The sequence below is a fragment of the Physcomitrium patens genome, chromosome 18, assembly GCF_059467195.1.
Source record: "Physcomitrium patens ecotype Gransden chromosome 18, ASM5946719v1, whole genome shotgun sequence".
Taxonomy (NCBI): domain Eukaryota; kingdom Viridiplantae; phylum Streptophyta; class Bryopsida; order Funariales; family Funariaceae; genus Physcomitrium; species Physcomitrium patens.
In genome coordinates, this window is record NC_143427.1 from 6,224,693 (window position 1) to 6,357,216 (window position 132,524).

A 132,524-nucleotide genomic window follows, 5' to 3' on the forward strand; every position below is an offset into this window, starting at 1 on the left:
TCTTGGGTGGTTTTGTGGAAAAGGTCATCTTTCAAAACCTCCAATCTATGGATGGGTTATGCTTTTCCAACCAGGAAAGACCAAAAATAACAGGATTTGATGGGGTTCTAATAATATTGAAAATAATATGACTACCATAGCCCTTAAACGTCACTTCTATAGGTTCTGATTCATGGGTGACACTACCAGACAATAAAGATCGCCCATCTATGACCTCCATGTGAACAGGTTTGGATTTTTGTACTAAAAGGATCTTATGATGCTTCGCAAATTCTTCATCTAAGAAACAATCAGATGCTCTTGAATCTAATAATGCTAAGGTTTTTAGTTTCTGAGGGCCAATAAGTAAAAGGATTGTAAAGCAAAGGACAGGTTGAGCGGAAAGAAAGGAACCTGGTTGTTGTTGCAATATTTCACTGTCCAGCCGCACGGTTCCTATTATGGCTGGGCATCCTCGTTTTCCTGAACAAACGCACCCCTAGTCCTGACAATACATCGATTTTGCTTCTTGGGGCAGTTTTCAACTTTGTGGCCTTCCTCACCACAATACAAGCATAGACCTTCCTCCATACGCCGCTTTTTTTCTTCTAGAATAAGGGATTTAACACGTACCGCATCAATTTACATATCTTCTATCTCTAAATGTAAATTCACGCTGCTTACCGACATAGTTGGGATGTGGCGAACTGTATGTTGTCTTAAACGTTGGTCTTGGCGGCGTTGGAATAGGCGATTATCGCACTTCACAGCTTGACTAATAGCTTTGTTGAACGTTTGCGGATTAAGAAGAGTTAACAGTAAATCCTTCACATCGTCCCTTAAACTCCAATAGAATTGACTCATCAACGCTTCTTCATCCCAATTGATGTCACATGCTAATTGCCTAAAGTCCGATGCATAGACTGATGTAGAGTGCAATCCTTGTCGTAGTGACCGAATCTTTGTTGTAGCCTATCGAACCTTGTCGTATTCACCAAATGCTTCCGCAAACGCCTCCAAAAAGGTTTCAAAGTTGTATAGTATGGACGATCGTTTCTCAAACAAAGGAACAAACCATGATAGAGCTTGCCTTGTAAGTAAGGTTTCAACAAGCTCAAGACGTAACTCCTCCGTTGGATAGCGTTCGGGCTGTAAAACTATTATCAACCTGATTTGGTTGACGAATCCTTGAAACTTGGAATACGTACCATCGAACTTGTCCGGAAGGCTAACTCGGGACTCCTTATGTTGTAGAACCAGTGGTGCTTGTCGAACCTGAGACAAAGTTGCTTCTCCAAGTATAGAAGTTTGAGGCTGATGCAACCTAGATTGTGTCATTCCATATGCTCCATCATTATGAAGCCTTGCCACGACTCCTTCAATCTCTGCAGTTCTTTGTGATAACGTAGCGAGGGCATTCATGATAGCATCCAACTTGGACTCCGAACTTTTCGTCATACTAATGTCTTGGCCTCCGGCCATTCTATTAGAAGGACAGAAATGACTCTACAAGAAGACAATATTGGTTTAGAGGAGGATACTCCGCAACCTCTAAAATGCCTTAAGAGCTTCAAGAAAAGGAGTAATCCACTCTCTCCAAGAAGAATAAGACTCCAATATTGTAACAAAAGAAGTATCAGTTTAGAGGAGGGCAATCCACAACCTCTAAAATGCTAGTATACTTCCAAGCAGAGGGGTAATCCACACTCTAACAAAGAAGAAACTAGCTCTGATATCTGAGGTGAGTGCAGTCTCGACAAACTGTCACGGACACAGAAATACAGACTTGAGATCTAACAAGAAGTTCAAGAAGAACTGGCAAGAACTAGATTAATCTGATGAATATAAGAACAACACCAGAGAGGTGAGCTAGAGCTCCAAGAGATGTGTTGTCGAGATTGAAGAACTCTTCAGCCTCGATTCCAATGTATACTCCTATTAAAAAAGCTTCTCAAGCAACTTCTACTAACTAGGAAGCTTCTAGAAGGTTCCAGAGACTTGCTTCTAGAAGGTTCTAGAAACTTATCTCTAAAAAGTTCTAAGGACTATGTTCCTAACAATAAGCATTAGGTTCTTCAATGAATTTAAAAAATATGGTTTTAATATAACACGTAAACTTTTCTTTGTTGTATACAATTTTTTATACAATTTTACAAGTTATTTTGCAAAAAATAAGCATTTATGTAAATAAGACATCACATTGAATTCTACAAGCAATAACATAAGGCATATTTTTTCATTCATGCAAATCCTCAAGACATTAGTCTTTAAGCTCATATTAAAAAAATTATATATTTCTTAACCAACTTAAAAATTGGTAGAAAATATATATATATATTTATATATTTAAATTAAATAAAGATAAAAAATAGTATTCATAAAGCTTTTTATGTTGAATTTGAAAATATTCATCTTTAATCCAATATAAAAAAATTCCAAAATTTTCAAAGTAAGTTATAAAGTAATCCTTAAGATGCATAGCATTATCCAAAGACATATTATTTTTTTGCACAAAAGAGATGAAAAATAATGTTGGACAACTAAATACACCATATTTAGTTAATTCACAAGCGAATTTACTTTGATATTTTCTTAAATACACATGATGTTGGTAAAATTTCTATTAATCAAATGGCACAAAAATTAGAATATATATATGTTAATAAAATAAATGTGAAAAATTAAGCCATTATTACAAATAATACTTTATTTTTCTTATTATATTTTTTTATTCATATTTATTAGTTATATAAAAGCTATTAAAAAAATTAAATTGATGGTTAAAAAAAATTTTTGGAGAAACATAACTTCATTAATCCAATCTAAAGTAATATAAGCAGTTTGTTATAAAGCTCAAATAAAAGAAGGCTTTGATCTAAAAAAAACTACTAATGTTTTTTTGTCCAAATGAATGTAAGTGGTTCTTCAATCAAGACAAACAAATATTCAACAATTTTTATATATATATCAAAAGATAAATGCTAAACCTATGGCTTATGGAACTTAAATGATGGATTTCATAGAAATTAAAATAAAATAAAACAATGTAGGCATTGAATCTAAAACCTTCTATTTTGATAAAAAAAACTTTTTCTTGAACAAGACTTAAAAGACAATAAGAATTAAGTAGAAGGTTTCTTGAAATTTCTTACAATTTTTTCAAAACAAAATCAACAAGAAAAGAAGCTTTTGGCATTGATTTTTCTATAATTAAATTAATAAATTAATATTTGATCTTTTATCATATTCTTAGGTTATCACTAAAGAATTTATGATATATATTATTAAAATTAGTAAAAATTTACATCAAAGCAATAGCTTTGCTACTAATTTAGTATCACAAAAATAAAATATTTTTTTTGGTCAAGACTCTTAGTTCATTAGATAGACACTTAATTCAACTCTTATTTTTATAAAGAGGTTCTATTCATTTAGCTTATATGACACAAAGGTATAGAAATTAAATACTTAGAAGAGGAAAAAAAAAAAAAAAAAAAAACTAATATTGATATTCATTGATATATGTATCAACTCAAAAGGCTTGAATCTATTCTCCACTAGTTGTAGAATTGTCATTAAATTACATTTGTTACATTTAGAATTGGACCACTTTTCTTATATACAAAGTAACATCTAATTAGATTCCTTATAAATTTTTTATTTAGCAACAAGTAATTTTTATAGATATTCTTCTAATTAGATTCATATAATTTTATAAGATCTTGTCCGTATTTTAAAAAAAAACTTTATTTATATATTATTTAGATTTAAAAATATATAACTTTAAAAATAAATTATATTATATATTTTATATTAAAAACATAATTTAAAAAGGTCTTCTTGAATATAAAAAAATATATTGGAAATTTGTCAAAAATAAATTAGCAAAACATCTCTTATATGAGTCTTTTTTATTCAAGAGATAGAATAATTTTTAGATGAATAAACACATAAGTGGTTCTTGAAGTAAAATAGTAATTAAATAGTATTCTAGAATATCTTAGTGTAATGCGATCATACACAAAAGTATAAACAAGTTATCCTTCATTGTTGTTCTAAATTATTATTGCTTTTAGCTTTGCTCTTTAATATAAGAAATTAAGTAATCTATTTTATATTCTTTACTCCACTGATGTATTAGGTATATCTTATTTTTATATCAAATATATATATATATATATATATATATATATCCATATTCTATTTTTTGTATAAGTATCATTTTTAAAATATATAAGAAGTGCAATTTCAATTGCTTTATTATTATTATTATTATTATTATTATTATTATTCTATATATTATTTTTTAAGATTATATTAAAATTGATTAATAAACAAGTTAAGACTACTTTCTATTAAATACATCTAAAATTATGTAATAAAATTTAATATTGATTATATATTGAATTAAAAATGAATAAATATTAAAAAAATATATTTGAATCTAAATAATTCTTATATTTTTGTTATTACTTAAGCACATTAAAATTAATTTTAACCATTTTAATCGAGTCTAATTTTCATACAAAGATTTAAATAAACATATTTTTTAATATCTTAGACATATTATTTTTTTAATTTTACTTTTAATATATATTTTATTATAAATTAATTTTCAACCTCAATAAAGATTATTGAATCTTGTACAATTTTCAATGTAATAGAATTTAATAATCTAAACCTATTAATATTTAAAAATCCATCTATATTTTGATATTTTAGTCTACATATAAGTTTTTACATTTAAATTTATTTATTCTATTATCTCTTTATTTTTATTTTTTCTTTTAAAATTTCTTATTCTTTCACCAATTATATATAAATATATTTTATTTTTAAAAACTTATTTAAATTCATTTTTATGACAAAATAATAATTCAACACAATTATAAATCTACTGCAATATAAGAGACTTTTTACAACTTTGCAATCATACTTGGTATCACTTTGCATTGTTTAAGAATATCAAGTCTAAATATACCATAATCAAAATTTGATTCAAGTATAAAGATGTATTTGAAATTTCTTTGCATATTTTTAAAGCACAAGAATTAAGTAGATATTTTAAAATTGACCAATATAAATGTTTATATTTTTTAATCTTTCAAATATTCTTTTTTAAGTTATATATACCTACACAATATCAAGCAATAACTAATTATATATCGTGTTGTTAATACAACCATTCATATATTAATACTTTACTATACTATGCAAGAAAAATTATCTCATGAATTATAAGTACTAAATTTAATATTCAAATACTACTATTCAAATAATAAAATATATACTAAAAATATACCATTCCAATATATGTAATTAATTCTACTAGATTTTATTATTACTAGATTTAAAAATAATAAATTTTTAAAAACTTTAACTAAATGAAAAGATATCATTTAAAACATTATAATTTTGATTATACCTATATAGATAAAAAAAAAAAAAAAGTTATTGAGATAAAGATAGGACTTTCTATTATTGATCAAAGTATGTATATTACAAGCAAACTTGATAGGATTTTAATTAATATTATTTTTTAAGAATTAGAATACATACAGACTTTGTAAGGATTTTGCAAAGTTTGAGTTTTTTTGGATGATTCTCTTTTGTATTGAATAAAAAAGAGGTTGTATTTTTGTAAATTGTATAAGTTTTGCAACATATCTATAAGTGAAATATTTTTAAGTGAAATATTGTAGGCTTGTGTCAAGAAGAAGAACTTAAAAATATAAATAATCAAGTGAGACATTTTTTAAAGACATGTAATTATATATATATAATTATATATTATATATAAAATAAAATAAAATAACTATTGTCAAAGACTAAAAAACTAAACTAAAAGCAAGAAAAGAGTTGAAAAGAATAATAAAAGCTTGGCTCTTCCATCTATATATACTATCTAACTAAGAGCTACATGTCAATATTCTATAAGATCTACAATACATGTCCAACTTATAGGACTCATGTCTAATTTGCACAACAAGTTTCCAATATGTGTACTATATATTCAACTAGTACCACAAGTTACTAATATGTGCAATATAAGGCTAACTTATTAACCAAATTTTCAACCTACCAATCACCTATAAATACATATAAAAGCAAATCCATGTCTATAAATATGATATTAGTAAACATACATGGGAGTCATTTATGAATCTTACAAATGTGCTAGAAATGATTGATGTTTTTTATTGATAACATCCATTAAAACCAAGATGAAGAGGCAAAAAATTCTTTCTTGTAAAGCAAAACATGTTCAATAAAGATTATATTCTATCTTTTATTATTGTTTGTCGTTTTTGTATATGTAACATTAAAAAGATAGAAAATCAACAACCAACATATTCAACTTAAGAGTTATTTGTTATTAAATTACCAAATAAGACATTGAAATTGTTAGTCTTCAAGATGTCATAATAAACTTATTGACTATTAAGATTGATATATTCTTCTTCAAATAAATGGAAAAATATAATGCATTTGGTATCACGACGTTAGAAAAGACTTTTAATATTTGGTGATATTGTTAGAGGTACAATCTATTTTTAATGATATTTTAAATGTTTCATTTGAAAAAAGTTATAAAAGCCTCAATAATAATCAAATAACAAAGTATTTTTTTGCCCTAATATAAGATAATATTGATCATTGAAAGAACTTATCAATTACTTTTTTAGAAAACAAAAATTAGATTTTATGTCTAATACAATTTGTATCATCTTGGACTTTCTTAATATGTGATTGCTGCTCCATGTAAAACTTGTGTTTAGAAGGGATGATAATGCCATAGACATCAATATTAGTATTAATAATTAAGAAGATAAGAAGGATTAAGTAGAAATAAAAGTAACTGAATTTGATAATATCTTGTAGAAAAGCTTCTTAGAAGCTTTGTAGATATGGATTTGACTCTATAAGTCTTTGTAGTTCATTGATAGGTTAAAAATTTAGCCAATAAGTTGGCCATATGTTGCACATGTTGACCACTTGTTTTACAAGTTGACCATGTAGTGCACATGTTGGAAACTAACCTTGAAAGTTAGTCATCTATCAAATGACCTAATGAAACATTGCTACATAGCTCTTTAGTTCGATAGTACATATAGATACAAGAGTGAGGTAATTTTTATTCTTATCAATACCGTTCTTGTATGCTTCTATTAACTCAAGAATCTTCACTTTCTTGTATTTTGCAATAGCCATACTAGTTTCCAACTTATATCTATCTTTAATTTGTCTGCTATCTATTTTTGAGTGTCAAAAATGTATTGCATCTTTAGAGTTTTGTTATGATTTATATCCATGATAGAAATTCAGCTGACATTTATAAGAACTTTAAATATAAAAGTAAAAATAAATATCTACTTCTAAATATATAAAAAAGAATTAAAATATTTCTAAAAATAATGCTACAAAAAATTAATCTATAAATTAGATATTAAAGAAGATAAATATTTGACATTGGTATATATTTAAATAAAGATAGGAAGTAGGTCCAATAATTTTCAATGCACCTACTTCAAGTAGATAGGAAAGTGATAAATAGTCCAATTCCAAGTACAAAAAAAAATAAATGAATAGCCAAACTCAAGTAGATAGGTAACTAAAATAGCCAAATGGTATTAAAATCATACAATGTTGCTAAACAAGCCAATGTATGGAATAAATTGAAGCTATAGTTGCTACCTAGAATCAAACCAAGGTTCTTATTAAAACAACCTCCACAACACATGTTGTACTTATGAAACATTTGAATAAGTTTTTTGAGAATATCTATTCACTTGTAAAAATTATTTGAGGAACTCATTGAATAACCATTAAGAGAAATATGAGAAGAAATATGACATAGCTGAAAGAAACATGAGAAGGTAACATTCAGCCACATTTTAAAGAATTTTGAACTTAATAGAAAGTTTAAGTGTGTGTTTATAAATATGAGATTAAGGTCATGCCTCGGCAGACAGTCTGGGTGTGTTTGATCTCAAAAGAAAGATGAAGCGCTTGGCTTCACGAAAGTCCTCATAATCTTTGCAAGCCCTAAATCTGGTGAGAATGCCATGCTAGAGCTCAAGAAGAGGGAGGAGATTTGTGGGAGAGATCGTGAGGGTCGCAAGTCGAGTTGGCTATGGTGGGGGAACCCAATGACTTTCCAAATCCAGCAGCCGCTTTACTGCAGCTATTCGGTGTCAATGCAGATTCGATGAAGAACTAAGCTTGTCGAAGGAATTTAATCCTAAACCTATTTTTTACCAACTGCAATCTCGTTGCCATCAAAACTTAAGACGTGAAGTTTCACTCAGCCGCGGCATTGGAGGGATGTGAAAATTAGTACTGAAACTTTCCGCATGTTTCAAATTGAACGTGATGGACTCTACCGGAGATGCGCAGTGGTTGATGCGGTAATTCAAACAGCCCTAGAAGCAGAGTACTGTATTCAACATCGCAACAATATGCATGAATTGGAAAAGAACTATTCCGCTTTTGTGTCTCATCTGTTTACACTCTACCAATGTGGAGGTCAGCTGTTTGAACCAACCTTTATCTAATCCTCATCGGCGGCACTACTGAAGAAATCCTCTTCGTTGCCTCGCACGCATGGTGAGCCTGCATTTTTCTGCTGTCCTATCGCCGTGTGTTTCACGGTTTAATGGTTGATGACATCCAGAATTTTGAGCATGCAACTTGCAAAACTGTGTTGCATTCTCACGACGAGCTTGATTGTCACAGACGCAGAGTATTGGATGGGTTTTAGTCGAGTTAGCTGGAGTGAGAATTCAGAGCTTGTAATTGATGTTGATCAATGCGGACATTGGTTGGGTTAGGAGTGAGGCTTTAGATCGTTTGTGAGATTTGGAATATAATGGTGATGGAAAACATTATGGCACATTGAAGTGGGATGGGTTGGGTGAATGTGTTGCAGCAGTATCAATGAAGGGTGATGTTTACCTCCAGGGGCACTGGTATGTTTCAACTTTGTAACGGTTGCAGTATGCCGTGTTGATGTGTTGGTTTTGGTTTTCGATGATGTGAAGGAATGATTTTCCGCTTGTGGAATTACAGTGATGCTTTTCAGAGCAGGTGGAATGTTGTGTTGGAAGGTGAGGACTTGGATGTTTTTGAAATGTCTTTGATGTCCTTTCAGTGCTGGACGGCGTTAAATTGTTTGGTGGTTTGCTGTTTCCTTGATAGGCATGACCTCAATTAGAAATATGGGAATTGGAACAAGAAAGCTGGGGAGCAGTGGGCGTCTTTTAGGTCCACAGCTCCTGCCATCTCCCTCGCATGTCTCCGATCTCGTAACAGCTTGTGTTCGATTCGCTCACTATGGATATGCTAAAGAATGTTCCCCGGCCGCACCGCCGGAACTGCCACTACAAAGTGCATCTGCATTGCCACCATTTGCTTGGCTGCTCTCTTTTACCCCATTACTGGGAGCTAGTAAAGATATCGCTGATATTAACAGCCGTGAGCAACATAAATGTGTGAAGGGGAATTCTTTCGCATCGAGCTACACCGACCAGGAGGTTGAAGTGGTGAAACGGACAGATATCCTTGTTGGTGAAATTGAGGGGGCAGCAGAAACTCCATGTGAATGGGCTTCATTTGTTAGTCCTGGTAGTGAGGGCATGGGTGCTGAAGCTTCTCCGCCAGGTGCTGAATCGAGTCCTACATCTCCTCTGGAGGAGAATATCAATGGGACCTTCAGCAAAGAGTCTAGTGAGAAAATCCTTTCTCAAAGCCATGTACTCAGATTAAAGCTCAGCGGCATTCTTTCGCTCGTTCCTAGTCACTCAAAACAGTTCATGGCGGAGATGCCTGGCACTTCGTCGACCTCACTCACGCAACGACATTCAAAGGCGGACAGCAAGATATGCTCTGTTGCAAAGAAGGAATATTTTTCCCGCATGATGAATGGTTTGAATATGGGCTCGAATATCTCTTCAGTTCCTTGTTGTGGTGCCTCAGGGGGATACGTTGGCAGATATATTGATGCCTCCGACATGGGTGTCCGAGCCGATTCATTTTGGTGCGAAGACAAATTCAAAGACGGATGGAATGTAGACCCGTGGCGTTTCGAGCAGCGGAACATCCTGATTAGGACTTTGCATGTTATGCGGTGCGACTCTGAATCCCTCAAGGTAGTAGCATTTCGTGATATAAAAATATCAGTTCACTTAGATGTGTTGCTTGCAGTAATGGGACGGTCTCAATTTCATAGTCAGTCTCAATGTTTGTGGAGTATAATTAAAAGGACACAAGGCATCCTGCGAAGACGAGTTACCTTTTGTTTTCCTCTTAATCCGTATTTTGACTTGTAAGATTGCATCCATGCTTTTAGGGTTTTAGTTTCCAGGAGTGATTATGAAGTTTCATCAAGTTCAGATCTCATCTAACTCTTCTTAAGCAATATCGAACTAAAAATCATCTTGCAGAGCTACATACCGACCTACATACATCCAGTAATGATGAACAATTCATCGTCGACAGTGAAACAAGGTCCTTGCAAACTGGCCGATGATGATCTACACGATGTTCGGGAAAACCTTCTCAAGGGTGACAAGGGATTAATTCAGATTGTAGAGAAAGATCACGTTCCCGAACCTGACAAAGATGTTAGTGTTGTTGAGGCGTCTCAACCGGAGAATGAACTGAGGGACCAGTCAGCAAGTCTGTGGACTCATGGTTATTCAAAAGCGAAGAAACAGTGGTGGAAGGAACTTTTAGCCGCATTCGGATTAGCAGTTTGGCTAATTACTGGAGCAGTGCTTGCTGCAAAGGCTCTAGGTGTTCCAAACCTGTTAGTTAGTCAGAACGTGGCCTACAGCGGCTTTTGGGGGCGTCCTGAAGACGACCAAACAAAAAGCTCGAAGTAAGCTTTCAAAAATCCTCATGCATTCTCTTCACAGCTGTTTTTGATTTAACAAATGTCAAACAAACTCCAATCAGTCCGAAAAGATTGGAAAATGAGAACAAAACGATTGACTTCTCAGCTTCCTTTTGTTTTCTTTTGTTTTGTTTCGATTTCCAGTCAAGGAGCGCAGACGGAAATATTGGAGCTCAGTTCCAGTAATTTTGATGAGGTCATTATGAAAAGGTAATAATCTTTCAGTCAATCAAATATCTCCTCGTTCATACATGCCTGTAACTTAGTTTCAAAGGCAATTACAATCTCAGCGTGCGTTTTGCGCAATCTGGGGATTAATATCTTGTCCATAAACTACTAGTCACTTTCGCCCTTCCTTCAGTTGAATCAGGCGATATGATCCTCATGACCTTGCCCATGATCCTGTCTTCAGTGTTGTTTACCACTGTAACCTGAGGCTTTTGGGTTGAAAATGCCATTGCGTTCTCCGCAGATCGAGAGCAACAAAAAGTTCTGAACACCTTGTGCACCGTTTCCTGTACAGATCCACATTTGTTATGTTTTACGCACCATGGTGCCCTCACTGCCAACACTTGCATCCTGTTTGGAAAGAACTTGCCAGTGTGTTGAGCAGGGAAGGATGTGATGTTCGGGTACTTGTCACTTCTTGGCTATGCAGTTTTTTACATTTATATCGATGCAAAGATCAGCCTGCTTTCAGTCTCATTTCTAAGATGACTTCAGAGATTTTCATGCCTTGAAACTTTTCGCATTTAATTTGTCTCCAGCCTGAGAATTCACATGCCTTCTCCCTTTTGAAGTTATCCTCAGGCTGCTTTACAATATGCACCGACTCTGCTAACTTCTGTTGCCTTCATTCAACAGCTGGCAATAGTGGACGCTACAAAACATGCGAGGCTTGCAGACAAATACGAAGTGCAAGGATATCCTTCACTAATCATGTTTAAGAGAGGAGTACCAGCTGGTCGACACAGAGGACCACGCGACATAAGCACCCTTATGTCCTTTATCAATCACAAAAAGTAGGCGCTGAATGATTGACTGCATTTCTGCAGTTGAATTCCCAGATGATGCTGCGAACCACCCAATTCAACCTTCGACAACCAAATCTTGTCCCTCTTATTGAACATTAGCACCTCACTTTTTGCTCTGATCAAATCTTTGCCCTGAAGCAAATGTAATGTTCGTCTTCGTCACGAATTCATAAGCATAAAGGTTACTATTAGTGCTATGAAAGACTAGACTCTAGAACTTTATGTTTTGCCACAGTTGTGCGGCACAGGAGGAAATCGAATTCATCTTGACAAAGCTTTGTTACAAGTTGGGCATGTGCTCTGGACATTTTAGAAATCAATGGTCTAAATCACAGTGTGTTGGGATTGTTTGCATGGTTTTCCTTCTACAGGGCATGCCAATTATTTACAATCATGCCCTGTGCATTAACTTGTTCGTTGTTGCAGTTACTACAACGGTATGTTATTTTTATGCCTTCTGAAGTCATTAGTTCAACGCTCCCCTGTTTTTTTTCGAGTATGGACCAAAGACTGAGTAAAATGAAATTTAGAAAGATAACACATCACCTGGGTTTGTAGATGAACAGTCTCAACCATGACTGTGGAACCCTATCATGTTTAACAATGCTTGTGGTGCCCACTTCAACAACTTCATCTCTTTCTCTCTTTCTCTAATGGTCATGAATGGTGATTTGCTTGGAAAAATGCATCATCCACTACCCATATTGTTTAATCTCTTGAGTGACCCTGTTGGCTTGCAATGAGGATAAGCTGCAAAAACATCAGATACTATTTGGTTTCAGAGATCTCTTCTACCACTTATTACAGCAACATTGGTTTTTTTGGTCAACATTTTCATCATAAAAGAATCAAAATTGAAATCATTATTTCATTTTTTCTACACTTTGAGCATCTCAAAATGCAAAAATATTCTTATTCATGTAGAACAATATTTCTAAGTCATAGATAAAAGGGATGAACAAGAGCAATTGATATCACTCAAAGAAGAAATTTGACAACAAGATCAACTTTTGCAAAAACATAGTGTTCCAGTGCATTTTCATACCAAGTAATCCAAACCTTACCTTGGTCTTTGAACTCCTATAATTAAATAATCTCTTATTGCATATGCACAATGTATATTATTCATATTATTTCTCTATGAATAAAATAAAAAAAATGATGTTATTCGTTTTTAATGTTTTCTACTTCTAATTCTTTTTCAAAATCTAAAACGGTCATCATTTATTATTAACTAAAATTATTATTGAATTGAAGTAAAATCTTTATTATTTTAAAAAAACTATTGAATTTTCATAATTGATATCTCTAAAACATAATAGTAATTATAGTATTTAAAAGAAGTATAATTGAATAATCCAAAATATTTTAAAGATCATATCATAAAAATTAAAAAATAAATTATATATTTCTTTATATTTTTTAATCTTAATTATTATTTTTTTGTCATATAATTGCATTTTTTATAATATGTTACGATAATATTACTTTAAAATCAAAATAAAGAATAAAAGACTAAATATTTTCATAATATAGTTGACTAATTTTTTATTAAAGTAATAAAATATTTAATTTGTAATCATTATCTTGTTAGAAAAGATCTTATAAAAAATACAATAATTTTTTATTTGAAAGATAGGAATAAAAGTTTTAGTAAATCATATAGTTATATTACATAATTTTAAATCATAATAAGTGATATAAGACAAGTTAAAATTTTATATATATATATATATATATATATATATATATACATATAAATTTTTTAAAATTAAAGTAAGATTTTTTTTTTTTTTTTTTGTATTCATCTATCTATGAATCTTTCTAAATTTTATATATTTATCATACCTCTATAACTTGTTTTATTAACAAACTCTAAATTGTAATATGTGTACAGACATACACATATATATATATATATATATATATATATATATATGTACATGCATTTTTTTAGAATAAAAAATTATAAATTTTTCTTATCACAACCATCAAAATTTCTACAATTTTCTAGCAATAATACAAAAAAATAATAATAATAAAATAAAAAAACAAAAACAAAAACAAAAAAAGAAATCCAAATTTAATTGTAAAAAACTTAATTTTACAATTTATTACTTCGAAAGTTGTGACTTATTAGAAATTAATAAATCAGTAAATCAAAAAAATAACAATATTTAATCAATAAAGTAGCTTAAAATCTTCAAATTTAATTATTTTTCATAAACCACAACATAAATAGTCCATAATAAAAATTTTAAAACAAAATAAATTAAATATAAGTCTTTTTCCCATCAAATTTGAATACTATATTGTAATTTTTTAAAGTAGAATTTTTAGTATTATATGTGAATATATTACAAGTTTAACTGTACATAAAAAAATTTAATTAAAATTTTTTTAAAGCAAAACAGAGATTGATAGATAGGATTTAAGAGACAAGAATTTTATATATACATATATAGATACATACATACATATACATACATATAGAGACTTAGATGATACCTAAATAATTATAAAAAATAAAATAAAAAAGTAAATAAATAGACAATAGATGTAACATCTACTATTATCAAATGAGTTTTATTAAGAGATATGGATACTCTAAAGGAAAATCCAACGTTTTTTTAAAAGACAAAAATTGAATAAAATATAAAAAAGATAAAAGTAAAAAAAAAAAAAAATAATAGTAATAATAGCCATTTTGGTGGTACCTTCATAAGATATAGCTATTTAAACTAAGGAATTTAATTTAATTTTTTTAATTGGATAAATACTAAAAATAAACTTATCATAATAATATCATTGGTAATATTTTTACAAGTAAATTTTTAATAATTATCTGCTTTAATATTTTTTTTCTAAGAAAATAAAAATTTTCCAATGTTAATTTTATTTACAATGATAATACATTTTATTGCTAATTCTATTTTCTAATTATCAATAATTATGCTTTTATTTTAAGATAAATCCTAATTTATAATTATTTATTATTTAATAGAAAGTTTTAAAAGTATTGTAATACATGTTTAAAATTTGAAATATAAAGGACATAAAAATAGTCAATTCTTAAATTCAAAGATGTATTTTATCACAAAAACCAATCTAGTTTTAAAAAAAAAAAAAACATTAACTGCATTTCTTTAATTATATATTTTTAAACGTTTAATGTGTAACAATTTTGAAATATAGACTAACTTATAAAATAGCAGTAAGTATGTTAACATTTAGTAAAGTTAATCTTAAATCTTAAAAAATTGTATCATCTACAGTCCTAAATGTGTAATTAAAAGTATAGCTAAATGTCGTTGTATTATAGAGAATTGAAAAACATTTAAACTTTTTGGCGTTTCTTTGTTTGGCTTAGCCATGTACAATGGTTTTGTTTACAGTAACTTCGGTAAAATTAATGATTGCCAGGAAGTTTTATTATGCGCAATGTGAAAAAAGTTAATTTAAATATACCTGTATATATATTCAAATTTTAGACACTCATTCCATTTCTATTGATCTTTTGGTTGAGGAACCAGTAATTTGAGTTTCGATTTTTGATTTAGAATCAAACTTACAATACAATGCGAAAAATATCTGAATATATATATATATATATATACATACAACCACCCAGGAAGGCTGTTCATTTAACAGCATTGCAACAGCTTCTAATGCAGAAATTTGCTCAAAACTTGGCAGCTGAATATACAATCATCTAGTTTCGGAGGGTGTTTTGATTGATCCATACCACCAGGCTTGGCTCAGTTCTCCACACAAAAGTAGAAATTCGAGGATGACACTATAAAAACAGTCTACCTAACTCCGATTTCAGGCTGGTTTTATTAGTCAGGGCTGGCCCAGTGTGACTGCAAACCTCCCATTGCTACCTATGGCTAATTGACTGGCTTGTTCTCTTGACCTGTTTCTTCTGGCACATGATAACCCACTGGTTTCAAGATATTATAATACCAAGTTTTAGAACCTACTACACAAAGCCTTAAACATTTCACAGTCACCATCAGCACTTGGACTAAATTTGCGGAGCAAATAAAAGCCTGGCAGAGAAAACAAGTCGAAGAAAGAGACGACCCAGCAGAAACTGAATAAACGACCATTTAAAGAGTATATAAAAACTGATGAGCTAATAATTGTGATGCTTCGACCCTGTTGCAAGATGAAGAGAAGTCGATGCAAAACTGAGAATACTGAAGTGTATGCAAACAAGGGCAGAGGCATGCAGCATGTACCTCAAGGGTACTGAGTTTTGCTGCGTTTCTAATGCTTTTACTAGACGTTCCTCAAAAGATGCAGAATGCCACATTACTTTCTGATCCTGTATCGAATAACACACGATGTTGCAGTAAGTGATTGACGGATGCGCAAGCTTTGAAATTAGCAGGGAGTTCTGTCAACAATGAGTGAGGTTGATTCTTTACCTCCCGATACTTGTCAGTCGAATTCGGAATGCCTTGTCCATCCCAGGGGAACTGCGTGGGCTACCCCAGTAGTCCGCAAGGGAGCCAAAAATGGGTCTTTCCACCGGTTCCATGTCCATCAATCTTGTGAACTGTCGCTCCGAGTCTGTTGTTTTCGGAGATAAAAACGATTCTGGAGCTACTGATACTTCCCTAACTGGAGTCTTCAGCAATTTGTCATCATCCTGCCGTTCATCGTGTTCCCGGTGTAGGTTGCTAGTGGGTGCATGATCTCGAGACGCTGAATTCTCCAAAAAAAAAGTAGTTTTCCTCCTGAAATTCTCCTCCTGAAGTACACGCGGACATATCAAGCCCTTCGTAAAGAATACAGCCACGGTTGCAGTTGGTTGTGATGTCATCATCAAGCAAACCTCCATCACGTACGATTTTTTCTCTTAGTCCAATCCCAAATCTCATAAAAGAACCTGGACTGCAAAGAGGAGGAGCAGGACTAGCACCAGCACCCCCCAGATTCTCTTGTTCCGTTTGCGGTGGTATTTCATGCAATTTCTCAACACGTGCATGATCATCCCGCTCCTCTGTCAAGGGTGATTCTGAAGTAACCATTGATGCCTTCTCACTCAGTGCTAGAAAATACCTTTCTTCATCCCGTCGATGTATCCGGGTAGAAGGTATTAAATCTTTAGAGTCATTGTCACCACAGCCCCCAAGAGCTTGCTGCAAGTCGCCAGTGAAAAAAACAGGCAAATCTCCGCTACTTTGTCGCTTGCTCCGGAGCTCTTCCTCGAGGGATAAGGCTTCCGGAACAGGAGAAAGAGTTCTTCGGAACAGATGAGACCTTAGTAGCAAGGAGCGCTTTCTAGACGACCGAAACAAGCTACGATTTCTCACATTTGCCTGCCCATTTGACGCCCTCTCCGACATGTGCCTACGTCTATTCTCCTTGAAGTCGGCTACTGCTTGCGAAGCTTCAAGATGAGAAGATTGAGGACCAAGAGGAGTGTGCTCGTTTGCCTCCAAATGCTTGGGCCAAATTTTCTTTCTTCCTCCTTCGCCTTCTTCCTGCAATCTTCGAGGACTCGCAGCTCTCTCGGCAGCTGCAGCCATGGCAGCCCTGTCAAAAACTCAGGAGCAAATTAGATTGTCACTGTGTGGAATCAGAAGACCAGGAGAATATTAAAGCAATTTTCTCGTACTTACATTGCAAGGGGACCTTTTACTCTGGATGTCGAGAACTCGATGGTGTCAGTTTCTGTTAGGAGCTCAGAGAAGGACTTCCGCGAACTCGATGGTGCTCGCGAAACGCAGGACTCTCGAGTACCTTGGCCATTGACCCAGCGGGGCCCATACTGCCCTCCTTTGACACTTTTGTTTAGAAATGTCTCGTCCGTGTTTCCCTGTCGCTTCTTCACAACGTGGGGCCGCAGACGTGCTTCCTAAAGAAACCGACGCCACGCTCATGTAACATAACCCATGGGGGCAATCGGAAAAGCACTCGAAAAAGACTATGAAGATGGAAAGGATGCATTTAGGATGCTGTAGGAATGTTAAATTTAATTAGATGCTCAATAGCTTTATCCATTCCCCTTCCTACTTTGATTGAGAGCAAAAGGTCTACCTGATATGTCAAGCTGTTACCTTCCTTCTCACTGCCATTTCCATCTGCGCATCTTAAACTCGTCGACGATACGGCGTATGTGGTTGGTGTTCCTGACTCTGGTGGGGGATCATTGACGAAAAAATCATACTCCGCTCGCCGGAGTTGCAAGTGATTTGCACCGTAATAAGTCCGCAAATTTCAGTTAATTGTTTCATACAAAAAGTTCTTACAAGTTACTACCGATTGATAAACACCCACTATGACTCGGTAGATTCAATGGGCATTTATTCGAACTAATGGTCCATTTACAGCTCTCAATGGAAGAATTCTATGCAACCATGACTTCAAGAGAAGTTGGAACTCCTGACTTCCAGAAAAATGGAAAAATAAATCTGTCACTCGACAGGGAACTACAGCTGAGGTACTGAAAAGACTCGAAAGCCACGAGAAAGGCCAAGAAGAATTGTATATTTCTAACCAAGTACCTTGTGTAAAAGGTGTCTTGGAGCAGTCAAACTGCGCCGCAAGACTGATAAGCTTAGTGTCGTAGGAACCGCAGCTCCCTCTTCCCTGGTGTAGACTCAATTCAAGATCGATTCATACAAGGAAAAACCACCAAGCAACCTTGACAATCACCTTCAAATCTATCAGCATTGCAAAAGATGGGTGACCAAGAGCACGCCAATCATAAACCTGCGACAACCTTAGACACGCATCACTCATCAAGATACATACCTCGGCATCACGAACCTTCCGAGCTGAGATATCCCTAATTCTGAAACACAGCCAAGGCCACTCCATCACACCTCCCTGCTGCAAGTCATTCCATACATACCTTCGTCACTCCAACTTCATAAATCTAAAACAAATCAGCACATTTCGCACATGACATTCTCTTGCCCCTTCGCCCCCTACACTTCGACGTCTCCTGTCTTGCGGCCTTCATGAAGTTTACTCCTAAACCCAAAGCGTCCAAACCTGTCACCTCATCCACTCTCACCACAACAACGCAACCCCTTCCATCTCGCAAATCCTGTCAGCCACCTCGAATTCAACGAACGGTTTGGTGATACCCAGCGCGAAGCCCAACCACAATGCAAGCCAGAATTCAAGCCATTGTAACAAACCACAGCCCTTTCTTCCAAACTGCCTTAAGCTACGACACTAGATTGGGTGTAACACGCGGCCTGCACGATATTAAAAAAAAAAAAAAAAAAAAAAAAAAGCATCTCGATACCAGCCTGACTCCATGCAGGAAGAGAAACATGTGTGTTCGAGTGGGAGTGACTCCTCGCAGCTTGCATTGTCTCATCCTGATCACATTCACATTCATTGATGGGTTTCTTAATGAGGGAGGCAGGTAAGACAGGAGACGAGGAGATGCGTGATACCCAGAATAGAGAACGTTGTTAATTATCATTTCTCATATTATTATTATTATTATTATTATAACTCACTTTGCATATCATATACTACTCCCCTTTCCTTTGTCACCAAATGGAGGCGGCATTCATTGAATGCACCGCCCACCTCTCTTCCCAAGATCACGCTTTGGGGTCCTATGACCGCGCCACTCGTTCTCTCCTTCATGGCGATGGAGGAAAGCCTGGTTCCCTCGTCGAGTGTTGACACTAAATGTGGATATGTGGACATACTTGTTATTATTCTAGTCCAGTATTAAAACTATAATTTTAAATGATTATTAATGCTACAATAACTTGGGTTGTTGAAGGTGTTGGTTGATGTTTTCAAAGGTTCATAGATGGTACTAACTTTGATATTATGATGCTTGCATGTCATTCCTCAATTTTTGCATACCATGTTTTCTTAAAAGAATTACATGTAATCCAAGGTTTTTTTTTCCCTTTTTTTTTAAGAGTGACGTTTTCAATGGATAATATTATGATGATTAGTGTAAGAATAAATAATTGACTTTAGTTTGGTAGAGTTGTATTTATATATATATATATATATATATATATATGTATATATATATCTTTTTTTTCTTATTTAAAAATCTTGTTAACATCTAATTCAGTTGTGAAATACTTATTCATTAAGTAATTTTATAAAATTATAATTTCTACTATCTCTTTGGTTATTAATACTATACATTTAAGTTTTTTTTTAACATTTCACATTTGTAATGGTTTAATTTCTTCTGATCATCACCTACCTTGGTGGACTAGGACTTTTTAATAAAAAATCTAAGTAAAATTCTCTTTCTTGGTAACTTAGAAATAAAAATAAAATAAAAATAAAAATAAAACAATATTTTCTTACAAACTATTCAATGAGGACTTCAAAAGTCGTTAACATTATTCAAGTGTCTTAATTGTCAATTTGATGTAAGAATCACACATCAATGAAATGCACACAACCATTATTTATACAATATAGAATTTTTGTTCTTACAAAATATTTTATTTGTATTTCCTAAAATAAAATAAAATAAAATAAAATAAATAGGGTGGCCAAAATTTAAGTAATGATGTGAATGTTTATTTTAGTACTACAATATGAAGTCTTGAACCGTCTTCTTTTTTTTCAAATTCTAAGTATTGTCCAGTAAGATTTAGAAACAAAAAAATTATTTATTTGTAGCTTAGCTTCAAGTTATTCTTATTAATTGACTTTACTAATGAAGTATGAAACATTGATTGTTCATTGAGTTCTAGAATAATTTCAACTTGTAAACATTCTTGAAAAACGATTTCACCATTGAAAAGAATTTTGCAAACTTGAACATATATTAGAATATGATACTTAGAACATTATTAAGCCATATTCATCTAACAACACTTTAAATTGCAACCGAAAATATCAATCCATCAAAATTATCACCTAAAATTACATTTGATCTATAACACTTTGTACCGAAAGCAACAAACAATGCTCACCCAATGTATCATGCATGACATTGTTGATTGTGTATTACAACCTCCACAAATGTTAACACTGCTCAAAAGTAAGGGCACATATGGAAGTCATTAGGTTAGGCATACTTTCATTCTGAATGTAAAACAGTTAATAAGAAATATGCGAGCACATTGCGGGCAAGATGATACTTCTGTCTAGAATACAATGACTCGCAAATAATAAAATTCTGACATGGCGTTATGTGACATATACACACACATGTACACATGTTTACATACATATATGTATAGAGTTGTACTTGTATGACAACGTCTGTGACAGTGTCTATATCGCTATAAAAGTTGCCATAGAGATATGTTTTCAGCACAAATATTTATTGGGCAGTAAGTTCATGGTTGACAGAGAGTATATATATTAACATTTTTGCAGAAATAGTACAACTGAACTTGTTTACTGACACCGGGATATAAACGAAGTTTATTTAGCGCACACAATCTTCACTACTCGTCTTAGATTAATCCCACGTGGTTGTTTAGAGATTGGATTTGGGAAGGTATGAGTCAATGTCGCGAATCTGAGATCAACATTCTGTTGAGAAGGCTGCGAGAATTCTCTCCACTGTGACCAAACTCCATTTCGCCGGCAACTGAGGAGAGGAGACAAAAACCTTCCAAATTTAATTTTAATTCGATAAGTGTTAATAATCTAAGTTATCAGGACATCGACAGGGAGGCTGTTGACATCGTTTCCAGACATTCGTATATCTATATAGACATTACATAGGTTTTACTCCTTTCAGACATCCAATACGAGAATATCACGGCAGACAGATGATATAACAATGTGCAAGAAATTTCCAATATTATTTCAGCGCAGCAGAGGCTCAACCATGAAATAAGGTCATCCCTGGTTCTCTATGTTACAACCCAAGTGGCTTTACCTTCGGCAATGTCAGCTAATCATAGTCTAGTTTCCGGGGGTGAAGTTGGTGGCGTAGGCCCAGGCGTTGTTGGCGACGGGGTCAGCCAAGTGGTCGTTCAAGTTCTCCAAGGGACCCTTCCCGGTGACGATGGCCTGCACGAAGAAACCGAACATGGAGAACATGGCGAGGCGGCCATTCTTGATCTCCTTCACCTTCAACTCAGCGAAGGTGTCGGGGTCGTCAGCCAAACCCAGGGGGTCGAAGGAGCCTCCGGGGTAGATGGGGTCGGTCACATCACCCAAAGGTCCACCGGCGACACGGTAACCCTCAACGGCTCCCATAAGGATAACCTGGGAAGCCCAGATGGCCAAGATGCTCTGAGCGTGCACAAGGCTGGGGTTACCCAAGTAGTCGAGACCTCCCTCGCTGAAGATCTGGGCTCCGGCCTTGAACCACACGGCCTCACCGAACTTCACACCGTTCTTGGCCAAAAGCTCAGGGGTAACGCACCCCAAAGCTCCGAGCATGGCCCACCGGGCGTGGATCACCTCGAGCTCCCTGTTCCTGGCGAAGGTCTCGGGGTCGGAGGAGAGTCCAGCAGTGTCCCATCCGTAGTCACCAGCAAACTCACCGTTGAGGTATGAGGGGGTCTCACCAGAGAAGGGGCCCAAGTACTTGGGTCGGTCAGCACCGTACCTACACAATAAGAATACATGTCAATTGTAAAGCATGTGACGTGCATTGCTGGTGCTGATATGAAATATAAGAACCCCACTCGCCAACCCTGTTCCGAGAAGTTATCTACATTATTATCCATAGGCTATCCACTAAATAGACATTAATGTTGAGGGTTTCAGCTCACTCATTGAGTCTGAATCACTAGATTCACTCAGCCTGCATACTCAGATGGCATAACAAAGCAAAACCACCACTGGAGATGGAATGGTACAGACAAGAACACAAGCAATCGAAGTACATAGTGTGTGTGTATTGGTTTACCAGTAACATAGGTGGTCAAGGAGCGTACCAGATGCTGTCGGAGGACTTGCTGGCAGTCTTCCTCATGGAGATACGGGCCTCAACATTGCCCACCTTGCGGGAGAGCTCGTTGACGGGCTTGAGCAGGCTCTGCCCAGCCAAGGCGGTGGAGTGCATGGCGGTAGCGGCGGCCATGGTAACGAAGCCGAGCGATAAAACACAAGGCAAAACTGGTACGCTGTGGAAGAAAGACAGAAGGCTACTGTGAAGAAACCGTGGCAACGTAGAGATAGTTTATACTATTGGAAGCTGCGAGGAGAAGCTGGAGACAGATTGTGGTCACGAGGAGGCCCAAGTGGCAGGTGGAGTCCATTGGAGGAGATGCTCCGGTGCGGATATCGAGAGGATTGGGTCTCCGTCCCAAGCTCCACTGCTACTGGCTGGCGCGGATTCCTCCTCTGCTAGTTCTATCTGCACCCGAGCGGCACCACGGAATGCGAGCTGCGACTCGCGCCTCGCTCGCGTCACCTTCGTCACGCTCGCGGCCTCGTCACGGCCTCAAGCTCAACACCTACACATCGTCACCACACATTCAAAGCTTTAGTTTTTACTTAATTAACTAGCTTTTTTATGTTGTGTGATGATAAATTAGATGGTGGAATATGAAAGCACTGCTAACCCATAAGAGGATTCTACTCCTTGTTGAAGGTGGAATTGGTGTGATCTTGTTATGTGATTCTTTTGAGAATGGTAGTTTTGTGTTGAATGATAGTTTTCGAACTATTGAAGGACAATTATTCGTCACTGAAGCATTTTATTAACATGTTTTTTGCTGATTTTGATGTTGTGATACTCTTTTGGTTATTAAGTGTAGAAGTTGTTGCTGGGTCTTTCAGTGAAAAGTTATTTTATGTTACATTAGGATTTCTTGTGTTTTTTCTTGTGTGTTTTTTTGTTTGTTTGTATGTTTTAAGGAACATTAGTGTAGAGTAGTGTGTACCATTATATTTGTACTTTGTTGAAAGTAAATAAAAACAATTGAAGTGAATGTTGAGTGATGTTCATGTGTGTGTATATATATATATATATATATATGCAACAGATATTTTGTTTTCTTTCCCAAATTTCAACCATTTTGTTTTGATGTATGTTATTAAAATTTTAATTTAAAGAAAAAGAAAAAGTATTTTTTAGTTTTTACTTTAAAGGGATGTGAAAAAAGAAGTGCTAAAATAAAATGTATCGAACTGGAACTCTTTGTTTTAAGTAAAAAAGTTCAAAATTAAAACAAACTTTCCACAAAGTGAAAATATCTCTCATTTATTTTTCTTATAATTTTCAATTTATATCATGTTTAGTCTAATCAGATTGACTGTTTATATTTTATATGTAAGTAAATGTATTTCATGGCTTCAAAGATTCTAAATCATGACTTTCAAGAACTCTAACACCATCTGCTCTGCTCAATGCTTTCATGATATCAAATCATATGCAAAATGTGGATTGGGTTGTATTTTGAAGAGATGTAGCTTTTGCAAGTTTATTTCATATTTCTTAAGCTTAAATATTCATCTAAAAATGCTTTGATTTTATTGAATTGTACTTACTGAAAACCTCTTAGTTCAAATACACTCTACCTTGAACTGATACATACTTACACTCAATAATTGCACACAAGCATTCATATGTGTAAAAATCTAAACTCCTATCTAGATACTAATGGAAAATGATCCAAGTGGAATGATTCTTGGATGTTTACAAATAAGAGATGCAGTCTGGCACCGTTACAATTGATCTACTCTAGGGCTCACACCTTTTCTTTGATGGGAGTGGTAGCACAGGAGCTAGGTTAATCACCTCTTTAACCTCAGATCCCCACAAACTAAGTTGTCAATAACTCTCTTATTCTTACGTGTGTTCAACGCAGCATCTGCTGTATGCTCTCCATGTAAAGCTCTGGATCCAAACCCTTGAACCTAAAAGAAAGTTTAATGTACATGTGAAGAGCATGGAGGGACCCTTTTCATGCAAGTGGTCTATAATTCCTCCCTCAGTCCAAATTCTCATGTCAAAGTGGAATCGCCTCACATTAGTTACATATGTTCGTCAAGCCTGCTCTTGTCAAGCTTAAGATGTGTCACGTGTTTTGACGATCCGGCATGCGATCGATAGATTGACGAGATGGGGGGGACAACACAGTTGAATTAATAGGCCCGTCTCGCATTTGTCTAACACTTTCCTCACCTGGAGATAAATTCTGGTCTTTAATTGTCACCATTGGGAAGCTTGGAAGAGGTCGTATGAGGGACGCTGGGACTGGCATCCTGTTGTCTTGAATTTCATGGTCAGGTGAGCTTCCTGGGGTCTGTGGCTTAGCCAAAGACCTAGAAAAGAATTTATCATTGCGAACATCATAAGCCTCTGCTGTGCGAACCTCTTGACAGAGAGAGCAGAAGCAACAGAAGAGCCACAAAAAGCAGTCGCTCGCCTTAGGTTTGTTGCAACACCATGTGTAGGAAGGCAAATTGTATCTTTCTCGAATTCTTATCCGCCAGAAGCCCCCATAGAGCAAGCTGAACGCACAGAGCACAATGCCAGTTACTCCCAAGGAAGTTCTCACGTACCTACACGCACCAACAAGACACGTGTTAGTACATGACCTAAACAAGTAAGCATGAGAAATGTATTTGCAGAAAATTTTAAGAAAGCAAAGGTTCTACACTGACATCAGATTATTGGAAATCAACTGCTCAACAATATCCAATGTACTGGAGAGAGATTTTTAAATTGATTCAATCAATCGATCAAACTATATTAAAAAAGAAAAACAAAACAAACAAACAAACAAACAAACAGACAGACGATTCGTAATCTGTTCTTTTTCAAAACCCAAATTTGAAATTCTATTTGATGCCAAAAAATCCAAAACTGATGGCAAGTCAATCAAGGTGACTTTGACATAAATTGCTTGGACTCGAAACGCACTCCATGCAGCATGGATAAGAAAACGTACGAGTTGTCGATATTGATTGCCGCGAGATTGAAAACCATATACGGCGCACCTAGCAGGAGGAAGAAAGTTACAATATGCACATAGCGGTTACCAAACCCAAGCCTCTCGTAATTAAACCCCATTACACAAGGAGAGCAAAGAATTGCTAGGATGCTAATGGTGGGCTCATCGTAACAGTCGAACACGCCACCTTCCCATTCTGGATTTAATACAGGCTTTCCTTCTCGAGATGCAAAAGACTTGCTCTTCTCTAATAGTTTGTATCTAGGGTTGTGCAGCTTGAACAAAGTTGGATGGATTGAGGACGAGTGCCCTGTACACTCGGCCCTCTCCATTTTGTCTGAAATGAGATCAACCTCGTCGGGTGCAACCTCTTCATCAACTCCTACGAAATAATCCCTTCCCAACGGACTCAATGAGTTGTAGATTCCAGCTGCTGCAGCTGCCCCGAAGGATAAAAGAAGGGTGACGGCTACACCGATTGGAGGGCGGTTTGCTCGCCGATAACCCCAGTTAAGACCACAAAGACAATACTGAGCAATGCAATTCAAATGCAGAAGAAGCACTACCACCAAGATGTGAGCCCATTCATGTGGTTTCCGAAGTCCATTCTTGCAGTAATTTCGCCGAAGCCTGATGATGTCAGTAGGGTTGTATCGAATCAAATAGATCAAATGAAGAATCCTGATGGGATGATTGTAGAGCGCCATGAGGGTAAAGAGCGCATTCAGAATCTGATTCGAAATCTCAAACCAAAGGTCACGATCGCTCTTCTTCGGAAGTACTGCATTCAGCATCCCCACCATGACCATGAACAAGATGGCCCCCGACACAGCTACAGCAATTATCCAAACGAGCAACACTAGATTCTTTGGATTCCTCAGCCATACCATTGCATGCCGCTTGAGGTCTTCCCACCGCACCTCTCCTATCAGAGGAAGCTTGATGCCATCCTTCAATTCCAGCTCCTCCATTGAGGAAACCATTCTCGACTTCTCCTCCTTCTCTCCCTCAATTCGGGCGAAAGATATCGATGGAGTCAGTATTTTCTTCATGATTGGGGATCCTTGACGTAGCGGAGACCCTTGTGGCATAGGAGATCCTTGCCTTAGCGGAGACCCATGTGGCATGGGAGATCCTTGCCTTAGCGGTGACCTATGTGGCATGGGAGATCCTTGCCTTAGCGGTAACCCCTTAGACAACGGCGACTCGAGCCTTGACGGGGAGCTAGTATTACTCTCCACTTCGCCATTTCTAGGTTTCCTACTTGGAGACGGACTAGGATTAAACGCACTAGGGTTTGGAAAACTGGAATTCTGCATGGAATCGTCCTCTTTGTCAAGTCTGAAACCATCCAGCACATTTCCAAAGGACCATGACCGAAGCCGCGATCTACTATGAACAGTGGGCTCTACACCACCACTCTTGAACTCCAAGCTCTGCTTCGGGCTACCACTAGGCAAACCCCTGATCAGATGCGGTGGTGCATTCTCTATTTCAACCTCGTCTTGGTTCTCCACCTCTTCATTGCTTTCTAATTCAACTTTCTTATCCTGCCCTGATTTCAAGCGATTCTCCACATTATGCCTCGACTCTCTGTTAGTCTCATCCTCACCAACTCGTCCCCACTCGCCGTCAGACCTCGGGCTCGAGGGAGCAACAGAACCATTATTCGCCTCCGGACTTCCATTACTAACTGTCATTGCTACAGACACAAAAAACTGTGCACAAGAAGAATCACCCAACACGTGCAACCGCAGTGCGCTAGAGCACTACAAATAAACACAACGGCATATCAACTTATATCAATCGCATTCCCCTGCTGAAATCCCAAGGACGAAGTCAGTACGCAACACCCTTATTAGTAGGCCCATGATCTCAATCCACGAAAGCTTCCCCACGAGGGCAAGACGAAGACGACGACGACAACCTTGCAGCATCATGCGAAACAGGAGGAGGAGCCAGCCATTTGCACCAGCTGTTCAAAGTCAGCCAGAGGGAAGAGAAAGGGAAGGGAAGAGAATTGGTCCGGACTTACTCAAGATTATTATTACTATTATTCTCCTCCACCTCCTCCTCCTCCTCTACCAACATTAACAACAACAACGACTACTACTCGAGAGTCGAGCGCGAGAGAATCCTGCCACCCATGGACTTGGCTCTCTCGCTCGCTCGCTCGATCGATCCTTCCTCACTCCCCGTTTTTCTCTCTCTCGCTCGCTCAGTCCTTCCTCGCTCCTCTTTTTTCTCTCTCTCTCTCTCGCTCGCTCGATTCTTCCTCGCTCCCTTTTCTCTTTTCTTTTCTCTCTCTCTCTCTCGATCTCTATCTCTGCCAACTTCATCTTCTTCTTCCTCCTATCCGTCGTGGCTTGCCGACGGCGCTCTCGCTTGCGGTGAGTGAGTGCCGTCAGTGCCGTGACTCTGCGAGCGCAGGATCCTCCTCTAGGATATCATCCTCTAATGGATGAATGTGTTCATGGATGTCTTTTGGGTGATGGATGAGGAAGTGAATGAATGAGGTTGTTGGCACACGCGAGGTTCCGTTGCCTTTTTCAGCAACCTCACTTTCTCTCCTCTTTCCTTTCTTTGCCGTTTTCACACTCAGTTCGGTTTCGCTTTTCTTTTTCATTTCTTTTACCTTCTCCTCGTTTCTTTTCCTTGGCCCCGATTATCTTTATATCTCCTCATTTCTTTTACTGTGTTTCTCTCTCGGGTTTTTCTTCGAACTTCTTCCACTATTTCTCTTTTTCGATGCCTTCTTTTTCTTTTGTTTTGTTCTCCTCTTTTATTTCTTCGTGAATTTTTTAGTGGGTTAATTTATTTTCTTGGAGCACAATGTAATGTGATTGGATACGAAGGTTTTTCCCACGTGGCATCCATTCTCAACGTGATAAAATTCGTTGTTTTGTATCGATTCTGTCGGTGACAATGGATTTCACGGTTTTATTGATTTGTACTCATCCTGGATTTGGCTTTTCACTATTAGCTGGTAAAGATATCCTTTGTTTTCCACTGTCGAATAAAATTGTGTACAAGAGGGCCAGGAGGAGTCGCTGTTTTGAAAACAATTTTAAGATCAACATGAAACATATCGTATACTTTTTTTCTTTCAGTTTTTCAAACCAAATTTCTTTTTCACCGACGTTTACAACGAACAATTCAAAAGTTTTAAATTTTTCTTTTGCACAAACACATCATTTTAAATCTACTGTTTTTTAGTGCAACAATAAACTAAGAAATTTTACCAAATTCACCATTGCAAAGTCTAAGAAATACTCATAAAATATGTCTTACATACGAACTGAAGTAAATCTAATACAATACTCTCTCTCTCTCTCTCTCTCTCTCTCTCTCTGTATATATATATATATAATTTTTTCTGTGGTAATTTCAACTATGTTTTGTTTCACCTTTTCAATTTTTTTTTTTAATATCTTCTTAAAATACCAATCAACAAGTGTAAAACCATGCTTATCTATGCTTTATACTCTTCTTTAAAAATCAAATTTTATAATGACAATGAAGAAGTTTATTTTATTAATATTTTTAAATGTTATTTATTAATGAGTCAAATTTATCTTTTCTCTTCTCAATCACAAATCTTATGTATATAACTTTATGCTTCAAATTTTATAATAATCTCAACAAAATGCAACTACTTAGTTAACTTGCAACAATTTTTCTTATTTCTTATATTTTAAAATTTCTACAAAAAATTATAAGAATATCTTGAACAATTTACTTGTCAATCAACTTTCATTATTTTGATATTTATTTCTTGACAATAAATATATGTAATAATTGGCAAGTGTGGCATGTATGTGTAAAAGAAACGATTGATTTGTATAATAATCAAATGATTTATTAAATAAAAAATATTTTTAAGTAGTATCTATTATAACTTAATATTAGTGTTGCCACTAAAAACACCACTAAATTAAAATATTTATTGATTCCTTGGATTGCAATAGACAACAAACTCTCACTTTTGCATCTCTATATTATGCAATCTTGACTCAATATGACTAGTACAAATTCCAAGGAAACCATCAAATTGATTTGAGACCCAAATAAACCAACTAAATTTTAAGTATTTCTCTAGAAAATTAATTCAAGAGGTATGCTCACTAATAACTAGTGTATATTAATAGGATACCATAGGGATTGTCATTATTGCAATTGGGGTACTTGCAAAATAATTGTCTTGAATTGTACAAAGGTACTAGATGGATATTTTTCCATTTTGGTTCGATTTAAAATAATCTTAGATACTAGTTACAATTATCATAGAAAGAGATTCTCACTAGAATCCTTTGAGGTTCACAAATCCTTGATATCTACATATTAAACACTTGACTGTTGGAATTAATCGGAGATGTTTAACAAGCTACCATCCTCTAGTAGGTTCGGTGCACTTGATATAAGAAGATCTTTGTTGTTGACAAAGCCATAGATTTTTTTTTTTGTTATTGATTGGGTATGGCCTAAGACCATCTTTACAAGCATGGCATAAATGCAATCATATCATAAGCTACATTGAATCAATAAGATTGCTATGGCAGTAGAGTTTAGAAAAAATTGATGTCACAACCAAATATTGTATATCGGCAACTTATTCTCCTCCAAGTGGAACCTATTGCCAAAAGCAAACAATCTGGTAACCCCATGAGGAACCAAGTCCATCTTGCATTTCTTTATTTTAATTTATCACCATCACTTTAAATATAAATATATATATTTCATAATTAAAAAAAGTAATGACAATTAATGTGTAAATTGATCCACTTTACAAAAAGACTAAATATGCAATCAATTTTATGGTTATAATCAAAGGATCTACTTGTTGATATTCAATGTTAATTTTCTACACAAAACAATCTTGTAAACTCTTTCACACCCAAAAAAAAATTCTTGAAAAAAAAAACGCTTTTTCAATGAGCTTGTTTGAGTTGTGGATTATGATGGGAAATTATCAATGGTAAGTTTTAGAGAATGAAAGTATCTCACGAGCTAGTGGTTGTGTGGGTTCAAGCCTGTGGATGCGTGCACGTAGTCCATGTCAGAGACAGAAAAACTAGCACAGCTCCATTCCGTTATGGTGCAGGTGGTGCTGAGAAATGATAATAACAATAATAATAAGATAATCCAAAGAAGAACCGAATCTAGAGTTAAGTAGTCGAACCCACATGAGCCCCCTTTTAAACAATATCTAGCGTTAAGGGCACATTCAAGAAAACTAACTGACACGTGAAAGCCACCAGTCCCAACGCCCTTCCGAGGCGTCGGTGGATCACAACTGTCTAGATTTCAAATTCGAATGGTCCTACAACGGATGATACTGTCGGTGAGGAATCGGTTCGTTGCACAACCAAGGCAAAACCTCAAGACATGACATCTCTAAAGCTCTTGGAATGTGCGAGAGATTGTGTGAGGCGACTTCGAAGCAGAGCTTTGTAGTTACCACACACATGTTGTCTGTGAAGCTATTCAGCACATCCCCTCAAAATCTCTCCTGCGGCGAAAGCACAGAATTCAATGCCAAGATCCTCCAGCATTGGATGCTTATTCCTGAACACTGTTCTCACCGGAAAACTTCTCCGAGAGGTCTGGGTTCTCAAAAATCTCAGTCAAAAACGAGGGGAAAAAGAAATTGTTTGGCCTGAGTTGTGTCGTGGGGAGAAAGTCCAGGTCAAAGATGAGCATTCGTAGCTTTCATACTTGATAGATGATGGATCGGACACAACCCTATACTGCAGCACTTCTCTAATCTCTTTTTGTCTAGTTTGTCCATCGAAGGAATTATAACTAGTCACTACTTGAAGTTGAGTGTAGATGATGGTTAGATGTTACAAATTTGGAAAATGCTTCATTTCGAATGTGCAGACTCTCAGAGAACACCAGTCTTCTTCTTCTTCTTCTTCTTCTTCTTCATCATCACTGAGGTCTAATCCAAGCCGCAGCTTCAAATCCTTGGATTCTGCTATCGACTTGAACGGTCGTTGAGGCCGTGCACCTTCATGTGAGATGCTTTATGATCAGGTTGAAGCATTAGGAGTCAACAACGTTGATAACGCATGATTGTAGACATCCTTAGAGTTGCTCAAGTACTCACTTCATGTATATATAAAAAGTGTGTGTGTGTGTATATATCAATCACCAGCTTCGAACCACCACACCGTTGAAGCGGTTTGTTAGGGCGTTCATCTAGATATTTAACTTGACGTCTGAAAGCGAAAATCACCATTTAGCTACACAGATTTTAGTGGAAGCATCCTCAAGCACGTCCGGTGCGACTGTTGAAAACACCGAGATTTCAGGTTTCGTTTTGAATCCATTCATCGCAAGGCTCCTCATTGAATCGGTTTGTGATTAATTATCGCAAAATTAGAGGAAGTTTTCAATGTGACGTCCACGTTGCATGGATGGACCAATCATTCGGGCTTAAAAAGACATTAAGAAACTAGGATATTGAGGTGGGTACACACATCTATTATTATATGTCAGTGTCTTATTCTGTTGGACACACGTGCTGCCTCTGATAATATATATATTAGGGTTTCCACTATACCATCGTCAATGTACTAAAGGCATGTCAGTGTATTCAGTTGCTCTTCACAACAGGCTCCTGTTCTTTTCTGGTCTGCCAACCCATATTTTACATTCAACATCAAAATCCAACCAACAAAAAAATTCAAAAATGAAACGCATCTACTACTTTTTCAAAAATTAAAATTTTGTATGTCATTTAGCTGGGCCAGTATTTCATTCAGAATTGTAGCAACCTCATAGTTTATGAAGAAATACCATGAATGGTTGAATTTCTTCATAAAAAATTATGAAAAAGGAAACCACACTTGAAACACATGATGGAAAAATAATCTGAATTGTAACAATACACATTTTTCTTGAAGTTCATAAAATGAATATGTTCAATTTTGATCCAGCACATGATTGTTTTTTGAGAAGCTTAATTATTTGTTTGCAATTTTTTTAAATTTAAACTATTTTACTCTAATTTATATTATTCTATTTTAAATAAAATCACAAAATTTATGACACAATATAAGATAAAAAAGTTAATTATTTTTTTACAAACCTTGATGTTTCACAACAAAAAAATAATTTATAATGTGTGTGTAGATAAACACACACACACACACACACACACACAGACTTGTTCCAATTTTTTTTAATATTCATTTCCAACGTTTTAATAAAAAAGAATAAGTAAAGATTTTTTTTTGAATCTTCCACTTCTCAATTTATTACTGGGAAATATTCGAGTAATCATAGTTGCAAATGCAGCCTTCCTCTTCAATTCAAGCTTTGAAGTACAGGTGGCGTGTCCAACTCGGGGAGTGTTTCTTGTTTTTGACGCACAAGTTTCTTTGGCTGATATACAAAAATGCTCCACTTTCGATTATGTGGCAACTGCAACATCATTCAGAAAGCTTCCGGAGTATTCAAACGATGCTTGGGCCTGTGTACATCAGATTGCCTGGTATTATCTAAACCACCAACGCCTATCACTGGCAGACTCGTAAACCGGTGCAGGGGTCCTCTTAACCGGAATATCTATGGGTTCGGATTTAGCAGGCCTTCGACGGCGAGGCACGACAGTAGTGATATAGTCGACCTCTGATTCGTGTGTTGGAACTGATGAGCTCGCCCTTGCGGGCTGCCCCTCTCTGGTTTCAACATCACGTTGAAAGCCGGGTGGCTCTCGCATACAAGCGGAACTCCACCATCGCCAGAACGACGCCCCCAGAACGCTCCCTTCCAGAAACCAGTCCTCAGCTGGTCCTCCTCCCATCCACACTCAACACCGTCACCAAAGCCTCGCAACTACACAGCACACACGACTCTACTGTAGAATCTCCACAACGTCTCTCCAGAACACAAACCGAGGATTGAAGCAGATTTGTTCTAAACTGTTTGGAAAAGGACTGAAACAAAATGTCGACTCGTGCAGTTAAACCCTTCTCAGCCACAGTCACTGTAGCACAATGACTTCAGCGTACTGCACACGGATGTTTGTCATCGCGACGCTATCTCGCTTCATGATCCAGCTAAATGTCTGCACCCACATATAAAATTCCCAAAATCATCATACCGGCACCGATTTTTATACCTTTCCCCACTTTATCGTATATATAAACAATGCAAGATGCTTGTGCAAGCGAGACCCGTGAAGTTGTATCGTCGTGCGTGTAGTACGAATTCGACACACCCTGCCATGGGACGGTTCTCCTAGTCTTTCTCCGTTGACTCGAAAAGCCCCAGGATTTGTACAAACAAACAAGCGCACGATGTGCTGCGCTGTCGACTGCTTCCGGAACAAGGCATCGCCGTTTTCGAGTCAAGTAATGGAATGAACCTTCACTTCCACAGGACCACGAATTCCTCCTGAAAGGCTTGGGCGTCGAAATTCCTTCGGAGGCCGGAGTACTACGAGGACCCATGCCGAACTGGAAAGCTAGCTTCCCACCGCAATGAAGAATCGCCATCGCTATGGCCGCAGCGCAGTTGACCTTTGTCTCCCCCTTCGTCTCAGTGAGAGAGGCGGGAAGAAAAAGGAGATATCGTAAAAGAAAAAGAAAAAGTATAAAATAAAGTAACCACAACAGGCATAAGAGATAAAGATAACGGAAAGAGAAGACGGGGAATTCTTTCGGCAGGGTTCTCTCAAATCACGGCTGAATGCATTATTGAACTGTTATCATTATGGAAATGAGCCTATGGCACTTTTGCACATTGAAAATATATATTACTTTTGTAAGAAAAAAATTTTACATGCTTGTCATGCATACCTCATGTGGTATTCATTTATTTAAATGAACAAGTAATCATCGACTTTTACATGTAATCACAACCGCTGATGTGTATAAGAGTATTGTGATGAGTTGTTTTGATTGAAAAAAAAAAACAAAAAACAAAAAACAAAAAACAAAATTGTAAATGAAAATTCTTTGTTATGCATGTATACATATGTTCATACAAACACAACTAATTTATTTTATGTATAGATAAAAACTTCTTTGATTATATACTTTATGTTTATAGTTTCTAATGAACTGATCAAGAATCTGATTTTTATAGAAGTAATTTTAATAATGATAGTTGTATCTTGATGATAATATAAAATTAAATTAAATGAAGTAATGTGATATTTAAATAATCATTGAAAATTTCATTAGAATCTTGGTAACTATTATTGTTATCTTATTTTTTTACCTTCTCATTATACAAATAATTGTGATAATACAATGTATTACTACTTAAAATACCAGTCAAAGTTGATAGAAAACTTTTAAAGGCTCAAGCAGCATGTTTTTATTTTTAAGGTAGAAATAAAAACGAATAAAAACTAGAATAATTCTAATTCATAAAAAGATAAATTTTAGCACAAATAAATTTATACCTTGAAAAGCCATCGTACATTCTACAGTTGTCCTTACAGTACACTGGGTTGATATAAAATTGTTATTTTTTTCATTCTAATTTTTCATATTAAAATCTCTCAATTTATACATAGAAATGTCAACTTGTATCCTTAGAATTTCTACAGCGTACAAATTTATCATTATAATAATTATAAACAAAAACTAAATAATACATTTGAATTTATTTTTGATGTAGTTTTTTTTTTATTTAGTCTAATTTATGGTAAGAAAACAAAGTAAAAAAAAAGGACGACCCAAATTATTAAGAATATGGAGATAGAATTACTGTGTCAAAAACACGCACTCTTATTTATGTTTAATCATAAACTGTGTATAAAACATGAACGTTGGTAACGCTAAAATTTCTTTACACTTTACATATTATACTATAATTTTTCTCGAACAATAATAACAACAATAATAATAATACCCATCTTAATATGAAACCTTTTAAAAGTAAGATAATAATACACAAGCCACAAATTTTACCTTTGATTGATTGTCATGCTAGTAATGACTTTTTAAAAATTCCATCACAGCCCACATGTGCATACAAACAAAACCAGAGCAATTGAACACAAAACAACACACACCCAACCAGAAACAAACAAGCAGCATGAGCAAGAAGTAAGCAAAGAAGCACAACACAAGCACATCATGCAAGTAACAGGAACAGAAACAGAAGACGAAGAGGAAGAGGATGGGGTAGAGGAGGATTGGAGGGGGGGGGGGTGGGGTGCAGTGGAGTGTGCATGGGATGGATATGACATCTTCATCCTCGAAAGCCATGGCGACGCACACACAATGGCAACGCTGGAGCAAATGCCAACGCCAAAGCAAACGGGGGCGGAGAGAACGAAACAAAAAGGGAATCAAAGAGAGAAAGAGAGAGCGAGCGAGAGCGAGAGCGAGAGAAAGAAAGGTACGTGGCAGAATGGATATCAGTGGCATTAGGGTTAGGTCACCCCCCACCCCCACACTCCCTTCCCACTCCCACTCCCCTTTCCCGCTTGCCCTCCCCCTCGCTCCCCTCCCGCGTCTCGTCACGTTCCCTCCCGACCCGACCCGACCCTTAGCCAGGCAGCCAGCCATTCCGTTACCCGCTCTCCGCTCCTCGTGGCCCTCGTGTTTGCCCAATTGTGTGTGTGCGGGTCTGTGTGTGAGTTTGTGAGTGTGAGTGCGGGTGTGTGTGTGAGTTTGTGAGTGTGAGTGCGCGCGCGTGTGTGTGTCGATCGAGAGCTGATTTCCGGTTGCGTTGTGTGGTTGAATTCGGGGAGGGCGAGGAGAAGATTCGTCGGATGCTAGGCGGTGGAGCCGTTCGGGCGAGAGTGTGAATTAGAGGGAATTCGCGTGTGGAATCATTTAATAACGGGCGTCGCTTTACTATTATTCTTATTTTCTATTTCCCTCTTTCATTTATTTGTTTTGTTTTTTTCGGAGTTCCGCGTTGGGGTTTTGGTTTTTGGCGATGGGCTTGAGGAGGGCGTTCGGGTGAGGGTGATTGCGAGAGTGAGGTGTGTATGTGTACCCCCCCCCCCCTTCTTTTTTTTTTTTTTTTTTTTTTTTGGCGACTCCGTGAAGAGATGCGGAGGGCGGAGCTATGAGGTCGCGGGATGTGTTGGAGGATGCCGCTTGGGGTTCAGTGCTTTGTAGAATCAAGGAATGCAGGAGCGAACTGAGCAAACGGCGTTTTCATGGTACGCTTATCCTGCGATTCTGTTCATTCAGTGGATTGTAATTGAGGGGGCCTGCGTTGAGTTCGCTTTTCCCTGTCCATTTCGAGATTTTCTGTAGGGTTGCGCTTAGATGGGCAGAGGATCAATGTAGGGCAATTCGTGTTGGGCATTGGAATTCACGAGGAATTATGTTGGGAATGCGCGGGTGTTGGAGCTTTGAGGGTGGGGGTGGAGTTTCGCATTCTTTCCCTTACAGAATCGGATTCTGGGCATTGGCATGGACATGAGGCATGCTCTTGGGAATCATTTGCGAGGCTGGACTATGAAGGACTGAGTGGAATGATATCTGCTGGTTTAGGTTATGCTGGATTTAGTTGCATGATTCGTCGAATCCTTTTCCTCTGAATGGCTCAGACAAAGTAATTGGGTCACTGATGTCGCGGTTTGACATCTTTAGCTACTCTTGCCGTGGAAATTTGGTTGGGATCCGTGTAATTAAATCCCATAGCAGAAGCATTACCTCAGAAAGGTTAAGGTGTGGAGCAGATGGCGATCATGCAGACATTTCACAATGTACATGCGTTAGTGGAATTTAGGGTCCTTCTATCGGGTTCTAATATTTTTTAAGCCACAAGGGTTCGGATTTCGTGTGCATTCTTCATTTAATCGTATCAGCGTCTGTATGCATGTGCATGCATTTGATTCTAGTAGAACATACCAGGCGGTAGTGATTTTTGAATAGTTGCAGGGGTGAATTAACTGATAGAACGCTGTATGAAACCCTTTCTTTTGGTGGTTTTAGAATTGGAGGGGCTCCATGTTGAAGGATTTCCAACAATCCTTGTTGATAATCTTCTTTTCTTTGTTTCCGACTGGTGGACAGGATTGGATGAAGTGAGTAGGAGCGATGCCAGTTCTCTTTGAAATCATCCTTATATTTTTGTTTCCATGGCTTCAATGACTTCTGCTATGGGACGTAATAACACGGATCATGGCAGCTGTAATTTGCACCAGTAGCTCAGCAGTGTGATTGTTGTCTTCTTAAGTTTTCCGACATTATTCGTTTCTTAACCACCGAGTGAAATCTAACTTCTAACATGAACCTAGAACTTTGAGGGAATATTTTCAGGGTTGTGGAACATTATAGGAAGTTGGTTTAGGTTTGGTCTCTTTTACCGTTTCCTAGAATTGCTTATAACTTGCTTGCTGAGGCGACGGAGTGCGATGGTGAATTGCAGTGATACAGCACTCTAAATGATGGCCAGATCTACCAAGGACCGGCCTGATTACTTGGGTCGTTTCAGTGCACCTGTAGTGGCTGGGAGCTCAGGAACAGCCTATGGTGCGGATACTTGCCCCGAGAACAATGTCGAGGTGGACATTGCAGAAGTTTATTTTCTCATCATGCACTTTCTGTCCAGTGGCCCGTGTCAGCGTGCATTTGCACAGCTTTCAAATGATGTTCTGCAGCATAAGCTTCTTCCCAGGCGCTTTCACGCGTTGTCGTCTCGTGCGGAAAAGCACGTTGTCGATGAGGGAGATGATGGCATGTCTTCTCCATTAAGTTATGCGAACATTTTGGCAAGGTAAATTTTCTGACGTTACTGGAGTAATTGTATTGGTAGTCTTTCAGTTGACGCCCTTTATATTGATTGTAATTATTAGTAGTAATAATTGGTTATGCAGGAGTTTGCCCATTTATGCAAACCAGTCTTCAGATTCATCGGAAATCAAATTAGTGTTAGGTGGACGGCTACTCGATACCGTTGTTAAAAATTTCCATCAGTCTTGCAAATTCCCAGTTAATATTGGGTTCCACCACAATTGTTTCTGGAAGTGGTCGGGTGTGCTCGAAGGTCTTGTTTACCGCTTATCGTATCTCAGAATCAAACGATATATATTCCTATCGAAGCTTTGGAAATTCCAATCCCAGTAGACGTTTTTGAAGCTTTTGTTCCTGATGATGGTGCATAGCGTAACAATAGATTTTCTCAGGTCTTCTAGTGTCACTCTGTTCACCAATGGTTCTGCTCTTACAGGAATCCAACTGTACAACAAAACCATCTGGTGAAATTGTTGGAGCAGTTGCTTGTGCATAATCGAGCATCTGTTGAACATTTGGAACATCCGAACTCAAGGATCCCTACAGCAGCCGATGTCCCTACGCTTCTTGGAACTGGAAGTTTCTCACTGTTTGATTGTAAGCACGAAATCTTTCAGCTTTGGTTTGATAGCTATTGATATGAGTATGAGCAAGTTGCAACGTAGTGGTTACAGACGTTACCCCTCTTTCTTGGCGTCGGTAATGCGAATGCAACCACTGCAATTACATTCTGATTTGGATAATGCTACCAATCTCCTCGTGCGTGGCATGATTATAGTCGGTAATGATTTTTTTTTTGAGGCTCAATAGTAATTGCTAAAATTGAATTTCCTTAAATAGAAGACATCGCTTCATGAAATGCTTTATCACATCAGCATAGCCCTGTCTCAGAACTTTGTTTATCAAGCTATTGATTGTAAAGAAGAAGCGTCTCCTGTTTTTTACTCCTGGATGAGAAGAACATACGTGGATTGGTAATGAAAGAGTACCTTGTTCATCCTTCAAGAGGTTTTTATCTTGTTATACAGCTGAAAGGAGGAAGGCCATAAAAGATGTCCCTCAATGGATCCGCCAGTTGCGATGGCCTCACTGGCACGCCGATCAGGTGTGTCATCTGCTCGTCTCATTGTGCTTCATTCATACATTCATTCATTCATTGTTGAATATTACGTTTTTATTATCATAAGCTTTCAAACGGTATACTAGCAGAACGATGATATACGTACTGAAGTCTTTTATTTTTTAAAATAGTTTTATTTATTAATTTTTAATGCCTTAAGTCTCTAACATTTTTTACTAATATAAACCCTGCACACTTCGAAACAAGCTCATAATGTAGCGAGGTTCTTTCATTATGAAAAAAGTACTGGCTTGTACTCATAAAAGACTCGGCCTCTTTACAGGTTCATGGGTTGATGTTTCGTGAGCTTGGTGGAGGATATGCAAGACACAAGCAAGCTCCTTCAGTTCGCACTCCTAGTTATGCTATTGTGAAGCCTGCTGTCTTGGTCGATCGAATACAGATAATTAAAAAGTTGAGAGGACATCGCAATGCAGTGTACTGTGGTACGTGTCTTAGTTTCCGCTGGGTATGTTATAATTGAAAGTGCTTACAATTGAAGCCATTGCTTTTTATTTGAATCTCTTAGCATTTAAAAAACTGCATTCGAGTATTAGATGTGACTGTTTTGTTCCGGTAGATGTTGTATTGTTGTGTAGGATCAATAACTATACCACTAGCTGCATGTATTGGGGTCTTATGCCGACTTCAGTCAAATCCTCTTGCTTTTGGCAGTGCAATGCAGGTGAGGTAATTTATAGTTAGAAGTGAAAAGCTTTAGTTAAACATGTTTTGATTCGTTTCTCACAACTGTCGTGTTTCAGCTATTTTTGATGGCACAGGGCGATATGTAATAACTGGTTCTGATGATCGACTCGTGAAGTTATGGTCGTCGGAAACTGGGCTCTGTCTTCGTAGTTGTCGAGGTCATGAGGTCTCTCTCTCTCTCTCTCCATATATATATATATATATATATATATATAAGTATATGTATGTTTTTGTGGAGAGGAAAGTTTTCTAGTTCCTATTCTGGTCTGAAGATATCTGCTGTCTCATTGGTGTCGATTCTCTCCCTTTTATCTATTCTGAGATAAGCTCACCAATTAGTATTTTGATACAGGGTGATATAACAGATTTGGCTGTGAGTAATCGCAACAAATATGTTGCATCAGCTTCTAATGACTTCACCATCCGTGTTGTAAGTTCTTGCAGTGCTCTAAACGTTTTAGGGTTATTTTAATGTATTGTTGGGACAGAGGTGGCAAGTTTTCCTAGCAGATGCAATTCCAGTGTGTTTTAATACAATTGTCATGCACTATCTGACCTGATGTACGTAATTTACTTTGCCCTTTCGCTGCAGTGGTTTTTACCTTCAGGTAATCCAGTTTCTGTTTTGCGTGGTCACACTGCTTCGGTTACTGCAATAGCCTTCAGTCCTCGGCAAGGCTGTGAGCATCTTCTCCTTTCGTAAGGTTCCACCTTCCTTTTGCTTTAGAGCAATTTTGGTAATTTTTCAAGGACTTTCCAGTTCACCAAATTAGAATTTATTATCTATTAGCGTGTGCTCACTAATGTATGATGAACAGTAGTTGGAATGCGAACGTCATTGGTTTGTTAGCTTATCTCCAATTGTATCAGTATCTTAAACAATAGCAGATTGATTGGGGTGTGTATCTGCATTGGTAGGTCTTCTGATGACGGAACGTGTCGCATATGGGATGCGTCAGATTCATCTCTGCATTCCAGGGTTTACATGCCCAACCCTAAAGATGTCGCTTCAGGTGTTTGCTTGAGCATTATTGCTAATCAATGTGCTTGCCATTCATGTTTGGGAACTTTTCAATTACACGCAAATCTACGTTACAGTGCAACAACTTTTTTTAGTGAAAGTATTACTCTTGGTCAAAAGGCATCTAAGATGGTGGGATTTGTTTGAGGATTTATTCTTCCTTGTAAATGTTTCAGCTCCAAGGCCTACTATTCCTGCTCCTCCATCAACTGTCCCTGGATGCAATCAAATTCTTTGCTGTGCCTTTAACGCTGATGGCAGTATTTTTGTCACAGGGAGCTCCGACAAAATAGCTAGGGTGTGTTTGTTATATTCCAATTTTGAAAATATTATCATTGAGTTGTCTGACTGCAATGTACTGCATATAAGTGTCATAGTCCATTCAAGCGTCCCAGTGCTTTCTCGTTCATAATATTCTGTGGATTTGTTTAGTGATTCGTATGTTACTTGCAAATCGGGATTTTGTTCTGTAAAATTTAATGTTTTGTTAGGTGGGTCGTGAAGACTATCGCAGCTATATCGTTGCTCTCTGTGATGTTAGGTTTGGGATGCATGTAAATGGAATGATGATGTTACCGGACGACCCAACTATGAGATGGACACCCTGAAAGGTCATGAAAACGACGTAAATTATGTTCAGTTCAGGTAAGGCATTTTGTCGTGGTTTCAGCTCACATTGGACATGTTGCTAATGATAGTTTTTTTTGCCCTTTTCACTTTCTCTGGGTATGTGTATGGCTTAAGTTGCTGAATTTATATTACAGTCTATCGTCTTGGGTTATCACATGAATGCTGAAGTTTCTGATTGACATTGATTATTTATTTTCAGGGTGATTTTGTTATTGTGGTTAGGGCTGTTTCTATGATTGTCGTCAGTTTTAGTTTTTTCACAGCTGAAGGTCACTATTTAAGTCCTTTTTTCTGTGAACTATGTCAAAGTTGTGTTTCTTGTGAATTGCTACGATAATTGGCTTGATAGCTTCCAGGTCTTCTAGAGGTTTAGCTGAAGTGTAACGCTAGGCTTTTTCACAATTTCAACATTCTGACATGTACCCTGTAGGTTCCCATCAAGTGAGCTTGCCAGGTGTCGGTATGTTTAGTTCTGAATTTTTCGCTGCTTGGACATGTGAATGAAGTGGGTGTGCAGCTCCACGAAAGCCATTGGTTGGTGACAGCATGAAGGATGAGCATGCAACGCGCTTCAGAAATTCTTGGTTAGTATGAGTAATTACCGTCTGAATGTAAATATTTCTATGTTTGAAACAGTTTGATGTAATATAATGATAAAAAATCTGGAGTTATGATCTAGCTTTTGAATTTTCAAAGTTTCATCTTTTGGGACTTATAATAGAGGTGTAGCGAACGTTCCTAGGTTGAGGATTGTCTGAGGTTAGGTGGAGGGACAACGTAGCAACCATTATTTGATTTCTTCTGAAGCTTTGACGCTATTTGTGGGTTTTTACGATCAGATTTATACATTGATAATGTGCACATGAAAGGCTAATTTTTCCTGTGTTTGAATATGCAGGTTTTCACATGATAGCATTGTTACTTGCTCCAGGGATGGCACTGCCATCATCTGGATGCATCACTTTTCCAAATCATATGTGAGTGAGACATGTTGCCGAGTGCTGTTCTCTCTTTGATTTATATGTGTTCACATATTCTCCTGATTACTATGTTTGTTATCATATGGGGTAATGATGTGGGCTACAGATTCCCTATAACTCCAGCTTTACATGTTAAACGTCTTTTTCGTTCACAGTTACCTCTTACCGTGAACAGTTTTTTGATTTCGATAGGCCAAAGTAGGACGATGGCAGAAGGCTTACCACCTACGGGTCCCTCCTCCCCCAATGCCTCCCCAGCCGCCTAGGGGGAATGGACCCAGGCAACGGCTTCTACCTACTCCTCGAGGAGTTAACATGATAGTGTGGAGTCTGGATAATCGCTTTGTCCTTGCAGCCATCATGGGTATGTGCTTTTAATATGTCAGCTTATATTGTACGTAGTGGTCTAGTTTGTCAATTCGGTTGTCCCCCTTGTAATTTCTTCCATATTTTTCAATTCTTAAGACGGATTTAACATTTTACTTTCTACTATGCCTAAATGTCGATAATTCTCTAGCTGTTTCAAGTTTGGCGTTGGCTCACTTTTTCTAAGAACCTCAGCATTTCTTGAAAATGGACACTTGTTTCGTGGGTTTTAAGAGGAATTAATCAGTTATCTTGATACGTGCAAAAAATTTAATTGAAGAATATTGTGAATGTAGTGACTAATTCTTAGTTCAACAACTTTTTGCATCTATAATTGCATAGAGCTTTGACTAGTTTACTCAGTACTCTTTCATTGGAGCTAAATGCGTTAATCTGATCATATTATTTGATGTATGTTGTTGTCACCTTGGACTTGTGGAGCATCGTTGTCTTACTGTGATTGGAAATTAACTTTTTCTCATTAATTCATGTAAACTTGCACGCTCTGAAGTTGTAATGTTAACATATTGCTCTGTTCTTCATTTGATCAGATCACAGGATATGTGTTTGGAATGCGTCGGATGGTAGTCTGGTTCATTCACTTACTGGACACGATAAACAGGTGTATATCTTCTCTTTTTACGAAAGTCATATTTCTAGCGTATGAAAGTGAATGCTTCGCATTGGTTTGATTGTTCGACTTCTGTAACGTAAGATATTCTTGGGAGTTGCGTGTGCAGACCTATGTACTCGATGTTCATCCCATCAACCCAAGAATTGCCATGAGTGCTGGCTATGATGGACGAGTTATCATCTGGGACGTAAGTGCTTCATCAGTTTCTACCTTTTAGGGTTTAATTTACCTTTCCTCATTTCATGTTGCAGAAATCAGCAGAAATTAACCATGTCTCACCATTGTGCAGATATGGGAAGGACGCCCCATTAAAGTTTATGAAACTGGGGAGTATAATCTAGTGGATGGCAACTTTTCTCCGTAAGTTGATGCTTCTGCATATCCAATTTGTACAAAGTAGTTCCTAGTACATGTTTTGAGAAACTCGTGAGAAATCAAAGGATTATGATTATGTTGAAATATAAATTTAGGGTTTCAGACATTGAAGTGGTTGTAGTTCTCATATTTAAGGTTCTTTCCTAAAACGTTATTTGGGTTTATCTGTTTATTTCTTCAGTTGTTTAACCCACGCTATTTTGGTAAAAGCACAAATTCACTTAGGCTTTGTTTCATTTTCGTACGCAAGATGTTTCTCTATGTATTTAATTTCAGATTTTTTTTCTTTGAAGCTGGATTCTGATATCGGTAGAGGGTAGTGTGATGGGATGGATTAAGACAAACCGTAGATAGCAAAATAGTGCAGCTGCAACTAATTGGCAGGTGACTGGGTGTAGTGTTTCACTTGTCAAAATTCACTCACATTTGGTTTCACATCCACAGCGACGGCACATCTCTAGTGGTGTCCGATGAAGTTGGCCAGATTTACCTTTTTGGCACAGGGTCAAAGATGTCCGAGAAGGACGTCAAATATGATCAGGTTGAATATTTTGAGTTATTAATTATTTCTACGTTCTGTATGCCGAATCTCCATACTCTTTTGCCACTTAAGTTAATACTAAGTTGCTGGTGCACGGTCTTGGTGTTCAACGTTTTTAATAATTTGAATAGTGGATTTAGTAATAAGTGTAACTTTTGATCATCAAGGATTGGTACTAGCTTGCTTTACCTCCCATAGTTTGATTCAAAATTGCTAAAAGTATTAAAACTGCACTGTTCTTCGAAAGAAAAGCTCGGTGTGATCGATTTAAGCCTGGTCCCACCCTTTTGTTGCCTTCGATTGGTGTGAACTTTTCCAGTTAGTGATACTGCTATTGGGAGAGGAGCGAGCCATGTTCTGGACCAACCTGGAATGTTCGCTATTAAGAGGTTTAATTTTGAGTATTATGCAAGAGTTTGCTAAGAGATGTGGTGTGGCTCCTTCCGTGTTGTAACAGTTTTTTCTTGGTGATTTCCGTCCTCTGGTGCGCGACGTTCATGGCAATGTCTTGGATGTGGCAAGTATTTCGAATGCCCACATTCAAAACTTCAATTTGTATTTCCTTCTGAAAAACTACAAACTCTGGAGGTCATTAACTTTTGGAAAGTTATTGGAAGCTTGTGAACCCGTCTTTTACTCGTGTAGATTTGACTCAGGTTTTTATGGTTAAATTTTTTAGACCTCGTCACAGTTTGTTAATTTAATTCTAGAGGTAACTCATATGTCTGGTATGATTTCTTGCAGGAAACTCAGCAACCACCTCATCTGCGTAATTTACGCGATTTGCTTTGTGATGCTGGTGAGTGGGTTAATGTGCATGTAGAAGTGGTATAGAAGTAAATGGTCCATTCTCTAATGTACAGCTTGAGTTGTTGTGTTCCTAGTGATAAGGTAATGTAACTAAGTAGGTGTTTATCATATGCTTTATACTACTTTTTTTACTGGACAAGTAATCCCTTAAATCTTATACCGCAGGCATGATTCCTTACTGCGACCCGTACCAAACCATTTTCCAGCAGCGCCGGCTTGCTAACCTCGGTCTGGAGTGGCACCCACCTGTTATGCAGCTTTCAATCGGAACTAATGATGATGTTACATATTTCCCGCCGGAGCAACCTATGGCTTTCCAGCCACCGGTTGCTCCTTCACCTGAAAGACATGATTTACCGGTCCCAACAGATGCCGGTAGGAACAGATGGGTAGAGCAGCCCCCTGAGGTAGAAGAACCAATGGATTGGGAACAAGATGCTGCAGTGCATAGTGAAGACACTGGATCGGATTATAGTGCAAGTGAAGAAAGTGTGAGCGATGAAAAAGAAGGAGAAGGTTATGAGAGTTTGAGCGAAGGAGAATCAAATAGTGAGGAGGAATCGGAGGCTCCAATGCACTTGCGGCGTTCGGGGAGGAACAAGCGAAAGAAAATGGTTAGTATCTTTTCAGCCTTGAAACTGAGATGCGGTTAGGAATCTGCTACGGTTGTGTTGGTGAATTCGGGGTTGGTTTATCTTATTGAATTCTAGGACGTGTGCATTCCATGATTAGATCTCGTCTTTCTTATTCTTTTATGTCTTCCAAGTTGTTGCAGGAGTCTGGACGTAGTTCAAGTAGGCGAGTAAGGGGAAGAACTTCTGCCGACTATGACACCAGAAAGCGCCGTCAGCAACGGGGTCGCCGTTTGAAGGCATCTAGAAATAGTTCATACAGAGCTAGTAGAGCAGTTGTTGTCAGTGATCAGGAGCATGTCTCTACCAGACCGCAACGGCAGGCTGCTCGTAATGCACTCAACTTATTTAGTTCTATTCAAACTCCAGGCCGCGAAGAAGACGAGGACAGTGCTGAGCACGGAGAGAAATCAGAAGCGGTCGATAATGGACAAGAACATGGAGAACCATCCTCTATGGCAGCTGCAGACCTTGAGGGGGAGATACGGTCCCTTAGAAGAAATCCTCGAGAAGAAGTTGAAGAGGAGAGTGAGCAGCGTGTCCACGCTTCAACCTCGCAACCTGAGGTTGATAACCTTGGTGATTGTAGGCGTCCCAGATCGCAGAGACCTAGAAGAATAAAAATCATATTCAATCGTCCAGCTGGCCCGGCACATGGTTCTTCACAGTTTGATGGGCTTAGAGAGGGTGAAGCAAACGCTTTGCATCCGTCAGACGATATAGCCATCTCGGTCAGTCCTAGCCGCGAGAATATTCCACCAGAGCAGATTCAAAAGTCCCATAGGAAATTGATCATCAAGCCTCCGAAACCCATTAGTCAAGAGGGTGGAAGTAGCGATGAAGACGGAGACACAATAGGAGGGCAAGGGATGAATGTTCCAGCTTTAGCTCAAGAGTCGCCAATTCGAAGTCCTGATATCGCACACTCAACATCGGAAGGAATTGTTGGACAGGAGAATCATTGGCAGTGGAAGAGGGGTAAGGAGATCAACGGTGCTTTGGGTAGTGGTTCTTCCAAGCATGGAGAGCCCAGTAAAGACAATGAGAGTCTGGAATCCTTCGAGCGTGCAATTCTTTCAAACGAATGTGCCCAAACGCACACATGGGAACAGCCTCAACATCCTGACAATTCAAGATCAGAAGACGCTAATGTTAGAAATGAGTCGCACAATTCCGAGCGTGAAAGAACTCAGAATAATGCGAATGTTTCTAATGACTATGGAGCACATGAAGACAACCTATCTTCTGTGCATGAATTGGCAGACACTCTTTCGCAGAAGGTTGATTTGAACAAGGATCCGGATACCGAAGAGCGCCGTTCTAAAGACACGGAAAGAGAATTAAGAAGTGAACAGAATGCAAATCAGTCTTTGATGGAGAATACTTTCAGTGATAGAAGTCCCGTTTCATCAGAGGCTGGAGGGACATCAAGATTGCAGTCTACATCAAAAGTCGAGACGGAGAACAAATACCAATTGCAAGAAATGCCAGCAAGCTCTAGGGAAATTGAAGACGGTGATTATGCTGACGATGTAGACGAGGGTCAAGAGAGGGCGGGACACATGCAAGACAGTGAGCAACACCTAATTGAGACCGGTGGCACTGATCATGAAACAAGAGAGTACAGCGACGAAGACTCCAATGCTGGAAGGAACGGTGTCCTCAATAACGACCGAACAATAAACACCTCTGTGAGTCTCGAAGAACGTCAGCACCAGCTTGACACTGATGAGGCTGAGACGAGGAGGGATCATTTATGCGATGACAATGAGGATGTCATTGGATATGAGACTGGACAGGATCATCCAGAAGGAAGTACAGAGAAGCAAGCGTCGGAATCAGAAATGGACGAGGTGAACTTCTTTTGAAATACTTTATGGAACTTAATGACATAGTTTGCTTATGGTCTAATCATCCATGCTTATACATACACAATTCATATGTACGTGTTCGATGAAGTTTTTCTCTAATATCCCACCTCCTTTTCATTTTACAGTATGAATACGCTGGACAAGAGGAAAATGAGAGCAAAGAATTCGAGGACACACCCCGGAGTTTTAAAAATCGATCCCGTCGACAGAATAAGTATGAAAGCACGGAGGGCAGGAGTCGAAGTGCAGAACGCAAACGGCACAAACCTCTATCTGAGCTAAACTCTGGTCATGGTCATTCACTACTTTCTGATGAGGCGCCATCTCCAGCCAAAAGGTCAACTCGTCATGTGCGAACGGCACCTGAGGGAAATGGGCGAAGGACACAGCCATGGTTGCGTGAGCACCAAGAAGCTGAAGAACTGGCAGGTCCTTCGCGATCAGTTTCACATACACAAGTGCGAGGGAAGAGTAAACGACAACCTAGTAATAAGCTGCACGACATGGTTTGGGAAAGCGAACCCCGTAACAACGGTGTATCTCATGGTCGACAAGGCCTCCGTTCAGATGCTAGTCCCAGTGGAAGTAAGATTGACAGGCCTCTAAGGCTCAAGTTGAAATGCACTGAAAACTCAGCAAAGAGGAATGAAGGGTTGCCTGATGAGGATGATGACAATGGGGAGAATCAGACGCGAGTGTCAGCTCGTAGCACTCGAAGACAAATTAGCTTACAGAAAGAGAGGGCAAAGGTTGTTGAAGTCAAGGTTGGTGTGACAAATTCTATTCCACGCTCAAGTTGGCGTGCCCCTAGAAACAATCTTCGGAAGATCGAAAGTGCCTCGTGGTTGTTGACGTCAGAGGTGGAACAAGGTCACTACACTCCACAATTTGGTGATGAGGTCGCTTACTTGCACCAGGTATGTTCCTTCGCTTTATGTGAATCAGTTGTACATGTCCTCTCGAAGATAATTAGTTTGCTTAACTTTTAGTTATGTAGCGGCATGCAACAGAAACGAATTGATTAGTTATTAAGGCCTTCAACATCTCTAAAATATTCTAAGTTCTGATGTTATAATTTTCATGTTATGATGTAATCATATCGTTCTGCTTCTTTGACCATTTCCTTTCTGACCTTGTATTTCAGGGGCATAGAGAATATCTCGAAGCATCGAAGGTCAAAGAAAAAGGTCCCTGGAAGAAGCATGAACTTCGCGCAGTAGAATTTTGTCGCATTACAAATCTAGAATACCACATTGAACCTGGAGGTGGGACAAGCTGCAAGCTAGAGCTTGAATTTTTAGATATGGAATCTTCTGCTAGTGGCTACAAGTTCCAGCTAACATGGCCGGAATTGACTGATTATCCGGACTTTTTAGTGGAGAAAAGTCGTTTTGATGCGTCCATGGCAAAAGGGTGGGTTGCTAGGGACCATTGTAAAGTATGGTGGGCGAGTGAAAAGGGGGCAGATGAGAAGGGCCAATGGTGGGATGGTCGAATTAAGACTATCAAGGCCAAGTCTGATGATTTCCCAGATAGTCCGTGGGAAAAATACATTGTCACCTACAGAGAATCTGCAGAGCCACAGGCGCACAGTCCTTGGGAGCTTTTTGACAGAAATTGCAATATTCCAGGGTGGACTGTGCCGCAAATTGAGGAAGACGAAAGAGACGAACTATTGCAATATATTTACGACATTGAGGAGGCTATGTTAGAGGATGAGACGGTACTTGTTTTTTTTGCTCCCATATTCTTTACTTGAAAGCAGATTGTCAGAATCGTCACTGAAATCCTCATCAGTGAAAGTTCAGAATCTGACATTACGTTAGTTTTGCATTGGTTTACAGGATGGATTTGGTGTAAAACAACTGGAATCATTAGCAAAGCATGACTCAAACTTCTTGAACAGGTACTTTTATCTTTAAGGTTTTTAAGCAAGCTTATGAAAGTGACAATACATTCCTTACATTTGTGAATTTACACTCTGTAGAGCTAGTGTATTTTAGACACTGCACTTTGATTCGTTTTTTTAGAACGAGAACTCGTTCACATGTGAGACTTTTAAGAGACATTTAAGAGACTTTTTCAGGAGGGGCAGAGGGGTATACATAAGTGCCTTTATTATTTATATTTTTGTGTCAGTACCGCAATATAATGCTTTTTCAAGTGTACCCTGCATTACCAGCTTGTAGTATTTATTTGGTGTTTTAACATTATTCAACGGGGCGCTTTTGTGGAACTTGTAGGGTGCCTGTGCCGCTTACCTTGGAGCTCATACGAGAGAGGTTGTCAAAGAACTTTTATCGTAGCAAAGACGCCGTAGAATACGACATTCGGTTACTAGCTACAAATGCTGAACTTTTCTTTGGAGACGAAGATGATTTTACCGGAAAGATGAACCGGCTGGCCAGTGAACTCTTGGAAATCTTGCAATGACAGTGTTTGCGGCACTGCAGCAAGGACATGTAAAAACAAAATTACAGCAAACTTGTAGATTAGAAAGTTGTGATGTTAGACATAAGGTGCTCAGCTTGTGCTCAGGAGCATAATTGGATCAGTCCGTCTGACTTCATGTATTCCACCTGTGAAGACGGCCATCGTGTGTAATTTAACTGGGGTTCCACGTTGCCCCTTCAGTAAACTTCCTGTGACTCATTCTTGACTGGGCATCTTGGTTCAAGGATTAGAGATTCTTTCCCTTGTTTGATCAGTCAAAGTGTTCGGAACCATGGGATTTTCTTCTTGAACCGTTCCTCCAAAGAGAAACTGCATTATGTTCTGATTTCTACTTAGAAACGTTTACAGACTCTCGGTCTATTTTGAGAACTACCAATATTTAGAAGTCCTTACCTGGTCTTTTGGGTTTGACGTGCATTCAGGACAGATCAAAACCATTCACTTTTGCTGCCATTTTTTTGTAGACATTGCTAGTAATAGCGTTGAGAGAAACCGTCGCACCTCAACGGCAGTAATTTTTAAGGTGTTGAATGAAATCAAGACGACCACCAAATTTACCTCTGCTCGCACAAAAAATATTCTTTAGTTAATATCAATACACATTGCAATAGTGATCTAATATTTATTAAAATATGCAAAAACATGAAATATACATAGAGGATTATCGGTTAAATTTGAAATGTTGATTTTTATTTATTTATTTACAAAGCTTCAAAATATTTAACTCAATAAATTAGTCCTCTGTCCTGCCTTGGAAGAAATCATATTCTGCAACACAACATTCGGTATTTACAACCTAAATTAATTATTCACAATCATCTCAATTAACCCTTGGACATGATTTCAAAAGACCAAACAATCTATCATGGTGACAATCAAGCATGTAAAGACACAAGTTACAACATCGTCAACTCAACAACTTTTAAATTTTTTATGAAATATGAGACTATGATTTCTCCTAAAACATAACATGAAAAGATGTCATCATTGTTTAAAAAAAAAAAATAGAAGTAAAAAAAAGTAAAAATTAAGGTGATGATAAAGGATAATAAATATAAATAGGCAACAAAAGATTAAAAACATTTAAGTGCGTTTTTAAAGAGATTTTAGTAGAACTTTTTAATGCATATTATGGAAAAATGTAAGACTAAGACTTTCTGTAATTTTGTTACAGCCCTTTATTTTAAAATTTTAAGCGCACTGATATTTTTGAAAATGTATCCACTGTACAACTAAAAGGAACATTATTTATTGATATTATAAAAAATGATATATTTTAACACAAAAATAATGTCAAGATTCATTCTAAAAGTAACATGAATCTTACACAAGCAAACCATATATGTATATATATATATATATATATATATATAGATAGATAGATAGATACACGGAAATACATCTCTCTTCATCTCGCTCGTTGCATTTGTGTCCTGAAAGCATTTGAGCATTTCGCAAGCAGAAAAAAGGCTTAATGAGAGCACATGAGAGGATGTTTTCCTGCATTGGGGTAGTCACCACGCCTGAAGCCAGATGAAAAATCGAAGCTCCGGAAACAGTCTTTCTTCAACCATAAAAGACAGATTCTCCACGAGGTCCACCCTTGATATATCCAGTCCTTAAACGATGACAACAATGAGCTTATTGAGTGCACAAATGTCGAAAACGGGGATCGCTCAATACGCTTCTGTGCGCGGGGTAACCTCACAGGTCTTCTTCCCAGTGGAATTCTGACGTTTCTAGATGTGCTTACACTTCAATCTATTCTTCGCCTGAAGCAAGCAACGAAATACCACTTCTTGTTTTATTAGGCAGAATACAGTAATTAGCATTATCAGAACTAGCTCTGCCTTTCAAGGTTTTGCTTGTGTAGAATGCTTGGTCCACCTGAGAATGAGCCTTGCGACTGTTGGGTACAATATGTCCCATGCCTTGTGACGAGACTCAAATTCTGAACGGAAGCCTCACAAGTTCTCAGTCACAACCTTTCGTGAGATTCTAAGCGGGTCCAGTGTGCGAAGAGTTCACTCCCTTCCACCACTGCTCTTCGTGGGTCGAAACTGGGAAGCTCACAGCATCGACAACATTGGGATCCAGGATGCATCCAAGTTCTGGGATGATCATTCTCTTGACCACCCACAAAATCCGTTAAGTCTGAGTTGTTGTCGGTATTTACCTCCGAGAACTCATTTCGTTGCTGTTAGAAGAGACTAGACACATGATCGGGGAGCTGCCTTACATGCTGCCAATGCACGTCTTACTTCCTCTTTCTGTTGCATGTTTGCGAACAATCTGTAGAACCTCCAGTGCCGACTTAGAGGCGATGGAACATTTCGCGAGACTGTATAGTTGCGGAGAGTAAGAAAGCAGACTGTCGTGGCTTAACTTGGCAACGATGGGTAAATCGAACACCTGCTTACCCCTTCTCTGCGATTCTTCTACTGGTGATCAAACAGCTTTGATGGCATACGAGTTTATCAAGACAGAGTGTAGGATTGCCAACATGTTTGAACTGCTGGTTGAGCAGTGCTTATCCACGACACAAAACCAAACAAAAGTTGGTGCTATCAAACAACAAGTGGACAGTATGGAGCATTTTACAGCTCTATCACACCCGAGGTTATGTATAGCATTCTTTATGCTCCATCTCTGGTTGCAATGATCTTTCTCGCATTGTTGGTTTCCAAAAGCACATGGTTAAGACAGGGCTTTCTAAATCTGAAGATGATAGAATCGACTGAGCAGGATCGTAAGGAGAAAGAACTGCATTATGAATGCGACAGAAGAGCAGCGCAGCTGAGTGAAGAACTCAAAGAGGCTAAGGCGTGCTTAGAAATGGTCAATCTCGGAGGTGTGAAGGCGAATCAGGGGATTCACGGAAGAAGGGGTGAATACACGCTGCTTTGCTCGTCTGGATTGACGTAGAATTGTGGATTAACTTCTTTCTTAGTATAAAAATGGTGGAGACTCGCTGTCAATGTCTTGCATGCAGGCCCATGCTGCTTTGAAGCGTGTGCAAAGGGAATACCATGCGAGTCTCCATCCGCTCAACATCCCGGATTTCTAAACTCGTCTCAAGCTTGGGACTGCGGTAAAAAACTCCAACCCGAGTATTTAGAAGACCACATCAGATCCCACCATCCTCGACTGGCGCATCAATTCAGCCTTACACCCAAAACCACCTTTGGCTCAGCCGACACGATTGGGCGGCCGGTGCATTCTTCTGGGTAAACATCGATCGACTGCTCCTTCACTTCAGATCCTCAAATCTTACACAGTGAGTTAAACCAACACTATCTACTCACAGTACCGACAGTTAATATCCCGGGTTACGATGTATTCAGGCTAAGGCAAGCTTAGAAATCACCTTGCAGGGGGAACAGCTCAATAGTTAAGGGAGGTGAATTCGCACCAGCAAGACCACAAATATGTCCACCGGCTCCGAGGAGTTGTATCAAGCAGGAGAATAATTGCAGCCCTTCACACGCCGCCACCCAAGCGAATGTACTGCCCCCCACTTCACGATACGGCTTTTACAGATACTTCGGTGAGCATCACTGATTTCTTTCAAAATACTCGATAAGATTCACCACGATGCATCAACAAAAAGCAATTGGGTTTTATAAAGTCTAGGGATCAAGCAAGCGATTAGAAACTAGTGGGGTTGTTGGTGGATGTGCAGGCTGCGCAGGCCAAGGAGCCAAGACCAGCAAGGGCTGCTGTCCTGGGTGCTAAGAAGAACCTGAGCTCTGACCACCAAGCTGCAATGTATCGTCTCCGACACCACAATCAGTGATTCACAAACTCACTTGTCTGGAACAAAACTACTTACGTGAGCTTGCACAAACGATTTTTTTAACCAGGTCAATACATCGTCGACAGATCTGATCATTCTCGGTTGTAGAATGATCCCAAAAACAGCAGAAAATTGTTTGAATGATTGAGGTTCGGTTTTTTTGTTTTGTTTTGTTTTGTTTTTTTTTTTTTTGCGGTAGTTTCATGATTGTTGTCAAAAACTGCAGTCTGGTGTGGCTATGACGCACCCATTTTAGTTGTTCTGGCATTGTGAAATGTCGATGACTGGAACTGCATCAACTATGAAACAGTGCCGTTCTAGAAGTTGACACAAATTCATTTGTATTCTTCTTGAAGCAGTTATTTTTATTTGTTTGTTTAATCAATTCCACACCAGATTGCTTTCTTTAGATGCCAAATTTGATATACAAAAAGAAAATTTTCTGTTTGTTGGATGTTTCTAAGCCATAATTTAGTCACAAAGTAAAACAAAATAATGTCATATTTTATCTAATATATTGTCAATTCAAGTTTTTTGCACTTATAAAATACTCCAATTTTTTCCAATGTATACGTTTTTTTTGTGTGTTGAATTAATAGAAAAATTCCTCAAAAATATCAATTATCATTAAAGATACTTTAATTGTAAATTTATACATGATTTTGCAACACAATATTTTGAAAACAATGTGCTTAGACCAACGTATGCTTGTATCGTCATTTAAAAAATCACTAAGACAAGTGTGTATTTGGAAGCATTTGTATTTATAATAACAATATATTTTAGAATTGAGTATATTGTTACTAATATAAATGAAAAAAATTCTTTTATTATCCCATATGATGCAAGTTATTTTTACTGTAAATTTTATTAATCTAATTAAGATTTTAGAATTTTGAAGAACTTTATATCAATTTATACATTCTGAAAAATATTATATTTATACTTACATTTAATTGATATATATTTTTTATTCTAAAGTGAATTGAGTCTGCTTTAGATTTCTGATTTTTTTCAAAAAATGTAAGATAATCACAACCTTCAAATAAATGTTGATAAAAAATATAATTTTTCTAATTTGACGCATGGTCTTTGATTTCATAGTTTCTCTAATATCAACTGTATATTCGAGTTGCAATCTTCTTTATTCGTTAAATATATGACAATATCACCTAAACAAATTATTACAATTTTTTCAATCATACTCAAAAAAATATCATATATTTTATGTTAAAAATTTAAAAGTGCACTCATGATTTTTAAAAACATAAAGACCTAAATCTTATATAAACTACTTTCTTTTATTGGATCTATTTCTTTTATTTTGCCCAACATTATAAGCACATTTTAAATCTATCTTAATAATGACCTTCTCTTCTCAATTTGTTTTTATAATTCTAAATCAATAATAATAGATAATTTTTTTGCAAATATCTCGTTTACTTGATATGGATTATATATCCACAGTAATCTATCTTGCTTCTTGAAAAATAAAATAGATTTTTTTGATGACAACGTAGAATATTGAATAGATTCTAAGTTACAGATTCATCAATATTTTCTTGTAACTGCATTTATATCTTTAAAAAGTTATAAAATGGTCAAAATAGATGTTGTAATTCTTATTACAATTTGATATTATAATTATATATGTAATGTTTTTGTAACATGTGACAATTTTTCTTCTTAATTACATCTTAAAGTCAGAGTATCAAGTATATAAATTTCTAATGGTCTTTTCAGTAAAAATATTTAGACATATAATGTAAATCACAAACATTGCATTATTTTTAGAATCTCATATAAATGCTCTAACTTTCAAATATAAAAAATGCGTTATTCAAATTTTTAAAATTTTAATCTTTTAATCATTAAATTTAAAATAAATTATTTACATCAAATAAATTATTTTGTATTTTGTATATTAAAAAATATAAGTATAAAGATAATCAAATCTTAACGAAGTTATACAACAATGAAGCCAATATAGAACATTTGATTTTTGTAGTTATTTCATAATATTCAATTTTTTTTATATTATTTCTTGTTATCAATTTTTTATTTTTATTTATTTTTATTAAAAATTGTATTTAAAGTTTAAAGGTCAATTCTAAAAAAAAAAATTTGTTATTATAATAATTTAATTAATATACTTAATTTCTTAAAAAATAATCAATTTTTAATGATTTCATTTAATGTATATTTGTTGATGATCTTATATATTGTTTTTAAATAAAAAAATAAAAAAATAAAAAATTGGATATAAATTTTAATTAAAAGTAAACACTCTTCCTATTTACATGTATTTCGTATATTCCATTGTTATACAATTTCAATAATATACTTAAAAAATATCTCTCTTTTGTCTACATTTTTTAAAATTTTATTTAATTTTATTTTATAGAGGTATGATAAATGACAATTTGATTGAAGGTATATTGAAAAAAATTCTAAATTTATGTCTTAGTTTTCCTATATTTATGTGTAAGTTTTTAGTTCAGTGGTCATAATTTAGAAATGATCAAAATATCTATTTTAAATTTTTTTCAAATCAAAAGGAAATTTTAAACCCTAAACCCTAAACCCCGGACCAAAAGCACGGTCTTCAGTCCTCCCAAGCGCGGTCTTCAGTTCCCCGGGCCCGTGACCGCAGCAAAGAATGCTGGAGCAATGAGCCCTTTCCTTTGAGCGTCTGTATTGTAGCACAGGGTAACAGTCTCGCAACGTCGCTCGCTGGAGCTTCTCCAATTTTAGGGTCTCTTCGGAGGAGGATCTTGTGGTAGTACACTTCGTGGGCTGCTGCATCAAGCGCTGTGCATTACGATGAGCATTACGATGAGAGCATTATTTCACCATGGTGGAGTTAGTTAGTACGGGAGCGTGACTTGCAAATAGGCTCACCACATTGTTGATATTTGTCGTGAGGAAAATCAAGGTGCCTGTTGCGTTTTTTGGTGGACTGGACGGTTGAGTTTCGTGCTGCTTGTTTGTATTCGGAAGTGGACATGGCGACAGCCGTGGCTCCCAAGGCGCACCCGACTTGCATAAACTCAGGGAATCCGTTTCATGAGTGCAGCGAGTACTGCTATCGGAGGATCGCAGAAGGGCGCACATCTAACAGTGCTGTTGCTGCAGCTGATGGTAATTCTTTGGAGTAGATTGAGCAGAGTTGGTTTTTCTTAAATCAAACTGAGCCCTAGCCGGAATTTTTTTCAGTTTAGGGTTTTCGCTTCAGTAAATTGCTCTATTTATATGTTTTTAAAACAATTTTTTTGTAGCATGGGTTGCTCAGGTGTGTGGATTCGAATTTTTCTCAGTCTGAATGTTTTATTTTTTATTTATTTTTATTTTGCCGCTTTAGCATAGTTTGTAGCCTTGTAGGTTTCTTCGTTTTCGTATTTAGAGTTTTTCATGTATGATTATGGAGGTTACTGAATTCTGCTGTTGCAGTGAAACTGTCAGATGCGGAACTACCTACATCATTTGGAAAGGAAGCTGAACCTAGGATAATTCTTAGAGGTCGACATTCAGGGAATGACGCGGCCAACGTTGAGTCGGAGGTCTCAGAACAGAATACTACCGTTGTAGTCAATGAACCAGAGGATTCAGGAATTGACCCGGCAGCCTATGCCGCTATGACTCCCACCCAAAAAAAGCTATTTGACTTGCGTTTGAAGCTGGTAAGTATGTTTCTGCTATTTCAGCGATGTTTTAAGATACTCACAAGCTCTACATAGGTAAGAAACGTCTTTTTCAGATCGATTTTGGTTCTCGACGATTCAGAAATGTTTCATATCTGTTAGAGGTGCTTCCAGATTGTTTGTGTGACGCAGTCACTTTCAATATCTTCTGCTAGTCCAGTTTTCACAACTGAGTATATCTTTTTTATGATTTGGAGCCGTCGCGTTTATCCTCGCATTTGCTAATGCTGACATCGGTTTTTTGGCACAGAACCAGGCACGGAAAGATAATCAGCTTGCGATAATAGCCGAGAAGAAACGTGAGGATGCCCCCGAAGAGACTAGAGGTGTTTCTAAGCAGAAGTGGTTTGAGGAGAAGAAGAGAAAGGTAGGAAAGCAACTAGAAGCTAATGGTCTCGATATGTCCAAGGCTTACATGCTGGACACTCAGGAAGATGCAGAGGGCAAGTACAAGAAGTGGGAAAAGAAACCTGCACCATTTGGATGGGACGGTAAGCTTCATACATTCTGTTCTTATTGCGAATATTGTTATTCAAGGTGTCATCGAGCTAGTTTTTTAAAACAATTTTAGTGGAATAGCATGAGTTTTCAGTGTGGCTGAACCGATTTGCTATCTTCTGGCAGTGTTCAATCAAAAATCCTTGTACAATGGGTATAAAAAACGGACGAAAAATATCGTAGTGAATCCTGAGGAATACGCGAAAGCACGTGAAGCAGATCCCGACTTTTACCGTGATGGGGCTAGTCTTCAGTATGGAAAGGTACTGAATTACCGCCGTATAACACCGTCATGACTATTATTTATTACTACTTCAAGTAACATTTTGTGTTGTGTTTAGGTCTGTCTTGTTATGTCAACTTTTGCATGAGTGAAAACGTCGCACTCTCTCATACACCAGCCTTTTATTTATTTATTTATTTATTTATTTATTATTTTGCATTGAATCAATATTGATGACAATGATGCCTACACGTGAATTCACTTGATGGTGAGCATGTCGGAGTATTTTGCGAGTCACTACTGATATTTAATTTGTGATTCCTTTTTCTGTTCAGCAAGTTGAGGTACCGGAAGAGAACATTGATAGGATGGTGAAAGAACTGGATGAAAGAGGGAAAGCTCGGAAGGAGTTCAGTCGGCGTCGTAAATTTCATGATGAACGGGATATCGACTCTATTAATGATCGGAATGAGCATTTCAATCGCAAGATCGAAAGAGCATTTGGAAAATACACTGTGGAAATTAAGAACAACCTGGAGCGTGGGACTGCTCTACCTGACTGACCAATCAACGTTTAGCCTCTACTATATGATGGGCTTATGCCGAATCGTTTGGTTTCGGTTTTTCAATGTGGAACATGATCAGTCATGCTCAACATTCTTGTATCATGTTCGGCGGTTCTGCCTGTTTACATTAAATTCAGATTTTCACACTCGTGCATTGGAATCCCACATCATACTTTGAAACAGCTGCATTACCTGTTTGGGTGCAGCTTTATTTGCGTCTGTTTTTACTAGTGGTCTTTGACGAAGCGAGAAACAGTTGCGGAGTAATGCTGGTTATGCTGCTTCGATTCACATTCTGCGTAATTCTTTTCGCCTGAAGGTCTTGCTGCACCAGTCTTACATTGAGCAACAGCTCTAGCTATTTTGACTTACTTTATTTTTTCCTCTTCTTTACGTGGAGGCGAAAAACTTAACTCTTTGGAAAGACCAGGAAGGACAGTTGTTGCTAGTCATCGAAACAGGTTTTGTTGCTGGTGTATTTGTCAAGTTACTTTCTGTCTGATGTAGGAAAATGTGCTTCAAAGGAACTCTGTTTATTTGTTTGCTACTTGGTGGATCATCAATTGAGTTGTTTCTTGTGTCACGTGTGTGTCGAGCCACTCGACTGAATCCGTTATCGCGTCGTCCTCTTCTATACTGTACGAGCTTTGTTCTGACTCGCCCTCCCAGTTCTCTGAAGACCCTTCATTGCCTTCAATCTTGGTATTGGTTCTGAGGGAGGCTTGCTCATTCGTTTCTAGAGCAAGTACATCTGGAGCTTGTACACTCGACATCCTCATACTCATATTTGTACAGCTTTCTTCAGAGTAAGCCTGTTCTTGGTCGACTTCGCTCTCTTCATCCTCAAAGCTGTCACCTTTGTAGGTCGACTCTTCACTACTTGTTTGGGGCTTTCTCAGTGAAGATGGAGTGTGAGTAGGGTCTGGTGCATCTGGTATGAAAATCTTTTCGTCAACTTCTGGCCCTACCACATAGCAGCACTCCTTTTCATCAGTAGCAGAATTGCTGCTCATAACTTCTGCATCACTTTGGCCGATGATCGAGTTGGCCTTTTCTCCATTCTGAAACTCATTTTGCGGTCCAAGTTTCACTATTTGATTGTTCCTTATGGCCAGCGCAAGAATTGGATGATTTTTGAGACCACTCATCCGATCCGTAAGTCTCGTACTTTCTTGGTCAACCAGCACTTCCTGCTTTCTCGTTACGATAGAGGTCCTTGAGTTTTCAATTGTGTGCGTGTCATGAAGAGGTAGTTTCGACAGCTTCATGAGCTCATCGCCTCCAAGCGAATCCCACGACACTGATTGATTTAGGAGTAGCTGAACTTTATCTGTTGTATCCGTTTCTCCTTGATTTTCCTCAGTTGATCGATTTTCTTGACTCGTCTTGTCCTCTTCAAAATTTATGATCTCACTAATGTTGCCCACAATCTCACCTGACCGGCTCAGTGATAGCTCGCTACTCATCTCAGGCATCATTGTCAACTTTTTAGGGAGCCCCTCAAATGCGTAATCAAGAGGTTGCTCCTGGTCAAACCTGATATGAGAACCTGTTTGTGGCATACTATCATCGCGCATGGAAATTTCCTCTAATGATTCTAAGTCATGTTTCAAACTCGACATACACTTACACGAAAATGAATCTCGACTCGAGTCTTCCTCTGATTCCAGGTTATCACTTGTGTTTTCCTCCTTTTCGCCCAAATATAGACTCCGAGAACTTCCTCTTTCTTGACTTTTTATGTGCTCATTGACTTTTTGTGTATGAGTAACAACCGTGATACTCCGTACTATCAATGTGTCTTCGTCCCCAACGCAATCACGATTGACAAAATCATGGCTTGTAGTGTTATCGGTCTCTTGTTTTGATTCTAAACAAAATATCTTACTTTCTATATTCTGAATGTTAGGGGTTTTCTTTTCTAGAATATCTACACATTGATTCCCGGAGGTGATTTGGAAGCCATTCACACCGCTCAACAACTCTTGATAATCACAAATTGCTGGCGGTTTCTCTTCCCATTGGTGGCTCGCTATCTCCCAATGAAGAATGCTATCTGAGCACCTGGGGCTGTGGTCATGGCTGTGGTTCCATGCGTTTTTTAGAGCTTTACTAGAGCTAAGAACACCAATGTCGGCTTCACTTGTATCATTCCCGAGGTTTGTGACCACGCTCCGCAGATTGCCCATTGATTCCTCGTAGCCGCTGTTCCAGCCAGCATACCTTTTATTGTCTGAGCGGTATGTCTTCCTCCAGCTAGGAACTGCATCCTCGTAGCTGCTCTCATCGTACTTTTCTGGATCCCAAGATCTCGTAAAAAATTCGTCAAGGATGCCAGTTTCCATGAGCACTTCCGCTTCGGTAGCTGATGTGTTACCTCCTTTCTCAGCGTTCATTTTCTTAAAAGTAATGGATCTGCAGCCATTCATGTCATTTGGATCAAGGATTCTGGCTCCATCGTTCATTTCCCACCGCGATTCCTCAGTGCTCAGAGTGCTTGGCTCTGGTGAAAACCTAGTCCTAGTTCTGCTTAGTTTCCTAGTGTCATGGTCTGATTGATTTCTTGTCTCAACAGTCTGACTCAGTGTGACATCCTTATGCCCTCCATAGTTTGGTTCTTTCAGTAAGCCGTGATCATGAAACTCCAAAATCGGGTAATTATACCCTGAAGGAGTAATTTGGCATGTTATGAATGTCATATCACAGCATCAAAAACACTTGACTGTCATAAAATGTCCAATGTGCTTATTAGCGAATTATTAAAAGACCATGAAAGAGTTACTGTTAAGTTTGTAACAAAGCGTGTTCATTTGAGAATATTTATGTATAAATATGTATCAGAGAAAGTAATCTGCTACACATGAACTGAGGAAGGAAACTTACCTGAAGAGAACGACTTTGACATTGTGGATATTGGGACATGATTGACTGGCATGCCATCAAGATCCTTATCAAGAGCAGCTTTCTTGGCTGCATTTTCTGAAAGCAATTGCGTCCACAAATCATGTGATTCTCTGTCTGGCTTCTGTTTGCGAAATCGTGAGAGCACATTAGATGATCGGCAAAATGTTCAAAATGTTCGATAAGTAGACTTCACATTCAATGGATACTGAACATAAATGAAAGATTGTCACGGCACCTTCACTTACAAGTAATCGGAAAAGAAAATATAATCAGTCTAATCCGAAAAATTTCAAGTGCCTGGGTAACGAACAATACCTTTCGAGAGGATACCCATTTCTTTCTCAAGTCATCATCGGCACTTAAATTTTGGTCGAATGAGTAATTGTTAAGCTCAATTTTGGCTTCAGAGGCAAATTGTCTTTCAGGAGCCACACTGCAAACATGAATTGTGTTCATCAAACGATTACCAAGAAGCAGTAAAACGAAAATTTTACATGTGATCAGCTGTGACATTGAATACTACAGGAACTAATACACCAGTTTCCACATAAATTATTTCTTAACAGAATTCATGTGATGACCTATTGTGCTTGATTTGATCAGCATTCACATGCTGGAACCTATTTTACTTCGGGCATGAGCTGTTATTATTACTGTTTATTGATGGTTACGCGATTCATATAGGTTAACGTGGTAAGATAGCTAGGTAAGTGACCTACATAAATGCTAGGTGAAACAGGGTAGAGAATCTTTTTTAATGAAATTTCTGCTGGAATCAAAAACTGAACAGACCTGATAGAAGGGATACCAGCGTTCACATGGGACCGCAGTGCACAATGTTCCAATCGCTCAGCCTCTAGAGCTATAGAAAAACAAAGTTTAGCCACCTCATACTAGAAATACATAAGAGAAATGTGAGCTCTATAAGCATAACTCTTATCTAAAACCTATCCCGGAATGAGGACGTTTATGCAATGCACATAAAAAATTTGCACAGATTATCAGGCAGTGGATACTTGGAGGCTTGCAACTACATTTTGTACCTTGTTGAGCCTTTCTCAAGGGCGTGGTGGTTTCAAGAACCTCTCTGTTGAGGGACATTTGGTGATTTCCAAGTACCTCTAAATCATGGATTGCGTGGTCTTTCTCCTCTTGCTACATTTACAACCAATACCAACTGAAGTTGAATGCATCTTGAGTATCAAAATTATTCTATTTGACTTTTAATTGAATTTATTCATAAAATAAGCATTTTGAATGTGTGGTGTAAGAATTGTTGAAAAGGACGATGTGTATGTAGAGAATACAGCGTTCTTAATGAGTGTCTCAAGTTGATTAATCTTCAGGAGAAGTTTCTTGTGCCTAGTTGTCAACTTCTCTTTTTCAGCCCCTAAGAGCTGTAGCTTCATTTCCTGTTGCGAGCAAGACCATTTTCAGACCATTATGCCTAGTAAAAAGGATGAAGGCACTCATCTAACATGTAGATAACAAGATGCTGTTAATTAAAACCCTTCTATTTCTATTACCCTATCCTCTGAAGCTGTGACTTAATATACAGGATAATGAAACAATGATACAGCTATCTAGCTACTTAATGGACTAAAATTTCAAGTTGACATCTAAATTTCTAACCAACTATTATAACGACTATTTCAAACGAGTTTGACCTTTTGCTGTAATTTGTGCTCAAGTGTCTTGTTTGCTTTCTCGCTCTGTTCTCGTTGTAGTCGTTCTTGCTCAAGCTTAACCTGCATTTCCTGCAATTGCTCCTCCAAGCTGAAACTAGGGCCCAAGGAACAAAATCAAAGCTTCAGTAAGTCATGATCACATTACAAGTACACAGATAGTTTAACATCTCAAGGGTTATGGGGTCTCTAATTATCAAGATGGGGACCATAATTTTTAAACATATTGAATGACATTGTGCTACTTCAGCCACCGTCAATGTATAACAGAATTCAATGAACAATTGAAAAACACGTGTTATTTTGGAAGGTGCAACCACACAAACCGCTGATCTGGAATGTTGACCACAGAAATCTTCTGCGTTGTTATCTCCTCTAAATGCTTCACTTTCTCCTCCAACTGCAGATGGTGTGATTACGTGAATTTATAGTACAACAATGACGGATGTTGAGAAAGAGTTAGACGATCGAAGTATGAGGTAGAGAAACCTCTCTAATGATCTTGCTTTTATTCAACCTCTGATCCTCGTCTATACTCAAGCGACGGTGAAGCGCTTGTATAAGTTCCTTTTCACTCTTTGTCGCCGCAAGCTCAATAGCCATGGCAACTTTTTCCTCTTTCATCTGCTCTCGTTCAGCTGTTCATACGTCATACATACGCGATCAACACGTAATGTAATCCAGAGCTAACAAACCAGTTCACTTTGCACAATGTAAGGTTGCGGATCCTCCTTCCACTTTGCAAGATTAGAAACTGTGCCAAGAAACACTCAGAGTATAACTTTCAGAACGAGCCAGGCAGAGTTTTATTAGGTTAAGGATCAGGTACCTTCAAGAACATTTCGATCATGGTGGAGACGATCACAGAGTTCCCTAAACTGCTCTTCCAGCTCTTTGCTCCTCCTATAATACCAGAACGGTTAACAACAAAAGAATATTTTCCAATTGATACCCTTTTTGACTACAATGTAACGCTCATTCTGAAAATCTACAAATTTAAGTCTAGATATATAGTTTTTCTTTTATGCTCAACTTCTCTTCCAAATCATGATTGACCTTCAGCGCGAAAAGAACTCGCACGTCATTCGCCATCCAGAACCTTATTTGACCAAAATTAAATGAAATACCGTACACTACTAGTTACTTCAAAAGTGATCTTTCTCTATGATACTTGATACTCCTTAGATTGATATGTGTCACTTTCTACTTCGATCACAACGCAAAGTTATATACATGTATCAAAAGCTCCTATGGCCATTGTGAAAGGAAAAGTGACAAACGAAGTTGCTAATTTGTCAGCTTGGTCGTAAAGACTTTTGCGCTCACACGCCACCTCCTCTTCTTTAGCCTTTAGCAACAGCTCCCGCTCGTCCAACTTTTCCTTGCGTCTCTCCTGCTTACATGTCCACACTATCAAAATAGTACTTGAAATTTACAAAAACTAACAATACTCAACCATCATGATCAGTTGGAAATGCAAGATGACACGATGGAGTTCTACATGATTTAATCTTTTGAATTTGTAGGCTCAACCTGCGACTCCTTAAACTGTCTAAGCTTGTTCTCGCGTTCCCGGAGACTGGTAATTTCGGTCAGTATTTTTTGACGTTGCTCATACGCTGATGCTTCAATAGCCTGTATTGTGCACTAGATCCTTGTCAGATGACTTTTCGAAGGTAGACATTCATCAATCATGTAAGCATACAACAAGGATGGGCAAATGAATCTGACCGAGCATTTTAGGAGGAATTACAAAGTACAACCTTTTCTTTGGACAGCACACGCCCAAGCAGAGATTCTTCACGAGCCTTTACGCGGTCCATACGGGACTTGTGAATATCTTCCAACTCCTCTCGATCTCTAGCCAATTGCCTGTACTCAGAGGAGTCAGGTATAAACACGAAGGAGTACCCTGTTCCTTCAAAAATAGAATCTTTCACATTTCTCAAGTATTAATGCAGTACCCTTCAAGAGCGGCAACCAGGTGGAAACATATCAATTATGGCGTGGGTTCTAAACTAGCAACATGTTAATTAAACTGGAGAGCACAAACCTGCGGTAACGTGTAGCCTCATCCATTCTTGCAGCATTTATCTCATAATCTCGAATACGACTTACCTGAAGATCGTCGAAGGACTGTGAGAAGGAGCTGTATGTATTTTTATTTTAAATAGTTTGTATAGTTTGAGACCAAGGTTCAGTTCATGAATATCGATGAGGCACTTATCTAATTATAATTACTTCTTTTGGTTGTTAGACCTGTGCTGTGCAGTTAGCAATTATATAGTTCTTGTTCATGATCAAATTTCACGACTATGAATACTGGAAGAAGGTCTCGAACCTGCAATACCACCTCTGCATTCACTCGGGCATCAAACTCTTGATGTAGAACATTTATCTTGGCCTCAAGAGAACGATATGGTAACATTCTCTGATCTTCAAGCGCTTCCCTCTTTCTAGTGTATGTGTCTTCAACTTCCTTTATCGACCTCTCTGTGTCAGACGATGAAGATTGAAAAGATCATTGATTGTGAAGCTATTCTTATGGATATCAATCGAATTAGGAAGAATCTATTACTTTCGGGGCACGCCTTATGAAATCATGGGGGTAACAGAATCATAATTTCATTCTACTACTCCTGATGAGATCTATGGACGTTGGAGGTTCGACTTGAGACTCCTTCTCACGGATGCTTCTCAAGAATCTATGAGTATCAACAGTAAAGCTAATTAAATTGTTGAAACATTACTACAGGCTGATTTGTCCAAGCGATGTATTTGCACTTTCCCAAAATCATTCATATAAAAAGTATGCAGCCTTAAGCAATCAAGTAAAGTTCGATATAAAGAAACTACAGGTAATGAGCACAAAGTAAATTCTCAGACGTAATGAGCGAGAAATGAAATTGTATACTGCTAGCAATACGAGTAACAACTGGGAATGAGTCCCAAGAAATTGTACCAAGTTCTTTAGGACTCGTGAAGGTTCGTGTAGCTTGATTGGAAACTTCGGCTGGGGAAGTTTGCGTCGAAACATCCTGAATGCAACTACGCTGGGCCAATTGCTGTAACAACGTCACTACTTGGCGCGCTAGACACTCTCTCTCCTCTCCGCCCTGCTGATCCATGTATTTGCTGTTACGTCAAGATCTAATCATTCCACATTTTTAGAGTAGTGTTGCAATTCATTACATATGAAGGAGATCCAGAATGACAGCAAAAAAGTGTTCTGCAGAGCACAAAATCACAACCATGGAGATATGTGTGAGGATTTCGAAGATGCAAGGCCAGAAATACTATACAAGTTTCAGACGAACGTGTAGGTCGGAGGAGGGATCCAAGTGTAATTGCTCCAGCATCTCTTCGTAAGAGAATGGCGGCCATGAGGCCATTTGACTTTCAGGCATGAACATAGAGATGGTGAAGGTGAACCTATTCGATTCCAGATAATCAAGAAACAAGCTGCTTAGCAGTCTATCTGTTAAGGAAGGTTTCGACTGCTTCTTCTTTGGCTCAATAGAGACTCCATTGCTGTGCCTCAAGTGTTCAAGCAGGCGAGCTCTCAGCTGGCCCTACGCACCAGTTATCAACATTTGTTCAAGAACCTGGACTAAGTCCATGCACAAAGCGAAAATTAATTTTGACAACGTGATGCACTGCTTTTACTCCGCAGTGCATTAAGACGACGATAGAATTTCCTCCAGAGAATTTGAACAATCTAACCACTTCAGTGAAGAGATAGAAAAACTACAATAAAGACATCGGGCTTTCATTTCGAGTGGATACAAATCCAGGACCGTTCACCAAGGGCATAAATATAGAAAAAAAAAATAAATAAATAAAATAAAATGAAACGTCTATACGTTTGCATTTCTTCGGAAGCTTGTGTTAGGGCTACTTCATGGCCCTGCTGTTTGCTAGTACTAGGTCGCTGCGCTCCTTGGTTGATGAGTCCAATACATGAAAAGGAGACAACATACCTTCATAGAGTCCAGAACGCCAGCGGATTGCAAAGAAGTGTAAAGCTGTCTACGCAGTTCTTCTTTTGAGAATTCTCCACACGGCTTGTCTACCTCCATTTCCAAAACCACCGCTCTCACTGTCTTGAACCGCAGGCTTCAATCAATGTCGGATCGCATTTCTTATGCATAGACATCAGCAGCACATTTTAGCACGAAGAAATTCAATGAGAGACACTTGCAAAAATGTAGTAAACCTCGATAAACTATCTAAGTCCCTACTTTCCTATCTTGATCTATTTCTCTTGTTCATCAAAAAGAAGTCAACAATGCCCTAATTCAATACAACGTTTTATTCATGAATCCTAGAATGATCCCGGAATTAAATATTTTCTGTTATTGACTACACATCATGAAAATATTTTCAGAACTCATGCAGTGGTCTTAGCTGTGAAATCTGAGACTCCTGCAAGAAACAATGTGTACAAAACAGTATGTAAAACAGGGGACCACAAGAAACACAACATCCTAACCCCCGAACCCAGCATGTGTCGACGTATCTCTATGTATGTATAAAAATACATACACCATTCGTATACATATCCCGTATGAGAAACAATATTGGCGGGAGTAGCAAACGGCTCTGTCTTTACTCTGCCGCACTCTCCTCATATATCTATTTCCTGTCTTGCACTCGATTAGCGGGATCAACTGAAGTTAGTACGTGCGGTGGGATTTCGTGGCGGTTCTGAATTCGTTGGCAATATCACGGTCTGGAGATGGTTGAAATTGACGGTGATGAGAACGGTGAGGAGTATGTCAGTACTTTGGATGAGTACATGGCCAGAGTGGAGGAGGTGGAACTGGTATGTTGTGTGTTTCTCTCAGATTTGCCTGTATAGACCTTCCTGCTGATGGGTTTTGTATACCGGGTGTCTTTTAGGAAGTTATAGCTTTTGTTTGCATGTCAATTTGTTTTTTTTTGTCAAGCGTGGTAATTCGCTTTTCAGTGCCGGGCTATGTGTCAGATAGCAAAATTGATAATGCTGGAATATAGTTGTTGTGTCGAAGAGATTGAGTGTTCCTCTCGAACATTGAGAATCTTGACGGCAAGGTAGGGTCATGGGCACGACACCAACTAGGGTTTCATGCTCTCTCATCTTGATAATTCACTCGGAGATAACGTGCTAGAGTTGTTGCATATATGGTGGGTTATCTCCCTGTGTGTCCAAATTATTTCCTCTGTCTCTGTCTCGGGGAGGGATGCATTCGGTGTTATTGGCAGTTGTCTGAATTGTTTATGTGAATATTTGGTTTCTTTATTCGATTGTATTTGTCTGAACCGTTTGGGGTTTGGGGATACCTTCGTGTTATGTCTTCCTCAAGGGTTGGATGGCTGTCGGAGAATGCAGGAGTGGTCGTCCTTAGCACTAATGTCAGATGCCCAGATTGTATATAGCTATTTTGCTTAGAAAAGTTGGCTTGAAAGCGCTGTACACGGTACTCATCTGGTACCCACCCTTGGCTATGAGTCCCTGCAACTCGTTACTCAGATTGTGAAATTCCAACGCAAGGTGCATAAATCAAGCCCTGCAGACTCATCCTAGATTAAGCAGGAGCATCATGAGCATGCTTTAATATGTATCAGCGTGTATTGAGGCAAGACATTTCCTTTTGTAATCTGATGATCAGTCTGGACTCATTGCAGGAAGCAGACTTGGTTCTAGGTGGAGATGAAGGAAAAGAGTGCACTTACAACCAGGGTTACATGAAACGGCAGGCAGTCTTTTCTTGCCTCACGTGTACGCCCAATGGTGACGCAGGTTTCTGCACTGCGTGCTCCTTAGCTTGCCACGATGGTCACGAAGTATGTTCTGTACAACCTCCAGCACCCTTCATTGATGCTTTGGGGCGTTTCACCGCTCCCATTTAGTAAATGCGTCAGTTTCAGCACAGTTCTCTGTCAAGTTGCAAGAATCTATTCCCGACGTAGATTAGTTCACTACTCGTAATGTTACGTCATCGTACTGATGTTTTCTTGCCTACAGTCCACTCCAATGAAGTTGTGATTTTTTTGTGTTGTATGTGCTCCAGGTCTGTATGCAATCTAACCTGGACATTTCTGCCGATTAATGGAATAATTCAATTAAATAATCCTTCATTGAAATGGTGTTTCTATTGCAGGTAGTAGAGCTCTGGACTAGAAGACATTTTCGGTGCGATTGTGGAAACTCGAAGTATGGGCAGAGTATGTGCAAGCTGCAGGCGGACAAAGAGACTGTTAACTCAGAAAACGTGTACAACCAGAATTTTAAGGGAGTTTATTGTACATGCCATCGTGTCCATCCAGATCCTGAAGGAGAAGCTCTAGGCGAGATGCTTCAATGTTGCATTTGTGAGGATTGGTTTCACGAATTGCATCTTGGACTTCCACCTACTCTTCAGGTCTGCACGGCCTTTGTTAATTTGGTTATTTTTGTGATACATTTGTAATGTTGATGAGATTTCCTTCTGCAGAATTGTTCGGATGAGATCAGTACATAATCCCATGTGCTATATTCGAATCTAGTCACAGTATTTGAAATCGTAATATGCCGACAAATTTCGATTCACCTTGTGTCATTTAAATCAAGAGAGGAGAATGTTCTACTCGCATTGTGTAAAAATTTATCTAGGATGATGATGGTGGTCTCCAGATTTAGGCTGTTACATTTTTCGTGACATGAAAGTGTCGAGATTGAGCATTGGTTTCATCGTCAAAACCTAATACTGGAAATATATGTGCTTTGTTGCAACCCATACGCATCTGCCTTAGCCGACTGGGTAGTGTAATACCGTTTCGACATCGTCTTGCTAATATATGCTTCATTCAGCTATCAGTCGTCTGAAAAAACTTGGATGGTTGTTGCAGTTTCCAAGAGACGAGGAAGGAGAACCCACCTTTGATGAGCTCATATGCAAGTCTTGTGTTCCCCAATGCCCGTTTCTCTTTAAGTACCCAAATTTTGTGGTAGCACCCTCAGCTGTACCAGATGCATCTGCAGACCATGTGGAGATTGTTGAGCAGGCGAATGGATCAGGTATGCGATCACCAGCAACATTGCGGCCACGGCGTTATTGCAACAACTCCTTTTCACCAATTCATCCACATAATGTATCATTGTACAACTACATTATCAATCAACATTATCATTTGTGCTTGTGGACAGGCATCGAGAATGGAAAGCGTGAGGTTCCAGAGGAGAACGGGATTCTCCAAGTGGATTCTGCACTGCAAGAGCTCTCAAATGAAACTAAAGAGGATAGTGTGATAAAGCAAGAGAATCAGTCAACAAAAAATGAGCTTGTTGCAAATGAGGATGCTGTCTATGGGCATCCTTGTGGGATGAAGAATGAAGGTCCAACTGCAATTATACAACCAGGGCAGCCACTCTTTCTGTTGAGGAGTTGGCGGACACAGCTTTGTCGGTGTCCAACCTGCTTGAGAATGTATTCAGAAAGGGCGGTTGACTTCCTTTTGGACTCAGATGATACGTTGCAGGTATTGCCTATAGATACAGTTTTATTGAATTTTTACATGGTCCGCTGAGTCAGTTCTCTAGGTGTGTTTCTTCTCGATGTTATTTGCTATGGGTTCAGTAATGCTCTGTTGTGCTCCATATGTTCTAGCGAACACCATAACTCCAATTTTGTCATTCTGTAAACTCATCTCAACCTAGGAGCTTTGGCGACATTTGTATTTGCTATATGCACTGCAGGCCTATGAAGCTTCAGCAAAACGAAAAAGAGATGAGACTCGTGCACAAATTGATGGAGCGGATCTGTTGAAGGGCTTGGGTCATGTGCAACAAATTGAGCTGCTACATGGTTTTAATGACATGACGTCTCAATTGAAGACCTTTCTGGTATTTCCTCTGTTCTTTTTGCAAAGAAGTTTTTTCTTAGTCTTTCATTAGCTTGCCCCTCTTATCTTATAACTTACTGGTGCGCTTAATAATATCTTCTGTGTATGATCTCTATTCTGCTGGATATGCGCACACAGGCTAATCGTGGAGGACTTTTGTATGACCAAACAGGCTCCTTTTGGTGAAAGCGGAAGAACGGTAACTAGTGCAGATATCCACGACTTCTTTGCTACTCTCAATCAGAAAAAGAGGCGCCACAACTGACCGCCGCTAAGGTGATTTACATGTTCAATAATACCCTCACCGTAGATCAGTCGTACAGGTCCAGTATGCAAATCCAACCTCAGGTTAGTCTGATGTCTTCTCTGTATGACGTAGAGTTTCTCCAGATTTTGTGCTTGCATGTGATGATGCAAGCCACATCTTGGACCTTAGAGTTGTCTGCTGAACCAACAATTGATCTTCTCTTGTACATTTTAGTGGGTCTGAGTTGGTCCTTGTCTATATTATTTAGGATGAAAGTTGTTCTTGCAAAAAGCCTTAGCACGCTCGAGAGTTATTTCTATAACTTGTAGCTGGTTTAGTAGAGACTCTGTAGTTATGAGTGAACTTCAATCAACCCTCGGGGATCCTCTTCATTTGCAGACTGCCTTCATCATCTTAATCTAGGGTGGATGCCATGATCATGTTCATGCATGACTTCAATTTTAGACTTTGTATTCAATCCTCGTTGTCCCTGCTAATCAATTTCGAAATGTTCCAATCATATATGCATTAATAGGTAATTAGTGATTGATCTCGTGTGCTTCATCCATAAATCTGGTGACTCAAGGTCCTATGTGGCTGATCTAAGCTTGCCTTACTTCAGTGCCAGATGGAATTTTATTAACGAAAACAGGAAACCCAATTTTTTCTCTTCCATAAATATCCAATGCGAAAGTGCTCTCCTTAAATAGAAGGTACCTCTCCATTTCGCCATTCGTCGGTGAACACGACGTTCATTTCGGTGCTAGTCGTGAAGAATTGTACTACTGAAAGTTGACACTTCCAGGCCAATTACTACGGATTAATTGCGCCAATGGTCTCGAAGTTTAATGCACCGGTTTGGAGGGACTACAGCGCCCTCAGAAATGTATGTCAATCAGCTGCGGTGTTGATTAACTTGACTACTTTCTAAACCGCTGAAGTAAATCCATCTGACGTTGTGCAACCATCTTATACACTACACGTGTTTTGATTCGACGACACCCACAATTCGATTCGGGGTATGGAAAATGAGATTGAAATCATGTCATCCCTAAACAGCATAAATCAAGGGTCCATCGGCTTCGTAATGTTTTAGAACCACTTTCATCTGGGTATGAAATCAGGGCCTCCTTCCACATCTGTCATATCCGATGCCACCACTCCTTTTACACAGTCACGAGCATTCCAGCTGGGAAACGAGCGACCTAATTTTTCTTCTAAACAATATCTCGATGTTTTAGGAGTGGAGCTGATACGGCCATCCCCCAAAATCAAGAACCCTTGAATCCAAGGTTCTTATCTCCAAAGTGACAGCAGTCTAAATTGTCCTGCCGCAGTTGTCGGAGGTTCAAACAGTTCCTTAAATTCAAATGCATGGAAGGAGAGTGAAACTGCGATGACGTTATGTTCCTTTTTCTGGTCCTGGTTCACTGAATTGATAGAGGCCTCACATCCTGGATGAACCAACTGCTCCGGGGTCCCTGAAACTTTCATCAGTGCCACCAAAAAAGTCCCCCATCCCAAAATTTAGGACTCCCCGCCACCCCACATTCTCAACCTCGCTTTGGGCTTCTTACTTGACATCCGCCTGGCCCTGATCAAGCGCAGTCTTCCCATCTACCTCACAATTCCTCTCCCCATCTTCGTCTTGATCAGACGTGCAGTTGACAGATTCCGCACCAGGTGGTGGTGGTGGTGAGTGTTTCAGCAGCCATGGAGTACTACCCTGCACCCGGAAGAAACCACTTGTTTGTGCCTGGTCCGACCAATGTTCCAGAGCCCATCTTGCGGGCTATGAACCGCAGCAACGAGGATCACCGTTCCCCTGCCTTCCCCAAACTCTCGAAATCTGTGATTGACGACGTGAAGCAGATCTTCCGTACCACGACTGCTACCTCCTTCATCTTCCCCACTACAGGTACCCAATTGGCTGTTTGTTTGGTCTACACGGTTCAATTCTTCAGTTCTGCTACTCGCTTCCCCCAAACATTGCTGGTCTCGCTACGCTGCAGTGAGCGTCGTGATAATTGGAGTCAATTTAGTCTTTGACATAGTGGGGTCATAATGCTGACTACTGTAGCACCTGCCAAGTCGATGTATCTAGATGGTTAACCTACATGTTACAGGAATTCGCCCTCAATTTGTTGCAAATTTGCGTTGATACAGGCTTATTTTGTCATGCTAGCTCGAAGACTAGATGGTAAATTTGGCTATCTTCCCGCTTTTCCTTTGACAGACGTGGGTTGTTTGAATGTTGCCTCAGGCACTGGAGCATGGGAGAGTGCCTTGACGAATACATTGTCACCTGGGGACAAGATTATCTCCTTCCGTCTGGGACAATTTAGTCTCCTCTGGATTGACCAGATGCAGCGATACAACTTCGATGTGGATGTAGTTGATTGTGAATGGGGTACGGGTGTCGATTTGGACAACTTGAAGCAGAAGCTGCAGTCCGATTGGTCTCACTCCGTGAAGGCTGTCTGTGTGGTGCACAACGAAACCTCCACTGGTGTCACGAATGATATTGGTGCTATTCGCAGAGTTATGGGTAAACACACTCCCCCTTTGTTGCATTGTTTACGAAGTAAGCTTCTTGTGTCTAATATCTGTAGGCATGATCATGTCTCATCTAAGATTAGGATGGTGTAGAAGTTGTATGATCGAGACAGTGTGTATCACAGGATATGAACTCACGAAATCAATGAATTCAGCTGATTCTAGAAGTTAGAACTCAGGGTGCGCTTAGATTGCGTCAACTGAGAGATCTGAGGGAGATCCTTCTTAACGTGATGTGTGATGGTCATAGATGAGGCAAGACACCCCGCATTGTTGTTGGTGGATGGCGTCTCCTCCATTGGTGCCATTGATTTCCGCATGGACGATTGGAAAGTGGATGTCGCTCTTACTGGATCTCAGAAAGCTCTGTCACTTCCCACCGGCCTTGGAATTGTTTGTGCTAGTCCCAAGGCTCTTGCAGCTGCAAAGCAATCCAAGTCAACCCGCGTGTTCTTCGATTGGGGTGATTACCTTAAGTTTTACGAAGCGGGAACCTATTGGCCTTACACTCCATCAAGCCAGATGCTATACGGACTCAGGGCTTCCCTGGACATGATTCTCAACGAAGAAGGGCTTGATAATGTAATAGCTAGGCACTGTCGCCTTGGTGAAGCAACCAGGTACTCCAGCACACGAGAACAGAATCACGTAAAATGACATGTTGATTGAGTGTGAGATTCATTTGACACACCGGCTATGGAAACTGCAGTGCAGCGGTTCTCCGATTCATACATACTCATTGGTGGTCGTTGTGTTGTGCAGACAAGCTGTTAAAGCCTGGGGCCTCACTCTGTGTACACAGGACCCCAAGTGGAAGAGTGACACTGTTACCGCAGTGGTTGTGCCTTCATGGATCAACAGTAATGACATTGTAAAGATAGCTTACAAGAAGTACAACTTGAGTCTTGGAATTGGTCTCAACAAAGTTGCAGGGAAAGTTTTCCGCATTGGACATCTCGGAAACGTTAACGAGGTATGTTTTCACAAAACCCTAGTATCTTGTACTGGTAGTGTCTATGCACAGCCTCCAATGAATGAGTCTTGCTCTCCGTTCCCCTGGCATGTTTTTATGTACCTAATGCCCAGTTGTTTTTATTTTATTTTATTTATTCCTCTCTCTCTCTCTCTCTCTCTCTCTCTCTCTTCTTCCGTGCATCAATTACTGATGACATCATGTATTTGGTCATTGCGCAGTTGCAAATGCTAGGAGCTCTGGCAGGAGTTGAGTTATGTTTGATGGAGGTTGGATACCCAGTTACTCTAGGAAGTGGCGTGGCTGCAGCGCAGGCTCACCTTGCAAAGAAGACTCCGTTGATTTCGTCTCGCATATGAGCAGCTTCTCTCTGACATTGGGGACTGCAGAAGCATCCAGACACATCAGATGTGCATTTGCTGTCGTATTTTAGAAAATCCAGAAGAGTATGCAAGGTCGAGTTATTTGAAGCGTAAAGTGCTCAATCGCCTTTACGAATAGTTCGTACCGATAATCTTCACTTCTCACTAAACGTACTGGTATCTCATTTGTATAAACGAACAGTTCTACTCCTTTGGGGCGTAGCCTGTTGGATTAACTTCCAAAGTTTGTTACACGTTTCAGTTGCTGCGTTAACTGAATTCTCAGTAATTTGAGAATAGCCTGATTTATATGGCCACTTATTTCGTTCATTGCCGGACATCTAATGTATACAACTTACAATGGACTGGTTCTTAATCTGTAGTTGACCGATACTGTGATTAATCCGAACAACGTGATGGCACTCACCACTGATTAGAAATCCACTTTTGGGTTGAAAAGAACGCCTGGATTGGCGAGTGAGTTGCAATCTTAAAAGTAGATGAAAGTGAAATAACAAATCTTAAAACTCTCAAAAGTATCAGCATCGTGCCCAGAGCTATGTGAACTTTATTATCTCATCAGTTTGAATGTAAGTTGTCCACTGCTTTCGCAAAAAGTGTCTTAGTAGTCCTTAGCAGCGAGGAAATAAATGAAAAAGCATATGGGACGAAGATAATTTCTCTTTCCTCCGTCTTCACAACCAAAGTATACACGCACTTGCATCTTCCAGTTTTATTTAAAATTACACTTGGGGTGTGTAGTGATCGACGAAAATATTGCTTTGTTTGTGACATCCCCGTCCTTAGCACACGCTCGACAGATTCGACCGTCAGATGCCTGACCCAATTGACGTAAGTTTTGTGGTGTGTGAATCAACAGATACATGCAATGAAAGTTGGGACTTCACTGAACTGATCAATATGCGAAGGCGAAGTGCAAAATTTGGACACGTTGCATCGAACTGTACCGATTTCTGATAGTAAAAACATTCCTCCATCTCGAAATTTCAGAGTGATAATATCTGGTTTTCCTAACAGATCTATCCCTCAAATACTACTTAAAGACACCAGGTCGCAACTGGGTAGGGAGGAGGAGTCTGTCAAAAGCATCCGAAGAATTCTTCACCGCACACTGTTTTGAAGTACCAGGACCAAAGAGGACCTCCTTCATTCCTGAACTATATGCACCCCTACTCCTGCACAGATCTTCTAGTCTAGAATTTATGAAACCCTGTATAAAATGTGATGCAATCCTGTGAAAATAGCAGTAGAATATGAATCGTATCTAAAGTATCTAACCATGCACCAAAACATGGAAGGTTACTATTAAACCCCTAGAACTAGTACTCTAATTCAAGCATCCTCAACACCTGCGGATACTCATTTGATGAGTTTCTTACAACCAAAATTCGACACATTCCCCCCTGCATCCGACAGCAAAGATATAAATACACGGGCAAGAGAATAATGAGCCATGCTACCATGCTACTAGGCTTACATTTTGGGGACAAATGTCACTGTATTACAGTGTGTATACCTTCTACGGAAACATTTGTCATCCACTACCCCGCGTAATATTTATCGAATATTAGAAGAGTTCGCATTCCATCACTGTGGTTCAATTAAGTTATGGTGCAATGTGGGGTCAGTGAAGAAGAGGAGAATCAGGGTTGGTGAATTCAATATTAGGGAGGTCGAAAGGCGCTTGTAGCTAAAGCAAATTCGAATGGAGAATGATGGATCGCTCACCGAAGACAACAGCTTTAGGAGACTACAGGTGCCAACACGGTGACTACATCTGCATGCTCCAAGAGAGGCATAGATGTTTGTTCTCATACGAGTTGTCTAAACTCTGGTGCATTCTGTTCGACACCAGAGTTTCACACGAGAAACCAATAGTCATCAACCAGCTTGTCCAGTAGAGATAGCAGTGCAACATTCACCTTTAAGATGAGCAACATAGCGGTACCTTTCTCCAGCCCTCACTTGCAATGACGATCCCGAAACACACGAAAACAACTGCATAATCGAAGGAAAAGACAAAAGTACAGAGAGCGAATGAACAGCATCTTGAACAGGTCAGATTGGTATCCCTTTTTCTTTCACAATATGTCAAAATCCGAGATGAAAAACGCAACCAAATATATCGAACTTCCACCATCGACTTCGATTCATTATGAGACGACACGATAAACAGGAAAGGATCAACGTCTGAAACCACTACCAGTTCCGAAAACCAGCGTCAAGGCAAACAAAGACCTTCAGAATAACATAATCACACCCAGGGTGAGAAATTTTACTTGAAAAATGATCTCGATCCTGCCGATGACTACAACGGCCGTGGATTCAAGGAGTTCGCTTCATCTAATGGCATGTTGCTGTTAGTGTCGTCACTCAAGTTTTCTCCACCTTCATAAGTGAAGAAAACTTGTGATTCCTACAGATCACTCATAAGCAAAATTACTATACACAGGGTAAAATCGTACAAGACTTAAAAAAAAAATGGGTGAAGAAGAAGTCATTTGTGAAAAGTAACTCCAACATTTTCCAAAACAACAATTTCAAACTGTAGTAAGTAATAAAGAATATTGATCCCACATTCTTTCTGAGTAAATCGAAGAATCGAAAGTGAATAAACAAAGCATCAACAAACAGTTGTCAAGTAGGAAATCCCTACAAAATCAAAGGGAATAGCGTGTGATAGTCCTCGAAACTGTTCGTGGACGTCGACAATCGGATACGAGCATCGGAGAGCGCGTGGCGTCGGTGAATGAAGAAGCCCAAGACCAGGATTGGTGACGGATCCGGAGTTTGTGGACCCTCGTCACTACGTGTCGCAGAAACCTCATTCAATCGACTGTCTTCGCCATCGTGGGCCGTCGGATCGCAGCTGCGGCTTAGATGAAATCTCAACCGCTGATCGGATTTTTGGGAACGGAGAGAGGGAACGTAAGGAACTACGGGAGCGGGCATGTTGGGAACTCAGAATCCAATACTGATTGTGCCCGCACTGATCCACATTGACATACATGGGTTCTGAATTTTGCTCAGGGGCTGCCTCTCAATCCCACTTTTCAACCATCACTCTTGCTTCAAACAATTCTTTTTTGTTGTCATACACAACAGCACCCATTGTACATGATACTTTTGTTTCCAGAAAGAACTCTTGCAACTCATAATTTTTTTAGGTATTATTTGAATTTTGTATTAGATATATTATAAATAATATATATTTCATAAAACTAAAATTTTAAGAATTAAGCATAATTATTTAGATACTTTAAAAAAATATACAATATATTTTATTTCAATAAAGTATAATTTAAATTAAATGGGTTTTATTTTTACGACAACAAAATAGTTCAACTTTAAAATAATAATAATGCACAAAACACCTTAGTTTTGAGTACTATATATATATATATATATATATATGTGTGTGTGTGTGTGTGTCCATACATATATGTACATAATGTTAGTATTTTTAAGTATTTCAGTTTTTACAATTTAAAATATATAATACAACTTTTTTTCAAATAATAAATAAATTAACTATTGAATTAAAAAATATATTAAGCTCAGTCTATTTTTAGAACTCTAATAGTGACAGAAGCCTTTATACATTCATAAAAATATTGTGTTCATTAAAATAATGCACACAAATTACTAATTAAAATTACATTTTAAAAAATAATTAAAAATAAAATAAATAAATTATTTATATTAAAAAATATTATTTGTTTTATTTTAAAATTATACAAAATTCTGCACCCATGTCAATGTGGATGAGTGGGGGCCCGATGAGGAATGGGTTCTGAGTTCTCAACCTACCACTCTCCATACTGCCCGACATCCAACCTGCCCGCCCCCTGGTTCCCCTACGTTTTCTCTGTGTTCCCAGAAATCGGATCGGCGGTTAATATTGCATCTGAGCGGCAGCTGCGATCTGACGGCCCAAGATGGCGGAGCCAGTCGATTAAATGTGGAGGTTTCTGCGACACGATTCTACGAGGCTTGTCGACCTTGCCCGATCACGAGACGGCCCAACGAATGCGATCTCCTCATTCGTCCAATTCTCCCCCTCCTCGTCGATGACGACTCGGAACCTCCGGAAAAGAGCGGTCAGAGCTCGCTAGCTTGAGGTGGCGCTCCGGCTTCTGCGAGGGATGGGTTCATCATTACCCCCTGGGCTGATTCCGCCATGCGACGACAACACTCCGAATCCCACAATCCAGGCCCACCATTCGAAATCGATTGCGACGGTTTTAGCATTGCTGCACTGTTGAGGTTCACGGAATCGTCCGTCGAATGAGATGTATCGGTTGGTATTGTCTCCCCCTTTTATTAATTCACACCCCTGCAAAGTTCCGTCTCCCGATTCCGACCCTCTTGGGGCCGAAAAAGTAAGAAAGGATGAATCTAAAGTGAAACATGACGCCAGCAAGAGCAGATTTGATTGTGAGAAGCCCACGAGATTTGACTTTCAACTTGATCCAGAGAATTTCCGAGCCTGCAAGCAGGAAGAGCGAGGCATAACAAGGGGGCGATGCGGTGGGAATGGTACCCAGGGAGATAACGTTAAGGCGGTCACCTCTGGCTGCGAAACAGCGAGGGCATGCACCACACCGTCCAGCATGCCGGCCGGCCCTTCCCCTCGCCCAAGCGAGCCTCAAGCTCGCTCCGCTCGTCGTGATCCCAGCGCCTAAAGCTAATTGCTCTGCAGTCTGCTCTGCCGTTGAAGCCCATGCCATTGGCAGGCGGCGACTTTGTCTGAGTTTTGTGTTTTTCTCGCTCGGAGGCGGAGTGTGGTGCTCTTGCTCAAGTGGGGGGGAGACGATGGGGCCTGACCGTGTCGTGGGTGTGGCGGCTCTTCAGTTTGCTTGCTCCGACGATGTGGAGTCTAATGTCAGTAAGGCGGAGACGCTGGTGCGCGACGCGCACGCGCAAGGTGCTAACATAGTCCTCATCCAGGAGCTCTTTGAGGGTTACTACTTCTGCCAAGCTCAGCGAGAGGATTACTTCGCTAGGTCACACCCCCGGGAAGGTCACCCCACAATTGAGCGAATGCAAAGGCTGGCGAAGGAGCTTGGAGTGGTAATTCCTGTGAGTTTCTTTGAAGAGGCGAACAACGCCCACTATAATTCGATTGTGGTTATTGATGCTGACGGTACGGACCTTGGGGTTTACCGCAAGTCGCACATCCCGGATGGGCCAGGGTACCAAGAGAAGTTCTACTTTAATCCTGGTGATACGGGGTTCAAGGTTTTCAAGACGAAATTTGCAACTATTGGTGTCGGAATTTGTTGGGACCAGTGGTTTCCGGAGGCTGCCAGAGCCATGGCCCTCATGGGTGCCGAAGTGTTGTTTTATCCAACGGCAATTGGGTCAGAACCGCAGGATGGAGACCTGGATTCGAGCGAGCACTGGCGGAGGGTGATGCAGGGTCATGCTGGCGCAAACCTTGTACCTCTGGTAGCTTCTAATCGGATTGGGCAGGAAATTATCGAAACTGAGCGAGGGCCAAGCAAAATTGCGTTTTATGGGACATCTTTCATTGCAGGGCCAACAGGGGAGATTGTTGCGTCCGCCGACAACAAGAGCGAGAAAGTGTTAGTGGCTAAGTTTGATTTGAATAAGATCAAGGTTAAGCGCCATAGCTGGGGTATCTTTAGAGACCGCCGTCCTGAGCTTTACAAGGTCCTCTTAACATCAGATGGCCAATTGTGACCTGCGCTCCCAGAATTTTGAATTTCTTTCGGAGAAAGTTAGGAGATTATGTTTCGATGCACATGTCACCTCATCGGCGGGGGGTTATTCATTCAGGCCCTTTTTCAGTTTCTCGTAGGGACATGACCATTTGAAAAGCCAGAACTTCCTGAAGCCCTGAAGTTTCCTGTGAATTCAGTTTTAGTGCTTCTGAAATTGATCGATGGAGCTATGGTCAACTGTAGAGGTTGGCAGCACTTCATCTCTCGACTGAAGTTGCTTTGAACTCGCACGTTCTAGTGTCTTGTGTGTCGTTGATTTTCTTTAGGCTTTTAATTTTAATTTTAATTTTTTTGGTTCAATTTACACACTAGACAGATGTGCCCTTGAAGTTGCTAATTAATTGCAACTCAGAGCGTCTCACGCAGTGGGGGTGAAGTTACGGATGACGAAGCGTAGTATTTTTTTGTATGAAGACACTGTCATCAACAATTTTGCAATACCACCTCAGAGCAATTGATTTATTGTATGTCGAACTTGTTCGTCGTGGTGAAACGTGTGGATTGGATTCAAATGTCTTTTTGAGTTTTTCACGATTCTGTGGTGGTTATGTAAATGATGTTACTGGACATACTTTGGCAGACTGCGTGATTTTAATTAATAGATCTTTTCTTTAAAGCCCAATATAGATGTAATTTGCTCAAATCTGAGAAAATTTTAGTTGAGAAGGCGAGTGACATTGTACTATTGCGTTGGAGCTCATTCTTATCATTTGAACCTTCGACTTAGCAGTTGTAACTTCTTTTGCATATTTTGATACATGCAGCGCACGTTTTATCCCAAAATAGCTTGAATTGCACATGTAAACATGTAGATGGAATTTAACTAATATACTCACAAGTATTATATGATTCTAGTCCTGTATCTTGGTGTTATTACCACGTTTGAATGCAATAGGATAATCGCATTCAAAACGTACATTTTACTGATGATATATACCCGTCACAATTGAGTGGGCTTTCTGCCTCATCTATACATGCGAGAACAGGAAATCCGCGTATCCAGATCAGACCGTTTTGCCACGCTGAGAACATTATGAGATTATGGAATGTACCCATCCTCAGGTCGGGTTCCCCGGAATCTGACACGAGGGATCTTAGGTGACGTAACTACCCACATTGGAGATACTCGTGTAAGGATACGATGAGCCTCCATACCAGATTCTATTCAGATCCGGTAATTGTCCCCATATTTATTCGACGGAGGGAGCAATGAATCCTCATAGCAGTACTTGGTTACGAACAAATAGAATACATTTGTGTGCGATGTAAACTCTGGAGGTTACAAATGCAAAATTCTTCGCCAGGAAGTAAGATCTGCATGGATTAGTTTCTGGTTAAGACCCATCAGTGTATTCAGTACTGTGAATTCCACGTTGATCATCTGGAGACATTGTGCCCGGACACATCACGTCCTGGTGAAGCCATTAAACATTCTCACAAGTACTGGGAGATTCCGGATCTGCGTTAGCCCTAGAGTCCGCGAAGACGGAGGATTTCAGTGGTCACTACGGGTGTTTGCCGAACGAGCCTGAAGTTGGCTCATCACCTACTTCAGAAAACACAAGAACTGGGTTCATCGCACAAAGCCCCAAACAAACCTCTGACACGAACCAATAAGCCAAGTAACACGACTAGACACCAAGTCCGCTCTCCACACCCGCAGCAACCGATCGACGAGGGCAAAGGTACGATAGGAACTAGGACATTGTCAACAGGGAGGAGGGTTTATATGGCGGAATGGTGGGAGACGTTGAGGGCTCGAACTCAGGATGAACGCTTTCGATAATTCCCGACATTTGAATGAATGCACCGAAGAACAAAGTAGCAGCCGCTGCAGCAAAGATCAAACCCCTGCATGAATTATTTTTAGCATTGGGAATGGAGTAAGCATCATTCTATTGTGAGAGAGGCTACGATCTTCCAGGGGGTTCGTAGCCCATCGTTGCAACAAATCTCATGACGAGTCTTCGCAAACAACTGTTGGTAAAATTCGAGGCCACACTCCTCCGCCTCCGACAGAGGCTACAAACATCCAAATTTGCTCTCTCAGTATCGTCTGTCCATCAAAAAACCCATTCGCATTAATCTCCTCTACCTGCTACCGCTTCCAATCAGGTTTAGAGGTGGCCTTGGCATGTGAAATGCTTCCACGGATCACAAGAAGTGCATTCGAGCAGTTGCAGTTTCTGCACCAGATCGGCGGCCTTTGTCGCATCGTCAATTTTAGCCGCGTTGAGACTAAGATTTTGGTCTTATCTGATGATCTTTTCTGATCCATGTTTTCGTTGTTCATCGAAAGGGTTAGACGAAGAATCCCATGTTTCCATTTTTGATTTTTCTAGGAAATCTCCTTTGTTTACAACTTGCCTGTTGGTCACGTCTGTGATACTTGGCTGGCTTGCATGATGTCCACACCAAAATCAAGTATTGATTGTACATGAATTAAATTATAACAAGAAGTGATTAAATATGATAAGAAGATTTTAAGACGTTGGTTCGGCTTCTGTGTTCCGTTTTCAAGTTCTAATGCAGACAGGCAACACCAAATTTCCTATTTGAAAAGGTAACATCATTACTTCAAGTTATAATCTATTAGTGAATTGAATCATTAATGAAAAATTGTTCTAGTTGATTTCAACAGCCAATAGCCAAAATTGGATTGTATACTCAAATTGAGATCCCATCGTCCTCTTGGAAGACGTTCATCTTCGCCTTTACACCAGTGTCCAAAAAGCTAGAGATCTACAGGTTTCTAAATCCACAAAAATAAAGAAAAAAAACTATCACCTTCATGAGAGAAATTCCATCATATTCATTTATTTCTCATTAGATAACCTTGATTTGCAAAAAAATGATTGAAATAACCAATTGTGCCTCAAAGCTCTTTAAAAACTTCAACCGTTTTTTTCAATTATATAAATCTTGTAAACATGCAACATTCATAAATCTTGAATAGAAAATACAAATGGGTAGTTTACTGAATTCAATTGAGGTGAATTGATCAGCAAGGTGTGTTTGACGAGGAAAAAGATGAAATTGCAAATCTCTTTTGCCACTTCCCTCACTACACTCCTATCACGGATGGCTGAGGCCCTGGATAAGCTACTAGTAAACTGTAATGAGAGAGTTGAATCTGTTGGAGGCTACAAAACAAACCGGTAAAAGAGCATCATTGCGTTCCGGTCAAAAGATAGAAGGAGCAGTCCCTTTTGTGATCCATAAATACAAAACGAGAAGCTGAATCGTAATTTTATGACCAATGTGTGATCACATAAATCAATTACTCTTCGGCTTGTGTCTTCCAGAGCCTCTGAAAGTAGAAAGCTCATGAAGGAATGGTCTCTCATAATTGTACACAGTCGAAAGAACTACGCTCAGGCAAGCAATACCAATCCCCACATGCAAGACTGCGGATGGAAAAAAATTGTCGTAGTCCAGCACGAACCTCTTGGACAAGTGGGTTATCATGGCAGAGCTTACTAAAGCTCCCACAACTTTCCAGTTTGGGACCGCCTGCCATAATGAGAATGTTTGGGAATCCTGCCGACAACAACAACAATAACGTCAGAAAGGATTAGACTCAAACTCAGCGAAACTAAGTCAATACACGACGGAGAGTGTTCCTACGGTCACGATTTGTGAAGATTGTGCATCACCAAAGAATGTGAAAGGACATCTAAATCTTACGCTGAAAAAGTGTTGGATAAAAGTGAGTGAGTAGACGATCCGCATCCCCATATCTAGGATTGTCAAGGTATAACAGAAGGTGAAGGTGAAATTAAAGAAAAAAACATGAAGTGCCTATTATCCCTACTTGTGCGAGAAGTTCGCTGCAAGAGTAGGTTCTTAAATAAAGGATACTGATAGAATTAGCCAAGATTAGGCCAGTTGATGGAGCAGCCCGTGTAAGTACCACACTTAGACACATGTACACGATCGAAAACGCAAAAAGCCACACGTTGGATTGCAGTAACTCTCCTTTCGTCACGACTGCATGCAGAAATGCTTCACTTACGCCTGAAAGCCCCACAATCAAAAAAATGAATGCACTTGCATCCAAAGGAAAACGACAATGTTCTAGAAAGATATTTTATCCAAAAACTAGTGAATACACTACATATATCTATTGTCTGCAAGTTCATGAGAAAGACATGATAGATATGAAGATTGGAGATCATGGATTTAGAACCAATCGACCTATAACAACATAATTCTTGGCATCTTTGTGCTACTCTAGTGGTACCATTTAAAAGTACAAGATGGACAGTCAGATAGGGAATCGATTTCCTAACAAAATCGCTAAAAGCCTTGATCCCTCATCGTAGTTGTGAAATTTACGTACCATTAAGTGCAAGAGCCAGAATGTAAATGCAGTAGTATCCTAATGCAACAGTGGCATCTCCATCGCTCCAATCCCTTGTATACAACAAGCGGAGTAGCACATACGCAAAATTTGGGCCAAACGCAACAAACACTGACCCTGGAAATGATATAAAGATGAAAAAAGAAACAGAGTAAGATAGATAGTCTCAAAAAACAATGATGGCCTTTTAAACAAGAGCATCGGCAAATCACCATCCAGACGTTGTTCTGAAAGAGTCATTTTAGGAAAGAGAGACATCGTGAAGACCTTCTCGAATCTGATGAAAAGACAGTTAACACCATGATCTCGTCAAAAGTGAAGGGAACTGTGTGTACAATTCAAAGAAGTGAACTGAGATATCCAATTTTCTTGACGCAGGGCATAATTCCTGTGCCCGGTTTCAAAACATGAGATGCAAGCAGGGCAATAGGTCCTCACCAACTAGATTCGCGAGTTTCAATGCTAGTATAAGTACGCGCTCCACACCACTTTTTGAGTTCCTCGTTCTGTCTGCCAGCAGACCAGGGACCAGAGTGGTAGTGTAAGTGCTTGTCATAACATTAGATTAATCAAATGATCCATTGATGGAATCTGAGATACATACTAACCTTCCGTACCAATAGTTGATCCAGCCTTCGCAAACATCGTAAATGCACTTTCCTCGAAGGGTTGAAATATAGATCGCACAACTAGACTCCCTGCACTTCCAAGAATTAATTAATACAGGTCCAAAACTGTTGCAATTTATCCAATCGCATTATACATAGCTCTAACAAACATTCTAACCATCTGCACATCCTTGAACACCTATACCAAGAAACAAGCGCTCAGCTAAGATCTAGACTTGCTTCCATACAGACACTAATGACGAGTCAGCAAAGCCAAAAACATGAACATATATAGCAACATTTTGTATGAAATGTAGAGATGAAAAGCTTTTGGATGTGAATAAAAGGAATGAACACACACCTAGTTTATCCACAAGGCCATAAACACCCTGATTGTAGGCTGTGTCGAAGAGCACAAGCACCAACTTCTCGCCTTCTTGTAGCACCAACTTTTGAACCGACTGAAATGTGAACGTGGCACATAAATAAATGAGGGCAAAGTCAAGTATCGGCTTCCCTTTGTTCCTGTATTCAAACCCTTGCTTCAGACACCAAAGGATTTGCATGGACGTCTTCAAAGATGCAAAGAATCTATTTGCTGCATAGAAATTGCAACAACAATGAACAGATAAACATATGAAATTGCAGCGCCAAACTGCTTTGCAAGAAGACCATACAAAACTACAGCAATAATACCTGAAGGGAAACAAAGTTCCTTTGTAATTGCACAGGAAGTAAAACCAGTAGCCTAAAAGCAAGCAAACGCTAAATGCGAGTTGTGCATATGCAAATACTAGTCCACCGCCCTGCCAAGCCATAGTACTCGAGTGAAAAATCGCAACAAGCACCCTCCTAGCATTATGTAAGAGAAAGAATAAAAATACAATACGTGATAGTAAGAGCAGTGAACAACACTGCACAACGCATGAAACAGTAACAAGTAGATCAGGACTTCAAATGTACAAAGACAAGTGGGGATCGGAAAATTACCACTCCAATGCCTTGGATAAGAAGGACGTAAGTGACAACACATCGAGTAAATGTAGCCACTCCTTCAATGATCATGCGTACGCGTAAAAGCAACAAATGCTGTGCTAAAATATATAGAGGTTCAGAACCTAACTCCAGTAGCGCTGCTGTTCCTATTCTATCCTCCAAAACAAAAACTGCTCAGTAGTTTCTTTGAGAGATTGCTTAAGTATAAGCCACCAGATTGTGAACATGAGCCTGTTGGTCTAACAAATACATCACAACAGGATTGCACTGCGTAGATTAAGATAAAAACCTGTGTTTAGATCTCATAGCAGCTTTGTTCACAAGCAGAGAGAATCCACAATCATATGATGGCTTCTTTAATTCCCCAAGAATTGTGATGTGGTTCAAGACCTTACCTAACACAACCATAGAGGAAGCATAATCCTGAGAAATACTGATGCCTTGCCACCACATTACAACTTTATATACACCAACTGATGCAATAACGCCCCATGGCAATGTAAGCCATGCCACTGCCAAAACCCTAGCGTTGCTTTCAGACTCGGAATCATTCCGTCTGTAACAAAAAGTCACATCCAAAAATTAATCTCAACAAAAAGTTACAGGGTCTAAAAAACTTGATATCGACACTAAAGCTTGGAAGACGTTGCCGTATTGCACTTTCAATATTCTAGTGCAGCTTTTCCTCTGGAAGTAGATACAGCGATACACTTCAGGAGGACGGAGAAAAAGAGACGAGAGCCAAAGCTTAATTTAAAGAGCAGCATTCAAAATGCTCAGCAAGATACAACCACAAAATAAAAAGTCATGCCTTCACCTGAAACAAGATATTAGCAACAGATTAAATATTCATATGCTGCAGTACTCACCCAACATTTCCGCGGAGACAGCCCCGACGGAATCCTTCCCGACTGATGAACAGCACAGTCGTTGTGAAAAGGTGGAACTGCACAGCTTGCAACTGCAATAGAACGAGTTGGTCAGGCCGATTATCCAATGGTGCATATAGTAATAATTAAGCAGAAACACTCGGAAGGTTGAGCACCGAGATAATCAATTAGAACCAGCTTGCACTTCGACAACTTGAGGAATTCCAGAGCTGTTGAATGCTCAAGAGATTCGCTAAATCAACCATGTCACAAATGGCACTCAGGCAATCACTTACAAGAGCAGCATAAGGAGCACGTGGTGAAGAGGGAAGAAAGTCCTAACACATACTCCGAATTGTTCACGAGTGAGTCGGCGTGCCACTAATACGTTGAGGAAAAACGATAGCAGACGAGAAGAAACCTGAGACACTGGCCTTGTAACCACCATACCCATATTGTCATAGAAAGATAAAACAAAACTAATACAGAAAGAAAGCTTAATATTACTCACCACAAGGGTCCCAGAAAGCATAAATGATGCAATAATAGACACATCGATGTTGATTCTGAACAGAAAAATTTGAATATGACACAACTGAACCTTTCAGTACATTTACCAGCACTCGAAGAGCCTCACAACACTCAATTGAATGGGAAAGAATGCTGACCCATGAGATGCATGAAGGTGTGGAAGAGGAGCGATCCTTCCTTCGCTCCAGGTTTGATTTCATCCTCCCCCTCAGCGTCCTCACTTTTGCAGCCCACCATCTCTATTCTCGACAACGGAACAGCTCCTTCTCCTCTCAATTTCAGCTTCGCATTAAACAATTTGTTTCTACTTTATCCTAATAACTACATCAAAATTCGATCCTTCCCCAGATAGTATAGGCTCGTTTCATCCTAAAATCTATCAAGTAGCTATCATGTTCTGTGTCCGTCTAAATAGCGTGTCTCATTCAATTAGGGCTTACTATTAATCTTCACTGCATACGCACAGTTGAAGCCTCCTCTAAAGAATCCCCGATGTTAACGCCCACCTTACAACGCCAAAATCTCGAATGGCTAATTTTTGCCAATCTCATTGATTTAATAAACTGTAATTTACAGTTCCCCAGTGTCAGAAGTGAGACAAACACACAATTGCTACTCTAAAGCACAGCTTGAATCTCCTGTTCTGCTCAACCTGAAGCTAAGCTGTGACCATTCAAAAAAAGAAAAAAGAAACAACAACGCGATACTTCAGCGATGTCAATGCTCCACTCAAATCTCCCTTCACGCTAGCGACATTCAGAGTAAGTCAGAGGCAATCTCCGAAAGCTAGTATAGTGCCGGTAAAAACCTCACCTAGCACCAGATCACTATGAAGCACAAACCCTTCGCCAACACGTAGGAGAATAACCTGACTCGACGACATCCAAGATGCATTCGAAAGCAAAACCTCCAAAATCAGAGGCCGGCACACTGCAATGTGTGCTGGAATTAAGAAGTCTATCGCAGATCGGAGACACCGCTAGGGTTCAAGCCTGCGCAACCATAGCATAAATATGTTGAGTGTCGGAGCTTTTAGATATGTGGGTGTAGCTGTGCAATGCAAGTTCAGATAATCACAATACACACCCGCACACACACACACATATATATATATATATATATATATATATACACATCACATTTAAAAATAAAATCTTACATTTTATTTTATCATATAGTATTTTATCAATATAATATTTTGAGCTCTATAAGGAATAGATGTAATAATTTTCCCTGATATTTTTCCTGAATGTTACTAGTATTGGTTTTAATAAATGGTGATATACTCTTTCTTAGAACCCAGTGGGTGAAATTGAGCACCTTTAGCGCCTCGGTTAACACCTCACACGAGTTTTGAAGCATGGAGTTGGGAAGCAGTTGAGGGGACGAAAGGGTTTGGGTACCTGGAGAAACGACCTGGTTCAGGATATGGATGCCGGGACGGTGGCTGGACAGTCCCTTGCGACTAGCGTCCGAAGTGGGAAGCCAGGCTTATTGATCGATTGTCACTTCCTAGTGAACAGAAGAGCGGATGCAACGGCCTCTTAAAAATTGATTCGAGCGTGTCTTATTGTTGTGTGTGTGTGCATATATATATATATATATATATGTATATAAACATATATATCTGCATGTAGGTGTGTTTTTTGTTTGTTTGTTTGTTTTTTTTTTTTTTTCGCATTTAAGGAGGCTGTAGAGCTCGTCAGCCCGTGATTAGGAGGTTTGAATCTGGGGTTATGAGAGAGGAGGTTTGAATTAGCGCCAAACTGCAACCATGGCGGAGGCTGGGGGTGCCTTCGTGACGCGCGCATTCGAATGTATGCTGAAGGATCCAGCGGCTCGCAGGTTTCCCAGTTTGCAGACTGCTCTCAAGGCATATTTAGGTGATTTCTCTACTTTTCTGGCGATCCGAGTGGTTTGATTTGGCCCTATAAGAAGTTTATCAAGAAATACGCCCTAACGCAGCGACGAGTATTGTCAGTTTCAGTACAGCGAAGTTCCAGTGTTTCATAGAAGATACTTTTCTGGCATTGCATTAAATTGGAGTCTACCTGCATTGCGCCAGTTTCAATTAGGAATCATTCGTCACATGTATGACAAATTCGACAAAGGTCGTACATTTTCATACAAACGGAGATATGTTGATATAGATTCAGTAAATTGATGCTCGTGCTCTTTCTTACTATTTCCTCTAAACCCTACTACTTTCCTGTGTATCATAATTACAAAAGCAAATTTTATTACAATATTTCTTTTCTAAGGGAATAAAACAGATAGATGCATGAGCAATGATCACTGATAAATCCCGGCGATTGACTTCGTGAAATGGATAAGGGAATTCGTTTGATTCATGGATGACGGCTAATTTTCAAGAAGTTGGAAGAGAGAATGTTCCAAGCATCGAAGATTGTAGTTTATTAAAGGATCCTCTAGCCTTATTTCGTAAATGTTCCGGACACAACGGTTGTGGCCTTGGGGGCACGTCACTAATTTGGGGTTTTTCCCCGTATGATTGCAGACAGGAAACCTGTGTCACCACTGTCTGAGCTCCAAGAAGTGCCCGTGCCAATCTTTCGTGATGTAATGTAAGCCCCCGGGATCATGTTATACCTTCTTCTCCTTGTATCCAAATTACTTCCGTTTCTCAATTTCATCAGGTGGTAGCTGAAAGTGGTACAGAATACGTATGTGGAGTTGCGTTTGGTTTCATCAGAGTTGCTGTTCGGCAAAGTTGGAAAGTGAAAGTGATAGGCATCTCCGTGCTTGTCACATGTGAGCGCCGAACAGAAAGGGAAATCGAGCGTCATGGGGAGGTGGAGTAGTCTCCATACGTCACGACAGTTTTTTCTATTATGTACATGGGGCATTTTCTGTAGAAGAAGATGAAGTGATCAATCGTCCAGGAGAGTCCATCGGTTAAGTCTTGTTCTTTCTGAGGAAGCCTATGTTCCTAAGCTGATGCGGACTGTGTATAATCGTGCTTGTCTCTAGTGGAGGGTCGTTCCAGTCTTCAGCCCTTCCTTTTGGATCGGCGAACCGGCACTTACCTTGTGCTTCTGGTGATGTGTGGGGGTTGGATGCAGATCCGTTGTCCAAGACAATGTCTCCGAAGGTGATGCGTCAAGCCCTGAAGAAGGCGACCAGCAGTCTACGCAGACCAGCCTGGTTGTATCGCCCTCCAAGTCTAGTACCGGACTGGCGGCTGCGGCAGCTTTATCTGAGGCCGGACATATGCTGGAAGGTTCCGAAGCAGACCTGGTGATCTCACCCTTGCGTCTGGCCTGTGAGACGAAGCAGTCCAAGCTCATGGAACCAGCTCTGGACTGCCTGCATGTAAGACTATACACCTGCTCCTCAAATATTGTGGGAGCACATTATCTATAAGATTATACACTTATCACGAACAGCACAAGGACAATGTGGATCGGAAATGATACCAATAAGTAATTTGTGCACGTGATATCGTGGTCAAAGTTTTCTTTTGTTCTTTTCTTAGTTCCATGGATTAAGTTATATACCAGCAGATGAGCCGATCATGAAGGGACATATATTGTGCGGGAAGTTTATCTAACTTTGCGAGATTAACCAAAAAGCCGAACACTACTAGCGATAGGTAACAATGGACAGTTTTAAATGAGAAAAGTTTCAGCTTGAACTGAACGTCTAGTTAGCACAATGTGTGTAGAAACTTATATCGTACGGCCATCTGGTGGGAGAAGCTGGTGTGGATGGAGGAAGGAACACGCAGTTGGCAACTGAAATTTTAAACATGGTCTGTGCGTCTGATGACACTACCGCACCTGACAGGTAAGATCTGCCTTGAGCAGTTTGTGATGTTCGTGATAGGTGCTTTGGACGGAGGTTTGCAATAATGAATAATCTGTCTTTGTGTGAAAGCTGGGGCATGCTTTCGGGAGTGTGCACGAAGTTTGTCTAAGTTACAAATCATTAGCTCCATTTTGCAGTCAGTGGCTGCTGTTCCAGTTGAATTTACAGGTCTGCCGTGCAGATCACTCCGACCTGGTTTACAATTCAGATTTCGGTTTTAGCTGTGTGAGCGTATGTGTCGAAGCTTAATATTGCTTGGTTGAATTTACATACTGTGAAAGATGCATCTCGTGAAGGGTATTCACAATATGTTGGCTTGTGTGGTCTGTTTTGGGGTGCAGTTTGGTTCTTCAGGTCATTAAGGTGCTTCTGACAGCCGTAGCTTCACCAACTTTTCAAGGTATTTGCTCACTGGCAACTGTTCGACTGAGGTATGGCAGGCATTTGATACTGAGGATTTCTGCAGTTCCTAGACGGGAATGAACAATAGATGACTCTTGAAGCTGGCGTGGGTCTAACTTGGTTCTGTTTGTCGCGAAACTGCAGTGCGTGGAGAATGTTTCTTGACTGCTATTCGAACGTGCTACAACATCGTTTTGAACAGGTACGGTATAGGAGTAAGGTAGTAACCATTGGAAGTCGTGGTAACCAGAACTGGCTGGTAAGAAGTGGTCCATGGATATCAGCGTTGTTGCCCGGGTTAGGTAACCGTGTGATTCAAATATTCATGCACGTGATTTCGATTTCTGCGTTGTGATTACGTTTAGTGATGTGTATTATGTGGTGTGTGCAATGCAGCAAGAACCCTGTGAACCAGGCGACTGCGAGGGCAACTTTGACACAGATGATCAACATTGTTTTGAGGCGCATGGAGTCTGACATAGAGGTGATTGTGTAGATGAACATGGAGTTTGCCAGTCGGTCAGGTTATGAAACAGAGTAGATCGTGGTGTCTGGTTATTTCTCGCACTCGTGGATTGGTGTTGGCGAACTTAGAGATGTTGTGGTTTTCAACTGTGTTGCTCAAGCTAGCGTTGATTGGCATTATACCATGCACACCGGATCTGTGTCTGCAGTTCAACGATTACTTCTCGGTCTACTTTTGTTTGCTAAGAATCTTTACATTGTGCAGGCTGGTAAGATTGTGTCATCACCATCAGCACAAGCACCTGACGATGCACATGCTAGCAGCTCCAACGACGAAGACCCAGTTACATCTTCGAATGAGAATGTCCCCCACGAAGACGATGGGCAAAGCGCAGCGGAGCCAGCATTGGTGTACAGCAGGACGACCACAATTCATATAGACCCAGAGACTGGGGAAGCAAGGAATGCGAGCACAGGGGAGACGATGGAAATGTCTATTCGGTCACTTCGACCGCTGCCAAGCACCCCTCCACCAGTGCTAATTGCGGAGTTTCAACATCTGGCTACCGAATCCAATCTCAAGGTTTGTGACTTGCAACGGTGCTTTTTAAGGAATTATTGGAGGCCTGAAACGACCACACCTTTGACTCTGCTTACGATGACAGCACTGCGCTGCTGCTTTTATGTGTCCTAGATGGTTTTCAACAAATTCCAGTATGTTTGTGTTTCAGTGCTCTTGCTTTCCTTCGTCGCTCTCGTGTCTTTGTTTTCATCTTTTGTCATTGTCGATGTTGCGTTCCTAAGCAGGTTATTTTCTCCTTGAATCGGGTTAGGTGCTGTACAGGTGCATACGAAGGGTGCACGTGCTCTGTGCACGTAGTTTTGGGTGAAGGTGCAAAGCACATGTTGCGTTGTGGAAGTGCCTGTGTAGGCAATGCAGCTCAGCTGTTGCTGCAGTACAGAATATGTCATGCTTTTTTTTTGTCCGAGGAGGACTCACGTGGGTTTTTTGCGGTGTGCTTTTGCAGGGTATTGAAGCTGCTTTGGACCAAGCTGTAACTCCTGAAGGAGCGATCAAGAATCTTGAGTGCGTACTTCTGGGTCACCTTGTGAGGCTGAACTGGTGTAGAACAGGAGAGTAGAAATTGGTGGTGGTGGTGGTAAAACTCTGTGGTCGTGCTGTTGAAACCTTCCCTGATGTTGCTTCATCGAGGTGTTGACGTGGTGTGCATGTTTTGAACCGTGGCAGTGGGAAGGACCTGGATCTTTTGACCTTGGGCCAGAAGGATGCTCTTCTTGTCCTCCGCACCATCTCCAAAGTAAGACACTTCCGTCCATTCTCGTATCTGCCTTTTTGTTTGGTCTCTCGCAATGCTGGAACTGGATCATAGTGATGTCATTGATAATCTAAGCGTGCAGGATTGCGCGCGTGCAGATGGCCATGAAGGATGGAAGTGATGATCTGCTGAATAGAACCAAGCTACTTTCTCTTGAGCTGCTCCAGGTCTACTTTTGTTGTGCAATTTGATCGTGTGCGATTGTTTTCAAGATGAAGTTGTGGTGTAAAAGCCTCTTTAGATTTGTATTGTAGATTGAGGGCATATCAAGGTTCGCGAATTATGTATATTTACATGCAACGTTATCATTCCGCTGTATGCTTTTGATGCATTGTCGCCTTATGGTCATGTACGGTTGGGCTGTGAGGTCTTGTTGGAAGTGTTATCAATGGGGAGGTCTTGTTCGTTTCCGGTAATAGGATTCAGATTTTGTTGGGTCTGTTGTGTGATGGACGCTGGTCTGATGTGTAGGGATGCCTGGAAAGTGTAAGTCATGCTTTCACGACGAACTTCGCTTTCATCGAGCTCGTAAAAGCGTACATATGCTATGCATTGTTGAGATCGTGTGTTTCGCCAACTGCAGCAGTTTTCCAGGTTGGTGCTTGAAACTTGTTTCGTGGTTGGTTTCTTGACGAAAGTGTAACTGATAGGCTGGAGTAGGTGGTGAGTAGAGTGCGTTGGTAGTGTGCTGATTTTGTCGAAGACATTCGTTCGTCGGTCAGATGGGGGCTCGGGTTGATAATTTGGGCGTAGTTTATAGACGTGAGTCGGAGGTGGAGGAGAAACCTGGGATCAGACATCTTGTTTGGGTGTTTAATGTGTTCGGCTAGCATGATGTGATATGATATGCATGCATCCACACTAGTGTTAGATATGCATTGTTATTGAGGCTTCAGAGTTGCTAATTCTGTGAGTTTTTGTGTTGATAGCTCGCAGTGAACATCTTTTTTATAATGATGCAACGCTACAGAACTAGCCTCAAGGTGAAGTTGCGGCACGTCACCCTCGTAGTGGTCGTCAGTTGATGCGAAGGTTTTTGGATCCGTTGAAATAGCATCAGCAATGTGCTTATGCATGTCAGTTTCATGTTTTGAATGAGCGATAAAATTGAACATGTTGGCACGTTACAGGGTATTCTTGAGCCGTTTGCTAACCCGTATTGGTCCTTATCAGGTGTTTGGAAGCGTCGCCGCAAAGCTTGTCATCCGTGTCACTGTTTCTGACTAGTTGGGGTTGTTGTGTAGGCGGAGTTGGGAATACTTTTCAACTTGATTGTTTTGCGGTCCTTAGACATCGACTGTCCTCTTCATCAGAAGTCAGCAGTCCTGAAGTACGGTTCGATCTATTGAATGAGATAGTTTGAGAACGTACCTTTATATTGGGGATACTCTAATACGTTGATTGATTGTGATGCGACGATGAAGAGTTTGGTGATACGGTGCGTATGGCACCAACATGAGGACGGCTTGAGTGATAGGACAATGTTGAGCATGCCCCCACGTTTGGGGTACAAACTGATGGAGTGTACCCTGTGACACTGCAGAATGGTGGGGAAGGCTTGCGATGATCCGCAGATGCTGACGGACATTTTTGTGAACTATGATTGCGATCTGGAGGCCACGAACTTATTTGAACGCATGGTAAGAAATGAAAAGATGTTACAAATGCATATTTGTTAGTACGGAGGCCGTCAGCGGTTAAGGAGAACAACGCATGATGATGTTGTCATTGATGAGTGGTAGCAGGGAGATAGTGGTCATTGTTGGTTTAGCAGAAATGTGTGTCGGCCAGTTTTCGTGCTCCATTGTGCCTTTTTGAGCTTGTCCATGTTGCAGCAAATCTGACTTGTGCGATTGGAGTATCCGATGCATGCGTGTGATGAAGGTTAATTCCCTATCACGACTCGCCCAAGCAACGGTCAGTGGAGATCTCAATGCTGCGAATGCCTCGCAAAGCATTGCATTGAAAGCCTCGGCCCTTCAGGTGAATCATTCGTTCATGTATATAGGTCATGTGAAATTTTTCCTCGATGGCGTCGTTGGGTGCCTGATGTGTAGTATTGGTTTTTGTGTTGATTCACAGTGCCTGGTGAGCGTTCTAAGGTCACTCGGAACGTGGACATCAAAACAGAGAGGGAACAGACCTGTGTTTCCTGATCTTTCTGTTGCTGAGGTTGAGGTCGATGGCGATGGGATGAATGGTGACGGCAGTGATGTGGAAGTGAAAGATGACACCAAGTCTGTGACCCAAGGGGATGAATTTGAAAAAGCAAAAGCTCTGAAGGTCTCTCTGGAGAGTGGTATTGCCAAGGTAGTCATGGTTTAAAGACATTGATTACGTGGATGACATCAGGCTTGCAAAATGAACGCAGAATTTTTGAATGCGGTAGTACCGGTAGTAACGCAATGGCTACCAGTGGTGATGCTGTTATTTAGGAATGAAATTTTTTTGGTGGATAGTTAGGCTGATTGTTAGTGGGGGGCTATTTACAAAAGGCAGATGTGGCGTTTTTCCTGTAACTTTTAAGTATGATATGCAGGGTTCGAGCAGGGTATCTGTGGTGGTTTTGACAAGTGATTTGATTGTACAGTTCAATGTGAAGCCGTCGAGCGGGATGAAGTTCCTTTTCGAGCATAATCTTGTAGCCAAGGAGCCGAAAGCAGTTGCTCAGTTTCTGAGGGAGTCGCCAGGGTTGGATAAGGTACTTGTTTTTGGGCAGTTGGAGTATGGATTATACCAAATTTTTACATGGTCCTGCCTGTCCTTCAGATTCTCGTATTGTGTGTGTACGGCTCATAGTGCCTGAGGTTAGAGTAGGCTGTAACCTGAGGGCATCACGAGGTAAAGAGAGTCTTGATTGTAATTGTTGATGTTGTTCTTGTTGTTCTTGTTTTGGTGGTGGTGGTTGAGGTGGTCATATTTGATGAAAGGGTATGTATTCTACGCTATGTGGACTGGCTGGTAGCGTTTCTGGCAAGAGTTGGGTTTGTGTTATTAACAAGATCCAAGTTTGTCCGTAAGATCCTGATTATGTATGGCGGTAGAGTGGAAAGGTTGTATGTTGTCAAGCCTCAGCATTTTTAATGTGAACTTGAGCCTTTGAGTAAAGCAGTGTTCCAGTGGGTATGGGTGTGACGTGTTTGGGTCTTACTGCTACAGACGATGATTGGGGACTACTTGGGGCAGCACGACGAGTTTTCGATGGCAGTAATGCACTCGTATGTTGATGCGCTGGATCTTAGTGGCATGAAGTTTGACAAAGCCATTCGGATTTTTCTGAACGGGTTTCGTCTTCCTGGTGAAGCGCAGAAGATCGATCGTATCATGGAGAAGTTTGCAGAGAGGTAGTTTCGCAGAGAGGCTGAGTATTCATGGTTTGTAGTTGACGACAGGAACGGTCTCGATCTGAAATTTCGGGTTGAGGTGAGCTTGCCGTTGTTTGGATGATTGGTGACTGATATGCCTATATTGCTGTGCAGCTATTGCCGTGATAACCCAAGTCTGTTTAAGAACGCGGACACTGCGTATGTACTGGCGTATGCAGTGATCATGCTAAGTACCGACGCCCACAATCCTATGGTGACGAAGAAGATGACCAAGTCTGCTTTTGTGCGCATGAATTCGTCCAGCGACGTGGATGAGCACGCTGCCCTGGTATAGCACAGCCCATGACCAGTGGACACACAAGCATTGACTGAGAACACAATTGTTGTTGACGATCCTTGGTCTAGAATCGTGAGTTGTTGGACGTGGTTTTAGAACGTGTGAGATTTGGTTAGGGACTGGCGAGGCTGTTGAGGCTTGGTATGCACATAGAAGATCATGGGTTTTCGGTCCAGTGTGGCGACGCGGCCCAAAAAGGTGTGTTGCGACCCGTTGGATTGAACTTTGACAAGTATTGCGACAAGTGCAGCGCAGCTGATTTGTGGAGTTTTCCATCTTCAGGAACTGTTGGAAGAAATATATGATTCTATAGTTGGAGAGGAGATAAAACTGAAGGACGAGGATTCTAAGCGGGAGAGGCGCGAAAAGAGAAGGTCGCTGGTGAGTATCTTGAATCTGGGTGGATTTAGAGGAAGAAATGCAGCGGATGCAAAGAAAGAGAGCGATGAGATAATCGACGTGACGCAGACGATATTCAAGAAAGTAAGGTTCAAGAAAGGGGTGTTTCACAAGGCAGAGCATGAAGACCTGGCTCGTCCCATGCTGGATGCCGTTGGGTGGCCATTGCTTGCAGCGTTCTCTGTGACTATGGAGGACAGCGACAGCAAGTCTGGAGTTCTCCTGTGCATGGAAGGGGTTCGACTGGGAATACACTTGACGAAGGCCCTGGGAATGGAGACCATGCGTTATGCATTTCTGACGTCGTTAGTGAGGTTGGTGTCTATTTTTGGAGGTCTCGTGGCGTTGTTGATAGCGCCAATTGGTGGGTACGTGAGGGTTTTGAAGCTGTAATGTTGCAGCATGCGGGCGAGGTTAATAGTTGCATTCGATTGTGTGCTTTACTCTTGCAGGTCCACGTTTTTGCACGCACCAATGGAAATGCGGTCGAAGAATGTGGAGGCTTTGAAGACACTGCTAACAATGTGCCAGAACGAGCCAGAAGCGTTGCAAGACACGTGGAATGCTGTTTTGGAGTGCGTATCGAGGCTGGAGTTCATAGTCACAACTTCGGGCATTGCATCGACCCTGATGCAGGGTAGCAACCAGATATCTCGGGACTCTTTGATGCTATCGTTGACGGAGCTGACCGGGAAGGCGACGGAACAAGTATTTGTGAACAGTGTTCAGCTACCAAGCGATGCGATAGTGGAGTTCTTTGCAGCTTTGTGTAGCGTTTCAGCCGAAGAGTTGAGGCAGTCTCCACCACGCGTGTTCAGTTTGACGAAGCTAGTGGAGATTAGCTCCTCCAACATGACACGGATTCGAATGGTAAAGTGGGTGATGTGAGGGTGATGGGATTGAGTGTGGTAGAATCGTGCACAGTAGGTTGACTAGGTAGGGGTGGTGTGCGAAGGTTCGGTACTAGATGTCCAGTGTGAGGAAGTAGCTTTGGCGGTAGGGCGGTGGATGTGTCGGAGGTGGTGGTTGTAATGATTATTGCGTGCATGTATGTGACGGTAAGGCTAGACAGCGCTGACAGGGCGCTTGGATTGGTGGTTCAGGTTTGGGCCAGGATATGGGCAGTTCTATCTGTGCACTTCGCTGCAGCTGGAAGCCATTCTGATGAGAAGATTGCAATGTATACAATCGATTCTCTTCGGCAACTTGCGGTGAAGTATCTTGAGAGGGTGGAATTGGCGAACTTCACGTTCCAGAATGATATTCTGAGGCCTTTTGTTATGATTATGCGGAACAGCAAAAACCCGACGATCAGAGCTCTCATCGTGGACTGCATGGTACAGGTAATGTGGTATGCGATGGGGTGCATTCGTGTGACTCCTGCTCCTGCAATTACGTGGTAGTTGGCCGTATCTGATGTGTTGTCTGAGCGAGTTTATGAGGATCGTGGAGTTGTCGACCTGGACGAGCTGGAGTGCGATGTTGTGTGAATATTCTGTGATGAAGGAACGCGAGAGCACTTGGGGAGATATCTGATTCTGAGCAGTATGATGTTTTCAGATGATCAAATCGAAGGTTGGGAGCATTAAATCTGGGTGGCGAAGTGTGTTCATGTTCTTCTCCTTAACCGCGTATGATAGTGTGGTATCCATAGCTAACATTGCTTTTGAGCACGTGGAGCAAGGTAGTGTGCTGATGTTACCTTTATTATTTTGATAATGTGAAAGCCGTTGGACTTGGATGATGCAATGGTGAAAATGCCGCATCTACAGTACCCGGTGGTGACCACGTAGTGGTTGACTTGGTGGCTTGTGGTGCAGTTGTGCTGGAGCATTTCGATCAGGTGGTTGGAGATTGCTTTATGGACTGCGTGCATTGTCTGGTTGCATTTGCAAACAATAGGATCAGTTCACAGACTAGTCTGAAAGCGATCGCTCTTCTTCGAATCTGTGAGGATCGGCTGGCAGATGTAAGTTGGCTGGTCCAAGCGATCAGGGATATGGACAGCTGCCTGATGAGCGTGAATGTGTTTATACTTTGGTTCACGCGAAGGATGTGTGTTTGTCCAGGAAGTTTATGGTTTTGCAGTTTTTATTTGAGCGGACGTTGCCGCAAAGCAGAATGCTGTGGCGAAGTTAGTTTCAAATTCACAATGACAAGGTGTTGGTGGATGTTGTAGGGCCAGATAGGCGGTGGTGTTTGGAATCTAGGAGGGAGCGAAGATCAACCGTATCTTGAGGCGTCGGAGTACTACTTATTTCCAATGCTGGCTGGACTGTCGGGTCTGACGTCGGATCCGCGAATAGAAGTTAGGAGCTGTGCTTTGGAGGTTCTATTTGACCTCCTGAAGGAGCGGGGGAAGAACTTTTCTGGAGCTTTCTGGGAGATTGTGTTCCATCGTGTATTGTTTCCCATTTTCGACTACGTTCGCTATGCTAATAAAGATGGGGAGAAGCCGGCGTCTGTAGATCAGTGGCTTCGGGAAACTTGCATACACTCGCTGCAGCTTTTATGCGACCTGTTCAGCAGTTTCTACAAGGTGCTGTCGTACAACAGCTTATGCTGGGCGGTGCTGGTGGCGTCGTGGTTGTAGAAATTGGACAGTTTTGAATCGAGTTGTTGGAGCCAGTGGAGGAACATTGGTGGCGTGGTTCTTACAGGGTGTTATTCTGTGGTTGCAGGAGGTTTCGTTTTTGCTACCGGCATTGCTAGGGTTATTGCTGGACTGCGGTACCCGGCCAGATCAAACCTTGGCAGCAATTTCGATGGGTGCTGTGGTTCGACTCGCTGAAGTTGGCGGCCACCAGTTCAACGATAAGGATTGGACGACTTTACTGGACAGTATTCGGTAAGTTTTGCTACGCAGAAGTGCAGGCATTGATGAGGGATATGCAGATAAGTGGGTCTTGTGCTTCACAGTTATTGGGCTGATGTGCAAGTTATCCATGCCCTTTTCATCCTGGCGATGTCTGTCCTTGGGAGGGAGTTGGTAGGCGGCTGGAGTTGTGTTGTGAATGTGAAGATAATTAGATTCGAGGGTGGGAACTGAGCCGGATACTTGGGTGCGTTGAACGGATGGGCAGGAGATAGAGTTTGCTGATGATGGGTGTGGTCGTTGTACAGGGATGCGTGTTACACCACGCAACCAGTGGAACTGTTGAACCCGGAGAGCATGTTGACGTTTGGGTCAGATAATGTCTCAGGACAAAGGGCGCTGTCGATTGCATCCCCTTCATCGAGTATGCGAGGAGGTTATAGCTCATACGGTCAATCTGAGGGGGATAGGGGGCATTTTGACGCTCGCGACAACGGCGCAGTGGAAGGAATGCCGAAGAGTCTGAGCAACTGTGACTCATCGAAGACTAATCGAGCGCCAAGTTATGACGCTGTGGCCGATGATCGACTTGAAAGATTGAGCATCGCAGAGTCTGAAGGTAGTGATCGTGGTGACGGCAAAGCAGTGCATGGAGGTTACAATGAGAGATGGTGCGGAGGAGAGGACTAGGTTCAAGGCGGGCTTTTTGGAATGGTTTGTTGGTTGTTTGTTAGCTGTGGTTTGAACTGGAAGCGTGGTGTTTGTTTGTTTAGGTTCCGAAGCAGCAGCATCAGTTGCTTCTCCGAGGGTTGGCAAGGCAAGTGGACGGTCTTTCATGAGCAACGTGATGGATACAGTGTTGTTGAAGAACACGACATTCAGGAGTGTTAGAGGCAAACCTGCGGATGGTGGTGTACATAGTTCTTTGCAGGTATTGTGGGTTTTCGAGCAGAACATGGTTCACTTTGTGTAGGACAGAATGGTTGGAGGGGTTGTGGAGATACCTTTCGAGATGAATATTTTTGGTGGTGGAATAAATGGAGGTTGGTGACTGCTCTGAAGCTGTTGGGGACCGTGGTGTCGAGATGGGCATCATGCAAGGCGTTGGGGGCAACGCGGATCGTGGTTAGGAATGTTAAAGGCGGCTTGGTAGATGCAGGACCCATTGTTCAGGTTGTGCATGTTTGAGAGGACGTTACGTTGGATGTGCATGATGAATGCAGATGTTAATTTTAATGCTAGGCGATGTGTCAAACGAGTGGATTGTGCAGGATGTGGATATGGGCGAGCAAGGTCCGGACGGCAGCGAAGTGGAAGGGCCTTTGCTGCAGGATGTGAGGACGAAATGCGTGATACAGCTTTTGCTGTTGGGTGCGCTGGATAGTCTCCAAGTATGGATTTCTTAAATACACTGAAAAGTGGAGGGTGCTTCCGTTGCATTCGGGATTGATGAGTTGGTTGTGCAGTGGAGAGGGCCTGGTGGTTGTAGTGATACTGTTAACATGCGTTTGCATTGGGTTGGACAGAGGAATCACTGGCAGAGACTTCAACCGTCACACAAGCGACTGGTTATGGATACTCTGTTGTCAATGGTAGATTTTTCTGCTTCGTACAACAAAGACTCGAACCTTCGAAGTAGGATGCAGCACGTGTATGGTGATAGGTGAGTTTCCGGTGACTGTGGAAGGATAATATTTTAGCGCGTGAAGTTGGTGGGAGGTTTGGGAGTGCGTGTGACGGGGTGATGGGAGGTTGTCTTGATAGTAGCGGTTGGATTTGTGGTACAGGCCTCCCCCAAATCTGCTGCCTCAGGAGACGGAAGGTACGAAGATTTATCTTGCAGTGCTGAACAAAATTGCGGCTGAGAGTGTTCATGAAGTGAGAAGTCATGAGAATGTGGAGCAGGGAAATGGAGATCCCGAAATTGGTGAGATATCATGGAAAGGTGGGAGGCAGAAGCTGAGAGAGGAGGCTGAGAGGCAGTTGGTGTCATTTTGTGGGCACGTTTTGAAAGAAGTTGCCGCTTTGCAACCAGTTCCAGACGAGGCTGTGCAGAGTGGTTTCCACCGAGTGCTTGATCCGCGGTCAGCAGTGACTGCTGAGGTAGATTGATATGCCTGAGTGGCGTTGAGGTTGTTTGATGTGGCGGGATTGGGAAGAGCTTAGTTGGAAGATGTGGACATTGAATTCCTGGAGTTTGTGCAGGCGCTGTGTGCGGGACACGCTATGTTAGCGTTGTCATATGTTGTGAATGAAATGCAAGGGTAGTGAGGTGTAGTGAAGAGTTTGAGTTGCATTTGAGGAGGCTGAGTGTGGGAGCATTGTTTTTTGCAGGTGTTGGAGGCGATGAGGGACATGGATACCCTCCTGTTCAAAAAACTTTTACCAGAATTTTACCCTTATTTCACGAAGCTTATCTGTAGTGACCAGGTTTGAGCTTCTGTCTATGGTTGATTTGAATGTTTGGATGGATATGTGGTGTTTTCCCAACGTTGGTTTCCTCGGTTGCCCTATGAGTCCCCATTATTCCAGGGCTTTATCCGCTCTGAGGTTTTGTTAGCAACGGCACCCGGAAATATGTCCGTTTGGCTGTAGTGTGGTGTTCGGGGTTTGGGTACACTTGTTCGATTTATACTAGTCGATTGCTTCTTACAGGTTGTTGATGAGCTTGTGGTGGCAGTTGCCTGATATGGTTGACGACATTTGTGCAGATGGACGTGAGGAAGGCATTGGGGGAGCTATTTAGGGTGCAATTGGTAGCTCTTCTGCCCTGAATGTGGGTAGGAGCAGGGAGTGGATTCAGTTTTGAAGGTTGGTTTTTTTGTGGATAGAGAAGCCGGTCATAGTGAGGCTGGACAGTCATCCCTTGTAGACTTGTTGAGATGGAATCATTATTCCGTTTTAGGGTTTTTGCCGTTGAATTTTTAAATTGTATTTCTATTTTTCATAGGTAATGTTTTCACAACTTGCATTGATTTTTGTATGTTTATTATAATCCTTTGTCTTTCTTTTGTATACCAGGTGGTATTACCTACTGTAGTTGAGTACTTTTGGAACATGAGCTCTTCTGATTCTTTCGAACTCTTGCTGGTTACCTTTAATTATTATGTCCGACCGATCCTTTGAGTACCTTAATTTAACTGTTAGTGTAGTTACCTTAATTTCGTTTGCCCCTATTGCTTTGCTCTGATGAATCCTATCTTGACCTAAAAGTTTCATTTATGTCAGATTGTGTTTGGTTTTATTGTAGCTAGTCGTATCGGTTGTTTGCACATTCGATAGCTGGATAGTCGGGTCTCATGGTATCGCTGCAGTAGTCATAGACAATATACCTGCTGTGAATATTGCTGAGATTTGAAATGTCATTTAAATCTAGACTTTGTTTGGTGCGGTTTCCTCCCCCATCACGCTCGCAAGCTGCTTGCTGAGTGGTAGTGGTGGCATTGCAAGCAGTGTGAAGGTCAAAGTCTGCGAAAGATGCTACAAATGGTGCGTCAGCCCAGTTGACGGGATGAACACGCATGTTGCCATCCACCGTGGCCCAGATGCTGCCGTCCCACAAGCTTGCGTATGCTCTCATGGGGTTGTAGTCGGGGTAGGGGACGCCCAAAGCCGCGTTGTTTCGAAACACTCGGATTGGCACGTAATCCACGTAGAATCTGAACATCGTACTCACGGGATCATAACGAGTAATTGCATTGATATCATACTATTTATTTTCGTTTTTTAATGTAATCGATCTGAAAGAGTAAAATGATGAATTGGTTAAAAACGCACACAATCAAATCTCTGCTCCATTGTAATGAAAAGTAGTGATAGTCTGTGCTGGGGTCAAACCAAAGTGCCATTCGCTGCTCACGTCTGCCAGTGCCATTGACGTAGATATTTGTTTGGAGAATGTAGGGATCGCGTGGACTGATGCGGCCCAGCAATTCAAAATCTATTTCATCGTGTTGATCAATGTCTGACGCCGTAGACGATTGCAACTGAGTCGTAACGCAATTTCAAGACATGAGTGAAAATACATGAATTCTTTGGTAGAGGAAATTTAAATTAAATAGCTGCATAGCTTAAGGTATATTTATGGCAAAGTGTGCTTACGTAGAATGCTGTTACAGTGCCAGCGGAGTTTCCAGGCACTGCTCTAACTCCAATTGAGAAGGTGCCAAACAAGTACGTACCCCATGAGCCGCATGTTCCCGCTGCGCCAGTGGTAAAATTTTAGAATTTTTTCAAATCAAGCGGAGATATGTCCATTGCATTCATTCTGGTAATCCAAGCATACTCAAGAGCAGTATAGGAGTAATGATTCTATCAGTACATGATGCACGATCCAGAAGGAGTTCCACAGTCGATCCTCCGCCGAGAACGCGCGTGTGGGCAGAATCTGACATGGGCGTGTATAAATCCCCAAAAGACACATTCGGTTGAGGTGTGGCCTGATTTAGTAAAGCTGCGATCAGAAGTAGCATCAGAATTCCGGATCCCATCTCTGATGATCTTCAGAATCATACTCAGAAAACTAACTAATCACCCACAAGACGGCCCAGCTGATCATCCATTATTTCAAGACAAACTTATACACACTGTTAATGCAGAAAAAAAAAAAAAAAAAAAAAAAAAAAATGTCAATTATAAGCGATGCGAGCCGCTTGCTGCTGAGGTATTGACCCAGTGCAGTGTCACGTCTTTTTTCCCTTGTGCAGATCATAGTGATTCTGTGTAGGTGAAGCAGAATGGTTTGTGCTTTCGGATCAATAGACAGGTCAAACTAGCATAGTTGAACCCAGTTCAGCTTATTTGGATGATCGTCGTTTCCAGTCTCAATTCTGCACGTAGTAAAGACAGATCAGAAACTAATAACCGTTAACTGTGCTGACCACAATTCAATTGTGTTAGAAAGGTCCACGAGGATTTTCAGAAGCTGTCTGAGTTGATGTACTTCAAACTCAGCTCAAACAAGGTTTCAGTGCAACGCAATTATATCAGAGTATGAACAGAGAGTGAGGTTTATCACCAACTTCCGGACTTAACTGAGGACCCACCTGAATCTAGATCCAAGCTACACAAAAGATGAATGTGAAGATTAAAGAACTTTTTGTGCATGAATTGAGAGTGAGACTTTGTAGACAAGGGATGAACAGACGCTTTCGATATTATAGGCAACTAATTAATGTATTATTGGACATTTCTTGGTATTTTTGTCTTTAATTTTCAAATTGTTTTATTGGTCTCTATCTTCAACCATCCCAAATACATCCAATTCTGAATTCAATTCATTAACTCCAATTTACATCATTTTTTTTATTATTTTTCTTTATTTTAAATGCTTTTGAATTATATTGTGTATACACATGAAGATTTATGTTTAAATTGGTATTTTTATAATTGGATTTTTGTATTCATGAGGAGAATAAAGGTTATAGAGTTCAACTTTGGTGGCTGCATTTTTATATTCATTGCATTTGTATTTTTATTCTTCTTTTTTGTATTTTTGTGGTTTTAAGGTCATTGCAATTATATTCTGTATTTACAAGTAAAGCAAGTAAATTAGGATTTTAGTAAAAAGTTACACTAAGTATAATTCAACTTTAATAGTAGGAGAAGGATTATAAAGAAGAGAGGTTTGATAAAAAAAAACTATGCCAAGTTTCTATTAGATATTTATAACTTACTAAAACTATTTATTTAGCATTTACAGAAATTTAAATAAGAAAAAATTTGGTCAATGTTTTTATATTATAGAAATGATATTATGTTATTCTTTAATTTACTAATACTATTTATTATTATTTATATGTTAGTAATTTGAATCTTTGGAATTAATGTTGTTTATTATATTTAGAGATATTCTATGTTTATTTGTTACAATTGTTGTAGACCTTACACTTCTTGTAGCTTCAAAATTTGTAGGTAATGCCAATTCTAATAGCATTATTTTATATCATTGTTTGAAATCATGTATACAAAAAACAAAAAATACCAATAGAGCTATAAGGTCTCAAATTAGAACCACTACAATATATAATAATATGTTGTATTGATTTATTATAAATATAGAATCTAGAGCCCAAGATGCATCCTATATTTTTTTCTTTAGAACCTATTTTATAAAGTAATCTTAAATGACTAGCACAAAAAATATTTTTTAACAATCAATATTTTTTTTATCATACAATTGAAAGAAAAAAAAAAATTTGATTATTATATAAGTGTAATATTCTATTTGAGCAACATCCCTATTATCTTCTTATAATATGTATATATATATATATTATTATTATTATTATTATTATCACAAATTATATTATCTTCTAAATATTTTAAAATTAAATATATTTTGGAAACTTGATAAAAATGAAAATATAATATAGATTTATAAATTTTCTGAAATATACCAATTATTCAATTTTTAAAAATGAATATAGGACTGGTATATGTTGCTCTCTAATTATTTAAATTTATTTTTTTCTTCATTTTATAATTGTTAAGATGCCAATTTCATAGATTTTATAAAAAATATATATTTCACTTGTTTTTTTATCCAAATAATAACATTAGGATGCATTGGAAAAATTAACCATCAGTTTAAAGCCATAGTGAATGCCAAATTATTTAATGTAGATATGAATTTGACTTTGTCTGTTTTTTTTGGTATTTTAATTTAAAAACTAATTATTTAAACTTTGTTCTATTTTTTTATAAAAAATTTGCAAGTTTATAATTGTCTTTTTCTATCTCTGTGATATAGGTACAATTGTTATTACTATAAATCTAATAATAATAATACATCACAAATTTCTCTTTCAAATATTAATATGCAATACACTTTTGTAATACAATATGTTTAAAAGAAGTTCTATTTAAAATTATATAAAGATATAAATTATCAATAGTTGTCCAATCATTTTAATATTAGATACTTGAACAAATATTATTTATTTAATAAAATCTTAAGTATATTTTGTATAAATGCTCCTAATCTTCATGTCTAAGTTATAATTCTAATAAATTACATTAATAGTATATGTAGAACCTAATTATTTAATTTTTATTATAAACATGGCATAATTCTAAAATTACAAAAATAAGTAGATTCATTGGATTATCTTATATGATTAGTTTTATTTTTTCTTCATAATTTTCTCTTATTTTGTAACATAAAAATATTTTTGAATATAAAAAAAAAAATAATGAATTTTAGGTAGATAAATATTGAGATTGACTTTGTAAGTTACTTCTATTTTTTTTAAATAATTCAATAAATAAACAAAGTATAGCTAAATTTATTCTATCTATTTTAAATAATTATTTTTAGAAAATTAAATAAAAATATCATAAGACATATATATATATATATATATATATACATTATTAATATCATTTTAAAGTTTTTTCACTAAATAATGGCATATGCATTAAAAACATTTGTATCAACTTCATCATATATGTGAGCATTGATTCCATGTTCTTCATTGCTTTAATTTATATTAGAAAAAATTATAATGAAAAAAAAAATTGAATATCAAAATTTTTAAACATCTAAATAATAAAATTTTATTATTATATATATTTTAGTATATATATTTTAGTATATATATTTTAGTAAAATATATATTTACTAAAATATATATACTTTTTTTCATAATATGGCTTTAAAAAATTTTAATTAATCTTTTGAGGAATTATAAATCTAGAATATAATATCTATTATAACCATTTATTTTTATACTCCTCCACACTGAATACGAAATCTAAAAATTATTATATAAAAATATTATTAAACTCTAAAAAATCATTTAATTTAATGAACCTTATACAAAAAATTAACTTATGTCATATTAAAAAAGAAAAAAAAAAGAAAAAAAATTAATATATTAAAAAATATAAATACACCAATATAAGTTTTAGTATTTATAGTAATATTATTTTTAGCTTACTATTAATTAGATAAGATATGAAACATATAAAAAATAATTACAACTATAATAAGAATATTAAAATCTATAGAAGCTTACTTGACTAACATATTATAATAAGTATATCAAAATCCTTGAAGAATAACTTTACTGGCATATCACTCATATGTTTATCTACCTAAAATACATAAAAATAAATATTTTTAGTATATTTAAATATTTATTTTAAATCTCAATTTTACAAGATAGAAGCACTACCTTTGTTGGTTGTAATTTCATCTAATTTTGAAGGAATCTAAAATTATTTAAGATTGATTTTTAAAATGATAATTTTAATGCAAGTAATAGAATTGTGACAATAATTATTTTTTAAAGTCAATTAATAGTATGTTAACTATACATAAATACAATTACAAAACTAAATAGTATCTTATCTTCTATACATTAATTGAAGTTGGATTATGATATTAAAGAAGTAGAATCTTTATTTTTTTTTGAATTTATCTTCTTTATATTATATTCAAATATAAAAAATCTAAAAATAATAAAATCAATAAAAAAAAATAAAAAAAATAGATATGAAATTTTTATATTATAAATAATATTAATTTTTTTTTTTATAGATATTTAAAAATTTACTGTGTATCTTACAAATTGGGTTAAATTTGTAACTTTCAATTATTCAATCTTTGAGCCCAAATTTGTTATGGACATATAACTGAAGAAGGTTCTAGAAGGATCTAGAAGGTTCCAGAAGGTTTTAGAAGGTTCTAGAAGATACTAGTAGATTCTAAGAAGACTCTTGAAAGTTCTAAGAGGTTCCAGAAGGTTTCAAAAGGTTCCAAAAGATTCTAAGAAAGTTCTAGAAGGTCATAGGAGGTCCTAGAAGATTCTAGAAGGCTTTAGATGATTTCAAAAGTTATTGAAGAAGGATCTTAGGCTTTCTTTATTCTCAAGCCTTATAGAAACTTTTTAACAAGCTTCTTAAGACCTAATATATATAAGAGTCAAGGTTGAGGGGATTCTCAATCTCGACAACTCACTTCTTGTGGTTTAGTTAGGATCTTCTTGCCTTGTATCTAGTTGTTGTTTTAATGTCGAGTTAACTCCATTCCTTGGACTTGAATCCTTGTCTTATATATGGTCCTTAACAATTTGTCAAGACTGCCATAAAATAATATTAGGAGCTTAGTCTTTGTTGAAAAAGAGTGAATTATCCCTCTTCTTGGAAGTACTATAGGATTCTAGAGGTTGCAGATTACCCTCTTGTAGACTAATATAATTCTTTTCTTAATATTATTTTGGTTTCTTTTTTTTATATCATAGATCAGGTTTTTTTCTTTTCAAGGCGTGTATTTCTCTAATTTTTTATGGGAGAAGGTAGAAAAATGAATATGATAGAGTCAAAAGAGATCAAGTTAGATTCTATTATTACTGCTCTTGAAGCATTGAGGATTAGGACAGAGATTTTGTGGAAGCAGAATGAAGAACTATATATGACCATACATAATAGTCAAAGAATCGGAGTGCATCAACTACCACATCAAATTACAACAAAGGTTCCAAATTCTCAAATGACCATATCTATTTCAAATATTGAAGGTGCATCTACTCAAGGCAATGATTTGATAACAATAACAACAAAAGAACCAAAGATTAACCTTACGAAAAAATTTAATAGTACCTGCTCAAAATTTTATGGCTTTATAAACCAAGTACAATTAATCACCTTGCTTCAACCTCAATGATATTTCATTGAAGCATCTCGTATTGGTTTGATTAAAACTTTGCTCTTGGGTCAAGCTTTATCTTGATTCATCCCATTATTTGAAAAGAATTCTCCTATATTATACAATTTTGAAGCATTTTTGGCAGCATTTGGTGAACATGATAAGGTTTATTCTTCAACAATTAAAATTTGAAGCCTTTGATAAGGAATCCGCTCTACATCAATATATGCCTCAGATTTTTGACAATTAATATGTAATATAAATTGGAGAGAAGATGCATTGATGAGCCAATTTCATTGAGGATTTAGAGACGATGTCAAGGACTTATTGTTGTCTATGCCAAATCCTTTAACATTCAATGAAGCCATTAGGTAAGCTGTGAAGTACAATAATTGTTTATTTCAACAATGATAAGATAAATGTTCTTCAATTATGCCACATGTATACACCAATTATTCTAGAGCTTCTTCACTATGCAATTCTAATGAACAATTGGAAGCAGAAGATATGCAGATTGATACAGTTTGCTTCAAATCTCTTTCTAAACAAGAAAAAAAGCATCGAAGGAAACTTGGCCTATGTTTATATTACGAAAAACCTGGCCATAAGATTAATAATTGTTTAGAGAAATACTAGCATACATATCAAATGAGGAGTGTGGCCACATCATCAAAAGCGTTGCAAGAAAACAAGGGCATCCAACTATAGTAGGGACCGTGCGACTAGATTCTTCACTATCACAAACCAAAAAAGCTCATGTATTCTCTATTAGCCCTTCTGATTGTTTTATTATACCTGTACGGTTAGGAGTCACAAAACTAAATTATCATGCATTATTTGATTTGAGAGCCTCTATATGTTTTATTGACAAAGAATTTTCTAGATCACACAAAATCTATAGAGTCAAAAAATCCAAAGCCGTATATATAGAAGTAATAGATGGTCGACCTTTATCCTTTGGAGACATCACTCATGAAACAATTCCATTAGAAATAACCTTTGACAACCATAGCAGCCAAGTAGTATTTAAAGTCATTAGATAACTATCAAGTCCAGACATTTTAGGACTCTGATGGCTTGAAAAATACAATCCTTAGATAGATTGGGTATCACAAAAGTTAAAATTTCCTCTAGTAGATCATGGAACCCCTAGATCTATGAAAAATCTTGTAACATTCGACAAGCCAAAACTTAAATAACATTTATTTATCAAAGCTAGAATATTTGTGAGGGTAGCCAAACATAGTATTATATTTGTTGTCTAAGCAAATCTACAATTGGAACCTATGGTTGCTACAACAACAATTCCAAAGGCATATAAGGATTTTAAAAATATATTTGAAAAGAAAAATGCGGATATCCTATCAAAGCATTGCCCTTAGAATTGTGCAATTGACTTTCAAGAAGATGCTCAACCACCATTTGGATCTATCTACAATTTATCTCAAAATGAACTTGCGACTTTAAAAGGATATATTGAGGAAAATCTGGCTAAGAATTTTATTTGACATTCTAAATCACTAGCTGGTGCTCTAATATTATTTGTGAAGAAGAAAGATAGATCCTTACGAATGTATGTCGATTATTGAAGTCTTAATAAAATCACAGTAAAGAATCAATATCCATTGCTATTCATATCAGGACTTCTTGATCAACTTAGTCAAGTAAAGATCTTTATAAAGATTGATCTATGAGGCGTGTATAATTTGGGACGTATTTAAGAGGGAGATGAATGAAAGACAACATTTTACACCAAGTATGGTCATTTTGAATACAATGGCATGTCTTTTGGACTTACTAATGCTCCGGCTATATTCTAACATTTAATGAATGACATATTTTGCGAGTATCTTGATGACTTTGTTGTGATCTATTTGGATGATATTCTAATCTTTTCCAAGAATCCAAAAGACCATAAAAAATATATTTGCCTTGAGTTGGAGAAGCTACAACGTGTTGGACTATATACGAAACTGGAAAAGTATATATTTCATACACCTTAAGTCAAATTTGTTGGATATATTATTTCCAAGAAAGGCCTTTTTATAGATCCAAAGAAGGTGCAAGCAATAATTGTTTAGGCAAAGTCAAAAACTATATGTGATGTCCAATGCTTTCTTAGATTTACAAACTTTTATAAGTTTTTTGTTAAGAATTACTCTAAGATTGCTACTCCACTTACGTGGTTGACATGCAAGGACAAATTAGACTAGGGCCTTGAAGCAGAGAAAGTTTTTCAAATCTTAAAATATGCTTTCACAACAGCTCCAATTTTGATACATCCAGATTCCAACAAGCCCTATTTTATGGAGATTGATGCCTTAGACTTTGCATTGGAAGCAGTTTTGTCACAATATGGAGAAGATGGAAAACTTCTTTCAATTGTATTCCATTCTAAAAAATTCTTAGCAATAAAAATTAATTATAAAATCCATGATAAATAACTACTTACTATTGTAGATGCTTTCCAAGAATGGCATGACTTTCTTAAAGGCGCCTCTCATCAAGTGATTATATATATAGATCACAAGAATCTTATATACTTCATGTTAGCTCGAATATTGAACTGTCACCAAGCACGTTGGAGTATATCTTTGTCACGATTTGACTTTTGCATGTCATATCAACTCGGGAGCCAACAAGTATTATCAAATGCATTATCAAGATATTCCTACCTTGAACCAAAAAAAGACGAGGTAACATATGATCAACAACAAGCAACCTTATTAAAACTTAAGCAATTTCATCTTTGAACAATTAATATATCAATGCCTATGGATTTATCATTTCTTGATCACGTTCGTTAAGCCTCAAATACAGACCCTCTTGTTCTTAATATCAAACGTCTTGCCAACAACCTTCCTGAAGAGTCTTTTAAATTCAAGTATGAAGACAACCTCTTGTTCTTTGAAGAACGTTTGTTCATTCCTAAAGGACCAACCTACCTACACATTCTTCAAACACACCATGATTTTTCTGTAGTTAGATATTTTGGATTCAAGAAGACCTTGGAACTTATGTCCAAAGACTTTTGGTGGCCTAAAATGTAGAAGGACGTTAAAGAATTCGTACTATCATGTGATACTTGTTCAAGGTCAAAGCTTCTTTGACATTGGCCATATGGACTTCTTTAATCCCTTCCTATTCTAAAACAACTATGATCATCTATCTCTATGGATTTTATTATAGATCTCCCACCGTCAAATGTATTTGATACTATCTTCATAGTTATTGGTCGATTAACTAAGATGGCTTATTTTATATCTTACAAGAAGTCAATTACTCATGAAGAGATGGCAAGACTCTTTATTGACAATGTCTATCATTACCACGGGTTGCCAAATGACATTGTGTTGGATTGTGGGCCACAATTTGTATCAAGGTTTTGAAAGGGACTTTTCAAGATATTTAAGATTGACATCAACCTTTCCTCTACCTTCCACCTTCAAACTGATGGCCAAATGGAGCGGATCAACCAAAATTCTTAAGTAATATTTAAGGTGTACCATCAACTATTAATAAGTCGATTAGACTTCCTATTTGTTATTGGCAGAGTTTGCATATAATAACACAATCCATGTATCTATGTAGCAAACACTATTCTATTCAAATTATGGTCATCATCCAAAGTTGGATATGATAGAGCCTTCAAAGTTGGCAAATCCAGCAGCAAAGGAGTTTACTATGAAGATAGCCGAACTTCAAGCAATTATAAAGACTCACCTAAAAAAGACTCAACAACATTATAAGCTATTGGTAGATGAATTGAAGAAAGAACATCCTCTATTCCAAGTTGGTGACAAAGTATGGCTTCTTTGGTACAATATAAAAACTAACAGGCTATGTGATAAGTTGGAATACCAAAGGCTATGACCATTTGTGATTCAGAAATAAATTAATTACGTAACTCATTACTTGGAGTTATCTTCATCAATGAAGATTCATCCAATCTTTCTTATTTTACTTTTGGAAAGGTATAAAGAATCGAACATACCAGATCAAAGATAACCACCACCTCCTATAATTGAAATCAATGATCATGTTGAATTTGAGGTAGAAGAGGTATTAGATTCAAGGATAAGACATGGAAGGCTTGAATATCTGGTCCATTGGCACGGATACGATATCAACGCTCATACGTAAGAACCAACTGACAATCTTATAAATGCACAAATGAAGGTTCAAAGGTTCCATCAACGACATCCATTCAGACCAACAGCGACAAAATGAAGAATAGTAGCTTAGTAAAATGGCTTCACTATAAAGATTCTTAATTCTTGGCCTCATAAAGAAAGGGAAGAGGCAACCTCTGAAGAAACAATTGTTGTCAAATGTTTAGAATAGTATAAGTCAACAGTTTGAGTTCATGACCATAGTTTGTTTATATTCTTTTGGTCTTGTCTACTTTATATGATATGTATAGTCAAGAGATAGAGACCTTGTCAATCATACCATCTCAATTAATTAGCTTGAAATGATCTTGAGATGAAAAGTTGTCTGAACCATGAAGACATTAAAAGATATCTAATAATAGGTCATTGGTAATTGTGTTTGAGATAGAACCTACATATGAAAGACTTCCAGAAGGAGTGTTTGCATGACAATTCCCTAAAGAAGATATCGAAGTTCATGCTTAGTCACAAATAGAAGGCTTAGAACACTATTGATGGCTATAAAGACCTATGAACTATTTACATCATGAAAAAAAATTAGAATATATAACGAATATTATGTAATAGGACTTCAACTTCTTATGGAGACCTTGAAGCTAGAAGAGGAGGTGATGTCACGAACATACAACTTAAGAAGGTTCCAAAAGATTCTAGAAGGTTCCAGAAGGTTTCAAAATATTTTAGAAGGTTCTAAAAGATTCCAAAAGATTTTAGAAGGTTCTAGTAGATTCTAAGAAGGCTCTTAAAGGTTCTAGGAGGTTCCAAAAGATTTTAGAAGGTTCCAATAGATTCTAAGAAAGTTCTAGAAAGTCATTGGAGGTCATAGAAGGTTCCAGGAGGCTTTAGATGATTTAGGAAATTATTGAAGAAGGATCTTAGACTAGCTTTGTTTTCAAGCCTCATAGAAACTTCTCAAGAAGCTTCCTAGGACCTAGTATATATAGGAGCTAAGGCTGAGAGGGTCCTCATTCTTGACAACTCACTTCTTATGGTTTAGTTAAGACCTTCTTGCCTTATATCTAGTTGTTGTTTTAAAGTCAAGTTAATTCCATTCTTTGGTCTTAAATCCTTGTCTTATATTTGGTTTGTAATAAAATTTCATGATTTTTCTTATTTTGACATAATATTATATGGATTTGTAATAAAGAGTTAAGTTACTTTGCCTTGTTCTACTAACACTTGTTAGATTGCTATCTTTAAAGCTCCAATTATGCCAAACATAAAAACATTGATAATATCAATATGTTATGTGAAGAAATTTTGTGGCCCATTCTTATTCATCATAAGCTTTGAACACATTACCAAAGACATAAATTACAAATAATAAAAACCTCAATACACTCTTGTATCACTAGAAAAGAATATATATTTGCTTAAAGTTAGTATAATATTCAAACTAAAATACCTATTGGCAAAGATAAGATAATAACTCTTAAAATTAGGTTAAAAATAATAATAATAATAATAATAATAATAAGAGTGAAAAAGGCCTCACTCTTGCTTTCATATATACCTCCTAACTAAGAGCCATATAATTACATTTTATATGACCTTTAATATGTGTCTAACTTGTAAAACACATGTCTAACTTCTAAGATTTTTTTTCTATATATACGCCATACAGCTAACTTGCATCACAACTAGCCAACATGTACAACATATGGCAAACTTGTTGACCAAATTTTCAATCTATTAATCACCTATAGACATATATGAAGTCAACTATGCATCAACAATCCTTGAAATATATTAGATTATTTTTAAACTCAAACTTGGAAGTATCACAAAACTTTTACATATTTATAAATATTTACATAATTAATGCCTTTAGAAGATTAATACTTATTGTAAGTAGGAGATATTTTTATCTTTATATTTTTTGCTGCTATGATTAATAATACTATAAAATCTTAAATTTCTAATATCTAATTTTAATATTATAGAATCATACATATTGTGATGATATTATACCTACTATTCTAAAATTTTATTAAATCTTACTTTATCTATATAAATAATCTAATCTTCAACCATTACTATGTAAAGATAAAAACATATAAATTAATTAGATGTTAGTATCAAGCATAAATAATATAAAATTATTTTTATAATTTTTAATAAAATTTAATATAAATTATTAAGATATTTTAATAAGATTATTTTTTGCATAAATAAATTAGAAAAAAATAAAAATTAAATAATATATAATTGTGTTATAATATGGTATCAAAGACATGAATCACAACAAATTTTTTAAAAAGCAATAGAATCTTATATCTTTTAAAAAGAAAAATTGAAAAAATCAAAGATAGATATAAGATAAAAACTAAAATAGGTATTTTCAAATACAAATAGACTAGAAATTCTAAAGCCAAGACAAGAAGGCAAGAAAGATATTAGAAATAGTGAAAAAACTTTACTTTTACTTCCATATATATTATTTAACTAAAACATTAAGTGACAATGTTTTATAGGTCATTTGATATGTATCCAACTTGTGAAATACATGTCTAACTTATAAGGCAAGTTTTCCACTTGAGCACTATATAGCCAATTTATACCAAAATTTGTTAATATATGTAATATGTGGCAAACTTTTGGCCAAGTGTTCAACTTATCAATTATTTACAAGTACTTATCAAGTAAAATCCACTTCTTAAGGCTTCTAAAAAGCTTTTTCACAAAATATATATTTTTACTTCTAATTAATTTTTCTTATTCTTCTAATTGTTAATGTCAATATTGATGTCTTTGACACACCACTATTTGTGAGCTCTCAATTATGCTCTAAAATTAAATTTTTTGTTATTTTCCTATTTTATGATAATTAAACATGTTAGATTAGGATTTATATAAGTGAAATTCAGTTTTATAGAATTTTTAGGATTACAACCCTTGATGGTATAAATCAAAGCCTAATTCCTTGAATTAGATTAATTAGATTAAAGTGATAAGAGTTAGAAAATTAAAACAGCAACTTAGTTAGTTTAATAATTTAGATGTTGTTAGTCATTACTATAAGAGTTGACTAAAAGCCTATGAGTGCATCTATAATCATTCACATGATTTAGGAGTTGGAATTATAATTCTCTAAAATATTTAGGGAAGTTAGCAATGGTAATTTTGGATTTTCCTCCAAATTTGACAAATTTAAGCGGCATGGTGGTTCTTCTACTTAATGGGAGTCTCTTTAATGCAATGGTGGCACCGGATTTACCTCGTGGAGTGAAGAAAACAAGATCAGCAACCTCTCTTTCAAAATACAAGAAAAGCAATGAAATTCTCATTTTGAAGAATTTCACAAAAATTGCCAAGATCCTTGTAAGTAAAAACTTCCATAAAAATTATAATTGAGCATGGATTGAGGCATGTGAGTAGTCGATCTTAGCTTAAAAAGGTGTTTTGAACACAATAGTGAAGTTAGATTTACAAAAAAAATGCTTTCTTGACCACTTACAAGAGCCATCAGCCTTGGTAACGAGATTGGCTCTTGGATAAATGAAGGCCATAGATCTAGATTAGGGATCTTAAAAATCAAGGGTGAAGATGTAGCCACCCTTCTACAAGCCTCCACTCAATTGTATAAGAGAGGCTTGATTTTCCAAGCCCTCTCCCTCTCCTCTTTTGGATGAAGGGCGGAGCCATGCCAAAATTTGGCCAAAATCTTAATCTTAATTTTATTTAGATTTTAATTCTCATTGTGAACCTTGTGATTGTGTATGTATGGATTTTGCATTGTGAAGGATGGTGATTAAGTTTTAAAATATGTTTCATTGAGGTAGATATCTCCTCAGCCTTCCAAATACCCCAAGGGATTCAAGGGCCTCGGATTTTCTTCAATCAGTCATTCAATTTCTATTTTCTCAATGTGAGATTTTGAATAGTTGTAGCTTTTGTTGTTAGCTTTTCAACAAGATAAGATTTGCTTGATTCGGAGTAAGAAGGAAGTTTTGGTGAATTTTTGAGTTTGAGGGAGTCAACTGCCTTTGCAGTTTGAATCAATCGAGTTTGGAAAGGCATTTCTCAGTGCCTGGTAATTGGATTTATTTGAAATTTTAGGAGTATCAAGCTTTATAAGCTAATCTCTGAAAGGCACAAGTTTTGGTGAATTTAAAGACAATCTGAATTTTTAGTGAATTTCTAAGTGAAGAAGATTAGTCACCATGGCAGTTTGGATCACTCAACTTCAAAGGAGGAATTCTCACGATTGAATCATTAGATTGCAACGAAGATTGTTGGATCAAAAGCGTCTTCAAGTCAGCCTTGCAACAAGCTAAGAATCATTCAAATTGAAGCCAATTACAAGTTTTGGAAAATTTTGGAGTAGAGGGGGATCACTGCCATCAATCCTTTTAACTTTAACCTTTAATCTTAAGGTTGTCAAGGTACCTTTGCTTTCACCTCTCTCACTTTATTTTTACTATCATCTTCACAGTGAATTGTAAGCTCTACATTTCACTTTTTGGCTAATAAATTTTAAGTTTAACTTTTAACCTTTAATATTCTCACTTTAACTTTTAACTTTAAATTTTAACTTTAATCTTTAATCTTAACTTTTAACTTAATTTTTTACTTAACCTTTTAATTTTAAATTTTCATTTAACCTTTAATCTTAACTTTTAACTTAATATTTTTACTTAACCTTTTAATTTTAACTTTTCACTTAACCTTTTAATCTTAATTTTTGATTTTATCTTTTTTTTAACTTAATTTTTAATTTAACTTTTAATTCAAACTTAAGTTTTATTCTAATGGTCAATTAATAGTAATAATTTAGTTAATTATTTTTATTGTGTTTGCATAGTAAATTTCATTTAACATGTTCATTTAATATTGGTAACCATTGCTTGGAAGGCCTAAACTAATTGAATTTTAAATATAAAGACTTAAATTAATCTAACAATTAAACAATTGGGAGCTCTCCAATTTCACCTCTTAGACTTGTTGTGTGGCATAGGTTTCATCAAGTGATGAAATTTGGCTTCACACTATTGGATAAAAGAAAAATAAAGATTTGTATTTTAGAAGAGATTATTTAAAGATATAGTAGAAATTTATTTTTAAAAAAAACTTAAAGAAGTAATAATAAATGATTTAGTGTTTTTATTACCATTTTATATAAAAAAAATATTCTACTTACTTTATAAAGATAAAAATAAGACAAAAAAGTAATTCAAAAAAAATAATATTAATATAATCTTTAGGTAAATATAAAGAGTAGCTTTCAGCAAAAATTATCTAAAAAACTATACATAAATATCTAAAAAGGAAAAATTATAAACCAAAGTCAAAATTAAATCCTAAAAAACAAAACTATGCAACAACCACAAATATGAAATAGTAGGATTGAAAAAATAATAATAATAATAATAATAATATAGATTTTAAAATTTTAAGTGATTTGAGTGGATAATAATATTTTGAAATCTTTGCAAATTTAAGGCTATTTTTATTGACTTTGTTTTTGTAGAATAACAAAAAGATTACATTTTGGTAAATTTTATAAGTTTTGAAGTGGATTTAAAAATAAAAGTTTATAGATTTGTAGATATAAATGTAGTATATATATATATATATATATATATATTTAAAAATAATTAGCTTAATTAGAAGGTTAAATAAAAATATATTAAAATTCAAGTAGATTAATAATATAAAAATTAGATTTTAAGGATTATTGAAAGTTTCTATGATTTTGAGCTATTAGAAAATTGAACAAAAGAAATTTTTATTTGAGACAATAGTTAACTTAATTTTTAAATTTTATAAAAATAAAATAAAATGAATGGATTGTACAAAAAATAGATATTGATTTTAAAAGATTGATATTAATATTGAAATAGAAGGATTTTAATTATGATTTTATTTAAAATTTTATAGAATATATTTAAAATATCTTTAAGATTTTATTAAGATTTTCTGAGAACTTAGCTAAAATTTGTCTATAATTTGATTAAAATTTTATTAATATTTATTAATATTTAATTATAATATACTATTAAGAATATAAAATTTAAAAAACCAAGGATTAATACATTTTTTTTCATTTAAGAAAGAATAGATAATTAGTTAAAGATGGTATAATATTAAATTGGAATGATTATTGCCAAAGACCAAAAGACTAGAGATCCCTGAAATTAGACTAGAAGAAAAAAAGAAATTGACAAGAAGGAAGAAGGCTTCATTCTTGCTTCTATATATACTATCTACCTAGAAGCTATGTAGCAATATTCTATAGGACGTCCAATACATGTTTAATTTGCAAGACACATATCTTAACTTGCAAGACAAATTTCTTATATATGTGCCACATAGTTATCCTATACCACAAGCTACTAATATGTGCAACATGTGGCTAATTTTTTGGCCAAGTTTCTAACTTATCAATCAATTATAAACACATCTAAAATCAAATTTGTATTTATGAAGCTTTTAAAATATTATCAAATTTACTTACATTTATCTTCTATCTAATACTTTTAATCTAAGTAATTATATATGTCCATGACATTATTTCCATCCTTCTAGGCATAAGTTCCACAAATAGTGGTAATCATATGTTGAAGAAGTCTAATCTATAACAAATTGTATTTGCCATATATTTTAATTTTTATTCTTCTTAAAGGTGACTGATAGGTCTTTTTAAGCATCAATAGTATTTTATACTAGGATAAAAAGACCACCATGATATTTGCTCATTGTTGAGGCCTGTATAACTTCCTTCAAATAAAATATTTGAAACATTGTCATGGATAGTTCCTATTTTAAATAATATTATCAAATATTGAAAGTCTTTTCTAAAGTCATGATACCAAATATATTATATTTTATCATCTATTTAAAGAAAAATATATCATTTTTGTGGATCTTCATTCCTATTATATTATCTTAAAGGTTGTAATAATTGCAACATTTTATTTGATAAGTCAACAAATGATAGCTCTTGAATTGAATCTGTTGGTTATTGGTTCTCTATTTCTTTTATACCACAAATACATATAAACTACAAACAAAGATATAAAAATGAAATTCAATATTTTCTACATCTTGTTTATTTTATAGCAAAGATTTATTTTTCTTTAGTTTGATTTTAACAAATATTATCATTAAAAAATATCAATTTTTTTTACTATATTTATAAGATTCTTAGCTAGCTTCTATATATGTTTACTAATATTTTATTTACACCAATAAATAAGATACCAACCTATTTTAAGTCTAAGAATTCTTCAATCTCAAACTCTTAATTATTATCGACTTTTAGAAGAAGAAGTGATATTTGTCTTTTTCTAATATATTTGTTATCTTATACAGCACAAAAAGAAATATATGAAATATATGATAGATCTTTATACACTCTAGTAGGTATAATTAGTAAGCAATTAGATTGATTAATTTATAAATAAGAAATAGTCCAAGTCTAAGATAATCCAACTTGTCACAAGGACAAATAGTCTTGATACTATAATAAAATAATCATATGTTATTACCAATATAAAATTAAGGTTGTTCCTTATAATAGGCACTTATATTGATCTTTTATCATTCTTGAATTTTTTTTAATCATGCTTTCATTGTTGTATATAACTTTGATAAAAAAAAATTATCAAATTTTTTGTCATAGGGCTATCAACTTTTAAAAAGTAAAAATATTAAGTCATAGATGATAACTATAATTAGAAAAAAAGTATTTTTTGAATAAATAAAAATATATTATATTATTATGAGTAAATTTAATAAATGGAAAAAAAATCGTCTAATCATCTTAATGATAGTAGATAGTATACCTCAAATATTACTCACAAACATAATTCACCTACTCCATTTGTGTATTAATTTGAAATAGAAAGATGAAGATAGTTTTATATTTACCTTTAAAATCTTGAAAATAGTTTTTTAAAATCTCGATGCAAATTAAGTCTCTATATTTAATATAATATTTAAAAGTAATCCATGATAATGATAAATATTTTAAAGAAAAAACTTAATTATTGCTTCATCTATAATAGATTTTGTATATAGTATAAAGTGTACTATTTTGATAAAAAAATCTACTATCACAAATATTGAGTCATAAGAATTTGAAATTAAAATATTTGTGATGAGGTCTATAGAAACAAAAGACCATTATTGTTCAAATATTAATTATGGCTAAAGAATTCCATAAAGTCAATAACAAAGATTTTTTTTTTTAATCTTGAATAAACATCACATGATTATAAAATATTTTTTATTGCCTTTTATATTTAAGAGAATCAAAAATTTCTAAATATTAGCTTTAAAGTCTTATTGTATCCAAAATGACCTTCAATTGGAAAGTCGTAACAAGCTTGAAAAATACAAAATTATGCTTTACCTTTTGGAATATATAATTGTCCCTCAAATTATAATAGTTTATTTTTGAATTTAAACTTAGAAGTATTATAAGACTTAAAAGAATTATTTTTAATATCATAAATAAGAAGATCAAAAGAGATATTTAATTGAACTTGCTTTAAAAAATTTAGTCACCAATCCATATTGATTTCATTGCTCAAAGATGAAATGCTTTGGCTTCAAAAATATTATTCTTCATTAATCGAAAGCTACATTTTTTTCTTTAGAATAGAAGATAAAATTATCTAAAAAGAACATCTAATAAATTCTATTATTTTCTTAGTCAATAAGTGATCTTAAAATCAAATCTTGATAAAAGCATGCTCCATTAGACTTGGTAAAAATTCAAAATATATATTGATATAAAATACTTAAGGTTCTTAATACCTATATACATAGTGATTAGATTGAAAGTGCCATCTTGATAATGATACTATTCTTAAAATGAATTCATAATTATAGGTAATTCTTTATTATAAATCTCATAGTTCATCTTGGCTACAAAAAAATTCTTGGAGTAAAAAGCTACTAGGTAGAGTTTGTTATTTATTTCCATTTGTAATAACTCATTTTTTTATTTCCTTTTGTGAATTCATTTACATGTCAAACATATAAGTAGAGTTGCAACTTGAAAAAAAATATTAATAAAAATCTAATAATTATTAAAAATTTCCAAAAAATATTACACATCTTTAATTGTTCTTAAAATCTTCCAATCCATGATAGTTTAAATCTTCTTAGGATCCATTATGAGACTATTTTTTGAAATAATATATTTTGAAAAGTCAACTTAAGTATTTTGAAATATATACTTTGCCATCTTAGAATATAATCCTACATTTCTAAGTTTTTATAACACACAACAAACATGAAGTTCATGCTCATTTATATTCTTAGAATAGATTAAAATATTTTCCAAATAATAGACAAAAAAATCATAAAAAAAAATCACAAAAGACATCATGGATTAGATGTTAAAAAGCAACTTGTGTGTTCATGAGTTCAAAAGGCATGAAATTATAATAAAAGTCTCCATATTTGGTTTAAAACATAATTTTTCATTCATCTCTTTTTTTGATGCATACTAGACTATATGCTCTTTATAGATCTATTTTTGTATACATCTTTGCTTGATTAAATTAATTAAAAAATCTTAAAATCAAAGATAAAGCATACATATTCTTGATGATGAACTTATTGACTCTTCAATAGTCTACACACTTCTATAGAGATCCATTTTATTTTCTTTACAAATAAAGTAGAAGCTCTTGTTGGAGATTTCAAATGATGTATGAAGTTCTTAGTTAAGTTCTTGTCAATGTATTCTTTAAGTGTAATCAACTTATTTTGCAATATGTTATATATTGGTCTAAATGGTAGTTGAGTTCTTTCTTGAAGATCAATGGAATAGTCATAAGGATGATGATCTAAAAGAATATCTGCATTTTTTTTTCAAAAATATCTTGATAATCTTAGTATTGGGCTTAGAATACCACTTGAAGTCTTTTTTCTATCAAAAATATATATGACATATATAACAAAAGATAACCCTTATTTTGCAAGATGCATGAAAGCTCTTATACCTACCAATAAAGATTTGGTTATATTAGACTTATAGATTTCTACTTAACTAACAAAATTTTAAATTAAACTATAAGAAAAATTAAAGTTATAAGAAATTTAATTTATTTAAAGGTTATACTTCTCTAACCACAATAATCTTAAACTATTTAAAAAGATATCTAATCTTATTAAATATTATGAAGTTATAATGACCATTAATTGCTACATCTAATAAAACAATTTTATGGATAACATCTCCAGAAGATAACAAACAATTGTCTTTTATATCTACATGCATGTGTTTGGTTAATTAACTAAGGATATTTCTTATTTTTTGATAAAATATTTATTTATAAAATAAGTTGATTATTTTGAATCTAATAAGGCAAAGACTTTATAATTTTTTGATCCTAAATAAATTTTTGTTATGAAGTAAAGTGAGAGATTGTCAAGAACAAAAACTTGATAAAAGAAAATAAATAAGAGAGATTTTCCCATAGAAGTGTGACAAAATAAAAATAAAAAAGTAGGTATATTAAAAAGAAAACTAAAATGGCTATTATTAAAAGATATAAAAATTAGAGATTCTTAAAACTAGACTAAAAGCAAGAAAAGAATTGACAAGAATGAAAAAAGCTTTATTTTTGCCTTAATATATACTATCTACTTAGGAGCTATGTGAAAATATTCTATAGGATCTCTAAAACATATTCACTTTACACAACATATATCTTAATTTGTAAGGAAATTTTTTTATATATGTGCTAAATAATTAGCTTGTTTCACAAGCTATCAACATGTGTGGTATGTAGTTAAGTTGTTGATCAAGTTTCTAACCTATTAATCAACTACAAACATACGTGAAGTCAAAACAACATCTATATAGATTCTAAAAAGCTTCCCTAGAAGATATTATGAAATAAATCTACTTTTATTTATTTCTACATATTCAATAAATCTACTTTTATTTACTTCTATCTATTTATATTATTTAGGTAATAATTATAGTAAATATATGTTTGTGACATGTATCTAAAAAGAAAATATGGCCTTTACTAAATATTGTATAAGATTCTAAGTCAAGGTCCCTTTCTTAGGTAGAAAAACTTGTTTTTCAATACATTGTCTCCTTTAGCTATTATATTCCTCATTTTGTGGTTGGATTATTTTTTAAGATAATGTTGAACAATATGCTTAGGTTCTCTATAATATAAGCACAAATCTTCTTGATGACATCAAGTCTTTTCTTGCTCAATAAGAAGTTTGAAACTTATTGTGTCGATTTGTATAGTTTTTTGCTTTAATGAATAAGCTTCTAAAAACTTGGAAGTTATTGCCATGACTTAACTTCTATTTTTCTAACCAAATCATTATTCTTGATGTCTTTCAAAAAATAAATTGTTATATGCAATGGCTTAAGCAATGAATTGTTCAAATGAATTTGTTCTTAATATTATCAATAATAAATCTTTGATAATCTTTCAATTTATATTAAAATTGATTGATAAATGCTTTGTTATTTCAATCCATGTCACAAGGAAGGTTTTGGAATTCAACAATATATATGGTAGTTAAATATGATCTTTCTTGTAAAAATAAGAATTTAGTCTCTCCTATCCTTTCTCAATCATTTTTTTCAAATGTGTCTATAAATAATTTTAAGAATGAATTCAGATTATAAAAAAATCATAAATATTTTTTTTATCAAAAGTACAAATGAAGAGAGAATTTTTGGATAGAGGTGCATATATGAATTCAACTAGAGAAAATCCATTAAGGTATTAAAAAAGATGCAACCTTAAGTAGAGCTTCACTTGTTATAGAAATCTTCAAAACTTTGTTCTTGTTCTATCAAACTTTCTTCAACAAATTGATCCTTGTCTCTATCATACTTATAGTAGCAAGATATCTTTGACTCAGTTGTAAACTTGACCTAATTGTTTTTCTTAATTGTACAACTTTTTGGTATAGAATTTGAATCTTATTATTGAATTTTTTTTCTTACGTGTACAAATTCTACCTCTATAATTGACATTAGAAATATATGAGATTTCTACTTTAAGAATATTAATAAGCTTGTGAAGATTTGTAATAGTTACAAATTTATTCTTATTTCTGCCAAGAGTAGTATTTATAATTTTTTTTTGCATAGACTACTAAAATAAATCTACAAATAAAATTAGAAGAAGGTAATATACAACTTTTAATATCAAATGAAAATTTCTACAAAGAGGGATAATCTTTTCTATTAAAAGAAATAATTAATATTTAAAAACTAAAATATTAATTTAAAAGTACATGGTATGTAACCTTCAAAATATAAAAAAAAAAAAATAGAATAATCTACTCACTTTTAAAAACAAAACATAAACAATTAATAAACACTTTTGTCAAATTATCAAGAATCTAACTTTCAAAAGACTAAAGCTCAATACACTTTTATGTCACTTAAAAAAGAATAAATAATGATTCAAAGATGATATAATATTAAATTAAAATAGCTATTATCAAACAAAATAAAACTAGAGTTTCTTAAAAAAAATATTAGAAATAAGAAAGGCATTATCAAGAACAAAGAAGGCTTCACATTTGCCTCTATGTATACTATCTAACTAGGAGCTATGTAGCAATATTCTATAATATCTTCAAGATATGTCCAACTTACAAGACATATGTTTAATTTGCAAAATAAGTTTCTTATATATTCACTATAAAGTTTAGCTTGTACCATAAGCTATCAATACATTGTTGTACTACATATATTCTTGCTTAAGAATGCACTGAGCACCTAGCTGTAGAAAGGAAGTACAAATGCAATAACAAAATCCTACCAAATTTAATAAAGTCTTACATAAATTTTAAGTAATCTATATCAACCTTAATTAAATTTTAACCAATCTAAAAGAAATTTAAAGGAATTAATAAAAGAACATAAAGAAGTCATAAATTAATTTCAAAAAATAATAATGAAGAAATTTTTAAAAAAAATACAAAAAAAATATTACAAAATATTAAAAATATAATATTTTAAAGAAATAAAAAAATATTTTTAAAATAATAAATATATAAATATAAATAAATCCTAATAAAATCCTAAAACTTAGATCAATTGTAATAAAATCCTAAAAAATCTTAATAAAATCTTGAATAAAATCCTAATAAAATCCTAATTAAATATTATTAAAATCCTAAATAAATTCTAATTAAATTTTAATCAAATCTTAAAGAAATCCTAAAGAAATCTTAATCAATTACTATAATTATTTTGAAACTTCAATAAATATTAATTGAATTGTTGATCTTAACTAAAATTTTACTTAGACTTCAATCTCCAAGAAATTTGTAAGCATACAAAATTTGAGAATAATCAGACTCATCAATTAAAAGAAAAGCTTTCAAAACCTCTTGGATGTTTTTTGCCTTCTTTTTCCAACTTCAATGTTAATCTTTTAATAAATATTTCTTCTTGCTAAAACATTCAATTGCTTCAAAAAATTAGTTAGTATATAGGTATTAAGTCTAAATTGCTCTTACCAATTTTTTCTTCAATCAAACGAGCAAATATTGTAAGATTACAAAAATTCTTAATGATCCTAAATTTTAATTATTCAAGATAATAACCAACAAAAACTCTAAAAATCTTCTATCTTATTATTCAATTGACATTAAATTTTTTATATATATTTAAAAAAAGTACAATAATAAATTCACAAATTTTTACTTGTAAAAATGCTACAATACTCACACAATCTTCAAAATTGAACACTTCTTTTTATTTATTAAAATCTAAATCTATAGAATAAGTTTCTTACTTCTCAAAACCACAATATATCTTCAAATCATATAAAATCAACTCTCAAAAATATTTTCATAAGTCTGCTCACATATCTTACTCTTTAATTGACTAAAAAATCCCAATGTTGCTATAGGTACATGGTTTTGTGCCTTGGGATCTAATTTTGATTTTAGTTCACAATTAGTCTTCTTTAGGTATCGATTCTTCATATTTTGAGTTAATTTTTGCTAAAATCTATTCTTAATCTTCTCTTAAAAATACAAATTTTAATTATGTATCTTATTTATCTTGGTTTGATTCATTTATATTCCTACGAAATAAATGGACGTTCCTTCTACAAAAAAGTAGCATTAAGACTAAATTTTTTAATACCTTCCTATAATTTATCCTTATTTTTTTATTATATCTTTCTACTATGCTATTTTATAATAATATCCATATTTTTATTTTTTTATCATATAGTTGTCTTACCATAGGACAATGTACAATATGTGACTAATTTATTGACCAAGTTTCTAACCTACCAATCAACTATAAGTACATCTAAAGTCAAATCCACATCTATGAAGCTTCTAAAAAGCTATGCCACAAGATATTATCGAGTCTATCTATATTTAATTTCTACTTAATACTTCTTTTCTAAATAATTATGTATATCCATGACATACTTTTAGAATTTTTTTAAGATTGGATAAGATTTTATTAGGATTTTTGGTAATTTCTATTAGATTTTTTTAGAATTTCTTTAAGACTTTATTATAGTTGATTAGAATTTTTTTAGGATTTAAATAGGATTGTTAAAAATTAAAGAAGATTTATTAAATAATTAGATTTTAATAAAATACTTAAATGTAATTGAATTTATGGTTGATATTGAAGTAAGAATCTTATTTTTCTTAAAATTTTGAAATATAATGCATAAGATGAATGCACTAAATGTATAATATTATAAAATAAAAATAAAAAAATAAAAATTTATCAACTAATATTGCATTATATTATTTAAGAATCATATAATAGATTAAATATTTTTATAAAATTATGTATTTTTTTATAATAATTATTTTTATTAAAATTATAAACATCTCTTATTTTAAGAAAATTCAAATTAATTATACTAACTTTATATCCTTAGTAATCTATGCTATGCAAATAATCAATCAATTGACTTATTGAGCTATCAAAATAAATAATTAAAATTATTTTTATTTAAATCAACAAGAATTATTAGTATTAAAGATTTAAAATAATGATACTAAAAAAATACTTAAAAGTATATGGTGAACTTCAATTCAATGCATCTATTGCACATTTCATATATATAATATCAATAGATATTTTATATTATTGATTCAAATAATTTCTAATATATATTTTTAAAGTTTTTATTTTATATTTTATTATTATTTTTTATTTATATTGATTTTTTATACCATTTTTATCCTCAAATAAAATAAAATTTTGAATTATTTGCTAGATCTTATATTAAAATTTTAATGTTATATTTTCTATTTTGGTTGTGCCAATTAAATAAAAGAGTATTAATAAAACTTTTTAAATTGTGTATTTTTACAACTATATGATTGCTTCTATATATAATTTTTAATTCCTAAATTTTACGATTAAAAATAATATTAATTTTTTTAGGATGATTTTTTATTATTATATTGATTTTTATTTGATTAATATTTTTAGCACTTAATCAATTCTAACCACATTAATTTTTTAAATATAATTTTTTACTTAAAATCTATATAATCTATAAATATAAGTATATCAATCAAAACTATATAATATAATAATATATTTAGTTGATTTATATTACCTTTTTTTACAAAAAATTATCAAGGTGAAATAAAGTAGCTTTTATTTGCTATTAATACATAAGTATTATTGATGATTTAGTTATTAAAAATTAATCATTTTTAGAACATATTTTATGGATTTTCATAAAAATAAAATTTTCACTTTTGGATGCTATTATGAAGGTTTGAAGCAATATTTAAAGGCTTTGTGAGATTCCTAAGCTAGTTGGTTGTTATGAATACCATGGTGAGAGAAACTAGACTAAGTTGTATATAGAAATGATAGTAGTAGTAATAATTGTAAGTTATAGCACAAGTAATTTAGAGGGTAGTTAAGGAGATTAGATCAAAGTCTAGTGGCTCTTCTACAACACTCTATATCAGTAGTGAGCCTTAGTGAGGCTTTAATCCTTGATCACATTTTCAAGTTATTCTTGAAGTAAATCCAAATTGCCTTGTTTTTTTTAATTTTTTTTTTTTACTTTCTTTAATCATAATAATTGTTTTAGTAACTTGGATTTATTTAATTTTTATGTCATTAGAAAGATTAAAAAATTATATTTACAAAATTTTAACTTTTAAATTTATCTTCTTATCATTTACTACTTAAAAAGTCAACAAACAGATTGTATCTAGTTTTGAAGTATAAATTCATTTGATTTTTTTTTTTTGTTTCATATATATGTATCTATGTATTTATACATATATATATATATATATATATATTCATTTTTTTCTTCTTACTTTACATCACTAATTAAAATCAATTCTTAATTGAAGCCTCATTATAATTTAAGTTGAAAGGTAAATTTTATTCTCACAATAACATACCAACTTAGTATACAATCTTGATAAGTCTTTGGAAAAAAATCATATGTTTATTTTGACAAATTATAAGATGCCTTTTTTCATCATATTCCAATTTCTTTTGAAAATTCTCAAATTATCAATAAAGAACAAATTTAATAAATTTGGTCATAATTTATTTTTATTATATATTTTTTTGAAGCACAAGTATTTATTATATCAAAAAAGTCTCTTAAATTTTTATTGAAGACAACTTGCAAAGTTCTATTATCTAATAGAAATTTGACTCTTAGAATTAAATTCTTTATACAAAAAGACAATAGAATGCATATTTTTCAAGT

General features: G+C 37.1%; 15 protein-coding genes across 42 annotated transcripts; 8 read left to right on the forward strand and 7 right to left on the reverse strand.

The window, feature by feature from the left end:
• Positions 1 to 7,962: 7,962 nt before the first annotated feature.
• LOC112295050 (uncharacterized) lies at positions 7,963 to 12,244 on the forward strand. Of its 4 annotated transcripts, none has more exons than XM_073540587.2 (7): positions 7,963 to 8,586; positions 8,912 to 8,948; positions 9,178 to 10,127; positions 10,422 to 10,858; positions 11,018 to 11,083; positions 11,397 to 11,505; positions 11,738 to 12,244. In XM_073540587.2, the coding sequence occupies exons 2-7, from the start codon at positions 8,927 to 8,929 to the stop codon at positions 11,897 to 11,899; spliced, it is 1,746 nt and encodes a 581-aa protein (XP_073396688.1). In that variant the 5' UTR covers positions 7,963 to 8,586; positions 8,912 to 8,926; the 3' UTR covers positions 11,900 to 12,244. The 4 variants fall into 4 exon arrangements, with proteins under 4 accessions (XP_073396688.1, XP_024401937.1, XP_024401939.1 ...); XM_024546169.3 differs by having other exon boundaries at positions 7,963 to 8,387; positions 8,909 to 8,948; XM_024546171.3 differs by having other exon boundaries at positions 7,963 to 8,387.
• A 3,907-nt stretch (positions 12,245 to 16,151) lies between these two features.
• Positions 16,152 to 19,593, reverse strand: LOC112295202 (uncharacterized). The gene is made up of 9 exons (XM_024546487.2): positions 19,471 to 19,593; positions 19,182 to 19,253; positions 18,826 to 18,851; positions 18,676 to 18,715; positions 18,426 to 18,510; positions 17,959 to 18,056; positions 17,541 to 17,776; positions 16,341 to 17,454; positions 16,152 to 16,237 (listed from the first exon to the last, which is right to left on the reverse strand). The coding sequence occupies exons 1-8, from the start codon at positions 19,591 to 19,593 to the stop codon at positions 16,596 to 16,598; spliced, it is 1,539 nt and encodes a 512-aa protein (XP_024402255.1). The 3' UTR covers positions 16,152 to 16,237; positions 16,341 to 16,595.
• A 1,615-nt stretch (positions 19,594 to 21,208) lies between these two features.
• LOC112295338 (chlorophyll a-b binding protein, chloroplastic) lies at positions 21,209 to 22,974 on the reverse strand. 2 transcript variants are annotated; one of them, XM_024546772.3, is made up of 3 exons: positions 22,770 to 22,974; positions 21,761 to 22,438; positions 21,209 to 21,466 (listed from the first exon to the last, which is right to left on the reverse strand). In XM_024546772.3, exons 1-2 carry the CDS (start codon positions 22,913 to 22,915, stop codon positions 21,787 to 21,789), a joined length of 798 nt encoding a protein of 265 aa, XP_024402540.1. In that variant the 5' UTR covers positions 22,916 to 22,974; the 3' UTR covers positions 21,209 to 21,466; positions 21,761 to 21,786. The 2 variants fall into 2 exon arrangements, with proteins under 2 accessions (XP_024402540.1, XP_024402539.1); XM_024546771.3 differs by lacking the exon at positions 21,209 to 21,466 and having other exon boundaries at positions 21,665 to 22,438.
• A 1,466-nt stretch (positions 22,975 to 24,440) lies between these two features.
• LOC112295337 (uncharacterized) lies at positions 24,441 to 28,158 on the reverse strand. Its single transcript, XM_024546770.3, has 2 exons — positions 25,734 to 28,158; positions 24,441 to 25,344 (listed from the first exon to the last, which is right to left on the reverse strand). The coding sequence occupies exons 1-2, from the start codon at positions 27,434 to 27,436 to the stop codon at positions 24,858 to 24,860; spliced, it is 2,190 nt and encodes a 729-aa protein (XP_024402538.1). The 5' UTR covers positions 27,437 to 28,158; the 3' UTR covers positions 24,441 to 24,857.
• An 8,023-nt stretch (positions 28,159 to 36,181) lies between these two features.
• Positions 36,182 to 50,807, forward strand: LOC112295141 (uncharacterized). The gene is made up of 26 exons (XM_024546359.3): positions 36,182 to 36,873; positions 38,091 to 38,438; positions 38,892 to 39,052; positions 39,484 to 39,560; positions 39,859 to 40,021; positions 40,340 to 40,449; positions 40,636 to 40,713; positions 40,876 to 40,982; positions 41,202 to 41,296; positions 41,481 to 41,602; positions 41,846 to 41,949; positions 42,441 to 42,518; positions 42,833 to 42,911; positions 43,107 to 43,278; positions 43,832 to 43,902; positions 44,021 to 44,101; positions 44,204 to 44,274; positions 44,734 to 44,830; positions 45,288 to 45,347; positions 45,575 to 45,629; positions 45,806 to 46,254; positions 46,416 to 48,125; positions 48,269 to 49,060; positions 49,288 to 49,866; positions 49,988 to 50,049; positions 50,387 to 50,807. Exons 2-26 carry the CDS (start codon positions 38,107 to 38,109, stop codon positions 50,574 to 50,576), a joined length of 5,895 nt encoding a protein of 1,964 aa, XP_024402127.1. The 5' UTR covers positions 36,182 to 36,873; positions 38,091 to 38,106; the 3' UTR covers positions 50,577 to 50,807.
• LOC112295143 (uncharacterized) lies at positions 50,607 to 56,516 on the reverse strand. 10 transcript variants are annotated; one of them, XR_012219499.2, is made up of 5 exons: positions 55,763 to 56,515; positions 51,998 to 55,565; positions 51,303 to 51,365; positions 51,099 to 51,157; positions 50,607 to 50,906 (listed from the first exon to the last, which is right to left on the reverse strand). XR_012219499.2 is itself a non-coding variant. In XM_073540543.1 (4 exons), exons 1-4 carry the CDS (start codon positions 52,046 to 52,048, stop codon positions 50,817 to 50,819), a joined length of 243 nt encoding a protein of 80 aa, XP_073396644.1. In that variant the 5' UTR covers positions 52,049 to 52,533; the 3' UTR covers positions 50,607 to 50,816. The 10 variants fall into 10 exon arrangements, 2 of the variants coding, with proteins under 2 accessions (XP_073396644.1, XP_073396643.1); XR_012219492.2 differs by having other exon boundaries at positions 50,991 to 51,157; positions 51,323 to 51,365; positions 55,763 to 56,514; XR_012219496.2 differs by having other exon boundaries at positions 50,607 to 51,157; positions 51,348 to 51,365; positions 51,988 to 55,565; positions 55,763 to 56,516.
• On the forward strand, positions 52,856 to 54,848 carry LOC112295142 (uncharacterized). Its single transcript, XM_024546361.2, has 6 exons — positions 52,856 to 52,996; positions 53,125 to 53,216; positions 53,343 to 53,484; positions 53,590 to 53,824; positions 53,972 to 54,144; positions 54,280 to 54,848. The coding sequence occupies exons 1-6, from the start codon at positions 52,993 to 52,995 to the stop codon at positions 54,330 to 54,332; spliced, it is 699 nt and encodes a 232-aa protein (XP_024402129.1). The 5' UTR covers positions 52,856 to 52,992; the 3' UTR covers positions 54,333 to 54,848.
• A 588-nt stretch (positions 56,517 to 57,104) lies between the features above and the next one.
• LOC112295318 (pre-mRNA-splicing factor SYF2) lies at positions 57,105 to 59,527 on the forward strand. Its single transcript, XM_024546715.3, has 5 exons — positions 57,105 to 57,534; positions 57,844 to 58,073; positions 58,345 to 58,585; positions 58,719 to 58,855; positions 59,151 to 59,527. Exons 1-5 carry the CDS (start codon positions 57,399 to 57,401, stop codon positions 59,376 to 59,378), a joined length of 972 nt encoding a protein of 323 aa, XP_024402483.1. The 5' UTR covers positions 57,105 to 57,398; the 3' UTR covers positions 59,379 to 59,527.
• Positions 59,528 to 59,551: 24 nt separating this feature from the next.
• Positions 59,552 to 68,714, reverse strand: LOC112295314 (uncharacterized). 8 transcript variants are annotated; one of them, XM_024546705.3, is made up of 19 exons: positions 68,583 to 68,714; positions 67,951 to 68,111; positions 67,273 to 67,542; positions 66,933 to 67,089; positions 66,312 to 66,463; positions 66,024 to 66,088; positions 65,734 to 65,842; positions 65,504 to 65,605; positions 65,251 to 65,363; positions 64,800 to 64,873; positions 64,460 to 64,608; positions 64,297 to 64,370; positions 63,953 to 64,067; positions 63,593 to 63,697; positions 63,329 to 63,440; positions 63,078 to 63,147; positions 62,601 to 62,718; positions 62,265 to 62,406; positions 59,552 to 62,046 (listed from the first exon to the last, which is right to left on the reverse strand). In XM_024546705.3, exons 2-19 carry the CDS (start codon positions 68,047 to 68,049, stop codon positions 59,915 to 59,917), a joined length of 4,158 nt encoding a protein of 1,385 aa, XP_024402473.1. In that variant the 5' UTR covers positions 68,050 to 68,111; positions 68,583 to 68,714; the 3' UTR covers positions 59,552 to 59,914. The 8 variants fall into 8 exon arrangements, with proteins under 8 accessions (XP_024402473.1, XP_024402476.1, XP_024402474.1 ...); XM_024546708.3 differs by lacking the exon at positions 68,583 to 68,714 and having other exon boundaries at positions 67,273 to 67,536; positions 67,951 to 68,498; XM_024546706.3 differs by lacking the exon at positions 68,583 to 68,714 and having other exon boundaries at positions 66,933 to 67,086; positions 67,951 to 68,498.
• LOC112295315 (uncharacterized) lies at positions 68,555 to 72,478 on the forward strand. 5 transcript variants are annotated; one of them, XM_024546711.3, is made up of 7 exons: positions 68,555 to 68,795; positions 69,638 to 69,796; positions 70,114 to 70,374; positions 70,841 to 71,009; positions 71,139 to 71,470; positions 71,688 to 71,834; positions 72,006 to 72,478. In XM_024546711.3, exons 1-7 carry the CDS (start codon positions 68,709 to 68,711, stop codon positions 72,096 to 72,098), a joined length of 1,248 nt encoding a protein of 415 aa, XP_024402479.1. In that variant the 5' UTR covers positions 68,555 to 68,708; the 3' UTR covers positions 72,099 to 72,478. The 5 variants fall into 5 exon arrangements, with proteins under 5 accessions (XP_024402479.1, XP_090100504.1, XP_024402481.1 ...); XM_090244378.1 differs by having other exon boundaries at positions 68,580 to 68,736; XM_024546713.3 differs by lacking the exon at positions 68,555 to 68,795 and adding an exon at positions 68,814 to 69,503.
• A 1,220-nt stretch (positions 72,479 to 73,698) lies between these two features.
• LOC112295317 (serine--glyoxylate aminotransferase) lies at positions 73,699 to 76,301 on the forward strand. Its single transcript, XM_024546714.3, has 5 exons — positions 73,699 to 73,998; positions 74,344 to 74,628; positions 74,887 to 75,256; positions 75,399 to 75,609; positions 75,831 to 76,301. Exons 1-5 carry the CDS (start codon positions 73,794 to 73,796, stop codon positions 75,966 to 75,968), a joined length of 1,209 nt encoding a protein of 402 aa, XP_024402482.1. The 5' UTR covers positions 73,699 to 73,793; the 3' UTR covers positions 75,969 to 76,301.
• Positions 76,302 to 80,437: 4,136 nt separating this feature from the next.
• LOC112295592 (N-carbamoylputrescine amidase) lies at positions 80,438 to 82,206 on the forward strand. The gene has a single exon (XM_024547378.3). The coding sequence runs from the start codon at positions 80,529 to 80,531 to the stop codon at positions 81,696 to 81,698; it is 1,170 nt and encodes a 389-aa protein (XP_024403146.2). The 5' UTR covers positions 80,438 to 80,528; the 3' UTR covers positions 81,699 to 82,206.
• A 2,486-nt stretch (positions 82,207 to 84,692) lies between these two features.
• Positions 84,693 to 90,252, reverse strand: LOC112295169 (uncharacterized). 4 transcript variants are annotated; one of them, XM_024546394.3, is made up of 14 exons: positions 89,920 to 90,252; positions 89,244 to 89,669; positions 88,925 to 89,004; positions 88,576 to 88,667; positions 88,102 to 88,262; positions 87,701 to 87,852; positions 87,407 to 87,516; positions 87,072 to 87,235; positions 86,711 to 86,800; positions 86,541 to 86,612; positions 86,082 to 86,219; positions 85,601 to 85,756; positions 85,427 to 85,479; positions 84,693 to 85,279 (listed from the first exon to the last, which is right to left on the reverse strand). In XM_024546394.3, the coding sequence occupies exons 2-14, from the start codon at positions 89,341 to 89,343 to the stop codon at positions 85,016 to 85,018; spliced, it is 1,632 nt and encodes a 543-aa protein (XP_024402162.1). In that variant the 5' UTR covers positions 89,344 to 89,669; positions 89,920 to 90,252; the 3' UTR covers positions 84,693 to 85,015. The 4 variants fall into 4 exon arrangements, with proteins under 4 accessions (XP_024402162.1, XP_090100648.1, XP_090100649.1 ...); XM_090244522.1 differs by having other exon boundaries at positions 89,244 to 90,144; XM_090244523.1 differs by having other exon boundaries at positions 86,720 to 86,800; positions 89,244 to 90,110.
• A 324-nt stretch (positions 90,253 to 90,576) lies between these two features.
• Positions 90,577 to 104,986, forward strand: LOC112295166 (brefeldin A-inhibited guanine nucleotide-exchange protein 5). The gene is made up of 34 exons (XM_024546392.3): positions 90,577 to 90,989; positions 91,625 to 91,691; positions 92,190 to 92,439; positions 92,792 to 92,913; positions 93,276 to 93,334; positions 93,481 to 93,538; positions 93,733 to 93,820; positions 94,067 to 94,384; positions 94,830 to 94,888; positions 95,051 to 95,120; positions 95,237 to 95,305; positions 95,610 to 95,732; positions 96,068 to 96,121; positions 96,383 to 96,468; positions 96,682 to 96,778; positions 97,023 to 97,121; positions 97,221 to 97,448; positions 97,729 to 97,839; positions 98,298 to 98,482; positions 98,618 to 98,792; positions 99,084 to 99,514; positions 99,653 to 100,070; positions 100,304 to 100,543; positions 100,761 to 100,884; positions 101,021 to 101,169; positions 101,380 to 101,739; positions 101,882 to 102,048; positions 102,324 to 102,634; positions 102,789 to 102,946; positions 103,287 to 103,406; positions 103,542 to 103,678; positions 103,803 to 104,118; positions 104,350 to 104,445; positions 104,727 to 104,986. The coding sequence occupies exons 1-34, from the start codon at positions 90,881 to 90,883 to the stop codon at positions 104,787 to 104,789; spliced, it is 5,517 nt and encodes a 1,838-aa protein (XP_024402160.1). The 5' UTR covers positions 90,577 to 90,880; the 3' UTR covers positions 104,790 to 104,986.
• Positions 104,987 to 105,265: 279 nt separating this feature from the next.
• Positions 105,266 to 106,590, reverse strand: LOC112295170 (putative xyloglucan endotransglucosylase/hydrolase protein 5). Its single transcript, XM_024546397.3, has 4 exons — positions 106,337 to 106,590; positions 106,117 to 106,217; positions 105,793 to 106,001; positions 105,266 to 105,674 (listed from the first exon to the last, which is right to left on the reverse strand). Exons 1-4 carry the CDS (start codon positions 106,503 to 106,505, stop codon positions 105,266 to 105,268), a joined length of 888 nt encoding a protein of 295 aa, XP_024402165.1. The 5' UTR covers positions 106,506 to 106,590.
• Positions 106,591 to 132,524: the final 25,934 nt, after the last annotated feature.

Bases quoted from the DNA above. Each gene is read 5' to 3' on its own strand.
- LOC112295141 (XM_024546359.3), top strand. From the start codon at position 38,107: ATGATGGCCAGATCTACCAAGGACCGGCCTGATTACTTGGGTCGTTTC. The intron at 44,275-44,733 runs GTAAGTTGATGC...TCACATCCACAG, and splicing joins GTGGATGGCAACTTTTCTCC to CGACGGCACATCTCTAGTGG. The intron at 48,126-48,268 runs GTGAACTTCTTT...TTCATTTTACAG, and splicing joins CGGAATCAGAAATGGACGAG to TATGAATACGCTGGACAAGA.
- LOC112295142 (XM_024546361.2), top strand. The intron at 53,217-53,342 runs GTTATGTATAGC...TCGACTGAGCAG, and splicing joins ACAGCTCTATCACACCCGAG to GATCGTAAGGAGAAAGAACT. The intron at 53,485-53,589 runs GTGAATACACGC...TCTTGCATGCAG, and splicing joins GGGGATTCACGGAAGAAGGG to GCCCATGCTGCTTTGAAGCG.
- LOC112295337 (XM_024546770.3), bottom strand. From the start codon at position 27,436: ATGACAGTTAGTAATGGAAGTCCGGAGGCGAATAATGGTTCTGTTGCT. The intron at 25,345-25,733 runs GTACGTTTTCTT...TGGTGCGTGTAG, and splicing joins GCAATCAATATCGACAACTC to GTACGTGAGAACTTCCTTGG.
- LOC112295170 (XM_024546397.3), bottom strand. From the start codon at position 106,505: ATGGGATCCGGAATTCTGATGCTACTTCTGATCGCAGCTTTACTAAAT. The intron at 106,218-106,336 runs GTACTGATAGAA...CCACTGGCGCAG, and splicing joins CCTTCTGGATCGTGCATCAT to CGGGAACATGCGGCTCATGG. The intron at 106,002-106,116 runs GTAAGCACACTT...GTTACGACTCAG, and splicing joins GCACTGTAACAGCATTCTAC to TTGCAATCGTCTACGGCGTC.
- LOC112295202 (XM_024546487.2), bottom strand. From the start codon at position 19,593: ATGTCCACATATCCACATTTAGTGTCAACACTCGACGAGGGAACCAGG. The intron at 18,852-19,181 runs GCTGGTATCGAG...GTCGAAGTGTAG, and splicing joins CTCTTCCTGCATGGAGTCAG to GGGGCGAAGGGGCAAGAGAA. The intron at 18,716-18,825 runs GTGCGAAATGTG...GCTGTGTTTCAG, and splicing joins AAGGGGCAAGAGAATGTCAT to AATTAGGGATATCTCAGCTC.
- LOC112295143 (XM_073540542.1), bottom strand. From the start codon at position 52,103: ATGCAGGAAAACATCCTCTCATGTGCTCTCATTAAGCCTTTTTTCTGC. The intron at 51,366-51,989 runs GTGTATCTATCT...GTTGTGTTGCAG, and splicing joins ATGAAGAGAGATGTATTTCC to AATATGATTTCTTCCAAGGC. The intron at 51,158-51,322 runs GTTAAATATTTT...TTGTGCGAGCAG, and splicing joins ACAGAGGACTAATTTATTGA to AGGTAAATTTGGTGGTCGTC.
- LOC112295169 (XM_024546394.3), bottom strand. From the start codon at position 89,343: ATGGTGGGCTGCAAAAGTGAGGACGCTGAGGGGGAGGATGAAATCAAA. The intron at 88,263-88,575 runs GTGAGTACTGCA...TTTTTGTTACAG, and splicing joins TGTCTCCGCGGAAATGTTGG to ACGGAATGATTCCGAGTCTG. The intron at 87,853-88,101 runs GTAAGGTCTTGA...AGGATAGAATAG, and splicing joins TTCCTCTATGGTTGTGTTAG to GAACAGCAGCGCTACTGGAG.
- LOC112295314 (XM_024546705.3), bottom strand. From the start codon at position 68,049: ATGGAGGTAGACAAGCCGTGTGGAGAATTCTCAAAAGAAGAACTGCGT. The intron at 65,843-66,023 runs GTTTGTGCTCTC...CTCTGAGTACAG, and splicing joins GAGGCTACACGTTACCGCAG to GCAATTGGCTAGAGATCGAG. The intron at 64,068-64,296 runs GTTTGTGTGGTT...CTTGGGCCCTAG, and splicing joins GTCAACATTCCAGATCAGCG to TTTCAGCTTGGAGGAGCAAT.
- LOC112295318 (XM_024546715.3), top strand. From the start codon at position 57,399: ATGGCGACAGCCGTGGCTCCCAAGGCGCACCCGACTTGCATAAACTCA. The intron at 58,586-58,718 runs GTAAGCTTCATA...ATCTTCTGGCAG, and splicing joins TGCACCATTTGGATGGGACG to TGTTCAATCAAAAATCCTTG. The intron at 58,856-59,150 runs GTACTGAATTAC...TTTTCTGTTCAG, and splicing joins CTAGTCTTCAGTATGGAAAG to CAAGTTGAGGTACCGGAAGA.
- LOC112295050 (XM_073540587.2), top strand. From the start codon at position 8,927: ATGTTTACCTCCAGGGGCACTG. The intron at 10,128-10,421 runs GTAGTAGCATTT...ATCATCTTGCAG, and splicing joins GCGACTCTGAATCCCTCAAG to AGCTACATACCGACCTACAT. The intron at 10,859-11,017 runs GTAAGCTTTCAA...TTCGATTTCCAG, and splicing joins GACCAAACAAAAAGCTCGAA to TCAAGGAGCGCAGACGGAAA.
- LOC112295338 (XM_024546772.3), bottom strand. From the start codon at position 22,915: ATGGCCGCCGCTACCGCCATGCACTCCACCGCCTTGGCTGGGCAGAGC. The intron at 22,439-22,769 runs GTACGCTCCTTG...CTTATTGTGTAG, and splicing joins AAGTCCTCCGACAGCATCTG to GTACGGTGCTGACCGACCCA.
- LOC112295317 (XM_024546714.3), top strand. From the start codon at position 73,794: ATGGAGTACTACCCTGCACCCGGAAGAAACCACTTGTTTGTGCCTGGT. The intron at 74,629-74,886 runs GTAAACACACTC...TGATGGTCATAG, and splicing joins TGCTATTCGCAGAGTTATGG to ATGAGGCAAGACACCCCGCA. The intron at 75,610-75,830 runs GTATGTTTTCAC...GTCATTGCGCAG, and splicing joins ATCTCGGAAACGTTAACGAG to TTGCAAATGCTAGGAGCTCT.
- LOC112295315 (XM_024546711.3), top strand. From the start codon at position 68,709: ATGGTTGAAATTGACGGTGATGAGAACGGTGAGGAGTATGTCAGTACT. The intron at 70,375-70,840 runs GTCTGCACGGCC...TGGTTGTTGCAG, and splicing joins GACTTCCACCTACTCTTCAG to TTTCCAAGAGACGAGGAAGG. The intron at 71,010-71,138 runs GTATGCGATCAC...GCTTGTGGACAG, and splicing joins TGAGCAGGCGAATGGATCAG to GCATCGAGAATGGAAAGCGT.
- LOC112295166 (XM_024546392.3), top strand. From the start codon at position 90,881: ATGGCGGAGGCTGGGGGTGCCTTCGTGACGCGCGCATTCGAATGTATG. The intron at 98,793-99,083 runs GTATAGCACAGC...TTCCATCTTCAG, and splicing joins TGGATGAGCACGCTGCCCTG to GAACTGTTGGAAGAAATATA. The intron at 101,170-101,379 runs GTAAGTTGGCTG...TGGATGTTGTAG, and splicing joins GTGAGGATCGGCTGGCAGAT to GGCCAGATAGGCGGTGGTGT.
- LOC112295592 (XM_024547378.3), top strand. From the start codon at position 80,529: ATGGTACCCAGGGAGATAACGTTAAGGCGGTCACCTCTGGCTGCGAAA.